General features: G+C 51.2%; 13 protein-coding genes and 1 long non-coding RNA gene across 26 annotated transcripts; 8 read left to right on the top strand and 6 right to left on the bottom strand.

The window, feature by feature from the left end:
- The first annotated feature begins 2,806 nt into the window (after window positions 1-2,806).
- ARL2 (ADP ribosylation factor like GTPase 2) lies at window positions 2,807-9,295 on the top strand. Its single transcript, XM_004264328.3, has 5 exons — window positions 2,807-2,966; window positions 6,106-6,216; window positions 6,312-6,474; window positions 7,944-8,024; window positions 8,856-9,295. Exons 1-5 carry the CDS (start codon window positions 2,902-2,904, stop codon window positions 8,988-8,990), a joined length of 555 nt encoding a protein of 184 aa, XP_004264376.1. The 5' UTR covers window positions 2,807-2,901; the 3' UTR covers window positions 8,991-9,295.
- Window positions 9,296-13,406: 4,111 nt separating this feature from the next.
- On the top strand, window positions 13,407-21,696 carry SNX15 (sorting nexin 15). Of its 5 annotated transcripts, none has more exons than XM_012537444.3 (8): window positions 13,409-13,639; window positions 15,864-15,899; window positions 16,118-16,238; window positions 17,538-17,653; window positions 17,756-17,924; window positions 18,211-18,381; window positions 20,599-20,856; window positions 21,128-21,696. In XM_012537444.3, exons 1-8 carry the CDS (start codon window positions 13,541-13,543, stop codon window positions 21,232-21,234), a joined length of 1,077 nt encoding a protein of 358 aa, XP_012392898.1. In that variant the 5' UTR covers window positions 13,409-13,540; the 3' UTR covers window positions 21,235-21,696. The 5 variants fall into 5 exon arrangements, with proteins under 5 accessions (XP_012392900.1, XP_012392898.1, XP_033272084.1 ...); XM_004264330.4 differs by having other exon boundaries at window positions 13,411-13,639; window positions 18,238-18,381; XM_012537446.3 differs by lacking the exon at window positions 20,599-20,856 and having other exon boundaries at window positions 13,407-13,639.
- Window positions 21,697-22,078: 382 nt separating this feature from the next.
- Window positions 22,079-25,225, top strand: SAC3D1 (SAC3 domain containing 1). 2 transcript variants are annotated; one of them, XM_033416178.2, is made up of 3 exons: window positions 22,079-22,221; window positions 22,408-22,988; window positions 24,297-25,225. In XM_033416178.2, exons 2-3 carry the CDS (start codon window positions 22,415-22,417, stop codon window positions 24,797-24,799), a joined length of 1,077 nt encoding a protein of 358 aa, XP_033272069.1. In that variant the 5' UTR covers window positions 22,079-22,221; window positions 22,408-22,414; the 3' UTR covers window positions 24,800-25,225. The 2 variants fall into 2 exon arrangements, with proteins under 2 accessions (XP_033272069.1, XP_012393140.2); XM_012537686.3 differs by having other exon boundaries at window positions 22,116-22,988.
- Window positions 25,226-25,240: 15 nt separating this feature from the next.
- NAALADL1 (N-acetylated alpha-linked acidic dipeptidase like 1) lies at window positions 25,241-37,296 on the bottom strand. Its single transcript, XM_004264332.3, has 18 exons — window positions 35,953-37,296; window positions 35,710-35,882; window positions 35,507-35,628; window positions 34,998-35,120; window positions 32,709-32,992; window positions 32,503-32,607; window positions 31,711-31,796; window positions 31,448-31,567; window positions 28,480-28,565; window positions 28,333-28,396; window positions 28,180-28,247; window positions 27,849-27,940; window positions 27,677-27,767; window positions 26,854-26,935; window positions 26,596-26,769; window positions 26,433-26,520; window positions 26,230-26,322; window positions 25,241-25,922 (listed from the first exon to the last, which is right to left on the bottom strand). Exons 1-18 carry the CDS (start codon window positions 36,150-36,152, stop codon window positions 25,736-25,738), a joined length of 2,238 nt encoding a protein of 745 aa, XP_004264380.1. The 5' UTR covers window positions 36,153-37,296; the 3' UTR covers window positions 25,241-25,735.
- Window positions 37,297-54,528: 17,232 nt separating this feature from the next.
- Window positions 54,529-59,940, bottom strand: CDCA5 (cell division cycle associated 5). The gene is made up of 6 exons (XM_004264334.3): window positions 59,785-59,940; window positions 59,472-59,566; window positions 59,325-59,390; window positions 59,203-59,238; window positions 56,382-56,819; window positions 54,529-56,189 (listed from the first exon to the last, which is right to left on the bottom strand). Exons 1-6 carry the CDS (start codon window positions 59,828-59,830, stop codon window positions 56,109-56,111), a joined length of 762 nt encoding a protein of 253 aa, XP_004264382.1. The 5' UTR covers window positions 59,831-59,940; the 3' UTR covers window positions 54,529-56,108.
- A 125-nt stretch (window positions 59,941-60,065) lies between these two features.
- Window positions 60,066-64,175, top strand: ZFPL1 (zinc finger protein like 1). Of its 3 annotated transcripts, none has more exons than XM_012537451.3 (8): window positions 60,066-60,220; window positions 60,538-60,647; window positions 60,958-61,069; window positions 62,274-62,467; window positions 62,560-62,632; window positions 62,707-62,853; window positions 63,103-63,226; window positions 63,715-64,175. In XM_012537451.3, the coding sequence occupies exons 2-8, from the start codon at window positions 60,546-60,548 to the stop codon at window positions 63,899-63,901; spliced, it is 939 nt and encodes a 312-aa protein (XP_012392905.1). In that variant the 5' UTR covers window positions 60,066-60,220; window positions 60,538-60,545; the 3' UTR covers window positions 63,902-64,175. The 3 variants fall into 3 exon arrangements, with proteins under 3 accessions (XP_012392905.1, XP_049569060.1, XP_033272135.1); XM_049713103.1 differs by lacking the exon at window positions 60,066-60,220 and adding an exon at window positions 60,302-60,326; XM_033416244.2 differs by lacking the exon at window positions 60,066-60,220 and adding an exon at window positions 60,331-60,452.
- TMEM262 (transmembrane protein 262) lies at window positions 64,156-69,892 on the bottom strand. Its single transcript, XM_004264337.4, has 4 exons — window positions 69,633-69,892; window positions 64,606-64,896; window positions 64,400-64,499; window positions 64,156-64,299 (listed from the first exon to the last, which is right to left on the bottom strand). Exons 2-4 carry the CDS (start codon window positions 64,777-64,779, stop codon window positions 64,223-64,225), a joined length of 351 nt encoding a protein of 116 aa, XP_004264385.1. The 5' UTR covers window positions 64,780-64,896; window positions 69,633-69,892; the 3' UTR covers window positions 64,156-64,222.
- Window positions 69,893-69,905: 13 nt separating this feature from the next.
- Window positions 69,906-93,587, top strand: VPS51 (VPS51 subunit of GARP complex). The gene is made up of 10 exons (XM_004264338.3): window positions 69,906-70,212; window positions 70,704-70,833; window positions 89,584-89,730; window positions 89,812-90,031; window positions 90,134-90,851; window positions 91,244-91,459; window positions 91,659-91,877; window positions 92,329-92,450; window positions 92,542-92,629; window positions 93,236-93,587. The coding sequence occupies exons 1-10, from the start codon at window positions 69,988-69,990 to the stop codon at window positions 93,494-93,496; spliced, it is 2,346 nt and encodes a 781-aa protein (XP_004264386.1). The 5' UTR covers window positions 69,906-69,987; the 3' UTR covers window positions 93,497-93,587.
- Window positions 93,588-93,763: 176 nt separating this feature from the next.
- On the top strand, window positions 93,764-98,324 carry TM7SF2 (transmembrane 7 superfamily member 2). 5 transcript variants are annotated; one of them, XM_004264339.4, is made up of 10 exons: window positions 93,764-93,968; window positions 94,387-94,583; window positions 94,686-94,740; window positions 95,155-95,349; window positions 95,428-95,531; window positions 96,737-96,856; window positions 96,950-97,118; window positions 97,325-97,405; window positions 97,490-97,612; window positions 97,932-98,324. In XM_004264339.4, the coding sequence occupies exons 1-10, from the start codon at window positions 93,920-93,922 to the stop codon at window positions 98,090-98,092; spliced, it is 1,254 nt and encodes a 417-aa protein (XP_004264387.1). In that variant the 5' UTR covers window positions 93,764-93,919; the 3' UTR covers window positions 98,093-98,324. The 5 variants fall into 5 exon arrangements, with proteins under 5 accessions (XP_004264387.1, XP_049569053.1, XP_049569051.1 ...); XM_049713094.1 differs by having other exon boundaries at window positions 93,781-93,968; window positions 94,686-95,001; XM_049713095.1 differs by having other exon boundaries at window positions 93,822-93,968; window positions 94,323-94,583; window positions 94,686-95,001.
- Window positions 98,325-98,468: 144 nt separating this feature from the next.
- On the bottom strand, window positions 98,469-99,888 carry ZNHIT2 (zinc finger HIT-type containing 2). The gene has a single exon (XM_004264341.4). The coding sequence runs from the start codon at window positions 99,712-99,714 to the stop codon at window positions 98,515-98,517; it is 1,200 nt and encodes a 399-aa protein (XP_004264389.1). The 5' UTR covers window positions 99,715-99,888; the 3' UTR covers window positions 98,469-98,514.
- A 2,211-nt stretch (window positions 99,889-102,099) lies between these two features.
- On the bottom strand, window positions 102,100-103,645 carry FAU (FAU ubiquitin like and ribosomal protein S30 fusion). The gene is made up of 5 exons (XM_004264342.4): window positions 103,518-103,645; window positions 103,168-103,250; window positions 102,937-103,081; window positions 102,436-102,491; window positions 102,100-102,270 (listed from the first exon to the last, which is right to left on the bottom strand). Exons 2-5 carry the CDS (start codon window positions 103,240-103,242, stop codon window positions 102,145-102,147), a joined length of 402 nt encoding a protein of 133 aa, XP_004264390.1. The 5' UTR covers window positions 103,243-103,250; window positions 103,518-103,645; the 3' UTR covers window positions 102,100-102,144.
- A 118-nt stretch (window positions 103,646-103,763) lies between these two features.
- MRPL49 (mitochondrial ribosomal protein L49) lies at window positions 103,764-107,525 on the top strand. Its single transcript, XM_012538429.3, has 4 exons — window positions 103,764-103,891; window positions 104,897-105,041; window positions 105,867-105,991; window positions 106,101-107,525. The coding sequence occupies exons 1-4, from the start codon at window positions 103,814-103,816 to the stop codon at window positions 106,245-106,247; spliced, it is 495 nt and encodes a 164-aa protein (XP_012393883.1). The 5' UTR covers window positions 103,764-103,813; the 3' UTR covers window positions 106,248-107,525.
- On the bottom strand, window positions 107,428-114,639 carry SYVN1 (synoviolin 1). Of its 2 annotated transcripts, XM_049713086.1 has the most exons (17): window positions 114,484-114,501; window positions 114,279-114,413; window positions 113,491-113,639; window positions 113,173-113,265; window positions 112,931-113,083; window positions 112,760-112,808; window positions 112,241-112,344; window positions 111,465-111,591; window positions 111,268-111,367; window positions 111,125-111,190; window positions 110,912-111,028; window positions 110,654-110,817; window positions 110,239-110,367; window positions 109,989-110,141; window positions 109,715-109,901; window positions 108,736-108,887; window positions 107,428-108,659 (listed from the first exon to the last, which is right to left on the bottom strand). In XM_049713086.1, exons 3-17 carry the CDS (start codon window positions 113,620-113,622, stop codon window positions 108,553-108,555), a joined length of 1,833 nt encoding a protein of 610 aa, XP_049569043.1. In that variant the 5' UTR covers window positions 113,623-113,639; window positions 114,279-114,413; window positions 114,484-114,501; the 3' UTR covers window positions 107,428-108,552. The 2 variants fall into 2 exon arrangements, with proteins under 2 accessions (XP_049569043.1, XP_004264391.1); XM_004264343.4 differs by lacking the exon at window positions 114,279-114,413 and having other exon boundaries at window positions 114,484-114,639.
- Window positions 114,640-114,866: 227 nt separating this feature from the next.
- LOC125965128 (uncharacterized) lies at window positions 114,867-132,996 on the top strand. The gene is made up of 4 exons (XR_007478667.1): window positions 114,867-115,173; window positions 122,147-122,589; window positions 127,555-127,607; window positions 128,084-132,996. It is a non-coding gene; the product is annotated as an uncharacterized LOC125965128 (long non-coding RNA).
- The last annotated feature ends 863 nt before the right edge of the window (window positions 132,997-133,859 follow it).

The following is a 133,859-nucleotide window of genomic DNA, read 5'->3' as shown; positions in this document are numbered from 1 at the left end:
TAAATATTTATATATACAAATAAATAAATAAAATACTTAGATATACTTCTTGCTAATGCTTAATGATCAACAATTATACTTAAGCAGCGTCTTTTCCCCTGGCTTTTTGTTGTTCTTGTTGTTTCTGAGTAACAAATAAAGTTTCTTTTATGATTATAAAGGTGATATATGGACTGTCTGGATCAAAAAGGCTACACCTCTTAAAATTAAAACCATAAAGCCAAAATTTCCTCCCCAGACATTGGGTAAATTTGCCCTTTTAAAAGGCATCTAGAACTCTACCCTCAAGTTATAATCCACTTACTTAGCCCCAAGAAACTCTCCTTTCAAACGCCTGTTTCACAGCTGTTAGGATTTGGGTATTTTAATCTCATGATTATTTCCTGTGAATATATATATATATTCACAGTTATATATAACTACAGCTCTAGAGATCTTTCCCAGTTTTCTTCCAAAGGTATTCCCCAAAGATTTTATTTCCTCAGGAGCACCCTTTCCACCTTTCCATGAGGCAAATGAAAATACTGTCATGAGGCCCCTACATCAGTCCTTAAAAGCCCCTCCACCTTCACTCCCCTACCCTTGACTTCTAGCTCCTGGCAATCATTATTCAAAAGTTCAATACAGTTACCCCCTGGTCTCCTAATGTTTCACCAAGCTATGAGGTTGTTTTTCAAATTGGTGTCCACTGCAATCCTACTCTAACCCCTGGGAAGCTATACTAAGAGCTTGGACAGGACAGGGCTTTAAAGCCTGACATTTAAGGATTTCAATGCCAGTAGTAGTAGTGAAGTAAAACAATCCAGAAGTGCTTATGGTAACAATTTTAAGTTTCCCTCAAAACTGCTCCAGAGTCAACAGCTGAACTGCAGCAATTTTGAAACTTTTGGGACTGTGACTCAGTGTGTACATATATCCATATAAGTATCTGAAACAAATGTTTCAACAAACACCACTTACCTGCTCTTCAAGGGGGCACCGGCAGCAATGTTTTCTGCTCTGTTCATTCTACTTAATTTTTGCTAATGCTACTAGGTTGAGCTATACGAAACTGATATCTTTGTTGTCAAAATGGTCAAATATGGGCAATTTCATACATTTCAACTTGTGACACTAAAATAATTTCACAATATACTTAATGGGCTGTATCCCATAGTGTGAGAAAACATTGTTTAGGGGGTTATTGTTATTTTAAATGTTAAAATGGGTTTGAAATTCGGGGTTGTTTTTCACTTAATATGGCATGGACAGCTTTCCACGCAGGTACTTCACCTTTCTCAAAGGCTTCATGGAACCCACCACACAGGGGTACCCCGGCTTAGGTAACTGATCCCTGGTGAAGGCACTTAGATTTTTTCCAATTTCTTGCTGTTCCAAACCATGCCAAAGTGAACTTCCTTGTCATAAAGGTCCATGTGCTGGTGCTAGAAATTCTGTAGCATAGACTCATGGAGGCAGGATGGCAACATATTGTGATCTTAGTTGTGTCTCAAAGGCTTTGAAGAGGAGTTCCGCTCACTTTCTTCCCTTGTGTGTGCTTGGTGGAGAGCAAATGGTGCTGATGGAAGGGGCCCAGCCAGGCACCCGCTTCTGTCCAGCCCTTACCTGTCTACAACCTTCTTCTGCAAGATGGGGAGCTCCAGCTCACTCCAGACCTCTCCCTCTCTAGACAAACACCATGGAGGGACCCAGAAAAACAGTGCCCTTTCCTGTTGACCAGACCCGAGTTTAAATTGTTGCCCAAGCTCCTTAAACTCTGGGGACTCCACTATCACATCTACAAAAAGGAAATAAACCTCTCAGGGTTGCGGGGAGGATAAAGTAGAAAAGGTGAATGCTTTACAAAATGACACAGAAGTTAGCCATTATCTTCATCTGATGCCTCACTGTTCTTTCCCAAGCATTAGAAAGAGCCCACTCTGCTGCCTACTCACATTTACCCTGTGGTGGCCTGGGGGAAGGGCTCAAGAAAAGACAATAAGGCTCACCCTTCTGTGTTTACAATCTGTCTAGTCCTCGGCCTCGGCTTCCTCACTTTTTCTGGACTTGAGCGCTAAGGTTAAGAACCAAACGCTTGCATAGTCATTCATTCAACCACAAATATTTACTGAGCACCTACTGTATGTCAGTCACTATGTCAATTACGCTAAGCACCATGTGAGCTTCAATTTTCTTATCGGCAAAATGAAAATTATGCTTCTCAATAACGAAACAATGAGCATCTTGGGCGGGACAATTCTTTGTGCAAGTCTTTCCCCTGACCTCTAAACGACAGGGACTCTACCTTGTAATCGGTACAATCCAATGACGCCTCCACACATTTCCAAAGGGGCCCTAAAGGCCATTTCCACCCTGGATGGAGAATCCCCCGGCTACCCTCTACGATTTCAGGAGCCAGGAAAAGTAGGGAAGCCCTGTAACTGGTAGATTTGGGATGATGTCGAGTCCCAAGATGAGCGGGATATGGACCATGCTTCCGGGGAACTGAGCCTCACAGTGGCCGCAGGGTGACGTCAACATCCTTGGGGCTCTTGGTTCTGGCTCCTAAGTCAGAACTACTACTCCCTATATGCAGCCAAGATACAACCCAGGAATTTCAGGTTTCCGTTCCCAGCCGAGCCTGGGATCCTGGAAAGGAAAGAATGGCGATGCTCTAGTCACCCAAGCCCTCGGGATGCTAAGGGTTAACGCAGGTGGCCGCGCAAAATCCGCCAGCGCCGCTAGAGGGACCTTCCGTCGCAGCAAAGCCAGGCAGCTTCACAGTCACGTGGGAACGAGGGCGGAACTAAGCGCGGAGCCCACCAATAGGCTGTGCTGTCTGTGGGCGTGATAGCCAATAGGAGCAGGGAAAGGGGTCCCGGGATTACGAAGAAACGGCGGCCGGTAAGGGGCTACTGGGACATGGGGCTTCTGACCATTCTGAAGAAGATGAAGCAGAAAGAGCGGGAGCTGCGACTGCTCATGCTGTATCCTCCCCGATGCCGGAGCCGCGAGGGTAGCAGGGGGCCCCCGCCGGGTGGGCGGTGCCAGGCGCCCTCTACCGGCTGCGGGATGTGCTGCCGGCCGGCCCATACCAACTGCCCTTTGTGCCTCACGCTCGTGGGCCCTACCAAAGCTTTTGGCGGGTGGCCGGGAGGAGGCCGTACCACCGGCTCGGGGCGCGGGGGGGGGCGGGAGGCTTCGTTCCTAAGGCCAAAGGTGTGGGCGTAAAGGCGCAGCGGCCGGACCAGATGTCCCAGTGTAGGGGGAGGTGGGGCCCGGAGGTGACTCGAACGTTACCACCCGTCGGTCTGGCCCGAGCGTGGGGCCGCTGTCCTCTCGGGCCCTGGGTGCCTCCTCTCCCTGTCGGAAGGTGCCCGGCCTCGGCCCCGCCCTCAAGGTCGGAATCCCGGGGGCGTGTGGGCCCCGCCCTTCACTCCTGGGAGAAGTGGGTGTGCAGTCCGCGGGTTGTTCAGCCCGTGGGTCCAACCGTGCGTCTCCTTCCTGCTTCACGGCCAGTCGGTGTCCCAGCGGCTGACGGCTTGCAGGCCCGAGGGCCCCGCTGACCTTCTGAGTCCCGTTAGCAGTCATCTGCACTCGTTCGCCCTCCTCTGTGCCAGGCCCGGGGGCACCCCTAGAAGAGAGAAGACACTTCTGTGCGCAGATAACTTAAAAATAAAATTTACATCATGTCTGTTTTGAAGCACTCTGAGAAAGGCACAGAGAATTCACTCATGCAGTAAACATTTATTGAGCGCCTACTGTGTGCTAGGCACTGTCCTGGGGGCTGGGGTAAAACAGCAAAACAAAAAAACCGGAACTTCACGGACATTCTAAGTAATGCTGAGGGGAGAAAGACCTTAACAAAATGAGTAAAATGCATAGCATGAACGGAGAATAATGCAGCTTAAATAAGGTGGTCAAAGAAGGCCACACTGAGAAAATAACAGTTGAATAAAGACAGGGAGGTGAGGGATGAACCATGTAGATACCTGGGGAAAATTATTTAAACAAAGGGAGCAGCAAGTGTAAGGGTCTCCAAGGAGGAACTCAGCTGGTGTGTTCAAAGGACTGTCAAGGAGGTCAGATGGAAGAGCCACCTCACGTGGGACCTTTTGGTTCTGGACTTTTCCTTGTTTTTCTTCTTTTAATTTATTTAATTTTCATTTTATATTGGAGTATAGTTGATTTACAATATTGTGTTTGTTGCAGGTGTACAGCAGAGTGACTCAGTTATACGTTTACATATGTCCATTCTTTTTCAGATTCTTTTCCCATAAAGGTTATTACAGAATACTGAGTAGTGTTCCCTGTGCCATACAGTCGGGGACTTTTCCTTAAATGAGAAGTGCAGAGAGGAGGTGAGATCTGAGACTAGTTAGGCCACTGCAGTAACACAGGTGAGATACTATGGGAGCTTGGATCACGATGGAAGCAGTGAGGTGATGGAAGTTGAGGGACGTCTTGATAGTAGGCCAGTAGGAATTGCTGCTGGATTGGACATGAGTGTGAGAAGGAGTGTAAAGTCAAGTGTGACTCCTAGGTTTCTGGCCTGAGCAATTAGAAGAATGAGGAGCCACTTGTTGAGAGGTAGAAGGGGGCGGGGAACACATTCCGGGGGGAGGATGAGAGCTCAGCTTGCGCCATGTGAGATGCCTCTGAGACATCCTAGAAACGTCATCTAGGCAGCTGGATATAGGGACCAACGTCCAGGGGAGCAGCTGGGTGGGACGTGTGAATTTGGGAGTCATCAGCATAAAGATGGTATTTGAAGCCGTGATCCTGGATGAGATCACTGAGGGAGGGAGTGTGGACAGGGAAGAGAACCTAGGCTGCTCAGATCTAGAGGTCAGGGAGATGAGGAGGAATGACCAGGTAGGCCAGGGGAGACTCAGGCAAGGGCGTGGCCCGGAGTGGGGGGCGGGGCTGGGCTCTGTGAGCGCTGCTCATTGAGCAGGGGGAAGAAGGCTGAGGACTGCCCAGCCAGCTGAGAACAACATGGCGTCTCTAAGGACTGACGTTGGCCAGAGCAGTTTCGGGGAAGCAGTGGGAGCAAAAGTCTAACGGTTTCCAGAAAGAGAAGGAGGATAGAAATTGGAGAGGGTGAGTATGGACAACAGTTCTGAGATTTGCTATAAAGGGAAGGAAATAAAGGAAAAAGTCAGGGGGAGAGGGATCAAGAGAGGGTGTTAGGGCTTCCCTGGTGGCGCAGTGGTTGAGAGTCCGCCTGCCGATGCAGGGGACACGGGTTCGTACCCCGGTCCGGGAAGATCCCACATGCCGCGCAAAAAACAAAAAAAACAGAGAGGGTGTTGTTTGCTTCTTGTCAGCTGACGGAAGCATCCAGTGGAGAAGGAAGCATGGATGCTGGAGCTGCGGCGGGTGAGGGGGGACGATCAGCCGCCAATTATCAGGGACTACGGCTGGGTCTCCGGAGAGGTCCTCCCGCCCCCTCCCAGCTGCAGGCCCCCTTAAGTGTTCGAAGGAAAGAGGAGGGAGGTTCTCTCCTGCTGCTGAACTTACCCATTTGTGCGCACGCTCAGCAGCAAAGGGTTTGGAATATTCGAAAAACAGAAAAGGCAAGGGTGGCTGCCCCCACATACTTTGTTTTGTTATTCCCTCTGCCTAGAATGCTCTTCCCCCAGTCCTTCAAAAAGCTGGCTTCTTGCAGTTTGGGCCTCAGCTCGACACGGTCAGAGAGGCCTTCCCTGGTGCTGAGCTAAAGGAGGCTCCTCGATGGCCCTCTCCGAAAGCCTCTTCACTGCGCTGACACTCACCGGGCTCTGACAGCGCCTTCCTTCTCACTTGTGTGCCCCGTGCCACTGTCCCGCCCTAGAGTGTAAGCTGCACAAGGTGGGGACTGTGGCTCCAGGCCGCCCGCAGCACCAGAGGTGTTCTGGCTCAGAGCAGGCCGCCAGTATATGTCGTGGGATGAATTAAGGAGCCTCTGGTCAGAAGATGATAAGGTGTTTCTTGACACTTTCACATGTATCGTGTGGGTCTGGCATGTATTCAACTTATTTTGATATGTGGTGGGAAATGATTTGTCCCCCAAGAGAGGGGCACTGTGACGATGTCACCAGGCTGCAGAGCATGGGGACTTCTCCTTAACCTGGCACACCCCAGTGGCCTGGACAATGCTGGCAAAACAACCATCCTCAAGAAGTTCAATGGGGAAGACATCGACACCATCTCCCCGACGCTGGGCTTCAACATCAAGACCCTGGAGCACCGAGGGTGAGCGGGGTCCCCGAGGGGGGGCCCGCCCAGAGCAGGGCAGGGAGGGCAGGCGAGGGGCCAGGCTGACCTCCAGCCACCCCCTCCCTGTCCAGATTCAAGCTGAACATCTGGGATGTGGGCGGCCAGAAGTCCCTGCGGTCCTACTGGCGGAACTACTTTGAGAGCACCGACGGCCTCATCTGGGTGGTGGACAGCGCCGACCGCCAGCGCATGCAGGACTGCCAGCGGGAGCTCCAGAACCTGTTGGTGGAGGAGGTGGGCAGGAGGCCTGGCTGAGCAGGGGAAGCGGGGCTTTCCCCAGTGTCCGGGCCCCAATACTTTGTGCGCATATGTGGATGTGTGCACGCCTTCCTCAGCAGATTCCCTGAGGGGGCCGTGAACCCGGAGGGACACCTCAGGTGGGGTCTGTTCCTTCACTGAGCCCTCACCACGTGTCCAGCACCCTTGTGGAGGCAGAGACAACCTGTACACCTGGTCTAGGGAGGCCCACAGTGCCTTGAGCAGGACACTGTGGATGGAGACATTAGTTTACATCCCTGCGATGTCACTGCTTCACCACCCTGAGCTTCAGTTTCTGCACCTTGAATTGGGCTTCAGGGAGGATGACTTGAGGCCAGTGTGTGAAGCTTTGGGAAGCAGTGGAACCTGGCTCAGCAGTCGGACTCTTCGCTGTGTGACCTCAGGCAAGGCACTTAACTTCTCTGAATCTCCACTGCCTCATCTCTCAGATGGGCATTATAATTATGGCGATCTTAAAATTTATTGTCTGGGCCAAAATGCTCTTCTTTAAATAAAATTTTAGATCTACAGAAAAGTTACAATGATAGTAAAAAGATACCCCATATACCTTTCACCTTGCTTCTCTTAATGTGAACATCTTACAGAACTGCCATACAAATGGCAAAACTAAGAACTTAACATTGGTAAGTTACTATTAACTGAACTCCAGGTTTTATTTGGATTTCACCAGTTTTTCCACTAATGTCCTTTCTCTGTTCCAGGGTTTGAGCCAGGTTACTACACTTCATTTAGTTGAAAACCAGGACACTTTTGAGAGTAAAAGAGAGCTGTTAATAATTATGGAGGGACAACTGGCATAAACAGGGGTGTCGAGCAGGTCCAGTGAGACCCTGGCTGTTGAATGCTCAGCCCTGGGCTGGCATGTCATGGCCCTTTTTAAGGGCCAGATCCACCATCCACATGGAGGAACTCCCAGTCACAAACACATATATGGAAATAACTGGAATCACAGGCAGAGAGTGAGGCCTGTCAGGGTAGTGGGACAGTTAGAGGGCTACATGAACTTGGAAGAGGGAGAGGTCATTTCCAACAGACCCCATAGCCTCTGGGACAGTCGCATTCCTTGTGCATGTCAGGTCATCAGATCGGAGCAGTCTAGAACTGGGGAGCATCTTACCCATCACCCCCTCCCCATTTATGGAAGAGGAATGTGAGGCATGGAGGAGAGAAGTGCCCACTGGGCTGGTGATTGGGCTGGAACCAGGGTCTCAGCCCAGCCCAGGGCTCCCTCCACCCCATAAATGGCTGGGCACGAAGGCCGTCTCCACACTACCCACCCCGCTTGTGCCTTCGCAACTACCGCGGGACCTTGCCCTGAGCTTCCAGGTTGATCTCTGACCCCAGGTGCTCTGGGTGATTCGTGCAGGGGCCAGGCTGCCCTCTGAGCCTGCACCCCCTTGACCCCCTCTGTTTCTCTTCCCCAGCGCCTAGCTGGAGCGACCCTCCTCATCTTTGCCAACAAGCAGGACCTGCCCGGAGCACTGTCCTCTAATGATATCCGTGAGGTGAGTCCAGGCCTTGACGCAGGCTCACGGAGGAAAAGGGGCACGCATTTCTTTGTTAATTTATTTAAAAAACATTTATTAGCCCCTCCTGTGTGGCTGGACCTATTTGGGATACTGGAGATTCAGTGATTAATAGGATATAGTTGTGCCCCACAGCCTGGGGGAAGGCAGACCTGCAAATAGATTATTCCACAGGATAACAGTAGCCAACAAGCAGTGGGTGCTTTCTATGTGCCAGGCCCTTTGCATAGGTTAACTCATTCAATTCTCAAAGCAACCTCATGAGGTAGGAACTCTTATAATCATTCTACAGAGGGTGAAGCAGGCTTAGAGAGGTTAGGTAACTCACCCAAGGTCACACAGCCAGTAAGCAGAGAAGCCAGGATTTAAACACAGGCCTGTGTAACCCCAGGTTGCATCTTAACTCCTATTCTAGGGCTTGAACACCAGAATGAGAAAGAGTGGGGTTAGAATCTAGGTTCTGCCACTTACTAGCTGTGTGACCTTACACAGGTTGCTTAACCTCTCTGAGGTTTCCTCCTCAGTAAAATGGCCAACACATCCCTGGCTTATGGGGCTGTTGTCGGGCCCATAGCACAATGTCGGAAGCCCTTGTTGCCATCTTATTACTAAGGGGTAGTGCTGGCGTGGCGGTGTACAGAGAGCCTGGGTGCCCTGGGGCCCTGACATCTTCACCAGGGGTCAAGGGAGGCTTCCCAAAGCAGGCCCTTGAGGGAGGCATGCATTTCCCCTGGGCCAGCAGAGGGCAGGGGCTGAGGGTGGGCAGGGCCTGTGGTTACTGGGGCCCACCATCACCTTCTACCCTCCCAGGCCCTGGAGCTGGACTCCATCCGTAGCCACCACTGGTGCATCCAGGGCTGCAGCGCTGTCACTGGGGAAAACCTGCTGCCCGGCATCGACTGGCTCCTGGATGACATCTCCAGCCGCATCTTCATGGCTGACTGAGGCGCTCCCAGCAGGCCCTCACCAGGCACCATCCGTGGGGGGATGGGAGTCAGCCAGGCCAGCTAACACCCCCTGCCCACCCTGTAACCTGCTGCTACTGCTGCTGACTGCTGCGCTGTGGCCAGCCGGTTCCCATGGCAGGAGGGCTGCCGCCCTGGCTGTCACCCTGGCTCCTGACCAGGCCTGCTTGCAGCTGCTGTACCAAGAGGAGAGGGCTGGGGCTGGGAGGGCCTGCCTCTGCTGCTACCGAGGCTGTGAGCCTTGCCATTCGCTCAGCTGTGAGAATAAATTGTTCCTCGCTCCCATTCCTGGCTGAGTCATTTGTTGATTCAACAGCTCTAGAGACTGCCTAAAACCCACAGTCCAGTGGGGGACAGAAAGGGACAGATGATTTCAGTCAGAGGGTTAACTGTCGCTGTGTCAAAGGGATGGCAAAGAATTATAGAAGCACAGGACAGCGCTGTGTAATTGCATTTGGAAGAGTCCAGGTGGACTTGCCAGAGGTGGTGACATGAAAGCTGAGAGTTGGGACTTCCCTGGGTGGCGCAGTGGTTAAGACTCCACGCTCCCAATGCAGGGGGCCTGGGTTCTATCCCTGGTCCAGGAACTAGATCCCACGTGCATGCTGCAACTAAGGAGCCTGTGAGCCGCAACTAAGGAGACTGCCTGCTGCAACTAAGGAGCCCCCCGGTTGCAACTAAGACATGACGCAACCAAATTAATTAATTAATTATTTTAAAAAGCTGAGAGTGAAGGATGAGTAGAAGTTTTCTGGTGAGAGGATGGGAGGAAAGTTTACTAGAGCAACTGCTACCATCAGGGGGTATGAATTAGAAAAAGGAATGCACCGCCACATCAGGGCTCACAGCTTATTGACTGGAACATGGGCTGAATTTCAGCTCCCAACTTCCCACTGCAGCCAGGAACCCATGTGCAGTAGACAACCTGCACAGCCCTGTGGGGCAGCATTGGTTCAAGTAGAGATAATTACAGGAAGAAAAAAAGAAAGCAGAGCAAGGGCTCTTGGGAAGCACAGAGGGGTAAGGTCTCCGGTGAAGGATGTGGACATCAAGCCAGGTTAGCTCACCAAGAGCGGAGCTGGGAAGGGGCCTTCCCTGAAGGCTAAAGGGCACTCTCTGAAGCTGGGAAAGAATGGGAACTGGTGCGGGGCGGGGATGCCAGGGCCTCCATCCAGGTGGCAAGATAGACGGATGTTTTCACAGGGCCCTCTGCTGTGGTCCTACCAGCGGGGCCTTACTCTGTAGGGTTCGGTTTGAAGCAGTCTCACTTGCCGTCACATTGAAGAACAGCCCCAAGCAGGACAGACTCTTAGTGTCCCCATCTGTATAAGAACTGAGCCTCCAGAAGTTTACGGGACTTACTCAAAGCCACCCAGCTAGGAAGCAGGGGAGCTGGGATTTGGACCCAGCATGCTTAGCCACTACACCCTACTAACCTGTTTTCTTTTTCTTTTTTTTTTTTAATTCGGGTATAGTTGCTTTTCAATGTTGTGTTAGTTTCTGCTGTACAGCAAAGTGAGTCAGCTATATGTATACACATATCCCCTCTTTCTTGGATTTCCTTCCCATTTAGGTCACAGAGCATTGAGGAGAGTTCCCTGTGCTATACAGCAGGTTCTCAGTAGTTAATCTATTTTATACATATTAGTGTATATATGTCAGTCGCAATCTTCCAATTCATCCCCACCCTTTTCCCCCTTGTGTCCATACGTTTGTTCTCTACGTCTGGGTCTCCATTTCTGCCTTGCAAACTGGTTCATCTGTACCATTTCTCTAGATTCCACATATATGCGTTAATATATGATACTTGTTTTTCTCTTTCTGACTTACTTCACTCTGTATGACAGTCTCGAGGTCCATCCATGTCTCTACAAATGACTCAATTTCATTCCTTTTTATGGCTGAGTAATAGTCCATTGTATTCTGGCTTTGTTTCTCTGCTTGAAATTCAAGTGCCAGATAGAGGGAACCTAATGTGTTTATGAGGGAAGGTCAGTTTTACCAAGGGAAAGGCGAGGAAGAGATACTGACTTACTCGTAGACTGCCACTGGGATCCCTCGTGGAAGAAGGGAAATGGATGTTGGGTGGACAACCTTAGAACATAAACTGTCCTTCAGTGTAGAAATTTAGAACCTCTTGCCCTGTCCTCTGTGCAAGACTGGCACTGTGGTCCCCAAGGTTCCATCCCTGCGGTGAGTGGACACCCAGTCTCCAGAGCCAAACCCTGGCTCTGCCACTCACTGATTGACGCTGAGCAAGTTGCTTAACCTGTCGGTGCCTCGGTTTCCCCATTTGGGTTAAAGATAGTGTCACCTACCTCCTAGGGTTGGGAGGAGGAGCAAATGGGTGGGTTCCTTGTGTGTCATAAGCACTGTATGTCAGCTATAATTATCATTATTTGAACCAGTAGGATCCAATCAATGTGAACTCAACCATCCACTGATCTGGGTTGACTCACTCATCTGGGCAAGGGAAGGGAGGGAATGATGGGCAAGAAGGGAACTTGGAGCCACAGCCCTGCTGAGAGAACTCTGAAGACCAGGAGTGGATGTCTAAAGGGGTCTCCAGAGGAGCCCTGGTGTGGGCTGTGGGAGGGGACACCACTCCATCCCAAACACCTCCTGCATGTACTCCCCTCTTTGCATGCTCCCAGGAGTCTGATTTGAGAGTTTGCTTTGTGTTTCTTTCTGCAGTTACAGCGCCCACTCATCTGAGGTCCAGTAACAAGAGTAGCCATGAGCGCTTCACCCATGGTACTGCATTCAAGCTTCGAAACCTGGTGGTGGTGGTGTTACCAAAAGCTCGGCCTCTCTGTACACCAGTGCCGAACCAAATCCCGGAGACAGAGTTTTGGGTGAAGTAGAAAAGGATAGCTTTATTGCTTTGCCAGGCAAAGGGGAACACATCGGTCTTCTGTCTCGAAAAACTATGTGCCCCGACCCCAGAGGATTTGGTGGAGGGTTTTAAAACAGTGGTTCAAAGGTGGGGTCTCTGGGCTTCCCTGGTGGCGCAATGGTTAAGAATCCGCCTGCCAATGCAGGGGGCATGGGTTCGAGCCCTGGCCCGGGCAGATCCCACATGCCGCAGAGCAACTAAGCCCGTGTGCCACAACTACTGAAGCCTGTGCCCCATGCTCTGCAGTAAGAGAAGCCACTGCAACGAGAAGCCTGCGCACCGCAACGAAGACCCAACGCAGCCAAAAATAAAATAAATTTAACAACAACAAAAAAGAAAAGGTGGGGTCTCTGACAAGATAAGGGCGTAAGCAGGCTAATCTCAGGTGGTCATCTCAATCTGGGTGAGCTTCTCTGGTCCCTTTAATCTCGCCTCAGGTGGTTTCTTGGCTGCTCCTCCCTTGATGAGCAACTGTTCAAATCCGCCCTTTGGAACTCAGGAAAGGTCATGGAGGCTGGAGTCTTGCCTAAAAGAAATGGTGGACAAAAGGAGGCCTCTGTGCCCAGGCCCCACTCAGTTTCAGCAGTATCAGTCAGGGTCCTGGATGGTTTGCCCAGACACAGATTACTGTCTTTAGCAGAAAAAGCCTCTCTTGGAAGGATACTGGGAACTCATGGCATCTCGATGGAGGTCGGACATCCAGGCTTAGAAAACAGAGTGCTCCAAAGGCTGGGCAGCCAAACCGACAGCCAGCACTGTACTCAAGGAACAACTTAGTCCCCTTGCCAGGCACTGTGCCCTCTGTCCCTCACTCAAGATTCAAGGCTTCAGGAGGGAATCCCCCGCCCCCACTTGGCACCTGGGGCAAGGAAAGGGGCGGGCATCTTCGGATTCTGGACTAAGAGGCTGGAGGGCTGCACATACTAGCGACCTACCTCTAAAGATCTGGTGCTATGGTGCTAACAGAAAGAGGCAGGGGTGAACGCTGGACAGACCAACAAAGGAAAAAGAAATATCCACTGCAGTAGATTCTATTATAAACATCCCCATTCTAGAGATGACAAACTGAGGCTCGAATAGTTAAGGGAATCTTTTGCAGCTAGTAAGACATGTGACTTCAGAACCCATGACGCCATTGTGCTTCTCTGGAGTTCTTTTTGCTCCCCCCACCTTTCCAGAAAACGTGAATTTAGTGAATCCTCGGGAAGGAGACAGGGAAATGACTTGGTAATGTCTGGCACATACTGAACACAATAAAAGTTGGGTGGATGGATGAAAGAAGGGAATTGGGAAGCAAAGGAGAAGTCATTTGGAGATATGTGATGAGGGTTTACGATCGCATGGGGTAGGCTTATCTCTAAGCAGACCTGAGTTGATCCAACCTCCCCAATCCTTATTCTCAAATCACTTAGTTCCTGCTTTACCAACAACCGAGGACTTTTTAGACGCTCCCTTGGCCAAGCGCCCTGGCCGAGAATTGCACTGTCACTTGCGACCAGCTCCCTGGGCCCGAGGACGAAGGGCGCAGGCCCGGGAGAGGCTGTGGCTGGCGGAGACTGACCTGAAGGGGCAGGGGCGGGGGCGGCGTGGAGGAGGCGGAGGCCGGCGGTCAGCTCTGCTCCAGCTCGATTGCCATGTCCCGCCAGGCGAAGGACGACTTCCTGCGGCACTACACAGTCTCCGACCCCCGGACCCACCCAAAGGGCTACACAGAGTACAAAGTGACGGCTCAGGTGAAGTGGGGCCCAGCGGGGACTTTGCCGTTTTAACAAGGGGGGGGCCGTGTTTTACGTTAAGGCAAGACGCTGCTGTAAGCTCCCATGTTAGACGACAGATATGGATTTCCCCTTTAAGGGGAGGTGCCGGTAGGGCCTTAGTTTACTTCTTTAGCCATCAAGGGGCGGGGCCATAGGAGGGCGGTGCCTTTTTAAAAGGGCGTGACAGCCGTTCCCAGACTGAGGTGTGGGTGACCACGCGCAACGCGTCACATCTATCCGTCAGGCTGTGAATTTCTTTTAAGTTAACATGAAAACTCTGGCTCAACTCAAATACTGGTTAGTTCTCCAATCTCTTGGAGTAAGTTTTATCTATTGGTTTGTTTGATATTTATATAAAAGCCCTTTAAGGAGTTGAATTACTTTTAATTTTTAAAAAAATAATGCTTTGTGTATGACTAAAAATTCATACAGGTCAAAAGAAATTAAGGAGTAAGCCTCTTCACACAGCAGGAAGTCAATAGATAAAGACTGAAGTTGATGTATGAAGCAGTAACAACGTTATAAGCGTATATAAAGACGGAGGAAATCATGAAAAGAATTAAAAACAAACAGTATAACAATATCTGTAGAATGATATACAAGAACTGCCTAGGGAAGATTTTTCACTGTAAAATTTTTGTACTTTTACAATTTTGAAGTAGGCAAATATTAAACTGGTGCATTAATGACTATTAAAGTGGAGCAAAAATGTAGAGACTTCCAAAGTGATTTAGAAATTTATTTATTTTTATTTTTGGCTGCGTTGGGTCTTTGTTGCTGTGTGCGGGCTTTCTCCAGTTGTGGTGAGCGGGGGTTACTCTTCGTTGCAGTGCGCGGGCTTCTCATTGTGGTGGCTTCTCTTGTTGCAGAGCACGGGCCCTAGGTGCACAGGCTTCAGTAGTTGTGGCGCACGGACTTAGTTGCTCCGTGGCATGGGGATCTATCCGGGCCAGGGATCGAACCCGTGGCCCCTGCATTGGCAGGCGGATTCTTAACCACTGTGCCACCAGGGAAGTCCTCCTCAATGTTTTTTAAATATAGTTTCTTTTATCCAAAATATTTTAGGCAAGTCTGTTGTGAAAAGCAAAGTCCAGGGTTTCATTGCTAGCAGTCCCTCCACAGGTCATGTCCCCTCTCTGAGCCTCTACTTCCTCATCTTTTAAATGGGCATGTGAATCATGTCTGCCTCCCTGGGGTCTAGGATAATGAACAGATGTTTTGAAAACTGTCAAAGTTACTTCAAACTGTAGGATTTTTTTTTTATTATTATTATGAACGTAACATAATGAAAATGGAGTCTTTTTTTCCACCTAAGACACCAGTCTGCTCTTTCTGGGTCACAACCCCAGTGAGGGTTTCTTCTGTGTCTGGGAGTGTTCACACACACAGGCTTCCTCCTTTAAGGGAGAAGTGGCTCCTGGGACAGAACCTCATTCTTTAGAGAACTTGGGGTTCTTTGTTTTCCGAAGGAGATGCAGGGACTTGGCCCATTGAAGGACCTGAGATAAAAGTTGGGCTGAGAATGGAGTCCTCTAGATGGGCCTTTAGGGACCTGGGGCCCTTTACTGGAGTGCTTGCACTTACACCTAGACAAACAGAAAAAACAAAGAAACTATAAGGGGCTAAAAATAACTGTATGCCTGCAAAGCCTAGGCAGTTATGAACAATAAGATACAAAAAGACCACAAACCAGTTGCCACTTCTGAGGTGCCTGGAGCAGAAGCAGGGTACTGCGCATGGTCCCCGCACACAGCACCACCAAGGGGGTGGGCAGACCACCTAAGCCGCCCCTCCAGCCCAACCCACAGATCTGCCCCTGCCCTCACCCCATTTAAGGAAACAGTCAACCCTCCTCGGAGACAGCGGATAAGGGCACATGTTACTTGTTTTCCATCCCAAACCAGTAAAGCCTTAGGTCCCAATGAAGCCGTGCCTGAATTTCTCAGCTGGCCTCATCAATTTCTGTTGATTAAAGAGTCCAAGGACCGGTAACAATTTGACAGATGAAGAAACTAAAGTGCATGGTAGAAAAACTGCTAAAAGTTACACTCAAAGCCTTAAAGCCAGGACACCTTGATACCACTGGCCAAAGCGCTCTGCCCCTTTGAAGGTGGCTAGGAGGTGGCCCCGATTTTACAGGGTGATGGGGTGTCTGCGATGTCAATCTCTGGTCTCACTGGTTCTTAACTTTCTTCCTCAGTTCATCTCAAAGAGGGACCCGGAGGATGTCAAAGAGGTGAGCCTCCTGGGAGGAAGGGACCATTTCGTAATTCCAGATCTGGAAACAGTAAAGGGACGGGGGTAACTCTGCCAGGAGACCAGCCCCCTTCCTCGCTGGCCCTGGGAGGAGGGGGTGCTGTGCCCTAATGCACACACAGTGTGGGGCCAGGCTGGGGGTGGGGAAGGCCACTTCCTACCGTTGTTCAGCCCTGTCGAGTCACGTGTCCCTCTTAGGTGGTGGTCTGGAAGCGGTACAGTGACTTTCGAAAGCTGCATGGAGACCTGGCCTATACCCACCGCAACCTCTTCCGCCGCCTGGAGGAGTTCCCTGCCTTCCCCCGCGCCCAGGTGTTTGGTGAGTCTTGATCCCAGCTTTCAGGCCAGAGATGGAGAGGGCATTGAGCAAAGGGGACCCCTGCTGGTGAGGGCTGGATAGAGGGACCCTGAAACTCCTGGCAAAGACGTGTTTCAGACAGCTGGAAGGGCCCTTAGAGATGGCCTCATTTGACAGATGGGGAAATTGCTCTGCCCTTATTGTGTGTTGAGCCCTTTAACATTCCTGTTCTCATTAGCCCCATTTTCAAGATGAGGAAACTGAGGCTCAGGGAGATGAAGGGGCTTGACCTGTAAGTGGCAGAACCTGAACTCCAAGCCACAAGCCAGTGTTTCCTCTAGACCTGTGCAGCCACGGACCACCTGTGGTTGAGGAGCCCCAGAGATGTGGCTAATCTGAACTGAGATGTGCTGTCTGATCGAATACACACTGAGAAAAGAATGTAAACTATCTCAGTAATTTACATATTGATTACATGTTCAAATGAGAATATTTTGGATATACTGGGTTAAATAGAGTGTATAATTAAAATTAACCTGTTTCTTTTTATTTTTGTAAAATGTGGCTTCTCGGGAATTCCCTGGTGGTCCAGTGGGTAGGACTTGGCACTTACACTGCTGTGGTCCTGGGTTTGAGCCCTGCTCGGGGAACTAAGATCCCACAAGCTGGTGCAGCACGGCCAAAAAAAAGAAAAAAGGTGGCTTCTAGAAAATCGTAAATTATACGTGAGGCTCATATTCCTTGTTACGTGTATCTCTAGACTCAGAGGAGATGTTCTTTTGTAGCAAGGTGAAAGCTCGTTCCTGGTAGATTATGCCAGGTAATGCGAAGTACAGCAGGTTCCCCACCCTGACAGCATGATAACTAGCCCAGAGTTAAATAACCCTGCATGATACCTAGACCAGAACAGTGAAACTGTAAAAATGGGGCTACTTGCTGTGTGACCTTGGGTGAGTCAGCTCCCCTAAGTCTTACTTTCCTCCCTAATACATCAAAACCACCTGTAATTATCTGTTTCCTGTTGGTTGCCTGCTTCCCCCTGTCTAGGATGTGATACGCATGAGGGCAGAGACCTTGCTTTTCTCTCATTCACCTTCTGAACCTAGCGCATAGTAGGTGTTCAACAAACATCTGGTAAATGGATGAATAGGGAGGTTGGTCCCTCCTTGCAAGACCCTCACCCCAGGCAGAGCCAAGGAAGATTCCTAGGAGAATGGGGAGGCGGGCAGTGGGCTCCTCAGAACCAGGAAAAGTGGCCTGGGGGCCAGAAGCCCTTGTGGGTCACTGTTCTCTCCCCGCCCCTTGTCCTGGCGGGTGCAGGCCGGTTTGAAGCCTCGGTGATCGAGGAGCGGCGAAAGGGGGCCGAGGACTTGCTTCGCTTTACTGTGCACATCCCCGCACTCAACAACAGCCCCCAACTCAAGGAGTTCTTCCGGGTATGTGTACCTGCTCTTCCCCCGTGTTCCGCACCTGGGAAGCTTACCTGCCCACCAGGCTGCACCCTGTGACTCCCCGTGGCTGGTCTTTCTCTCCTGAAGGGTGGGGAGGTGACACGGCCCTCCGAGATGTCCAGAGACGTGCATATCCTGCCACCCCCTCTGATCCCCACACCGCCCCCTGATGAACCCCGGGTGCAGCCTCATGAGCCCTGGTTGCCCCAGCCGCTCCCTGCAGAGAGGAGGGGCCTCGAGGAGTTGGAGGTGCCAGGTACATGGGGTGGGAGAAGGAGCCAGGGCTGGAGGGCCCAAAGCATGTGTATATGGGGGGTGGGGACCACTCCCTCCTCAGTGAAAAGCCTGGGGTGTTTCCCAGCTCCTCTACCACCATCCTGCTGAGGAACTCTGCACAGGTCATTTTCCCTCTCTGGGCTTTAGCTTCTTAATCTGTAAAATGGGCACAGACCCTAAGAACGGGCTTATGTATGCCTGTGGTTGCTGAAAGGATACAGTGAGAGGGTAATTACATTTTGAAAGCTGGGAAATAATAAAAGCAGGCATGTCCCCAATGATCTATTCCTCAGTGGACCCCCTGCCATCCAGCCCTGCCCAGGAGGCCCTGGATCTCCTCTTTAACTGTGGGAGCACCGAGGAGGCGTCCAGTTCCCCCGGCCGAGGCCCCCTCACCGAGGCTGAGCTTGCCCTCTTTGACCCCTTCTCCAAGGAAGGTAACAAGTTGGGACAAGTGAGGGGTGGGGCGAGGGCGGTAGCTGGACAGGAGGTCCTTAGGGGCAGGGAGGCAGAGGCGGGCACAGCCAGTGGCTGGCCTCGCCTTCCCCGTGTAAATCTGAGAAAGGCGGCCCCTGTGGGCGAAAGGCAGCCTTGATGAGAATTAGAAGCAGTGACCTTCCCCCGTGCTGGTGAGCTGGACAGTCCTGTACAGTGAGCAACCACGGAGGAAGTGAGCCACTTCCCACCATGGCATCTTCTCCCTGAGAAAGCTGTGGAACCAGCAGGATGTCACCGTGCCCCGGGAGGATTTCAGTTCCTTTGCTGGAAGCCCGAGGTGGGGTTTCCTGGCTAGCTTGGGGTCTGGCTGTAGATCTTCTGCCAAGAGGCCCTGTTGGTCAAGGGAGGGGAGGTCTGGGTTCAGAGGACAGCAGAGGAGGCCCCTGGAGCAGCCACTGACATGTGAGGGCACCAGAGATGGAAGGCCCCCCATGGAGGCCCTGGTCCTGAGCTCCTTGTCAGATCAGGGACTTGACCATCCCAGGCTCTGAGACACGGGGTCGTTCCGTTTTAAAATTCTCCAAGTTTATGCTGTTACTGCAACTGGGGTATTGAAGTGGCTGACTGCACTTCCGGATCATCACGCAGCAGTTTCATTCTGGATTCCGCAGCAGTCTTTTTAAGCCCATTTTTTGGCTTCCCTTGGTGACCTCTTGGGTAGGCCCTTAGCTTTTTGAGGTCCGATCCAAATCAGGACCTCAGTCTCCCATCCACTTTTCTCCCATCCACGTCCCCGCCAGCTCAGGCCTGACTGCCCTTGGCCATGGTGACAAGGGTGTGAGGACTGTCCTTTTACTCTTCTTGTTCTTCTTATCCCCCTGCCCCGCTCCCAGGGCTGGGGAAGGAAAAGAAGGGACTGGAGGGGAAAGGCAAGAGTGGTGTCACCATGGCTGATGAACCGGCCACAGGTGGGCGGGCATCCAGATACTCTGCCTTACCCCAGCCAAACCCCCTGGGGTACCCAGTGCCCAGATGCTTGGGCAGGAGCCTGTCAAGACTCCTCAAAGGCAGCTCCCATAAGACATTGCCTTGGCCCACGGACAAACTCCTAAACCCTTGCCCACGCCAGGCCTGGAAGTGCACGTCACTCAGATGCTGCCTTCTACCCTTGCCCCACTTTGTGGGCACCTCCAGCCAGCCTTTCACCATCGGAATTCTCCAGGCGAGGAGCCGGCGCTCGTCTCTCTCTTTTCAGCACATACACCAGGCTCTTGAACTCAAGTACTAGGGCATCCCAAGAACTCTTCCGTCTTCTGCTCCATTAGCAACACAGGGAGGGCTGTAGTCCAACTGGGAAGTGAGATGTCACCTCCCCTTCCTGTAAGAGGCCCCTGGTCTCCACATGGGGTCCCTTGGATAGGGTTGGAGAGAGGCCCACCCTTCCCTCTCCAGGCCGGTGGTGTGCAGCGGTGGTTCCCAGTCCTGCACCTTCCCTTCAAAGGCCCTTTCATCAAAGATTCACCAAATCTCTAGCCTTCTTTTGTGTAAGCTATGGAGGGCATCTTTAACCATCTCTTTGCCAGTCCTAGAGGATATAAGAGCCCTTCTCTCTGGAATGCGAATACCTACCACCCCCTGTCTTCACATTTGGGGGCCTCAACTGAAATTGTAAAACCTTAAAAAAGCCTTGAGATTTTCTGGATCCATTATCCTAAGATTACAAGGCTTGGAGCATTTCTGCCCTTGACCTGGCATAGTTGGTCTAGCATCCTTCAGTTAAACTTTATGGAGGAAATTCTTGGATTTATAGGTCAAGCATAGTCAGGACGGAAGTAGAACCAGTGACCCAGAGCTTGCAAGCTAATGTTAATGTGTACCTAAAGAAAGAATTAGGCTACACTGTACATCTGAAACTTATATAATATTGTAAATCAATTATACCTCGAAAGAAAGAAAGAAAGGAGGAAAGAAAGAAAGAAAAAGAAAGAAGGAAAGGGATACAATGAATTAGGGAAGTAAGGGTGTTTTTACCAAAGTACATGAACTCCACCAATCAAATAGATCATGGCTAGTGTGCTATGTACAAGTGGCTTTTGGATTGCTCAGGCACTGAAGAACCCAGGACAGGTTGGTGGGCAAGAGAGGTCTGGGGATGGACAGCAGGCCCTGGGAATAGGAGGTCCAGTCTGGCTTGAGTCCTCCATATCTGATTGCAGAAGGTGTAGGCCCCAGTCCTACCCACATGGGTGAGCTGGCAGCATTGGAGGCAGAATCTGAAAGACTGGACCAGGAACCCTGGGAGCCAGGAGGGCAGGCGGAGGAAGAGGACGAGGAAGGAGGGCCCGCCCCTGCCTATCTGAGCGAAGCCACAGAGCTCATCACCCAGGCCCTACGGGATGAGAAGGCAGGCGCCTACCCTGCAGCTTTGCAGGGTTACCGGGATGGTGTGCACATCCTGCTTCAGGGAGTTTCTGGTGAGCGGGACTGGAGGGCGGAGGGTCAGGCCTGGGGTACTGGCTGGTGCAGTGAAGAGAGAGGAAAGTAAAAAACAAGTCAAGGATCAGAATTGCTCCTCACTGGCCAGTTGTATAACCTTGGCTGGCCTCAGTTTTATTTGTAAAATGGGGAGAATATATCTGCCTCCCAGGGAGCAGGGAAAGACACATGGTGATGCTCTGAACTGTAAGGGGCTAGACCAGGGGTTCTGAACCCAGGTATCTCTGCTGAGCCATTCTGTCTTCACAGGTGACCCATCACCTGCCCGCCGGGAGGGTGTGAAGAAGAAGGCGGCTGAGTACCTGAAGCGGGCAGAGGAAATCTTGCACCTGCATCTGTCCCAGCTCCCACCCTGAGACGGGAGAGGACCCTTTCCCAGGACTCTAGCTCCAGCACTGCCAGCCACCCTCTTCTCCTCTCCCTGGTGCCTGGCCTGATCTTCTGGTCTTGTAACTCCAGAGGCCATTTCTGTGTGTAACTGGACCAAGAATGAGACAAATAATGAATTCTCAGCTCCCTGACCACACCTGCCACCTTGGAATCAGGGACTCACAAGTCTGATCCTGCCTATCTCTATCTTGATATGTGAGCAGCAGCTCTGGTCCCTAGGCTCTTTGTTTATCCATCTAGAACCGGGGTCTGCAGACTATGTCCCGCACCCAAATATGGCCCACTGCCTTTTTTTGTAAGGCCCACAAGCCAGAAGAGTTTTTACTTTTTTTTAATAGTTGAAAAAATTCAAAAGAATAATATTCTGTGGCAGGTGAAAATTACATGAAATGTAAGTATCTAAAAAATAAAAGTTTATTGGAACACAACCAGGCTTGTTTGTTTATGTGTTGTCTATGGTTGCTTTTTCACTACACCAGCAGAGTTGAATAGTTGCAGAGTTGACTGGTTACGACCTGTAAATCCCAGAACATTTACTGTTCTGGCCCTTTGCAGAAAAAGTTTGCTGACCCCTGATCTAGAAAATAGGGAGAAGAGTCTCCAGGGAAACATTAGAGAATGACAGCAAGGCCCCTTGAGCCAGGTTATTGGGTGAAGAGGAACCAAAGCGTGTGCACGCACTTCGGGCCCGTGGTTCAAAGCCAAACCGTGATGATTCAGAGGGCTGGAGCCTGGGAAGGCGTGGCCCCACTCCTGCCCCGCCTCTCCTACAAAGCGATTGGTTGCGGAAGGGACTACAAACCGGAGCATCATGGGAGTGGCCCAGACCGCCGAGGTGCATGATGGGCGGGCTTTAGCTGGGCCTGAGCGTGAGGAACAGTGTTGACCCTGAACTACAACGCAGAGCATCTCGGGAGGCCTGCTCGAAGATCTGTGGGAAGCCACAGGACTCGGTGAGAAAACGGCGGAGCCAAACGAACGGCGGGGATGCTTAGACCAGGGCGGGGAGGCGGGCCCGTCGGGGTCGGCCCCGCCCCGCCTCCCCTGAGCCTCCGCCGGCCTTGGCGTGCTCTCCCGCAGGATGGGGCGAGTAGCCGCACCTGTGCACGGGATGCTGAGCGCCCATCCTTCCCCCCCAGCCCACCCATGCCCGGCTACGAGCTGCCCGTGGGCACATGCGTGGACATGTGTCCGGCCGCTGAGCGCGCCCAGCGCGAAAAGGAGCGCCGCCTGCACCGCTTCGAGGTGGCGCCGGGGTGTCGCGGGCACAGGCCCCGAGCCGACCCGCAGCGCGCAGTGAAGGAGTACAGCAGGCCGGCCGCCGGGAAGATCCGGCCCCCACCGAGTCAGCTGCGTCCGCCGTCCGTGCTGCTGGCCACCGTGCGCTACCTGGCCAGCGAGGTGGTGGAGCGCACCGACGCGTCCCGCGCAGAGGTAGCCAGCTTCGTGGCGGACCGTTTGCGCGCCGTGCGGTTGGACCTGGCCCTGCAGGGCGCGGGCGACGTCGAGGCGGCGTTGGTGCTGGAAGCGGCGCTGTCAGTGCTGCTGGCAGTGGTGGCGCGGCTCGGACCCAGCACAGCGCACGGGCCAGCGGACCCGATGTTGCTGCAGGCCCAGGTGCAGGAGGGCTTTGGTTCTCTGCGGCGCTGCTATGCGCTGGGCGCCGGGCCCTACCCCCGGCAGGCCACCTTCCAGGGCCTCTTTCTGCTCTATAACCTAGGTGAGTCGGGGTCCCCACGATAGAACAAGGGGCAGGCGGCCCTCCGTGAGGACAGTGGAGGCCGGGAAAGGAAGGAGAAGCTTTAAAACCTCACCAGAAGCTCCCTCTCCATCCCTGCCTCCTAAATGTGTGTCTCAGCCAATGCACAAGATGTACCGAGCTCCTACTTGAACCTTCTGGCCTGTCTCTTCCCATCTTTGGGTCTCAGTTTTCTCGTTGCAAAAGTGGAGGGGATGGGGTTAGAATGGGACAGTTGACCTAGATAGTGTTTTTTTTGTTTGTTTGTTTTTGTTTTTGTTTTTGCGGTACGCGGGCCTCTCACTGTTGTGGCCTCTCCCGTTGCGGAGCACAGGCTCCGGATGCGCAGGCTCAGCGGCCATGGCTCACGGGCCCAGCCGCTCCGCGGCATGTGGGATCTTCCCGGACCGGGGCACGAACCTGTGTCCCCTGCATCGGCAGGCGGACTCCCAACCGCTGCGCCACCAGGGAAGCCCTAGATAGTGGTTTTCAACCTTTTTTTTAAACCTCCAGTTCAGTCAGTGTTACAAAGCAGCCAAGAACACATATGCTAACAAACGTATCTGAAACAGAAGGTTCAAGACTAGATCTTTTCTATGGATGGATGGTGCATTTTAATAAATTCTTTTTAATTGTAATAAAATGCTGTTGACTTCACAACCACTAATGGGTCAGAAGCCTCAGTTTACAAAAAGTGACCCAAGTTTCCAGTGTCGTGATTCTTGGAAGGGGAGCAGAGGCAGAATTTGAAAAAATAATTGCCTCACCAGGCGGACAGAGGAGGATGTGGCAGAAGCAACTCCCAAATCTTGGGGCAGCTACGGCAGTGGAGAAAGGGCTGGGTTGGAAGTCAGAAAACTCAAGATTTGGTTGGGTCAAGTTCTACTACGTACAAACTCTAAGGCAGTCTGAGGCAAGTCATTAAATTATCTGGGCCTGTTTCCTTCCTCTGTAGACACTGCCTCACTTTATTATGAGGACCCAGACTATTTGAAGGGGTTCTCGAACCTCTGGCAACAAATTCTGATGTGGCTTAGGAAGGGGCCAAGGGGGAAAGGGAGAGGGAGGGTGGGCTTGGCCTGGGGGAGGGGCGTGGCCAGACTGGGAGGTGGGGGTGGGGTGGGGAGTGAGGTAGGGTGATGAGCTGCGAGGAGGGCCTGAAGGAGGTGGCGTGGCTGAAGACCCGAGCAGGTGGGAGGGGAGATAGGGGGAGACCTAAGGGGATGGCACGGGAGGTGGGCCTGCTCCAGAAGGAATCAGCGTCCTCATTCGGGCTTCCCGCCCTCACAGGCTCGGTGGAGGCCCTTCACGAGATTCTGCAGCTGCCCACTGCCCTGCGTTCCTGCCCAGCCCTGCGCACTGCCCTGGCAGTCGACTCTGCCTTCCGCGAAGGCAACACTGCACGCCTGTTTCGCCTGCTCCGGACCCTGCCCTACCTGCAGAGCTGCGCCGTGCAGTGCCATGTGGGCCGTGCCCGCCGGGGAGCCCTGGCCCGCCTCGCTCGTGCCCTGAGCACCCCCAAAGGCCAGACCTTGCCCCTGGGCTTCATGGTCCACCTACTGGCCCTGGATGGGCCCAAGGAGGCACGGGACCTGTGCCAGGCCCATGGACTGCCCTTAGATGGACAGGAGAGAGTTGTGTTCCTGAGGGGTCACTACACTGAGGAGGGGCTGCCACCTGCCGGGACCTGCCAAGTACTGGTGGGGAACAAGCTTGGAGGGCGCACCCTGGAAGAGGTGGTCATGGCAGAGGAGGAAGATGAGGCTGTAGACACACCGAAGTCTGCGGCATGAGGAGGGCTGTGCAGTCTCCCAGAGCCCCAGGAGTAGGGCTGAAGCGCTCAGGTTTTTTTTCATGATTCCCACACAGTAAAAGGAACTCGTTGGGCATCCCTGGTGGCGCAGCGGTTAAGAATCCACCTGCCAACGCAGGGGACACGGGATCGAGCCCTGGTGAGGGAAGATCCCACATGCCGCAGAGCAACTAATCCCGTGCGCCACAACTACTGAGCCTGCGCTCTAGAGCCCGTGAGCCACAACTACTGAAGCCCGCACGCCTAGAGCCCATGCTCCGCAGCAAGAGAAGCCCCGGCAATGAGAAGCCCGTGCACCGCAGTGAAGAGTAGCCCCACTCACCGCAACCAGAGAAAGCCTGCGCACAGCAACAAAGACCCAACGCAGCCAAATATAAATAAATAAAATAAGTCTAAAAATAAATAAGTGAAAGGAACTTGTCTTGCAAGGACAGCAGCTAGGCTCAATTTATTTGGGGAGGGCAGGGAGGAGTTGAGACATGCTAGGGGCGTGGGGGGAGCGGAACCCAAATTGGGCAATGCCCTATCCACCCTGGGCCTCAGTTTCCCTGCTGGTCACTGAGGAGTAGCTCTGGTGGTCTCTGAGTTGACATCTAAGGTTGCCATTATGCGTCCCATCCTGACCCACCCACCACCGAGAGCAGCTGGTGGTTTTGCCATCCCCACCATCCCTATCTCCTGTTCACCCTCTGCCAACCAAGAGCCAGGAAGAGGGAAAGTTCCATCTGGGGCTTGTCACTCCCTTCAAGTGTCCGCACCGGTGGGGCCCTGAGCTGTTGCCTCAGAAGTTTGAGAGGGTCCTGTGGTCGTGCCCTTTCCTAGCATCAGGAGAGACGGGGACACACTCAAAGAAAACTGGAGTGGGAGAGGGTTAGGATAAAGGGTGGGGATGGGAGCTGAAGAATGAGGGCTAGGGTCAGAGGTCAGCCACAGGCCTCAGGGTGGCTGCTGCGCCCTCCAGGGCCACCACCAGGATGCTGAGCTGCCTCTGCACCTCAGCCCAGGCTGCAGATCCGGGGCCTGTGTTCATGGCCTTGGAGCAGGCATTGGACAGGCCCGGGAACGTGGCTACGGAGCCGGTGCGGGGTGCCCAGAGCACATGGCTGACAGGAGAAATGGGGGAGGATAGGGCCATTCAGGGGCCAGGAGAGAGGGGAGCTTCAGCCCGGAACAGCTCCTGTATACAGCTAGGCACAAAAGCCCCTCTCCACTGGTGGTGGGAAGAGATGCAGGTTCTAGTCCCAGGGTGACCTTCACCGGTTTGCCTCCCATCCTTTAAGCCTGACTCCCCAACTGTCTCAAGGGACTGGGTTGTGCTCTAAAGGCCAGCAAAACTGACATTTTCGTCCCTCCAGCGGGTGCCCATTGCCCAGCCTCACTGCACCTCGAAGAGCTTCAGGATAGGTTCACCTGTAGTAGCGTTCCTCTGGGAAGGCTCGCGAATTCAGGAAAGTCCGTTCCAAGAGCATCAGCTGGTCATTGAGCATCCGCACCTGCAGGGGGCTGGAGGCGACAGGGCCCTCTGATCACCCTACAGCCAGCAGCCCAGCTGCCAGCCTGCGTCCTGCCCTGGATGCCGCCCTCCCAGACACCTGCTTGCAGCCCTTGCTCACTCGGGGGTGCCCTTCTGCAGTGCTGATATGTGTTGGCCCAACACCGTGGCTGCCTCCTCAAACTTCTCCACTGCGGTCACCAGAGGGCCTGTGGGGAACAGCCAGCATCTTAGCCCTGGGGGTGCAGGGCTCCCCATGCCTCAATGTTGGGGGGGCTCCGTACCCAGGCTGATGTTGTGCTGCTCCAACAGGCCACCAAGGTCTTGCTGGGCAGCCTGCAGGAGGCTGCGGAGGGTCTCGCTGTAGTCACTGACATTGAGAGGCAGGAAGAGGCTGTCACTGAGCCGGAGAAGCACACTGCCCACGGTCTGGGCCACGGCCTGATGGCTGCTGAAACCTTGCAGGAAGCACGACAAGGCCAGGGCTCAGTCTTCAGCCCATCCTCCTCCAGCCTCAGGATGCCCCTTGCCCTCGTCCTCACCAGGGTCCACAAACTTGTCCACGTAATCAAAGGTGTCAAAGGCTGTGTGGTAGGTAGGGTAGATCCGGGCTGAGGTCTTGCTCTGGGGGAACAAGACCCAGAGGTGACAAGCTTGGGATGGGAAGTGGAAGGAAGTGTACAATGTAGAGACATTATTTCAATTCAATTGTCACCACATCTGTGAGGAAGGTTCTAGGATTCCTACTTTACAGAGGTGGAAGCAGGCTCAGAGAGGTTAAGTAACCTTCCTGACATCACACAGCTAATAAGTGGCAAAGCTGGGTCAGGTGCCAGTTTCCCGTTTCACATGAAGGAGAAGAACCTGGGGTTTGCAGTCAGACAAGAGGATTCAAATCCCAACTCCACCACTCAAGAGTGGTGTAGCCATGGAGGGGTGAAAGGGCCTTTTGGAGCATCAAACAGGGAGACAGCTTGGGCACTCTGCATCCCTTATCTCACTTTACCCTCAGACCACCCCTGGTTTATACTGTTATTTAATCTATTCTGAGATAAACATTTTAAGATCTCTGGAATCAGGATGCTTCTTACAGTCAGTGTCATCCTGCAACTACCTGACAGTGCTTTTTTCCCTCCTGAATAGTGCGTATTGTAACAGTGCATCTTATACTCAGCTGTATCTTAAATTTGATAAAATAACATAGATGAGGGTGAACATGCTCAAGAGAGGTAAAGAAACTTGGCTGAGGTAGCACAGCTAATGAGTGAGGGAGCTGGGTTCAGTTTGCACTGGAGCGGCCCGAAGGAGAGGAGGGGGCTGGTGGAGCAAGGAACCGGGATGGGGGACGGAGGGGTGTCCGCTTACCCGGTCATAGGTGTAGGCGATGTCCATGGAGGAGATGCCCAGGAAGTGAATGAAGGGTGCGTAGTCGCTGCTCGCACCCAGAGTGCCCAGGCTGCGGGAAGGAAGATGGTTAGGCTGCAGGACGCTGGGCCAGCTCACCAGCCCGGAGTCCCCAGCCCGGCCCTGGGCTCACCTGGGGACCAGGCCGTACACCGGGCTGCTACGGTTGGAATATCGGATCCAGTTGTCATAGATGCTGAGACTGCCGGGGCCTGGTGCGCGGATCTGAGCGGAGGGGGATCTAGTCTCGGGGCTGGCCCCTCCCCAGGCCCCACGACCAGGCTGGTCCTCCGCTCTGCCCACCCGAGCCCACGCACAGTCCTGCGGGTCCTACAAGGCCCACCCCGCAGCCTCAGTCCCACCCCCAGCCCTTCTAATAAGTACCAGCTCCAGCCCCGCCTACCCCGTGTAGCCCCGCCCCGCCCGTCCTCCTCCCAGCCCAGCTCCCAGCCCTCCCATTCCACCTGTTTGGCTGCAGAGAAGATGACGCTTTGGACCGGGGGCGTCCCCTGCGCCCTCAGGGTGGCATTGGCTGTGAGGGGATCCGAGAAAGACTCTATTCGGGCCCCGCCCTTTCGTTTCCCTCCTCCCCGAGTAAGCCCAGCCGCCCCTCATACCAAACACCGAGATGTCCACGTTGATGTAGGCTACGGCGCGCTCCTGCAGCTTGCTGAAGGACTCCTGCAGGCGGGTGGGACCCCGTCAGCCCCGCGCTGCCCTGCCCCGGAAACCCCCTCGAGCGGCGAGCTGCGGGGCTCGCTCACCTCCGTGAACTCTGTGGAGCCGATGAGCCCAAACTCCTCTGCCCCCCAGCTCGCAAACACGATGGATCTTCGGGGACGCCAGGTGCCTGGGGAGGGGGATAAAGGGCTGGAGGGCAAGATTCCTCGGATCATGGGGTGGCTTAGGGGGAAGGTTGGGGATGTGGAGAGGAGGGAGGGCTGGAACGGGCCGGGCACAGGCGACTGGAGGTAGGTCCTGGCACCTCCCTGGCCAAGCCTTCCCTGAGGCTCCATCCTCCTTTTACCCGCGCCCCTCCGCTTCTGTGACAGCCCCCAACATTGACGCCAACACCGATCTCCCTCCGTCAGGGGGTCCCTTCTGCCAGAATGCCCTATCCCCCTCTTCTCTCTGGCTATGCTGATTAGAGGTCCCCCAACTCTCTCCTCCATGCATCCTATGCAAAAACTCTTCACTTGGCGATGATACATTCACATTCTCCTTAGAACGTTATCCACATTGAGCCAATCCTTACAACACGTCGTGAGGGACAGACTATGACTCTCTCCATTGAGGAAACTGAGCCATAGAGAAGTTTAATGACTTGCCAGGATTACACAGCTGGTAGGCAGCAGAGCCAGGGTTCAAATCCAAGGCCTGGCTCCAGAATCCAGGGGCTTAACCAATGTCCCACATTGCTTCTCATAGCCTCCCGCAGCCTGGCTTCCATCTCCAGTCTCTGTGCCCTCGCTGCTCTTGCCACAGGCCTCAGCCACCTCCCGGAAGCCTCCGAGGTCCTTGCTTGACCCCCTCACCGCCTTCAGATTCCCCCTACCCCTCCACAGCGCTATGGGCTCCTGGCTGTGCTCCCGTCTCTGGATGCAACTCAGTCCCCTTTGATCATTCCTCATCTTTTTGTTTTAAACCAAACTTTTTAAGTATAGGGACTTCCCTGGTGGCCCAGTGGTTAAGACTCCGCGCTCCCAAGGCAGGGGGCCTGGGTTCGATACCTGGTCAGGGAACTAGATCCCGCATGCCGCAACTAAAAGATACTGCGTGCCACAACTAAGACCCGGTGCAGCCAAATAAATAAAATTTTTAAAAATTTATTTTATTTTATTTATTTATTTTTGACTGTGTTGGGTCTTCATTGCTGCGCGCGGGGTTTCTCTAGTTGCAGCGAGCAGGGGCTACTCTTTGCTGCAGTGCGCAGGCTTCTCATTGCAGTGACTTCTCTTGTTGCAGAGCACGGGCTATAGGTGCGTGGGCTTCAGTCGTTGTGGCTCGCGGGCTCTAGAGCACAGGCTCAGTAGTTGTGGCACACGGGCTTAGTTGCTCCGCGGCCCGGGGATCTTCCCGGACCAGGGCTCCAACCTGTGCCCCCTGCATTGGCAGGCAGATTCTTTTTTTTTTTTTTGGGTTCGCGGGCCTCTCACTGTTGTGGCCTCTCCCGTTGCAGAGCACAGGCTCCGGACGCACAGGCTCAGCGGCCATGGCTCACGGGCCCAGCCGCTCCGCGGCATGTGGGATATTCCCGGACCGGGGCACGAACCCGTGTCCCCTGCATCAGCAGGCGGACTCTCAACCACTGCGCCACCAGGGAAGCCCGGCAGGCAGATTCTTAACCACTGTGCCACCAAGGAAGCCCTAAAAATTTTTTAAGTATAAAATGATTACATGCTTGCAATGAAAAATTCTCATTTTTTTCTGCCAAAAATGCATAAGATGAATCTAATCAGACAAACCCAAATTGAGGGACAGTCAACAAATGAAATATCAGGATCATGAAAGAAAGAACAGCTAAGAAACTATTACAAATGACCCACGCAACTACTACATGTGCAACGTGTGATCCTGGATTGGTTCTTGGAAGAGAAATTTCTTTTGCTCTAAAAGTTATTGGAACAGGGGCTTCCCTGGTGGTGCAGTGGTTAAGAATCCGCCTGCCGGGTTTCCCTGGTGGCTCAGTGGTTAAGAATCCGCCTGCCAATGCAGGGGACATGTGTTCGAGCCCTGGTCCGGGAAGATCCCACATGCCTTGGAGCGACTAAGCCCATGCGTCACAACTACTGAGCCTGCGCTCTAGAGTCCGCGAGCCACAACTACTGAGCCCATGTGCCACAATTACTGAAGCCCGTCACCTAGAGCCCTTGCTCCGCAACAAGAGAAGCCACTGCAATGAGAAGCCCACGCACCGCAACAAAGAGTAGCCCTCACTCGCGGCAACTAGAGAAAGTCCGTACGCAGCAACGAAGACCCAATGCAGCTAAAAAAGTAAAATAAAATAAATAAAGTACTTTGCCCATTTAAAAACAAAACAAAAGTTTTCAGAACAATTGGCAAAATTGTTAATTTCCTGATTCTGAGCATTGCACTGTGGTTATGAAAGAAAATGTCCTTATTTTTAGGAAATATCCAGCTCTGCCACCTGGTCCAGCTGCTCCTTCCCACATGCTGTGCCCTCCACCTGGATCTCCACCCCTACCGCTCCCAGAACTGCCGCCTCCCTGCGCTCTGGCTTGCATCTGGAAAGCCTGGTAGGTATTTTTCCTTATAGCACGTTTCACAGTTGTCATTACAGCATGAACTCTGGTGTTCACTGGGGGATGTCCAGTGCCTAGAACTGGCCTGGCACATAGTAGCCACACGGGACATATTTGTTGAGTTGACGATTGTCCGTCACCCCTGCCTCAACTGGGCTGAGACTCCCTGAGGGCAGAGCCTGGGCACTGCCTCGCTCGAGGCCACATCTGGCCTCGCTTCATTGGAGGGGCCCAGGAAACCCTCAGAAGGTATTGCACAAGTTCCCTGCACCACACTGGGCTACTCGAGCGAGGCCAGGGCTGGTGTCCATGCATGTCTGCCCCCAGGGCCCTCAAGCTTCGCCCAAGTGGGGACTGGAGAATGAGAGAGAGGAGGGGGGACAGGACGCCCAAAAGCTCGGGGAGGACTGAGCTGGAGGCGACCTCCTGGGGAGAGAGTCCCTGGACCAGGGGAGCAGGATCCGCTCACCCTTCTTCAGCAGAGTCCCCAGGACGCGGGAGAGCTCCAGGAGGACAGCAGTGCCACTGCTGGGGTCCACGGCCCCGTGAACCCAGCTGTCCCGGTGGTTTCCATACAGCACATAGCGGTCTGGCGGGAGGAGCAGAGTCAGACGCCCAAGTGGAGGAGCGAGGGTGGGTGGGGCAGCCAGGCTGGGCAGAGGGGGCGTGGTCAGGGGCGCTCAGAGCAGGGCCGGGTCCTGGGGGCGCAGGGAACAGTGAGGCGGCGCTCACCAGGCTCCACGGCCCCGCGGATGATCCCCAGGACGTTGGAGGAGTTCCGCAGCTCCAGGCGGTTGTAGACACTCACGTTCACCTGGCTGGGGGAGCGTAGGGGTGTTAGGAGTCTTCCCCTCCACCAAAGTAGGAGAAACTGAGGCCCAGAGCAGGAAAGGGACCTGGCAAGATCACTTGCCTGGAAATACCAGGAGAGACAGCGAGGCTAGAGCCCAGCTCTTCTGATTCCAATTCTCCTTTGTACTCACTCACTTATTGGATACCTAGTGTATGCCAGCAGCGTACCAGGCTCTGGGCGATGACTGAGACAGACATGGACCCCACCCTCGTGAGGCCTCCCTCTCCTGAGGGAGGCAGACCCCAAGGAAGTGAACAACTGCAGGCAGTGAAGGGGCTTGGGAGGACACCGACAAGGTACCTGGTGGCAGGTGGGGAGGTTAGTGCAGGCCAGGAATGACAGAGCATGGGGAAGGATGTTCCCATCAGCAGGAACAGCAAGTGCAGAGGCCCTGATGTGGGAAGGAGCTGGGTGTGTTCAAGAGAGGGGGGCGACTGGAGAATGGAGGTCCAAGGTGAGGTGGGGGGGACCCCACAGGGCCTTGTGAGGCACGCAGCTGTTTCACAGGCTTCCCCAAAGACAAGACAGATACTCTGGAATCAGGGAGGGGTTGGGAGACAGGAGAAAGGGAAAGGCCAGGCCTTGAAGTGAGCACTGAGGAAACCAGGATCAAGGAAGCATAACAAGGGAAGAGAAGGGAAGCATTGGGGGAGGAGGGGGCCCCATCTCACCTGCCTGCTGGGAAGATACCATCAGAACGGAAGCCGGGCCCCAGCTTGTAGTCACAGCCCAGGGCTCCCTGCCAGGCAGCCGGGGCTGAGGCTCCCTGCAGGTTGCTGGGGAGGAGGGGGAGGCCCATCAGAGCAAATATGGGTGCGGGGGTTGAAGTTTGGGGGCCACTGGAGAGTGGGAAGGAGACCCCAGGGCAAAAGCTCACCAGAGAAGGACTTCTGCATCCTTGAAGCCAATGGGCTGAGTGGGAATTGGGGGAAATCCGGAGGCATTGTCAGAGTCCAGGCGGAAGGAGGAGGGGTTGGCTGGAAGGTAAGGAGTCAGGGGGTCCCCAAAATACTCAAAGTAGGAGCCTCGCTCCACCCCCGAGGGAGGAACTCCCCAGGAGTGCGGGAAGGTCTCGTTCGGCAAGCTTTTCCCGTCGTTGATATCTGCAGGGTCCGTGTACACCAGCACCCCAGCCACCCCATACTTGGCAGCATTCACAGCCTGCAGAAGGCAGAGGAGGCTGTGTTTAGGGGAGGGGCGAGAAGGGGGCACATCTTGTTCCTCTTCCTCCCTCCCTCACTGTGGAAGCCAGGACAGATCTATCTTCCCACCGGCAAGATGATACTTAACGCAAGTCATTTGTTGCAGTGCCGCTTGAGGCAGCAAAAGACTGTTGAGCCTAGGCAACGGCTCATCAATGGGGTCATTAAATAAACGGAGGTACCCTACAGTGGAGTACTATGCAGCTGTGTAAAAGAAGGAGGATGTGCTCCTAAACTAATGTTCATATAAACACTGTTCATAGTAGCCAAAATGTGGAAACAGCCCAACCGTCCATCACTGATGAATGGATAAGGGAAACCTAGTATATAACGTGCAAAGGAATATTACTGATTCTTAAAAAGGAGTGAACTTCTGATACATCAATGAACTTTGAAAACATTGTGCTAAGTGAAATAAGCCAGACACAAAGGACAAATATCACGTGATTCCTCTTATGTGAGGTACCGAGATGAGGCAAATTCATAGAGACAGAAGGTCAAATAGAGGTTACCAGGGGCTGCAGAGGGAGAATGGGGGAGTTAGTGTTTAATGGGTACAGAGTTTCACCTGGAACCATGAAAGCATTCTGGAAATGGTTAGTAATGATGGTTGCACAATATTGTGAATATCCTTAATGCCATTGCAGTGTACATTTTAAAAATGGTTAACCTGGTAAACTGGTAAAATGTATGTTACATATATTTTAGGACAGTAAAAACAAAACAGTACATTAAAAAAAAAAAAAGATCAAGGACAGAGTTTATGCACCAATTGAGAATGATCTCCAGGACGTATTAAGGTGAAAAGAGCATAGCTCAGAACAGTATATTTATGCTACCTTTATATAAAAGGAGAAGGAAGTAAGAATATATCTTCATATGTTCTTCTTCCCAAAGAAACTCTGGGTACATATCCCATAAACAAACAAACAAGCTACCTTTTTGGAGGATGGCATTATGAGAAAACTTTTTCACTCTATACTTTTTTTTTTTAAACTGGAAGTTTCATAATCTGTATAATTCCACCACGCCTGTTCGCCTTTCTTCTCTTTTCTTTCCATTTTTTTACCCCCAGCTCTTATCATGGGCACTTCTTTTATTTATTTATTTATTTTACTTCTTTTTAAATTGTGATAAAGTACACATAACATGAAATTTACTATCTTAACCATTTTAAAGCATACAGTTCAGTGGCATTAAGTATATTCCTATTACTGTGCTACCATCACCTCCATTCACCTCCAGAACTCTCTTCATTTTGCAGATTTGAAACTCTGGACCCACTAAAGACTAACTCCCTAGTCCCTGCTCCCACTCTATACCTTTTTATATTTAAAATAAATAAGTAAGTAAACATTTAAGAAAACACAAACATGTAACCCTCAGTCAAAATTTTGTGTTGAGGGCTTCCCTGGTGGCGCAGTGGTTGAGAGTCTGCCTGCCGATGCGGGTGACATGGGTTTGTGCCCTGGTCCGGGAAGATCCCACATGCCGCGGAGCGGCTGGGCCCATGAGCCATGGCCGCTGAGCCTGCGCGTCCGGAGCCTGTGCTCCGCAACGGGAGAGGCCGGTGTACCGCAAAAAAAAAAAAATTTGTGTTGAAAAGAAGCAAGTTGTGGAGGAAGGGACAACAGGAGGGATTTAAGTCGAATGTTCAGAAGAACTATGTCACAGGAGGACTTAGACTTCCAGAATATACCAAAGCTGAAAAATGTGCCCAATTCCTTTATTTCCCAAGGCTCAGGGAGGTTAGGGGAGATATCCAAGGTCACACAGCACCTAAGTGTTCTTTGGGCCAATCAATGGGCTAGAGCCTGGCTGGGCAGAGTGCCAAAGCAGGCCATTGGTGGGTGGAAGGAATCCTTCACCCTCTACTGCCCCGAGCCCAGGGCTTGGCCTACCCCTCAGCCCTGCTCCATCCCCTTCCCCACACATCCTCCTGTCCACTGGGGGCTGCTGCTTACCTTAGCCCTGCGCCCTACACCCCCATAGCGGGTCAGGACGATGCTATCTTGGAGTTTGATGCCCTGTTGGTATAGCTCCATGAAGTCTTCTTCTGAGCCCTGGTTAGCATAGATGAGGAGGCCCTGTTCCCCAGAGAAGGTGACCCTTAGAGCCAGGCCCAGGAAAGAAGGGGAAAGGCTGAGTGGCAGGATGAAGGTTTTAGATTCTGTCCCCCAACCTCGCCTAGAGCTTATAAGCTCCCCAAGACAAAGTCACACCTGGTTTGCTCTGTGTCCAGGTACCCTGTATCAGGCCTGGCTTTGAGCAGGGCCCATTAGTGTTTGTTGAATGACTAAGTGATGGGCAAAAGGAGTCGTAGTGGAGTGTGGAAGCAAGTAAATTCTGGGTGGGGCTGAGCCCCAGTTGAGGCACTTTTCTTCAACTGCCCGTGGGTCAGGATGGGAGCAGCTGGGGTAGAAGCCAGCGGGAGCTGGGCCATGGCAGTGGGGAGGGGGTGTCCCAGGCCCACCTGAGGGGTTCCGGGGGGAGCATAGGCAGCATATGGTGGTACCACATTGGGGTCCCCCTGCTCCCCAGTCAGGTTCTCTTCACTTCGTTGGGAGGAGAAGAGGATGTCCCCAGCAGGACCCACTGTGGAGAGAGGGCAGTGTCCGGGCTGGGCCGGCAGCTCCCCCGGCCCACAGGCCTCCCCAGGCCAGAGCAGGACCTCACCAACATCCACGCGGTTGGGCTGCTTCTGGCTGGGGAAGGACAGCAGCACTTCGTACTCAGAGGTCCCGGCTGAGTCCAGGCCCGACTCCGGGTCCTGCCAGCGCCGCAGTAGCAGCTGCACCAGCACCTCATCCCGGGGGCTGGTGGCCAGGTGCGGCTCCTTGGAGAGTTCTCTGCAGGGGGGGCCCAGGGTCAGGGAGGAGCCTCTGGCAAACAGGAGGGGCACATGGGCAGGCCTCTCACCTAAGGTTCTCCCGGATCCTGTTGGCATCGAGCTGTCCCACGACAGCCTCAAGGATCTCCAGGTCCAGGTCCTGGGAGGCTGAGGCACTGGGGGCTGGCAGGTCAGTCCCCTTGGGGATGGCAAAGTGGCCCAGGATGATCCCCAGCCCCAAGAGGGCAGCGGCCCCCAGCACCCCTCCAAGCACCTTCACGCACTGCATCCTGTGGAGTCTTGGCCAGCTGGTGTGGCTCCTTATAGATGGGGTGTCGGGTCCAGTTAACCATTACCTAATAGGTGGCCCTGCCCTTTGGCCACTAGCTGGCAGGGAGAGTAAGGGAGTGTCCTGCAGGAAGGGCCAGGAGCTCTTCACATCCAGCTCGATTTCTGCAACATTCACTTGGAAGAGACCTCCAAGGGGCATCAAATCCATACCTGGATGCTGAGGCTTGGAGAGGGACAAAGTTTCACCCACGGTCTCCCAATAGGAGAGGCCAAGGTAGGACTAGAGCAGGGCTGGGCCTGCTGCCCACCATCCCTGCCTCTGTTTCCCTGGTGTCATTCCATCTCCAGCACATCCAGCCCTGGCTACCTGATTGGGTTTTAAGTTCAAATCCCATCCTTTGCTAGATGTAAGTTTTGTGACCTTAGGCAATTCACTTAGCTTCCCTGAGCCTGTTTTCTTAGCTGTAAAATGGATAATAGAGCCTATTTCACAAAACTGTGGTGCTGTTTTCATTAAACAAGGCCACATCTGTAAAAATGTCTAGCGTGGTGTTGAGCCCATAGTAGGAACTCTGTACATTTTAGCTACTCCTGCCTCATCTGACCCCTTAAAATGCTAAGTCTAGAGCTAAGGGAAAAAGAGGGACTCAGAAGAATTCTCTGTAACTATCCTGCAGGGGTCCCAGTTTATGGGAGAAAGTGGGACTCTTAGAAGAGGAGACTGGGCACTTCACTGGTGGCACAGTGGTTAAGAGTCCACCTGCCAACGCAGGGGACACGGGTTCGAGCCCTGGTGTAGGAAGGTGTCACATGCCGCAGAGCAACTAAGCTTGCGAGCCCCCACTACTGAAGCCTGTGTGCCTAGAGCCTGTGCTCCGCAACAAGAGAAGCCACCGCAATGAGAAACCCGCACACCGCAACGAAGAGTAGCCCCTGCTCGCTGCAACTAGAGAAAGCCCGCGTGCAGCCACAAAGACACAACGCAGCCAAAAAGTAAATTAAATTAAAAAAGAAAAGAAAGGAAGACTGTTCTAGAGGACAGAGCCGGAGAAGCACACTTTCTTGACAAGTTGACCTCCATCCCCTGACCCTACCAGGAATCCATCCATCTATTCATTCATCCATCCATTCATTTATTCACTCCTTCACTCCTACCTGCAAGCACCTTTCATTTATTCAGCCCTATGCCACATCCATGCCAGGCCCTGGGGAAGCCAAGGTGCCCAGGGACTCAAGTCTAGCAGGGGAGTCAGATAGGCTTTGGGTTCAACCATGTGGTAAGCGTCCTATAGAGGGAGGACCACCATGCTCCCAGTGGAGAGAATGACAAATTCTGTCCAGAAGGGAACACTTGAGGGGAATCTTCCAAGGATGAGAAGGCATTCAGCGTGCAGAGGAGGCAAGGGGCAGGCCGTCCTTACAGAAGGCCTGGCATGTATAAGGCTGAGAGGGAGAGGGAACCACCAAGTACTCGCTATAAGCCTCTTTCAGACTTCATAGACAGCCAGGCAGGGCTGGGAAGGTCCCTGGGGCTCAAGTGTGACTCCTTCCACCTGCCATGGCCTATCCTGCCTTGGGATTCTGCCCAGCCAGGCTGCAACCCATTGGGTTTTTTTGTTTGTTTGTTGTTTAAATATTTATTTATTTGGCTACATTGGGTCCTAGTTGCGGTGCATGGGCTTCTCCAGTTGCGGCATGCGGGCTCTCTAGTTGTGGTGTGTGGGCTCCAGAGTGCGCAGGCTCAGTAGTTGTGGCGTGCGGGCTTAGTTCCCCCTCAGAATGTGGGCTCTTAGTTCCCCAACCAGGGATAGAACCCGCATCCCCTGCACTGGAAAGCGGATTCTTAACCACTGGACCACTAGGGACGTCCCCAGGCTGCAACCCGTTGATTGGCCCAAAGATGCCTGGAAATCTGGGGGAGCTGGGCACGGTCGACTTTGTGTGTGCACGTGTGTGTGTGTGTGTGTGTGTGTGATTTCACAGCACCCTCTCAGAGCAGCCCCCTTCCTACTGCTTACAGCCCCATTCACCTGCACCACCGTACCCACGTCCCCTTGAGCTGGTTGGGAGGGTTAGCGTGTTAGAGTGGCGGGACTAAGGGTAGGGTATAGTGTGATCAGGGACTTCAGGAAGGTGCACCAGAAAGCCACAGTCCTTGGAGAGCTGATTATGAGCACCTAGAACATAACATTATCAGAAGGCCATCAGTGTGGGGAGCACACACATTCCTTATGAGGCCACAGGGGGACAGCCACAACCAGGCAGCCAGCCAGACACCAAGGTCAGCTGATAAGCTGAGGAACAGACATGGTGATGACACCATGAGGCAGCAGCTCCATGGTCCTGCCCCACCCTCTCCTGGAAGGAACATGTGAAGCCACAGACATGACATCTGGACAAGAGCGTGTGACATCTGAGTGGGTGACACCGGAGAGCTCCGGCTCAGGCTGTTGGAGTCAGCTGATGTCTATGCTGCTGTAGGCACCAGACAATAACTCGACCAATCTTTTTTCCCCTTCTTGGCTGGGAAGATCGTATGGCCCCTCCCTGAACATTTTGGACTGTGAGTGTTGATGGAAATCCCTTCAGGGAGCTAATGCATTTGATTTCCTTTTTATCTTCCCACCCCGCTCGCTCCATCACTCGGACTTGGAGAGTTCTTCCACCCCTCCAGGACAGCCAGTCCATTGGTGCTAGCTCCTTTCCACTCTCCCTCACCTCCCACGTGTGATTTCCTCCCTCCTGGCCCAGCCTGAGTCCCTTGCAAACCCTCTCCACCCCCTTGATCCTCTCTGTTTTGGTCACATTCACTGGAAAACTCCCGACCTGGTTACATCCGCCCCTCCACCTACTCTGAACCTGCACCCTTGACCCTGAATATGCCTGTGGAGTCAGATGACCTCACTCATCTCGCTTTAAGTTTACGATCCTAGACCTCGAACATGTCCTCAGTACTGCTCAGCAGTCCTACCGTCCTTCCCCGGTCCACACTCCCACCAGCACTCCTAGATGGGAGTTGCACATCCCTTCCTCTCTTCTCAAGCCTCCAACACATTCTCCTCCACCCTCACGCTCAGCTGATGACCGTGCTTCCTACTTCACTGAGAAAATCAGTGGGAATGTCACCGTGATGTGTGATCCACACCCCTGTCCAAGGCAGCCTCTCCCCTGTGCAGAGCCCACCCCCTCGCTGCTTAAGGATGTGGCCCCACAAGTCTCCCTGCCTTTAGCGGATCACTTCCATCCACCTAAAGCCCCTGTTTATGGTGTTTAACACCATCTTTAAAAAAAAAATCTCTCAGGCTTCCCTGGTGGCGCGGTGGTTGAGAGTCCGCCTGCCGATGCAGGGGACATGGGTTCGTGCCCCGGTCCCGGAAGATCCCACATGCTGCGGAGCGGCTGGGCCTGTGAGCCATGGCCGCTGAGCCTGCGCGTCCGGAGCCTGTGCTCCGCAACGGGAGAGGCCACAACAGTGAGAGGCCCGTGTACCACAAAAAAAAAAAAAAAAAACCTCTCAATTCCACTTGCTCCTCTAGTAACCGTCCCATTTTTCTGTCCCCTTTTATGATAAAACTCCTCAGAAGAGTGGACCATGCTGGTCTACAGATCCTCTCCTCCTATTCTTTTTTTTTTTAAATTTATTAATTAATTTATTTATTTTTGCCTGTGTTGGGTCTTCGTTGCTGTGCACGGGCCTTCTCTAGTTGCGGCGAGCGGGGGCTACTCTTTGTTGTGGTGCGCAGGCTTCTCACTGCAGTGGCTTCTCTTGCTGCGGCGCACGGGCTCTAGGCGCACGGGCTTCAGTAGTTGTGGCTCGCAGCCTCTAGAGCGCAGGCTCAGTAGTTGTGGCGCACGGGCTTAGTTGCTCCGCGGCGTCTGGGAGCTTCCCGGACCAGGGCTCGAACCCGTGTCCCCTGCATTGGCAGGCGGATTCTTAACCACTGTGCCACCAGGTAAGCCCTCCCGTTCTTTCTAGAGGCCACTCCATTCAGGCTTTACTCCACTAAAATTACTCTTGAAAATGTCCACTTTGCTCCATGTGTGCTGGTTCCAGTGGTCAGTTCTGTCCTCTCTTCTTACTTGACCCGGCAGCAGCGCTGGTCACAGCTGATCAATCATCCCTGGATTGCTTCTCTAGCTACACCTATTTCCCAGGCCATCTCCTGACTGTAAATTCCATTGTGGCCCCTCCCTCAGGTCCTCCACATCTCTGCTCAAATGTCACTTCTGCACGAGTGCCACTTTCTCTGAATTGTGTTCCTTCTCCTGCCTCAGGCTTCCTCTCCGTCTCCAGCTTCATTTCTCTCCATTGCATCTATCACTCTCTGACATTAATTATTCCTTATCTCCCCTCCTAGAATGTAAGTTCTACTGGGGCCTGGATCTTGTTTTATTCGTCGCTGAATCTCCAGAACCAAGAGCAGTGCCTGGCATGTAGGAGGCGCTCAATAAATACTTGTAGAATGGATGAAAAACTGACCCAAACGAGCTCAGTTCCTCCACCACCCTGGGCATTCGTACAGCTGTCTGATATTTAAGGAGTGTCCAGGGCAACCACAAGGGATACAAAAGGTGGGCACAGAACTCCTGGGAAACAGACCCCATCAGAACAAGCCTCAACAGGATTGCTGAGCCAGCTGTGGGTGGGAGCCTGCATAGCACAGGGGCTGTGGGATTTAACAGAACTCTACGGCAGGATCTTTCTGAAGGATGATTCCCCTGGATGGAGGGTGACGCTGCCAGGCTGCAGGATAGGGGCCACCTTCTTGGGCAGGAATAGCAGGACCTTTAGGCTGGGCAGGAGTGGGGAGCCTGCTGGGAGCCTCTAGAGGTACCCCAACCCACTTCCACTGGGCCTCCGAAGCCAGTCGGAGGTTTGGGTAGATCTACTGGAGGTTGGCTTCAGAAGAGAGATGGGACCATGCGGACACAAGAGGCTGATTTGCCAACCTGGCCCCAGCGCCTTGATGGCATAGAGGCTGGAAGATCTGGGCACAGCTTGTGACGAACACAGTAGCCTGCTTTGACTAGTAGTTCTGGGGGAAATGTGTGTCTGTGTGTGAATTAAAATACCTGGTAATGCCCTGGGGCCCACACAGCTTTGCCTTGGGACTTCCCCTTGAGAAGGGCTTCCTGACTGGGCTGCAGGATTGCAGGGACGTGGCATCAACAGGAGTGGTTGTAGGGACTGAGCTCGGGGCCATGCTGGGGCCCTGGGCTGCTGGGCCGTGGCCAGGTTGCATTTGGGACATCTGTCAGCACTTCTGTGGTTTAGACATAACTGGAGAGGGGGCTCTGTAACCGTCTCCATTTCCTGCAGCCAAGCAGCGTGGATGTCGCCACATGTGCTTGCTTTCCCAGGCTGAGATGCTGGAGGCTTTCAGAAAAAACTCTTTTAAAAAAAATAAATAAATCGTGGATTATTTATACAGCAATAAAAGAACAAACTACATTTACATACTCTCACCTGTAGCAACATGGATGAATCTCACAAACGTAAAGATGCGCAAATGAAGCCCGACACGAAAGATAATATATTGTAGAATTCCATTTATATGAAGAGTCAACTCATATGAATTTATATGAAGTATATTAGTTATAGACTGTTGCAGGAGGTCATTGACAGGACGTGACCGCCAGTTGACCCGTGAGCTGGACCGGGGCAATTGGGGGCTCCTCGCCCCTCCCCTGTCTTCAGAATGTCCGCTCTGCCCCACAGTTCCCACACTAGGAGCTGTTTTAAGGATGCAGCCTTGAGAGAGTAAGGTGGTGTTGAGACCATCTGGACTGAATACCTGACCAAGCCCAGTTAAAGCCTCTATATAAATCTTCAGGATTCTGGCAGGCGGATGCAGGGATCTACTGGTCTTTTGGAGCCCAAGATAAGCCTTGTATGTAAGTTCCTTTGCTTATCAAAACTGCCGCCTATCTTGCCAAGGGTGGGGGGGTAGGTGGAGAAGGGATGGATAGGCGTATGGGATTAGCAGATGCAAACTATTATTATATATAGAATGGATAAACAACAACGTCCTACTCTATAGCACAGGAACTATATTCAATATCCTGTGATAAAACCAGCCTAAGGCAGACACTCCCCACTGTCCAGGTTATAACCTGGTGCCAGCAGAGACCCCAGGGAAGACAGAGCTGTTCCAATTCTGTATGTCTTCTGTAGAGGGGATTACTGAGACAGGGAAGAAAAGTGCAAGAATTGGTCGCTGGTGCTGCATGGTGGCAGCTTTGACATTTCTCTGGCTTCTACTTTATTTTTTAAATATTTACGATTCTCACCTGCCCTAATCCAATATTTATAAAAGAGGCAGTCTAGAGAAAAAAAATATATATATATATATATCTCCTGTAATAAACCATATGGAAAAGAATATGAAAAAGAATATATATATGTATAACTGAATCACTTTGTTGTATAGAAATGAACACAGCATTGTAAAACAACTATACTTCATAAAATAAAGTTTTAAAAATATGCCACCTATCAAATGGGAGCATTCTGATGACTGTGTCTTGGTGACAGAAGCCCTTAAGTGCTTACATTGATTTAACCATTTAGCTGTTGGTCCAGCTATGCCCCTCAATCTCAGTATCAGATGATTCCCATCAGGAAAATAGCAAGATGGCTGTACAGCTGGGTCACTGGTTGGCGAGGCCACTGGTCAAGAGCCAATCAGGGAGATGCCTGGGAGCCCTGGAGCCATCCAGGGGAGGAGGGTAGGGTCTTGGGAGAGGAGAGGAGCTCAGCTCAGCCTAAAGCTGTGACCAAATCAAACCTTCACTAATCAAGTGTGTCATCAGTTTTTGGCCTGGGCAAGGTCCCACGGGTCTTAGTCAAACCAGGTCTGACAAGGGGCCACAAACCTGGATTTCCATCCTCTTGGCTAGTGTCCCCCCTGTAGTGGGTATAAGGCAGAAAGATGGTCACAGTTCTTTCCGTGTCATATTAGAGGATTCTGCCCAGTAAATAATACCACCCTTAGGGTTAATGGGACTTTGCGAAAAATTGCCCTATAGCATATTGACTGATTTTGTATCTGATTTAGCAATCTTATTTCAGGATTCCTTCCATTTTTCCCCCATGAATATATATGTGTGTGTGTGTGTGTGTGTGTGTGTGTGTGTGCCACTTTCTTGTATCCTCCTTTAAAGTGGCTTTGTCATCTTGCTGGCTCTGTCATCTCCCTCATTAGGGAGTTAAAAAAAAATCGAAAGCACATTCCTTGTCTAGTTGTATGGGAATTATTTCTAAGTTTTGAATATTCTACCTATACATTCTCTGTGTGTCTCTGTCTCTCTCTCTCGTTACATCAGTAACCAGGGGATGCTTAGAAAGCCTCCCTGGGGCTGGACCGAGTCTGAGGGCAGCAAGGCTGATGGGCGCAAGCCTTGAGGGCCTGTCGGTGGCCAGGGCACAGTGACCACAGCTGGACACTCAGGCCTATGGATGGGGTGGGGGTGGGACCTATGACCCAGGACAGGGAGAGCCCCATTGGTGAAGGGAAGCAGGTCTCAAGGGAGGCCCCAGGAGGCCCTGGCTGAAGGTGGGAGTGGGAATTCAAATTCCAGAAGCACCTCCAGGCCTGAAGCATGTTGCGTGTTGGGCCCTTGGGAAGCTTTCACTAGCCCCTCCCCCATGACTTGAGTGACAAAGAGGAAGAGACTTATCCAAGGCCATAGAATGGGAAGTGGCTCTTCCCACACCTCCCTAGTCTTCTGCCCTTTGGAGTTAGACCTGGGGCTTCCAGTCCTCCCCAGGAGAGGGTGTGGCCCCCTTCCAGTCCCAGCCCAGGGCTTATCACAGGGGCATTGATCTTGAGGCTGATAAGAGCCAGACCTGGAGCCTCCTGGGAGTGGGGGCAGCTCAGGGCCAAGGGAGGTGGTGGACGACGGCCTAGGGCCCACAGACAGGCAGGGGAGCCATGGATCAGCTGCGGAAACGTTTACTGCTGGGACTTGGAGAGGAGCCACCAGAATGGCTTCCCAAGGAGATGTCCTATCTCCAGCCTTGGGCCTGGTTAGGGCTGACATTGGTTTCCATTGTCACGGGCAGTGTCAGGCTGCAGGATGACCAGTTCTGCCTTCTGGGAGCCGGCTCGCTGCAGGCAAGGGGAGCCGGGTGAGCAACGCTGGGAAAATGTGTCCTCTCTCCCCACCCACGAGTAGGTGGAGGCCCAGGTACCTGGAGCAGTGCCCCGTCTTGGGCGGCCTGGGCTCCCTCCTGGGTGGCCTTCCCTTCCTCCAGGATGGCCTTCTCTCCCTTCAGGATGGCCTTTGCTTCCTCCTTCAGGCTCTCATACAAGGAGTTGGGCTGGAACAAAGGGTTGCAGGGTAGCTGACGCCAGGCAGGACTGCCTGCCACGTGCCCGCACGGGAGCTGGGCTGGGAGGCAGGGAGGAGGCACAGCAAAAGAAGGGGGTCCTGGGCTGAGGTCTCACCAGGTCTTGCAGCTTCTCCCCCAGCGCCAGGTTGTCTGCTTGGATAGTGCTCAGAGACTCCCGAAGCCTAGGGTTGAAAGCGAGACCCCCGTAAGGCCCCAGACTCTTGTCCTAGGCAGTGCCCCACACCCACAAAACACAGCTCTTGCATGAGCTGGGTGGCCCGGCACAGCCAGGAGCCCAGGGTTTCACCAGCAGCCGCGTCTCACTCTGGCAAAGCTACAGGCAGGGAGGGAATTGTTCTCCCCATGTGACTTGCAGCAGGGGACCCAGACAAAGACGAATTGTGCTTTTCCTCTTCTCCAGCAAGGGAAAACCAGAATGCTTCATCGCATATGCTAGGCTGGAAAGCCTCTAAGGCAGCCTCGGGCTAGCTGCCCATCCCTCTGAGCAGCAGTGGGGGCAGTGGCAGGGCTCTGTGTGGAACTAGCCCTGCCTGAGCGTGCAGGCCAGCTGTGTATGAATAAAAGCGCTGACCACTCAGATCCATGGCTCTGGGAGCCACATGCAGCCCTGGGGAAAGGACTGTCACACTCCCCACCCCAAGACCTCTGTCTCCAGGTGGAGATCGGACCCTGGCATTGCCACTGACAGGCAAGCGGCCATGGGACTCTGCAGACCTAAGCTCCAGAGCCAGACATCCAGAGAACAGACCCCCACCCCCACCCCCTGCCTTCTCCACAGACCAAACTACCCCTCAAGTCCTTGGATAATTAAAGATGGCGGTCTTGGGACTTCCCTGGTGGTCCAGTGGTTAAGAACCCACCTGCCAATGCAGGGAACACAGGTTCGATCCCTGGTCCGGGAAGATCCCACATGCTGTGGAGCAACTAAGCCTGTGCGCCACAACTACTGAGCCTGCGCTCTAGAGCCCACGAGCCACAACTACTGAGCCCGCGTGCTGCAACTACTGAAGCCCACTTGCCTAGAGCCTGTGCTCCGCAACGAAGAGTAGCCCCTGCTCACTGCAACTAGAGAAAGCCCGCGTGCAGCAATGAAGACCCAACACAGCCATAAATAAATAAATATATTAATTAATTAAAAAAAAACAACCAATACCTATTAAAACAAAAAAGAGAGATGGCCGTCCCTTACAGGTAGCTTCATAGACTGCCCACTAACCAGGCATATAGGCACATTGATGGGAAAGAGCTGTAGCCCCCACTCCCATGGGGCAGGTCCTGCTCACATACACTGATGTGGGAGGACACTGATGCTTGGGAGGGAAGGGACCTATTGGCCAGCAAGGGGGTCACCCAGAGTAGAACAGAGAGAAGGCAAGGGAAGGAAGAGGGCCAAGTGAAGGTGCCAACCCACAGCTGTCAAGCTCCAGGCCCTGACCTCCATCGGGCAAGGCCCTGTCACCCTCCTGTCCCCACCTGCCTCCGCCCAGCTCACCTCACGCAAACATTCTGCAAACAGCTCATTTCCTTGGAGGTCCGCTGGGGGCCCCAGTCTTCCTTATCCAGGAACTGGCACTCCTGGATCTCCAGGTCCCTGGGTGGGTGCATAATGAGGGCTGGACCAGAATCTGGAGGCTGGGGAGGGTGGGGTGGGCAGAGAGGGGAACCAAGCCCGAGGCCCCGGCTTCTTCAGTCCTGTCTGGGCCACACCCCCTGAACCCCACCGCAGGCTGAGTCCCGGCCCAAGTCTGAATGCTGATGGCGGGGGAGCAGTACACTGTGCCCGCCTCCCCCCGCAGCCTCACGCACGTTCGCACGGCCTCACTCTGCGGGGTCTTTGGTGGACTCTGCTGTGCTCAGGAGCGTAAACAGGAACGTGACGGTGGCTTCCTGTTGCAGGCCCAGCTTCTGCTCTGAAGAATCTGAAGAAGGTGGCTTTGGCAGAGAGGGTGCCCTGGTGACTGAAGTGGCATGAGGCTGGCAGCCCAAGAACCGGGGTCCTCCCACACCCAACAGCAAGACAGTGGAGTGCAATGGCTGGGTGTTCAGATCTCCATCCAGGCAGGAGGAGAATTTCTCTAGCCCTCCTGCCACCCCGGCCCTCTGCCTTGGGAGGTCCTGTCACCTCTGTACCCTGCTCCCTGGAGACCTGAGTGTCTTCTGGCTGCTGCTCCCCAGGAGGCTGCGGCAGCGGCTTCTCCTTGGGCTTGGAGTGGGCTCTTTGTCCACCCGTGGGAGACTGAGGGAGACGGAAACTTGGTTGGTGAGCCATGCCCACCATCCCGCTGGCCTCCCCTTTCCAGCCTCCCCTGGTTTTCTTGGGGCGGCCTCCAGCCTCGAGAACCTCCACCACCAGCTCTGTCCAGTAAACCAGATCCCTCAAAGTTTGGGTTGCTAGATTTAGCAAGTAAAAATAGGACACCCAGTGAAATGTGAATTTCAGAATAAATAGTGAGTCATATTTTTCAAGCATAAGTATATCCCAAATATTGCACAGACCATACTTATACTTTAAAAAGTATTTGTTTTCCATCTGAAATTAAAATTTCACTGGGGTGTCCTGTGTTGTGTTTTCTTTCTTTCTTTTTTTTTTTTTTTTTGTCACACCGTGCAGCTTGTGGGATCTTATTTCCCTGACCAGGGACTGAACCCAGGCCCTTGGCAGTGAAAGCGTCCAGTCCTAACCACTGGACCACCAGGGAATTCCCTGGGGTGTCCTGTGTCTTATCTGGCAACCCTACTAAAGCTACATGTTGACAGTATTTTGTAAAAATGAATTTCTGCAAATGCAAGTTGTCAGGGTAGGGGGTGGGGGATAGAATGGCACTGTTTAAAGGGATCCTATAGAAGCTTATAGGAGAGTGGAGACTCCCTCCCATTCTTGCTGTAGAAATCATCTATCAGTTGGGCATTGAGAAGCAAATAGTGTGGCATTCAAGACCCTGAACTATGGACACCCTTGTTTGTAACCCACTTACTATTCCACCGTCCTTGAACAAGCCTCTGCTCAGACTTGGCCAGGAGCTTCCCTTCCCAACACCACCCCAAATGTCCCCACCACCGTGCTCTCACTCACACTGTTCCCCCCCTCCCGTTCCCTCCCGCCTTGGTAATCTGAACCTGGTCCACTCTTTTCTCTGCTGAGCAAAGACGGCACCTCCCCCGGGACCCCCTTAGATCCGTGGTGGAGCCGGAGCTGCGCTGAGCCTGAGGATGCTTCTGTCTCTATGAGGTGGTGTAAGATGTCCCACCAAGCAGGCCTGAAATAGCAGCTTCTCCCCAAGTCACAGAAAGCCTTAAGTCAACAGATGGACTCGTCATCATTTTTCGCTCTCCAATTTTTCAGAATCTTGTACGCTTGCTGGCCAAAAGGTGAAGGACAATCCAACTGGAGAACAAATGGTGACCTCAGACGCATCTTTCTTTACACTGAGCTCCACCTGGGCTTCGGAAAGGCCTGTGGGTTGTGGCAGGAATTCTATGCCATGTGCTCTCTGCATTACATCGAACCTTTCCAGATGGCGCCTGAAATACCACAGTCCTGTGCATGTGATGTAAACAGAATCTCATTGGCTGGCAGTGCCCGCAGAGGGCCTGTTACCCTGGGGACTCGCTGTGCCTCAGGGTAGACCGATTCTTGGAAGCAGGGAGCTCCGCCACCGGGTTTGATCTGTCCCAAAGGGATGCCGGCAATGTACAAGATCTGCAAAACTAGCCAGACCCTTGCCCTGGTAACTTTGCTTTGGAAACTAGGCCTAAAGAAACAACTCCAAAGGAAATAAAAATAATTCACATGGAGGTCCACGGTAGCCGATTTACACCATGAAGAAAAACTGGAACCTGCCTAAAGGGCCCAAATATAAGAAAAGGTAAGTAAACGATGACTTATGAACATGATAGAATACAATCCACTCTGAAGTTAATGGTCCCCAGTAAACACTGGTCGACCAACCACTGTCTGTGGGACAAGCCTCGGGCTGGGCCCTGAGAACACACTGATAGATGACTGTGACCCGGTTCTGCCCAGGAGAAGCCCCCAGGGATGAAGGGGTGGCCCAGGCTCCCAGGTGACCACAGGGCAAGGACATGTGCCATCCAGAGGCCTGTACAGAAAACCTTGACCAAGAGAGGAGGGAGCCACTGGGCTTAGGAGCACCAGAAAGACTCCACCGAGTGGTGCTGCTTGCTCTACGAGTCGAGTCAGCCAGAGAAGGAAGAAGGGCAAGCCAGAAGAGGGAATGGTTTGGGCGGGACGGTGCCAACAGGCATGGTGCGTCCAGGCGTGGGGTGCTCCCGCTAGCTCCCAGGGTGAGCAGGCCTGGGCTGTGGCCCCCAGGTGACAAGGAGGCATGGGAGGCCTTTGAGTGTTTGTCTGTGTGGGTTGTTTGGGCCGTAGCTGAGAGGATGGATGGGAGGAGGAGACCCTGGGGGCAGAAGCCCAGGGCCTTGGGGGTGAAGGAGAGGGGCACGCACAACTGCTGCCCATGACAAGTGTCTACACTGTGTTAATACCAGGGAAGGCGAGCATGGTCTGTACATGCTACGTACCAATGCACCACACAGGGTTGCCAAATAAAATACAGGATGCCTGGTTAAATCTGAGCGCCACATAAACAGTGAGATTTGTTCTAGTATGATCATGTCCCAAACATTGCGTGGCATGCACTTGTACTGCAAAATTACTCCTTGTTTATCGGATTTGGGACATGCTTATGCTAAACAAAAATTCATCGTTTATCTGACATTTCAAATTTAACCAGGCATCCTGTATATTTTTATTTGTTACATCTGGCAACTCTAACACCATGCCCACCTGTTGGTACCCATCAGAGGAAACTGGGAGGCACGAACAGCTTCCTGGTTACCAGTTAGTAACCAGGAAGGATTGGAGAGGTGGATGACTGGAGATCTAGGTGTGTATCTGAACAATCAGCGATACAGGAAGTTGTAATAAGATAGGGAGTCGAGGGTCACTAGTTCTTTGACTTCCCTCGGTGCCCCCACCGGCCTTCAGCCTGGCTAACAGCTGACTGTACGCAAGCTCTCTCCCCGCAGTCCGTGGAGCTCTTCCCCAGAGAATGCCTGGGGTTCCCTTGGTGCCCCCTCAGGGTCCCACTAGCCAAGCTTAGACAGGTGCTTCATTCAGATTTAGAGAGAAGACAGCTCAGAGCTGAAAATCCATAAACCCGGGTTCAAGTCCTGCTCTGCCGTTCAAAGGTGGGGCAGCCCCAGGCACTAGGCTCAATTTCCTAGCCTCTAGAATGGGTATTCAACTCCACAAATATTTACAGAGCCCTGATTTTATTCAAGGCCTTGCTCTGAATGTGGGGAGGATACAAAAAGGAATTTCCTCCTTTAAGGAGTCAGTCATGGACTGAGTACAAGAATACTAGCAGTCAGTTATTACACTCTATCAGGTGCTGTGCATGTGACCATCAGCCTGGAAAACAATCCCCAGAGCAATTCTGTAATAGAGGTAGAATTAGCCCCACTCGGGACTTCCCTGGTGGCGTAGCGGCTAAGAATCCGCCTGTCAATGCAGGGGACACGGGTTTGATCCCTTGTCCAGGAAGATCCCACATGCTGCGGAGCAACTAAGCCCATGCGCCACAACTACTGAGCCTGCATTCTAGAGCCTGCGAGCCACAGCTACTGAGCCCACGCGCCACAACTACTGAAGCCCACACGCCTAGGGCCCGTGCTCTGCAACAAGAGGAGCCACTGCAATGAGAAGCCTGCGCACCACAACAAAGACCCAATGCAGCCAAAAATAAAGAAAGAAAGAAAGAATTAGCCCCACTTTTCATAAGAGAAAAGTGAGGCTTGAAGAAGCTAAGTGACTTGCCTATAATCTCAGAAGAGTCAAAGCCAGGGTTCAGACCCAGGGCTACCCGGGCCTCCACCTGATGGCTGTCAGAGAGTTTGACAACTTGCCAGCCAGGAGATGGAAATACGTGAGGGGAAGGCAGCCTGCTTGAAGCCCATATGTTGGGAGGACCACCCGGGCCTTGGGCCAAGGCCTCACCTGAAGGTTGGCGGTTGCAGGGGCTCAGGACTCAGGCTGAGGAGGCGAGGGCCGTGGTTCGGGTAGGGAGCTGTCCTGTGGAAGAGGGAGGGTGCAGTCCACTCCCAGGGCCGTGGGGGTCAGTGTGAGCCCTGGGGCTGGAGCCAGGATTCATGCTGGGGGAGGCAGAGGCCCCATGCCTGAGTGCAGGCCACCCAGGGGCCACTGCTCCTGACTCCACCTGCACCTCTCTCTCCTCCAGGGCACCCAGAAGCTCTCAGCCCCTAGCTCCTACAGGAGGGTGTGAGCTGCTGTGGACCAGGCTGGAGGGAAACCACCACCCCTATTCATCCATGATGCGCCCGGATGCTGGGGGGACAGAGACAAATACGATTCTGCCTCCACGCTCGGAGCTAAGACTACCGTGTAAATGTGTGTGCCCCACAGACAGACTCGAGCTTACAGGAGCTGTGAGAGAGGTCCGGGAGTCAGAAAGGAGGGAGTGGTCAGGTCTCCCTGAAAACAACTACTGTTCACCAAGTACGTATCACGTACTAAGCACTTTACCTGTATCATCTCCTCTCTCACCTAAACCCCATGGGGTGGGGAAAGGTATCCCCCGCTTTTCCAAAGTTCACTTTATGCCAGTCACTTTTACAAAAGACCTAACATTAGCACCTGTTTTTGCTAACTGAAAGAAATCTGAAGACAATTTTCATTTTTAGGGAAAAAGCGAAAATAGCTTCCAGCATCAGTTTTGCCGTGTGCCGGTAGAGGCAGCTCACACCCCGAGCAGACAGCGTGGCCCCGCCAAGCGCCTCCGCCGGGAACTGCACCTTACATCTCAGCATTGTGAGCGTCTGTGCTTTAACCGCGATTTATGCTGTGTACCCGTTAGCAAGCGGTTGTGACCTAAGGCAAATTGCGTCTTTGCTTACGCCATTTCGGCTTACAAAAGGTTCACAGGAATGCTCTACTTTCAGATAGCGGGGAAACCTGTACTATTATTGTTCTCATTTTACAGATAAGGAAACTGAGGCACAGAGAAATTAATTAACTTGCCTGGGGTCTCACATCTAGAAACTGGCAGCGCCAGGATCCAAAGTCCATTGAACTCCGGAATCTGTGCTGTTACCCACCATGCCGTTGCTGCAGAAGGGACAGGCAGGTAGGAAAGACTGAGCAGAGGTGACGCTTGAGCCAAAGCCAAACCTAATCAAGTCAGAACTCAGCAGGTGAGACAGCATTGGGAAGAGCAGGTGAGGCAGAGAGCAGTCTGAGCAAAGGCTGGGAGGGAGGACCTTGCAGCAGCTCAGGGTCTGCACCGGTTCTGTGGGCCTCAGACTGGAGATGTGGCCACCAGCCTCACCCTGGAGTCCTCATGAGCCCTGCCAAGCGGTCTGGAGCAACAGGGCTCTGGGTTGCAAACAAGAGAAAACAACATTGGTTAATTTGAGCAAAAAAGGACTTTATTGGAAGGCTACTAGGGAGTCGCGGAACTCATAGAACAGACTCAAAGGGCAGGAAGTATGGGATGCTGGCTGCCAGGACCACGTGAGGACCCTGCCACAGGAGCCAACTGTAGTGTTCTGCCATCTCCACACTGGACGGCGGAGGCCCAGGGCTGCCGCTGGACACGTGAGGCCACCACCTCGCTGAATCCTCAATTATCTTTCCCTCTCTTCCTGGTCCTCGTTCCAGGTCCTCATGCAAAATCTGATTGGCTGAGCTCAGGTGAGATGCCTATGTCCTGGTTGCTGGGATCACGGGGAGCAAGTGTCTGGCCTCTTCATGCCCATGGAGGGAAGTGGCGTCTTGCAGTCAGCGCATTTGTAGAGGTTGAGACTGGGCAGCCAAAACCCAATAACCATCCATTACACGACTGCACGGACAATGGGAAGTCGCCAAAGGTTTTTTTTTTTTTTTTATTGTGGCAAAGTACATAAAATTTACCATTTTAAGCGTTTTAAGTGTACAGTTCAGTAGCATTAAGCACACTCGCATTGCTGTGCAACCATCACCAGCATCCATCTCCGGAACTTTTTCATCTTCCCAAAGTGAAACTCTGTCCCTGTTAAACAAGAACTCCCCATTCCCCCCGCCCCAGTCCCTGGCGCCTACCATCCTACTGTCTGTCTTGATGCATTTGACTGTTTCAGGTATCTCATACAAATGGAGTCATACAATATTCGTCCTTTTGTGTCTCATTTCACTTAGCATGTCTTCAAGGTTCATCCATGTTGTAGCATGTGGCAGAACACCATTCCTTTTGAAGACTGAATATTCTATTGTACTTCTATATTGCATTTTGTTTATCCATTCATCCATTGATGGATATTTGTGTTATTTCCACCTTTTGGCAATTGTAAATAATGCTGCTATGAACATGGGTGTACAAATATCTTAAGACCCTGCTTTCAATTCTTTTGGGTATCGTACCCAGAAAGGAATTGTATCAAAGGGTTTTAAGCAGGGGAGAAACAGCATATTTTTGTCTCCTAGAAAACTCATTCTGGCCGCAGTGTGGACAGTTTGTAGAGGTGAGAGTAAAGGGAATAAGACCCACTAGGCCAGAGCAACTGTCCAGTGGCCATGGGGATGGAGGGATGTTGAGGGTGGGGCTGATGGGATGGGGTAAAGGAGAGGGTAGAGCTGCAGAGGACCCCCAGTTTCCTGGCTTGTGCAACTTGGGCCAGCTGGTGGTGTTGCTAACATCAGGGGGAGCACAGGAAAAGGCAAGCTGGTGGATGAGCTGAATTTGCGATGACTTCTGAGTTGAGATACAATTTTTTTTTTTAACATCTTTTGAGATACAGTTTTAGAAGACAGTTCTAGATTCCAGTTTGAAGCCCAGGAGGGAGGTATGGTTTGGAGATAGACTAGAAAGCCTTGAGCAAGGAGGCAGCCCAGAGAGAGCAAGCAGATCGGAAAGAGGGTCCAGGACTGGACCTGGGTGTCCTGATATTTCAGGGGAATCCAAGAAAGAGGGGCCAGCAGTGCCAGGGCCCCAAGAAGGTGTTCTCCGCTAAGGCTACAGAGGCCCGAGTCTTTAGCACTGGGCATTAGGCGGTCAATGGTTACTTTTGCCCAAGCAGTAAATGGAGTGATGAGGGCACCCAAAGTAAATGAAACAGAAGCAGAAAGCAGTTTTTGAACATTTTTCAAGGAGCTTAACCTTGAAAGGCATAACAGTAGTTGAAGACAGATGCTGGACAAAACTTTTTGGTTAGGATTAGCGTGGTTGTTTTTAACAATAAAATGAACATAGGCTTGTTTAAGGCTTGTAGGAGAAAGAGGAACAAGGTCTCAGAGATGAGGGAACTGGATCAAAAGCCAAAATGCAAAGCTTGGCCTTGAAAAGAGGAGCCTGCTCTCCTCTGGGTAAGGGAAGGAGGTAAGTGGGGAGGTTTAGGGAGAATTAAAGAATTTAAAGGCCTTAATTTGTTCTAAGGACTAGGAGGCAAGGACAAGAGTAGGAAGGATGAGGGGAAGGACAGTGGTTGTGACACCTGCATCAAGGTGCACGTATGTCCCTGGGCCTCCTCTGGCCGAGTGCCATAATTCCTGGGAATCGCACCTTTGACTAGCTCCCCAGGGGGTTCTGCACCCACTGCTGTGGAGCACCCAGGTTGGGCCAGTGTGTGAGGAACTGGCTCCTTCACAGGAGTCTGTCAGGAAGAGGGGGCGGGGAATAAGAGCTGGACTTGGGGTGTGGTGGAGGGTTGGTTCCCAGGCACTAAGCGAAGCTCTTAGCAGCCTCACCGCAGACCGACTTCTTTCCTCCTGGGACAGGAGGGTACAGGGCTCCCCTTCTTAGAGGAGTGGGTGAGTGACTGGACAGAAAAAACATACCTGGGGGTGGGGTGGGGGTGGGAGTGATCTACCACAGGCTACTGGAGGCCAGGCTGGCAGCCCCCCATACAAAGGGACAACCCTGGTGACACAGCCCAAAGAAGGCATGGCTTCCTGGGTCCCACACCTTCAGCTCTGCCTTTGACCCAACAAAGAAACAGTCTATGAACAGGCAGAAACTCTTTAATTGTTGTTTTCTTTAAAAAACAAACCCCAGTTTTTCCTTAAACTCCATTCTTAGTTTTTCAGGGACAAAGAGAAGTTTGCAATCATGACATCAACTCAACATCATTTGGCTACTCCCGATTCTGCAGGACTAAGACATTTCCCAGGAGTTGTCCCGCCAGCCAGCGAGGACAATTGCAAAGAGTTTAACTAGCACCCACCAGGCCCGTGCCATTTCAGGGACCCTAACCAAGCAAGCACTCATCTTCCCTGATATTCTCTGCTATCCACTAGCCTCTCCACACTCCTCTTATCCCCTACTTCCATGAACCTGTAAACATCAAAAGGCACAGAGGCCTGGGCTATGGAGGAAGTTGTGGTTGGGCAGCCTTTGAAAGCTCACCTTTTAACAATATTGAGAAAAGAGAAACAGGGGCTAGGGGAGTGGGGATCCCCAGAGACAATGAGATGACCCCACCCTCCCCCTAGTTCAACTCCTAGCACCTACCTCAGGCAGTGTCCTCCTGTGAGAGGACACTAAGGAAGCTGAAAGTTAAAACTGCTATCAACCCTGGCCCCTTTCTGGCACGTGAGAAAAGCTTCCTAGAACTTTACGAAATGCTAATGTCACCAGGACCATTCAACCCGTAAGTTCTTCTTCTAGAGCTAAGTAGACGCTGAACACTTTGTTTTGTAAAAAACAGGTATGAGTGATAAGAGGGGGGGCCTCCTGCCATGGGCCCCTTCCTGCCCTCTGCAGTTATCCGTCCATATGCCCTGAGCCTCAGGTTCTGGGGGGTCTGGAGACACCTTCCCTCCCCAAGCGGCCACTGCTCCATCAACCTGCATTTAACCGAACATCTCAGCAACAGCACACAGAACTATAAAACACAGCTTCTGTGCAGCAGACATTTATAGTCTGAGACCCAACCAAGGCTTCCCTCCCTCCTTCAAAACTTAAGACTATAGGCTGAATATTCTGCTTCTTCCTCACAGACAGAATTGTCTCCAATCCATGGCGACAGTCCTCCTGGACCATCTACAGAATCTAAGAGGAAACCCAAGCCTCGTTACCTAGATGCACTCATGGCTGGGAACCAAGCCTCAGCAGAGGCAACTCAGTAGAGAAAGCCCGAGGCTGGCTGTGGCCCTCGGCATCCAGCTCTGGTGGGGCTGCCGCAGAGCGGCCACATTTCCCCACAAGAGCAGAGGTGCTCTCTCTCACCCCCAGCCCCCAGCCCTTTAACCTCTTCTGGCTGGGCCAGTGATTCCTACTCCCTAGTCTGAGGCCCGACTGGAAACAGGCTGGGATACTCTGGGACGTAGTGGGGAAAGGATGGTAGGTGACTGACTACAGGCAGGACACCAGTGCGGGGCTGGGCCAGGCGGGCCCCGTTTCCTCAAGCTGAAACGGCCGCTGCCGCTGTGCCAGCCCTCAGAGGACAGGCCTCATGTGCAGCAACAGCGCGTGCACAGGTAACGAGACCAGGGGAGGGGACCCCAAGTGTCTTCTCCACAGGGAGAGGGGACTATGTACAGGGGGAAGAGGGGAGTCTGGCCAGGGACAGCCCCACTTCATCTCATTCAACCAGGAGATCAAACTGCTCAGCAGCTTCAAACTCAGCATTCATGGCCGCGGCCCACTCATCCAGCTCCGATTTCTGGGGGAAGAGAAATGGGGGGCAGGTGAGTGGAGAAGCGGGCACATTGGCTGGAGCATTTCCACCCATACCCTGCAGGCGCCGCCTTTCTCCCGTGACAGCCAGGGCCGAGCCCCGGCCCTGCACGTGTCCCGGTGCGTCTCCCCGTGTGTCTGGCATGACGGCAGAGGAAGGCCCCTGCCCCTCACTCACCAAGATCTCCGGCACCTTCCTCTTCTTTCGTTTCTCTTTCACGGCCGGGGGAGAGATTCCAGGGAGAGTTGTGTCTGGGGCCCAGGGCTTCACAGGGACCCTGGGGACCTCAGTTAGCTTTGAACCCACCACAGGCGAGACTCCAGCCAAGTCTTCTGTGGCCAGCAGCCCCTCAAAGCCAGAGCAGGACCAGCGACCCGGGGTGGAGGTGGAGGCCGAGCCAGGAGTCTCCAGGCGGCTGTAGGATCGCCTGACTTTCTTGGACATTTCCAAGTCTCTGGCGTCCAGGTCTCCTTCCCTGGAGTCGGACTCAACATTCAGGGAGCACAGCGCAGGAGTGGAGGCGGAGGTGACCCGGACACTGCGTGTCGGGAAGACGTCCTCCCAAGTAGGCTCCTTGCTAGGAGGGTTGTTTTCTTTCTCCAAAAAAACAGCGATCTGTACCAGGACAGAAGAGAGAACGCCTCCCTGTTACTTGGCTGTGTTACTTACTTCAAGAAAGGCGCAAGGAGATTTAGGGCAGAAAGAAAGACCCACAGGACCTAAAATGTCCATCCAGTCAATAAGTCCTTACTGGCCATCTGCCAGGCACTGGGAGTAGAGCAGGGAATAAAACCGAGAAGACCCGTCTCCACAGTGCTGCCACTCTGGTGGGGAAAATAGAGAATAGGGAGAATCACGTCGTATGTTAAGCACTTTGGAAAAAAACAACAGGACTGAGCATACTGGGTGGGGGAAGGGTTTGGAATTTTAAGTAGGTGTAGGTCAGTGTAGGCCTCACTGAGGTAGCACTGGAGCTATGACTTGAAGGAGATGAGGGAGTAAGTCATCTGGAGGAGAAATGTTCTAGGCAGAGAGAACAGAAGGTGCAAAAGTCCTGAGGTGAACGGGTACCAGTCAGGGTCAAGGAACAATAAGGCTAGCGTGGCTGAAGTGAGAGGGAGCGAGGCGAGGAACTGAGCATGGGGTTCGAGAGGTAATGGGGGTGTTATAGGGCATTTTGCAGGCCACTGTAAGGGGAGACCCATGGAGCCCCTTGCTCCGAGACCCAGGGAGCCATGGCAAAGTTCTGAACAGGAAAGCACTTAATCTGACATGTGTATTAAGAGGTTCACACACTGGCTTCTCATAATTCCAGTCTCAGCTGAAGTGCTGCCTCCTCAGGGAGGCGGTCCCTTACCGTGGAACGGAGCAGCCCCTCCTCACCTTTGCTAGTCACCCTCTGTCACAATGACCTCTTTCCTGAACAGTGAGCATCACTATCTGATTGTGGCTGTTCGCTGGGTGACTGTGACGCCAACTAGAATGTGCGCGTCACATGTGAGCATCTTCATCTGTCTCGCTGACCTTGCCTGTGCCCAACACCTTCAGCAGAGCCCTGCGTGGAGCCGGTGTTCCATAAATAATCACTGAGTTAACTTTCACAAAACTTGACACTGAGCTTTGTGCCAACCAAGACAAGGCGAGAAACAAGACAAATTTAGGGCCCTTGTGGTTTAATAGAATTATATTGGTTATCAAGAGAGACATTTCCTGGCTACAGATTCTGGGGAATCTGCCCCATAAGTCTTAGTAAAAGGGATACGGAACAAAATGGGAGTCACCCAGACGACTTCTTCTTCAATCCCTACAGCCAAGCAGTCATCGAAGTCCTTGTGCATTTTTTGTTCAGTATCTCATGAATCTATCATTCAACCAACAAGAAAGAGTGGCCACCATAGGGGAGACAGAAGTCCCTGCCCCTAAGACAACAAACATGCAAACAAAATACTCTCGGCTATTCATAAGGCCTATGGAGAAATGTATCAGGCAGGCTTCGGGGAGGCAGTGCCCTTTGAGCTGAGTCCTATGTGATGCGGTGGTCACGCAGTGAGCCAGGGGAAGAAGCAGCACTCTGCCTTTACCTAACTTCAGGCTCCCACCATCTCACTTCGGGATTCCTTTCATGCCCGCCCACCTGGTCTGGGGGTCCCCAGAAGGCTTTCTGCAATCCATTCTCCACCCAGACCCTAAAGAGATCTTTCTAAAATACCCAAGCCTGCCTCAGTCACTACCTTAAGACTCTCCAAAGCTGCCCACAGAACAAAGGATGAAGTCGAAGCTCATCCTCATGCCTCATCAGGATCTGCTCTGGCTTGGCACGCTCCCTCCCCTGACAAGGTCTGGGGCAGACACATCAAAGCTGCTGTTCCCCAAACCTCATGCTTTTCCTTGTGGACTCCAGGCATCTGCAAACACAGCTTCCTTTGCCTAGAACACTCCTAACTTGTCTTCAAAGACTCAGTTTAAACACTTCTTCTGTGAAACATTCCCTGAGCTACCTGGTCTGGGTTAGGTGCCTTTACAGCATCTAGTACTTTCTTTATTGCAGTCCTCAGCACACTATGTTATCACTTATTTGTCTTTCTCCCCACTTGACTGTAAGCCCCGTGAGCCACTCAAAGGCAGTTAGTATTTCTCATTCATTATATCTTCAGGTAGAGATCTCCTTTTAATGAGACATCCTTAACAATAACTTCTGCTAAAACAGTTAAGGACATTATACTACACTGAGAACAATAGACGAGGAAGAAGAAAGTAGTTAAGACACAGCTCAACTTTTAAAGGAAAATGGTAGAGAATACAGGGCATCAATAGCTAAACGCACCAAGTGTGCAGGAAGTAAGCAAGACTGGCGATACACATAGGTGTCCAAAGGCAAACTGTTTCAAAATACAGCAAATAGCTCCCTGGGCAGACGTGAGCAGCCATTATATTCCGCCTCAGCTCTAGACTGTCTGTCCTGGATTTCCCTTAACTAAGAAAATGAAAATGAACTTACCCGGGGGCTCCTTCGAGGCGAATGAACAGACGGGATCTGTGGAGACAACACTAGTTGATCACATCAACACTAGTTGATCCCACTTCTGGCTCCCCACCTACAACCCCTCTCTCTGTCCTCACCTCTACAGTATGGGCCACGATCTTCTTCAAGACGATGGGCTTTCTGACGGGAGTCGCCTGGGGTGCCTGGAGAAGAGGGGTGAACTTGAGCTCTACATTACCCCAGGGGCCTCCGGGGCAGGAGGAACTGAGGAACCCGGGGCTCACCTTAGGCCAGATTTCCGGGAGGATGCTTGGGAGATCAGAGCCTGATTTCCGCTGGGACCTCCGCAGAGACTGAGTGGAAGTTGGGGCGCTGGGCCCTGGAAAGAGACAAATTTAGCAGGTAGGGGAGGACTCTAGACCTCAGAGTCTAGAGAGAACAGGAGCTGAAGAGAGCGAGAGTTCCCAAACAGGCCCTTTGGGGGCGCCTTCTCGGGAGGGGGACGAGCCTCCTAGGGCGGTGGGGGGAGGGCCTTCCTCACGGAACTGCGTCCCACAAACTGCTCAGCCCCATCTCTCCCGCGCGCCCTCCGCTCACCGGAGCACTGGGCGGCCCCTCCGGACCGGGTTCGCCTCTGGGACATGTCTAGCCTTGGTCTCGAGCTCTACTGCCGCAGCCGCCGCAGCCACCGCCGCCAGGGCTCGCGCCAACCCGAAGGGCAAACGTTCGAATTACCCGCCTTACTCGGGAGGAAGTGGAAGTGACGTAAGGCGGGAGGGCCGCCGACCTCTGGTCACCCCTTTTCCACCCGCCTCCACGTCTAGCGTCTGCAGGGGCGGGGCCAGAGGCGAGCTGGTGTCATCAGCGCGCGCCGCACCCGGAAGAGACGTGGCAGTGGAGGGATAATCGGAGGGTTCTGAGCTGGAGGGAGCCGAGCGAGAACTCGGCTGAGTGCTGTCTGACCTTCCGCACCTCGGACCGGCGCTCGCGCCCTGGGGACGAGTGCCGCAGCCGATTCGTAACACACAGTGGGGTCTGTGGGGAAGGTGGGGGCGGGGCTTGGAGGGGGTGGGGCTCGGGAGGGGCCCCTAGGGGCGGGGCCGGTGGTATCGGAGAGACTGATGGAGGGGCCTGGCCAGGTTTGGGATGCGGGAGGCATCTGGGGTCTCCGGAGGTGGGATTTATGCAGGGGGCGTGGCCGGAATGGAGAGGGACGGTGGGCAAGAGTTTGGGGTTGGGGCGAGTACGAGAGGTGTCTAGGGCAGGTAAGAGTGGAAACAACTGGGCTGGTGAGTGCGTTGTGGCGGCCACCAGAACCTGGTTCCCTGCCAACTCAGACCCCTTCCTCAGGGTCGACTATGGGGCTTTGCAAGTGCCCCAAGAGGAAGGTGACCAACCTATTCTGCTTCGAACACCGGGTCAACGTCTGCGAGCACTGCCTGGTAGCCAATCACGCCAAGGTGGGTGTTCAGAGGAACGGCTGAGCAGGGCACTAGGTGGGCAGGCAGTATTGACTTCCTCCAAATCCATGAAGGGCCTGGCCCTAGAATGGAAGCTCCACAAGGACAAGGACTTAGTTTATTTTGTTCACTGTTGTATCCCCAGTGCTTAAGTCAGAGTATGGCACACTGTGTGTGCTCAATAAATGTTTATTGAATGGTCGAACAGAAGTATCAGTCTCCTCTGTGATGAGAAAAAGAGGCATCTGGGCTTTGGGGAGATGGGCTGTGGAGTTCTTGCTCCAGTTGTGACCTCTTTCTCCCACTTCAGTGCATCGTCCAGTCCTACCTGCAGTGGCTCCAAGATAGCGATTACAACCCCAATTGCCGCCTCTGCAACATACCCCTGGCCTCCCGGGAGACGACCCGCCTGGTCTGTTATGGTGAGGCCTGGGCACCTTATGGGGGGATCAGGACAGGCCCAGCGTGACCAGTTTCCAGGCACTCCCCAAGCAGCAGGACAGTGACCTCTCAAGTCTGGGAGGCTGGAGCCCCAGGTTCTGGTCCAGCTAGGTTACTTACCTGCTGTGTGAGCTCAGGCAAGTCATTTCCCCTTAAGAGGCCTTAGTGTTTTTCCCTAAAAATTAAAGCTTCTAGCTTCTTCCCTGCCAATCTCTAGGGTTGAGTGAGAGCCAGTCAAACTTGTGGGTGTGGTTGTAGCTGTGAGCAGTAGCTGGCCATACCAGCAGTGAGCTGAAAGCATGGGGCTTTCAGACATTCAGGATCCATTTCTGATTCCAAGATTAAACAGAGAGGAACTGCATTCCTCACAGTAATGTCAGCTAAAGGAAGTCAGCAGGGGCATGTGTCATGACCTTGACCTGACTCTGGTGTAAGAGCCTTAGCTCCACTTTTTGAAGGAACTAGTGTAAAAGAGTGCGCTCCATGTATGTGTTTCTCACTGTGTGTTTATATGTGCATGAACTGAACGTGCATTGTGTCTTTACATAAGTGTTAGTGTATTCATTAGTACTATGGGTGAATGAATGGGTAACTGTTGTATGTGAACATATAAGCACAGGTGTGTTGTGGGGTTGCAGGAGAATTCCTAGGTGAGGGTGCGTAAGTGTTAGCAAACGTGAGTGTATAGATGTGTATGTGAGAGTTAGTCTGCCCGTATGTGTGGATGTAGGGGATGGCACCTGCGTTTGACATGTATATAAACACGTGTATATCTGTGCCCATGGATGTGTACACCCATACGTGTTCCTGTGTGTATGTCTAGTAACCTTTTCTGAAACTGTTCTTGATGAGCTGTTAGCCCAATGAGCTTGTGATGAGTGCGAGTCCAGAGAGGACTCATGGAAAGGGTAGGTGGCATCTTCTTCCCACCCACCCCCACCCCCTAGTGGGCTGGGAAGTTTGGGAGCATCTGCCTTAACTTAGTCAGATAGTGGTGGCCAGGAAGGCCAAAGTCTTAGGGAATACTGAGGAAGTGGACCTGGGGTGAGGATGGGCAAGAGAAGGCCCTGGGCTTACACTTATGTGTGCATGTATCTCTGCAGCAGGCTGGGGGCTCTTGCTGGGCTAGGGGTCCTAAGTGTCTGCTTCTTCATGTCTTTCCTCCACTACTTCATGGGCCCTCAGATCTCTTCCACTGGGCCTGCCTCAATGAACGTGCTGCCCAGCTACCCCAAAACACAGCACCTGCTGGCTACCAGTGCCCCAGCTGCAGTGGCCCCATCTTCCCTCCAACCAACCTGGCCGGCCCCGTGGCCTCCGCACTGAGAGAGAAACTGGCCACAGTCAACTGGGCCCGGGCAGGACTGGGTCTTCCTCTGGTGAGAGCCTGTATCCCCTGGGTCCCACCTGGGCCAGGTGGGTGGGTGGGGACAGCACTGGGCAGGCTGGTGACATCTGTTCTTTCCTCCAGATTGACGAGGTGGTGAGCCCAGAGCCTGAGCCCCTCAACACTTCCGACTTCTCTGACTGGTCCAGCTTTAATGGTAAGTGGTGGTCTCCACCTGCTGTTGGGGCCCTTGCCTCCCTGCTCTGCTGACAGCTCTCTTCCTGCCCACAGCCAGTGGTAGCCCCAAACAAGAGGAGACAGCCAGCGCTTCTGCTGCCCCAGCCTTCTACAGCCAAGTCCCCCGGCCCCCTGCGTCCCCGAGCCGACCCGAGCAGCACATGGTGATCCACATGGGCAGTCCCGAGCCTCTGACTCACGGTGAGCCGGGGAACTGTCCAGGCCAGAGGAGGATAGAATGGGAGTGGGGTGCTTTGCGTGGAGGGAGTTCGGGGGTCTGGACACCCACCCACAGGGACCCTTCCTCACTGCATCACAGACGTTACCTCCCCACAATTCCGAGATGCTGTTAGGCTGAGAAGGGCCGGGATCTCCTGCCCTCCCCTCTCCCCACCCCGCTATGGGCCAGTTTTCCTGAGCCTGTGGATGCCGGTGGCTCTGCCCCTGCAGCCTCAGCCCCAAGGAAGGTGTATGACACGCGGGATGATGACCGAGCGCCAGGCCTCCATGGGGATTGTGATGATGACAAGTACCGTCGCCGGCCTGCCCTGGGCTGGCTGGCCCAGCTGCTCAGGTACATGGGGTCAGGTGGGGCAGGATGCCAGGAAGGGGGAGGAGGGGAAGTGAGAGCCAGAGACCCTGGCAGGGCGATTTCATGACAAAAGGGGCTTGTTCTGGGTAATAACGGGACCTGGTATAGGGGCTGTGCACCGAAGCCTGGGCTTGGGTCTGCCCCCCTCCGGGTGTTTCCTTGCGTGCTACGTATGAGGTTCGGACTCGGGCTCTTTGAGGCCCCTTCCTGCTCTGACACCCCCCAATCTTTGTGACTCTCCTTATGCCCGACACATTCCAGTTTCAGAACACAGTTGTTGCCTCAGCTGGTTTGAGCTGCACAGTCAGCCTGGTAGTGGGCAGGCGCAGGGATGACCACCCTTGAGGAAACCAGGCTCAGGGATGGTGGCGCTGGGGCCGGAAGACGAGCGTCATGGCTGGGGCTCCTCTCCCGGCTGCAGGGGCCGCCAGGGACTGGAGGCCTGACCTGACTTCCCCTCATCCCCCCAGGAGCCGGGCTGGGTCTCGTAAGCGGCCGCTGACCCTGCTCCAGCGGGCAGGGCTGCTGCTGCTCCTGGGGCTGCTGGGCTTCCTGGCCCTCCTTGCGCTCATGTCTCGCCTGGGCCGGGCTGCGGCTGACAGCGATCCCAACCTGGACCCGCTCATGAACCCTCACATCCGTGTGGGTCCCTCCTGAGCCCCTGCTTATGGCTGGGCCAGCCTAGGAGCTGGGGGCCTGAGGGTGGGTAGAGGGGGAGGTCCAGGGGCCCTTCTCTGCTCCTCTTCCTCAAGCCTGAGACACTAAGATCCCAGGCCCAAAGCCAAGTCCACCAGAGTGGCTGCAGGCTAGGCCTGGGGTTCCTGCAGATCAAACATTTGTCTTGACCTTCTCCTCCTGGGTCTCCAGCTTTCCCCCTCCCTCCCCCAAAGGAGCTGACAGGTGGAAATAAATTACAGACTTTATTAAAACACCCGAAGCAGCCTTTTCCTTCCCCCTTCTCAGCCTGGGCCCCAAGCCTCAGTGGTTCTCTTCCCGGTACTCTATGGCCAGAAACTCCAGGGACAGGCGGTTGAAGAACATGGCTCCGTTGAGCACTGGGCAGAGGAGAGAGCCCCCATCAACCTTGCCTGCCCCCTCCTTGCTGCATCTCAGGGTTCCAGAGCTCCCCCCTCCCGCTGCGTACACCCTACTCACTCAGGACGGTCAGGGAAAAGCATCGACGAAACTTGTCATGTGTCATCTCAGCGTAGAGTGACCCCATGGCGGCCCAGCAGATGCCGATCACCTGGGAGAACTGTAGGCCCCCATCCCGTGGGAGAGTGGCCCCCTGACACACAGGGGGGTTTCCATCAGCCCCTGGGCCTCCTCTGACCAGCCCTCGAGCCCCTGCCCTGGCCTACCATCAGGACAACTGTGTAGCGGAAGCTCATGCGGTCATAGTGGTGGGTGATACAGAAGTTGTGCACGTCGCTGGCGAAGACGGTCAGGTGTACGAAGAAGAGCATCAGAGCAGCCATGGTGAGAATCATGCCTTGTGGGAAGAAGAGCACGGCCACGCGGTCCCGCCACCGCATCCTGGCGGCAGCACAGACTCAAGGCAGCTGGTACAGCTTGAGCAAGCGGACACTGCCCAGGAGGAGCAGCCGACCCCTCCGGTTCTGGAGCGCACAGTCTGGAATAGCCGTAGGATTCTAGAATCAGGAGGACATAGAGAACAAGATTCTCGAGCACAGGCTCTTTCCAGCCAATACAGGAGTGTTTCATGGGTGGCCAGGGCAGCTCTGAACTGTGGAGGGGGGCTGGGCTAAAGGTACAGAGCAGCGGGGCCCTACCGTGTTGAGGGAGGGACAGTGTACCTCACCATCCCAGCCCACACACTTTGTGCTCTTGGGCAAATCTTCTCACTAAGTCCTCAACAGTTCCACGCAGGAGGTAGTGTGGGCACATTCTGCAGATGAAGAACTGGGGCTCAGAAAAGTGAAGGGGGGACTTCCTTGGTGGCACAGTGGTTAAGAATCCACCTGCCAATGCAGGGGACACAGGTTCGAGCCCTGGTCCGGGGAGATCCCGCATGCCATGGAACAACTAATCCTGTGTGCCACAACTACTGAGCCTGCAAGCCACAGCTATTGAAGCGCACATGCCTAGAGCCCATGCTTCACAACAAGAGAAGCCACCGCAATGAGAAGCACACGCACCACAACGAAGAGTAGCCCCTGCTCGCCGCAACTAGAGAAAGCCCGCGCACAGCAACGAACACCCAACACAGCCAAAAAAAAAAAAAAAAAGTGAAGGGGCATGTAGGTCCTCAGCAAGTCTTAGGCAGATGAGAGGTCAGGTGTAATCTCTCCTAATGAGATCTCTCCAGTAGAACTGGAGGATGTAGCCAGGTGAGGGCAGGCCTGGGCTGGATCACAAACTCCAAGTATTTGTTCCAGCCCCTAATGGGGAGGAAGTAAGGGAAGGGACAACACATTCTCCATAGCTGTCCCAGGACCTTTCCACATCCTCCCCAGGTGGGCCCTGGAGAGCAACTGGCTTTTCCATCTTCTCCCCAGATGTTCTTCCAACACATGATGCTGACCAGCTCTCCCCTCTGCTGCCTTCCAGCACTCAGCATCTTAACACTCATTGTCTCTACCATTCCAAGAGTCCCATGAGAAAGCTGGGACTGGTGGCACAAATCCTATTTTACACACAAGCCTGGGGCACAGAGAGGGATTGTCAGCTCAAGTTTTCGCAGCCAATGAGTGAGGGAATCAGTACTAAGACTAATATCCACTTCTACCTGAGGCTGTGGAATGGGTAGGGACAATTAGATGCCAAGAAAAAAACATTTCCTCTGTACGTGTGAGAGGTGAGAACTCCAGGACTGTCAACAAAATAAGTCAGAAAACTGGCCAGAAATGGTGTGGAGGGACATGCAAACTCCCAGGAACTAAAGTATTGTAGAAGAAGAGTTGATGTTGAACTTGGCCAGCCCCATTGCCTCCTGCCTGACTGTCTGCCCCAGAAGTCAGGTCCCAGGTCAGGTCAAGACCGGAAGTCTCCTGCCTGGAAGCAGTAAGGTTAAATAAAGCCCGACACCACCATCCATTATTGCTGCCCAGTGTCATTAATCACAAGAGACCCTCAGACCCCCATCTTAACACATTGAAGGGGTGATGCCCGATGCCCAGCTGTGTTCACACCATTGAAACAATTGTTTGCACTTTAGTTCTCATTTGAATACAAACGAATGTTTTTATGTTAGGGCTTCTACCTCAATGTCATTAAAAAAAAAAATTACCCCCAGGAGCTTCCCTGGAGGCGCAGTGGTTGAGAGTCCGCCTGCCGATGCAGGGAACACGGGTTCGTGCCCCGGTCCGGGAGGATCCCACATGCCGCTGAGCGGCTGGGCCAGTGAGCCATGGCCGCTGAGCCTGCGCGTCCGGAGCCTGTGCTCCGCAATGGGAGAGGCCACAACAGTGAGAGGCCCGCATAACGCAAAAAAAAATAATAATAAATAATTACCCCCATAGTGTATGAATATGTTCTTGTAAAAGATTTGCATCATACACAGGCATACAGAGGAGAATGTACCAGTCTCCCCCCTCCACCCTCACACCTACAGAGGTAACCCCTTCAACAGTTCGGTGAGTGGGCATCTTTTGAGTTCCTTCTTTTTAAAAAAATTTTTTAAAAATTATTATTATTATAATTTTTGGGTTTTTTTGCGGTATGCGTGCCTCTCACTGTTGTGGCCTCTCCCGTTGCGGAACACAGGCTCCGGACGTGCAGACCCAGCGGCCATGGCTCACGGGCCCAGCCGCTCCGCGGCATGTGGGATCTTCCCGGACCGGGGCACGAACCCGTGTCCCCTGCATCGGCAGGCGGACTCTCAACCACTGCGCCACCAGGGAAGCCCTATTATTATTATTTTTAATTTATTTGTTTATTTTTGGCTGCGTTGGATCTTCGTTGCTGAGCGCGGGCTTTCTCTAGCTGCCGCGGGGGCTACTCGTTGCGGTGCGCGGGCTTCTCATTGTAGTGGCTTCTCTTGTTGCGGAGCATGAGCTCCAGGCACATGGGCTTCAGTAGTTGTGGCACGCGGGCTCTAGAGCGCAGGCTCAGTAGCTGTGGCACACGGGCTTAGTTGCTCCGCGGCATGTGGGATCTTCCTGTACCAGGACTTGAGCCCGTGTCCCCTGCATTGGCAGGCGGATTCTTAACCACTGTGCCACCAGGAAGCCCTGAGTCCCTTCTTGATGTTAACTTCATACACCTACGTGTACATCTACATGCATAATTTAAAAAACAAAATCACACCATATATACTGTCAAAGTATAATTTTCAGAAAGTTAAAAATATGATCTCTAAATAAAGAATAAACATGTAACTAAGATGTCTTAACTCATCGGTGAAGGGTTCCCCCTCAGTAAGGTAGGAATGCGTCTTGAGGAGCTGGATATGGATAGGCATTTAAAGAGAAATATTAGAACATGATTACTAGGTTAGATACAAAATTGGCTGGTGTCCTACAGGGCAAACAAACCAAATTTTGAGGTTATTTTTCCATTGGATATAGATGTTTTGCATCTCTTTGGGACAATATCTAAATAGCAAGATCAAACAAATGTACACTCCTATAGGTAATTAAATAATCCTTGGGTGGGCTTGTGAAACAATGCCCCAGTATGATATTGGAAGGTCATGCTACCGTCTGTATTCCAAATTTTGGATAATTTTTCTTAACAGTATTCTGCAACTTTTTTTTTGAAGTTTATAGATTTCTTGGAGTAGATCTACATCTTTCTACTCTTTTTAAAGACTATATTTATTCAGGCTGCGCTGGGGCTTAGTTGCGGTGGGATCTTTGTTCCAGCATGTTTAGTTTCGGCACGTGGGATCTTTAGTTGTGGCATGCGGACTTCTTAGTTGCGGCATGAGAACTCTTAGTTGCAGCAGGCATGTGGGATCTAGTTCCCTGACCAAGGATCGAACCCGGGCCCCCTGCATTGGGAGCGCAGAGTCCCACCCACTGGACCAACCAGGGAAGCCCCTAAATCTTTATACTCTTTTCTTCATTTTTCTTAAGATTATAGCTTGATAAGCTTAAATCTTCATGTATATTTACATGTATAAATACAGCCTCTGAGTATCCCATAGAGTCAGGGGTCAGCAAACTTCTGTGAAAAACAAGATAGTAAATGTTACAGGTTTTGCCAGCCGTACGTCTCTGTTGCAATGACTCAACTCTGCTGTTGTAGTTAAAAGTAGGCATAGGGCTTCCCTGGTGGTGCAGTGGTTAAGAATCTGCCTGCCAATGCAGGGGATGTGTTTGAGCCCTGGTCTGGGAAGATCCCACATGCCGCGGAGCAACTACGCCCGTGTGCCACAACTACTGAGTGTGCACTCTAGAGCCCGCAAGCTGCAACTACTGAGCCCGCATGCCACAACTACTGGAGCCTGTGTGCCACAACTACGGGAGCCCGCGTGCCACAACTACTGAAGCCTGCATGCCTAGAGCCCGTGCTCCACAACAAGAGAAGCCACTGCAATGAGAAGCCCGCGCACCACAATGAAGAGTAGCCCCCGCTCGCTGTAACTAGAGAAAGCCCGCGCGCAGCAACAAAGACCCAAGGCAGCCAAAAATAAATAAATTAAAAAACCAAAAGCAGGCATACATAATATGTAAATGCATGGGCATGGATGTGTTCCCATGGACACTGAAATATGAATTTCATATGATTTTCACATCATGAAATGCCATTATTTTTTTTCAACCATTTAAAAATGAAAAAAAAAGCTTACAGGCCATATGAAAACAGGTGGTGGGCTGTGTTTGGCTGGCAGGACCCCTGCCAAAGAATAAAGTGGTTTCCATTCCATCCCTGGGCCCCCAGCCCATCATAAGTAATGTTTCAAGGACCACACTGACACAGTCTTTTTCTCCTTTTCATCCATTCAAACTCGGCGTGTCTCAGTTTGAACTGAAAGTCTTTCCCTATCTTCAGCTCTTCACCTGGGTGAACAGCTGTACCTTTGTCCCAATCGGACACCTGAGAATTATCCTCAACATCTCCACCTAACCCCTCTGTCAGCACATCCCATCAGTCACTTAAGATGTGCCAACTGTGTCTTCTAAGCGGCGTATAATAGGAGTTCTCAAGTTCAGGTGCACCAGAACTACTTGACTTAAAAAAAATAAGCTAGGTCTGAGGGGAGCCCAGAGTCTTTGCAACACGCCACAAGTAATTCTGAAGGCAATTCTGATGCACGTCAGAGGACCAGGCCTTGAGAAACACTGCGCTAGAGGAACTGTGCAGCACTGTACATGCATTTAATCCTCGCAGCCCCCTTGTGAAATATGTACCCCAATATTAGGAATGGGGGAAACTGAGCTGCTACCCCCGTAACAAGGCAGTGGCAGGATGCCAGACATACCCTCTCTGGCTCCACGGCCCGCGCTCCGTCCACTGCATCTAGGGACATATTCCGCAGCCCCTGTCTGCGGGGGTGCAGGGTTGGAAGCCACGACTCGTCCTCCTTCTGGGAGGACAGCGACTCGACCAGTTCCACAAAATCCTTCCTGCAAAGCTGGGGGAACCCAGGGCTCTGGCGGAACCTCTTCGCTCGGGGAGGAAAGGTGCGGGGGAACTCCAGTCTCGAAGGACCCAGGGCTGCAGGGGGACGTTTCACCCGAAGGACTGCCTTGTTTCAACAACAACTTTATGGCTCCCGGAAGTACCTCCTCCCTATCCCCTGCCCAGCTTCACTCCTGTGGGCTGCACTTGGAGCCATGGCGGCGGCAACCGCAGGACGTGGCCCGGGCTGTGGACCTGGGGACTCCCCAGAGGGGCCCGAGGCGGAGGCTCCGGAGCGTCGGCGGAAGGCGCATGGGATGCTGAAGCTTTACTACGGCCTCTCGGAGGTGGAGGCGGCGGGGCGCCCCGCGGGGCCGGACCCCTTGGACCCTACAGATCTCAATGGGGCGCACTTCGACCCGGAAGTGTATCTGGACAAGGTGTGTGTATCGGGAGGGGGAACAGGCCCCCGATATATTGCACCCCACATCACGCCTGCGACTTTGTTGCGGGGGGGAGGGTGGGGCGAGGGAAGAGGTGTTCATAAAAGCACGATGACCCTGGGCCGGGCAATAGGGGCAGAGCTGGAAGATAAGGGGTCGTGGGCAGACTTGGACTGGCCTGAGATGGTGCGAAGTCTGAGGTCTCCTGGGCTGATGTTCTGATAGACCCGATATAGGGGGCGTGGCCCAGGCGCTGACAGGCGTAGGACTGGGCCTTGGTTGCAGCTAAGTATTTCAAATGACGACAAACCCCAAATAGGGTCTGACCCGGTAACTCCTGAGCTATGCCACTTATAGGTTCCTTGTCTGAGATTCCTGGCAGGGGTGGGATCAGGGTTTTCTTGCACCAAAAGCCTACCAGTTAGGGGCAAGGCTGGGGGACATGAGTGCCCCCTTGTCCTGGATACTAACTACCTAATTTCCTCCAGCTGCGAAGAGAGTGCCCACTGGCCCAGCTGATGGACAGTGAGACGGACATGGTGCGGCAGATCCGGGCTCTAGACAGCGACATGCAGACCCTGGTCTATGAGAACTACAACAAGTTCATCTCAGCCACAGGTGATTCCTACTGGGGCACACTCCTCACAGTCCCACATCCCCCAGTTTCTCCTGTGTTGGGGAAGCCAGCAGAGGATTTAGACAGAGCAGACCCAGATTCTAGTCCTGCCCTGACACTAATGCACTCTCATCTTTCTCGCTCAGAGCTTTCGTGGTTTGATGACTATTGAGGTGATAACTGTTCTCAGAGGGTTGTTTTGAGGACCAAAGGGGAGAAAAGGACAAAATGAAATTTTAAAAAGAAATGAATTTACCTGAAGTACTTAGAATCTGTGACATTAAGGACGCCTCAGTAATGGTTAGTTTCTCTCATTAGTGGTAGCTTTCTTCTCTGGTTCAGGTCTTTCTCGAGAATGGGCTTATCTCTCTTTCACTCTCTCTTTTTTTTCTTTCTTTTCTTCCTTTCTCTCTCTCCTTCTTTCCTTCCTTCCTTCCCCTTTCCCCTTTTCCCTTTTCCCTTTCTCTCTTTTTAAATGAAGCAGAGATAGAAAATGTATGACATTAAGGGACAAACATCATATAAAGGTTTTTTTTTTCCCTTCTGTCCCCTTTATTCTCTATTCAAGATGGTACTAGACAATGTTCAGTATCATCCACACTAGCTTTTGTCCTGTGTTGGTGAAATGCACTGTTCAGATTTTTGGGACCCACATGTACTTAGTCCTAGAGGCAGATCCTGCAGGTCTACCTCCAGTCTATGGGAATGTCTGTCCTCTGAGTGAGATGAACAGAAGAATGGGGTGACCTGACTGTTGTTTTAAAAGGATCCCTCTGTCCACTTGTTGAGAGTGGACTATAGGGAGGCAAGGATGGCAGAGACACCCATTAGGAGGCTATTATAACAGTCCAGGCAAGATGCTGGTTGTATGGACCAGGGTGGTAACCGTGGAAAAGTAGAATGGCTCAAGATTCTTAAAAATTTGTTAGTTGAGGGATCTGGGATTCAGAGAAGGCTGGAACTTGAGGTACATGGAACAAGATGATCTCTCCTGGGGGGAGTGTACAGAGAGAAGAGGTCTGAGGACTGAAGCCTGGTGCATCCTAACATTCAGAAGTCATGAAAAGAAGGAAAATCTCACAAATCTTCTTTCTCAAAGAAACAAACATTTGGGAATGTTTGAGAACGACCCAGACCATGGCTGTCTTAGAAGATAAACAAAGAAGGCATTCCAAGAAATGGAATTGATAAGCTTGACCAATACATTAGCTCATGGAGTGCTCATCAGTGGTGCAAGAGAGGGAAGAACTGCAGAAGCAAAATCCTCAGGAAAGAGGGAGGGGATTGAGCAGTGCACATTGGAGAGGCTGGCCTTAACAGGAGGTCAAGAGCTCATCTACTGTAGCAGGAGGGAAAGCAGACTGTGGGCAGAGCCAGTCAGGTGGATAGGTGTGGTAGAGTTTAACTAGCGACCTTTCAGAACACATTAAGGAATTTTCCATTTATCTAAAGAGTACTTAGCTAATCAAAGTGTTTAGACAAATGAGTGATGTGATGTGTGTTTTGAAAAGATCCCTCTTGTCCCTGGCTACATTGAAAGGACTAGATTGGAGAGGTGGCTGGAGTGAGGCCATTTCAGTAGTCCAGACCAGAGATTCTGGGAGCTAACACCAGGATGATAATGGGGGGGATGGACAGTGATGAGTGAATTGAGAAGTGTTAGGAGGCAACATCGACAGGACATGCTGTTGAGGAGCTTTGGGTGTACAGAATGACCTAAGTTTCAACTTGAACAGTGGATGGTGGATGTGGTGCCCAAGAAACTGCAAGAAGATCAGGTGTAGGAAAAGGAACATGATGAGCTAGGTTTGGTTTGGTTTTGTTTTTTTAAGGGGAGCAAGGCATGAGATAAACCTGGATGAGCCTGTGGGGCCAGATCATGAAGGCCTTTGTAGACAAAATAAGAAGGATTTTGGTCTTAATCATAAGAACTCTAGAGATCCATGTCAGATAATCACAGCATCTCAGTATGGAAGGAAGCTTGAGGGGGTCTAGTCCAATCCATCTCTTCTTTCCTCACAGTATCTCTAAGGGGTGGCCTTCTGACTCTTGCTAGAAGTGGGGAACCTTTACCTAGTGGTGAGAACTCATAACTCTTTGAAAGAACTTTGAGGCTAAGGAAGCTAGGTTTTGAGGTTTTGGAGCTGTGCATAAGGAGCTAACAAGAAGGCAGATGCATATGTGGCTCTGGAGCTCAGAAGAGAGATCTGAGCTAGAGGAATAAGCCTTGGAGGCAGCTGTGAAGAGGAGGAGAGTTTAAAGGGAAGTGTGGGCAGGGTTGCTTAAGAATGGGATAGAGCCTGAGAAAAGAAGAGAGCCCAGGACAGAGCTTGGAGGAGCGCCTCCGTTTGATGGCCATGGGGAGGAGGAGGGTGAGCCTGTGATGGAGACAGGAGTGGTTGTAGAGGGAGAGTGGTGTCAGTATGAATATACATTAATTCAACTGATTCATTCATTTATTCAATCGCTTGTCAAATATTTGCCTGTGTGCCAAGTACTATTCTAGGCACCAGGGATATAGCAGTAAATAAGACAGTTTCTCAGCTGTCACAGAATGTACATTCTAGAGAAAGAGACAGATAATGAAGAAAGAAAATAAGATCAGTTCACTTCAACAAGAGCTCTGTAGAAAATGAAACAGGATAATATATTAGAGAGTGGGTGGTTGGGACTGATATAGAGAGAGTGGCAGAGAAAGACTTTTCTAAAGAGGTCACAGTTAAGGTGAATGATGAAAAGTTGACGATGGGAGGATTTGGGGGCGGAGTGGCCCAGGCTGAGGAAACAACTTGTGCAAAGGCCCTGGAAACTCTACAATCAGAGCAGGGAGAGCAAGAGTGTGGGGGTGAAGGGAGCGGGGTCTGACTGCATAGGATATACAACAGGGGTGGTGAGGTTTTTCTTTTCTTTTCTTTTCTTTTTTAGGTTTTCTGAAAGGACCAAAAAGTAAATATTTTAGGCTTTGTGGGCCATCTGGTTTCTGTCACAACTACTTATCTCTGCCATTATCATGAAAGCAACTACAGACAGTATAAATGAATGAGCATGGCTGTATTCCAGCAAAACTCATTTACAAAAACAGCCCTGGCATCCAGAGTGACGTCAGCAAAAATAGTGGAGTAAGTGTATTTGAAAATATCCCCTCCATGAAAGCAGCCCTGAACTGGCCAGAATGGTTACAATAAGCTTTCTTAGAACTCTGGAAAGTAACCAGAGGTGTGCAGCAATCAGAGGAGCATTTATTCAAGAAAAAGAGCTGAATCATGGTAAAAATAATGAATCCTATGGTATTTTAGCTTGTCCTAGCCCCACCATTTTCTCTCCAGCTTAGCAGTACCCTTGAAAGATAGCCCATACTCCTAATACTAGAGGGAGCAGAACAAAGCTGGAGTTCCTTCAAAGCCTCATGCCCAAAGAATTGTCATTATTTAACCTGTCTGGTGGTTTCCTGAAACAGTCCACCCCATAGGTTTGTCTTGACCTGGAGGTCACCCAGTGCTAAAAGTCTCTCACCAGGGCTTCCCTGGAGGCGCAGTGGTTGAGAGTCCGCCTGCCGATGCAGGGGACACGGGTTTGTGCCCTGGTCCGGGAAGATCCCACATGCCGCAAAGCGGCTATGCCCGTGAGCCATGGCCGCTGAGCCTGTGCGTCGGAGCCTGTGCTCTGCAACAGAAGAGGCCACAACAGTGAGAGGCCCGCGTACCACAAAAAAAAAAAAAAAAGTCTCTCACCAGAGTTGTTTGTCAAAAACAATTACAGGCAAATGGTGTGTCTGTCTGAAGTGATAGATAACACTTGGGCAAACAATAGTACCAACCCAAATGCTTAAAAGGAAAAGCTGAGGAATGAGATGTCCCTAGGGGCTTTGACAAGCTCTGACACATTATTAGGAATCTTGAAGGCCACAACTGTGTACAGTAGTACACATACTTAAGAAAGACCTGAGAGACTTCCCTGGTGGCGCAGTGGTTAAGAATCTGCCTGCCAATGCAGGAGTCACAGGTTCGAGCCCTGATCCAGGAAGATCCCACATGCCACAGAGCAACTAAGCCTGTGTGCCACAACTACTGAGCCTGCGCTCTAGAGCCCATGAGCCACAACTACTGAGCCCACATGCCACCACTACTGAAGCCCATATGCCTAGAGCCCATGCTCCCAACGAGAAAAGCCACCACAATGAGAAGCCTGTGTACCACAACGAAGAGTAGCCCCCGCTCGCCACAACCAGAGAAAAGCCCGCATACAGCAGTGAAGACCCAACGCAGCCAAAAATAAAATAAAATTAATTAATTAAAAAAAAATCCACCAGCCAGTGCAGGGGACACGGGTTCAAGCCCTGGTCTGGGAAGATCCCACATGCTGCAGAGCAGCTAAGCCCATGTGCCCCAACTACTGAGCCTGTGCTCTAGAGCCTGCGAGCCACAGCTACTGCAGACCCTGGAGCCTGTGCTCAGCAACAAAGAGAAGCCACCGCAATGAGAAGCCCGTACACCACAACAAAGAGTAGCTCCCGCTCGCTGCAACTAGAGAAAGCCTGTGCGCAGCAATGAAGACCCAACACAGCCAAAAATAAATAAATAAATAAAATAAATGTATTAAAAAAAAGAAAAGGAAAGAAAGAAAGACCTGAGAACGTCCTAAGCTCTTACTTCTGGCTTACTTCAGGCTCAGTGCAAGCAGGAAGTGAAGGTTAAGGGAGAGTTGTAAACCTCCTGGCTGAGTGTTTAAGGTATGCCCCAACACACACAGACACACACACACACACACACACACACACACACACACACACACAGCCCCTCAGTAAATACTAGGAGATTTATTAGTACTAGATATTTAAGGAGATCATTGTCCAGTCATTAGCTAATCACTAAGCTAACCAAGTAAAGGTTTCAGTGGCTATACACAGCAAAGAATACAAACTTTACAGAGTTGGTTCAGAAACGAATTAGTACAGGTTTAGTAACTGAAAAATAATTAAACAAACAATAGCAACAAGCAGCAACAACAAACCCTGGGGAGGAGAGAGGATCTGATTTCTAGAGTTGCCATGTTGTATCAATATTATCTAACATGTCTGTCTTTTCAATAAAAATTGATGAGGCATGCAAATAAAGTAGAAAATCGGACCCATACACAAGAAAAAGCAGTAGAACCTGTCCCTGAAGAAGCCCAGAAGTTGAATTTAATACGTAAAGATTTAAATCCACTATTTTAAATATGTTCAGAGACCTACAGGAAGCTGTATCTAAAGAACTAAAGGAAGGCATAAGAATGTTTCACCAAATACAGAATATCAAAGAGAAGAAATTATTTAACAAAAGAACCAACTAGAAATGATGAAGTACCACAATGAAAATGAAAAATTCACTAGAGGGTCTCTATAACAGATTTGAACAAGCAGAGAAAGAATCAGCAAACTTCAAGATAGGTCAGTTGAAATTATTCAGTATGAGGAATAGAAAGAAAAAAGGATGAAGAAAATTGAACAGAGCCTTAGAGACATGTGAGATACCAAGTGTACCCACATATGCATAATGGGAAGAGTGAGAGGAGAGAGAAAGTAGCAGAGGAATATATGAAGAAATAATGACCCAAACCTACCCAAATTTACTGAAAAACATTAATCTACACATCCAAGAAGCACAACAAACTCCAAGTGGGATAAATGCAGGGAGATTCACACCTAGGCATATCACAGTGAAACTGCTAAAAGAAAAAAGAGAGAGAAACTTGAAAGCATCAAGAGAAAAGTGACTCATCACATACAAGTGATACTCAATAAGATTAACAGCTGATTTCTGGTAAGAAACCATGGAGGTCAGAAGGCAGTGGATTCACATTTCAAAGTGCTGAATGAAAAAAAGTCAACAAAGAATTATATACCCAGTAAAAATATCCTGTAAAAAAGAAAGAGAGGGACTTCCTTGGTGGCACAGTGGATAAGACTCCGCGCTCCCAATGCAGGGGGCCCGGGTTCGATCCCTGGTCAGGGAACTAGATCCCACATGCATGCCGCAACTAAATTTGCATGCCACAACTAAGGAGCTCACGTGCCTCAACAAAGGAGCTGGTGAGCCGCAACTAAAGGAGCCCTGGAACCGCAACTAAGGAGCCCACCTGCCGCAACTAAGGAGCCCACATGCTGCAACTAAGACCCGGTGCAACTAACTAACAATAAATAAATATTTTTTAAAAAAAGAAAGAAATTAAGATGTTCGCAGATAAGTAAAAACTGAGAGAGTTCATTATTAGATCTTTACAAGTAAAACTAATTTATTAATAGTTATATATAATAGCAAGTTTAACTGGTTAATACTAGGCAATATTTATTGAGTGTTTAATATAAAACTACGCTGATTGAACTGCTTACATATATTAATTAATTTAATTCTTACACATCTATGAAGTAGTTAACTATATCTCCATTTTACAGATAGGGAAACTGAGGTAATGAGATGCTAAATAACTTGGTCAAAATTTTATAGATAAGACATAATGTTTAATGCCTTGTTTCAAACGCAAAGCAAGTCCAAAAATAACTTTAAAAAATCAGATTTTTTTGTTCTAGTACCTGTAGAAGGAACTGCATTTCTATAAAAGACAAACATTATGCATAATAAATAAATCCCTAAATGAATAAGTTTTATGTTAGACTGTTGTTTAACAAGTGAAAAATAAAATCATGACAATCAGAGAGTAGACAAATAGACTAAAAAAAAATACTGCCATAAAGGAGAAATAATAATTCAAGAAAATCTAGTAACCTGGGACCACTTGGTGTAGGAACCAACAGCTCTGTCAACATCTGCAGTCACTGGCAAATCATTATCTTTGCAAAAAGTTTATAAAGTTTATCCAGAGTCAAGAAAACAGTCTAAATTACATCCACAATATTATATTTAAGAAAATAGAGGCAAGGTTTATATATTCAAAACATATTTAATGAAAACCCCTGCCACTCACTTCCTACAGGGGAAAAAAATCCTTAGTATTTGTGTGAGTATCCTATGGTTGCTATAACAAACTGTCACAATTTTGGTGGCTTAAAATAACAGAAATTTTAAGAAAATAACAGAAATTATGGTCTCATAGTTCTGGAGGCCAGAAGCTCAAAATCGGGTTGTCAGCAGGGCTGCACTCCCTTCAAAGGCTCTAGGGGAGAATCTCTCATGCCTCTTCTAGGTTCTGGTTGACTTAAAACATTTCTTGCAGTTGCACCACTCTAACCTCTGCCTCTGTCTCCACATGGCCTTCTCCTATGTGTGTCTTTATTTCTTTAATGTCAAGTGGCAGTGAGGTGGCTAGATGATAGGTCAGATTTTGCCCTCTAGTCCCATTAGTTGTGGCTGGGAGTGAAGAGGTGGCAGTCGATGACTTTATGGTGTAAAACCTTTCTATTGCAGGAGAGAGACTTGTGGATCAGGAATTGGAATATGGCCAGGGCAGGTAACAGTGCTTTGACACCCGCTAGTATTGGAGGGTCTCCTGCTAAGGTGGGGACCGGCTTTGGCTCACTGTAGGGACAAGGACACTGGCAGTGGCAGTTCTTACTGGCGTGAGCCCTCGTGAAGGCTGCCGTTTTCTCACCAATATCTGGCCCCACATAACAACCTGTAGGCTTCTGTAAATTGAATAGAATTGAGTCCAGAAATAAACCTGTACATCTGTGGTCAGTTAATTTTTTTATAAGGATGCCACAGTTACTCAACAGGGAGAATAGGTTTTTCAACACATGGTTGGGATACCTGGATAGCCATATCAAAAGATTGAAATTGGATCCCTACCTCACACGCTATACAAAAATTGACTCAAAATGGATCATAGACCTAAATATAACAGCTAAAACTAAACACTCTTAGAAGAAAACACGGGTGTAAGTCTTCATGTCCTTGGATTAGACAAGAGTTTGTTAGATATGACACTGTGATTTGTGATTTATAATAAGAAATATACATTTGGTCTTTGTGCACCACCCCTGGAATAGCTCCTAACCCCTTGTAATTTCCTATATAAGAGCCTTGTTAACAATATTTAGTTTTGTTCCCAGTTCCTGAAATAGCTCTAGTGAAATAAAGTGACATGGATGTCTTTTGGTATTTATATAACAAGCCCTTTTCAACCACACCTGAGTTTATGTTAATGAGGTGATATTTGGAAAACTCCTAGATAACCCACGGATGGGGGCAGGTTGCCAGCAGAACCAACCATGTGATTAGAGGGTTGGAACTTTCAGCCCCACCCCCCAGGCCTCCAGGAAGGGGAGAGGGGCTGGGGATTGAATTCAGTCACCAATGGCTCATGGTTTAATCAATTATGTCTATGTAGTGAAGTCTCCATAAGCACCCAAAAGGATGGGTTGGTGAACCATGTGGAGGTGTTGGGAAAGTGGCATGGCCAGAGAGGAAATGGAAACTCTATACCCCTTCCCACATACCTTGCCCTATACATCTCTCCCATCTAGCTGTTCCTGAGTTGTTTCCTTTTGTAATAAAACAGTAATCTAGTAAGTAAACTGTTTTCCTGAGTTTGCTGAGCTGCTCTAACAAATTAATTGAACCTGAGGAGGGGGTCATGGGAACCTCCAATTTAGAGCCAATCAGTCAGAATCATAGCTGACAACCTGGACTTGTGATTGAAATCTAAAGTGAGAGAGGATAGTTTTGTGGGACTGAGTCCTTAACCTATGAGATCTGACGCTAACTCCCAGTAGATGGTGTCAGAATTAAGTTAAATCATAGGATGCCCAGCTGATGTCACAGAATTGCTTGATGAGTGGAAAACCCACACATCTGGTGTCAGGTGTGAAGTAGTGTTGAGAGTAGAGACACACAGGAGTGGGTTTTTACTTTATAGACACCAAAAGCACAAGTAATCAAAGGAAAAAAATTGGATAAATTGAACTTAATCAAAATTAAAATCTTGTGCTTCAAAGGACACTATAGAGAAAGTGAAAGGACAGCTCACAGAATGGGAGAAAATATTTGCAAATCATATAGCTAATAAGGGTCTAATATCCAGAATATGTAAAGAACTTTGATTAAGTCAGCACTAAAAAGACAACCCTGCTTAAAAATGGGCAGGGGCTTCCTTGGTGGCGTACTTGTTAAGAGTCTGCCTGCCAGTGCAGAGGACATGGGTTCGAGCCCTGGTCTGGGGAGATCCCACATGCTGCAGAGCAACTAAGCCTGTGCACCACAACTACTGAGCCTGTGCTCTAGAGCCTGCGAGCCACAACTACTGAGCCCACATGCTACAACTACTGAAGCCCACACGCCCAGAGCCTGTGCTTCGCAACAAGAGAAGCCACCGCAGTGAGAAGCCCGTGCACCACAACGAAGAGTAGTCCCCACTCACCACAACTAGAGAAAGCCTGCACGCAGCAATAAAGACTCAATGCAGCCAAAAATAAATAAATAAAATAAATAAATTTTTTTTTAAATGGGCAAAAGATTTGAATAGACATTTCTCCAAAGAAGATATACAAATGACCAACGAGCACATGTAGAGGTGCTCAACATCACTGCTTATTAGGGAAATGCAAATCAAAACTACAATGAGATAACCACTGCACACCCACTAGGTTTTCCAGAAAACAGAATAAAACATGTTGGTGAAGATGTGGAGGATTTGGAACCCTCTGCATTCCTGGTGGGAATGCAAAATGGTGTACCCGAAAACAGTTTGGCCATTCTTCAAAAGGCTAAGCATGGAGTTATCATGAGGCCCAGCAGTTCCACTCCTAGGAATATACCGAAGAGAATTGAAAACATATGTTTACAAAAACACATACACAGTTGTTCATAGCAGCGTTATTCATGACAGCCAAAAAGTGAAAGCAGCCCAAATGGCCACCAAGTGATGAATGGAAAACAGGTGTGGTCTATTCCATACAATGAAATATTATTCTGCCATAAAAAAGTATGATGTACTAATACATGCTACAACTTAGATGAGCCTTGAAAACATGCTAAGAGGGAAGAGATACGGGAACATATGTATATGTATAACTGATTCACTTTGTTATACAGCAGAAACTAACACACCATTGTAAAGCAGTTATACCCCAATAAAGATGTTAAAAATAAATAAAAGAAAGAAAACATGCTAAGTGAAAGAAGCCAGACACAAAAGGCCACATAGTGTGTGTAATTCCATTTATTTATTTTGTTGGTATTATTATTTATTTATTATATTTATTTTTGACTTCGTCGGGTCTTAGTTGTGGCACGCGGGATTTTTGTTGAGGCGTGCACGAGTTTTCGTTATGGTGTGTGGGCTCTTCCTTATGGTGCGTGGGCTTCTCTCTAGTTGTGGTGTGCGAGTTTTCTCTAGTTGTGGCGCACAGGCTCCAGAGCACGTGGGCTCTGTAGTTTGTGGCACATGGGCTTAGTTGCCCCACGGCATGTGGGATCTTAGTTCCCTGACCAGGGATCGAACCCACCTCCCCTGCATTGTAAGGCAGATCCTTTACCACTGGACCACCAGGGAACTCCCTAATTGCATTTATTTTAAATGTACAGAATAGGCAAATCCATGGAGACAGAAAATAGGTGAATAATTGCCAGGGACGGAGGTGAGAGTGAAATAGGGAGTGACTGCTAAGGGATACAAGGTTTCTTTCTGGGGTGATGAAATAAAGAATTGGATAGTAATGTTGGTTGTGCCATCTTGTGCATATAATAAATATACTAAGAACCACTGAATTTTATGCTATGTCCATTATAGCCCAGTTGAAAATCAAAAAGCCAAACCGCTATCAAGCCAGGTTTGACCCGCAGGGTATATAGTTTGCCAACCTTTGGCCTAGACACTGCGTTTGTTTATGTAATAATGCATTTATCTGTTCCAAAATTGGAAAGGTCCCAAAGGTTGTATAGTGAAAAGCCTCTTCCCATTCCTTTCCCCAGGTAAAGACAAAACAATCTTTAATGGTAAACTTTACTGAAGATTAACAGAAAAGTGCACAGGTCATAGTGGCCAGCTCCTGGAATTTCACAAATGGAACACCTCTGTGCAGTCAGCACCCCAGTCAATCAACAGCATGACCAACAAGGCCCCCTCCAGCCTCCTACCAGTTACCACCCACTCTCCTCCCAAGGAGAGTTTGCTCTAGTTGCAAACTACTTATCTTAGCAAGCCTGAAAGAATTCGGGGATGTACAGTGTAGTCTTTATTACTCAGTGGTGTGGATGGTTTTTTGTTTTGCCGTGGTGCAACTTTTATTTCCATTTAAATGGCTCTGTGGCTGTGCATTCAACAGCAATGCCACCAGTACTAGGTTTTCTTTTATTCTGTTTTAATGACAACTTAGTTTTTGGATTTTTTTTTCCCTTTGAAAGTCAGATTCAAGTTTCCTTTCTGAGGTAGTACCTAAATGTCACGGTCCCAAACACCCACTCCAAAACAAATCGGCTCCTCTGATGGTAGCATTTGACAGCCCTGGAAGGAGGTTGTGTCATAGGTTAAATGGCTTGTAAGCAAAAACAAGAATTCACTGGGGGAAGACGAAACGCCTCATGAACTTCCAAGCCTCTTCATGATCGTCAGCCCGTGAGCCTTCTGGTACCTGAGCTTCCATCTTTTGCCTTTGCTCTGGTTTTATTCAGTTGTTTTTTTTGTTTTGTTTTTTTGGCTGCATTGGGTCTTCGTTGCTGCGCCTGGGCTTTCTCTAGTTGGCTGCAAGTAGGGGCTACTCTTCGTTGCGGTGTCTGGGCTTCTCATTGCGGTGGCTTCTCTTGCTGTGGAGCATGGGCTGTAGGCGCATGGGCTTCAGTAGTTGTGGCTTGAGAGCTCTTGAGCACAGGCTCAGTAGTTGTGGTGCACGGGCTTAGTTGCTCCAAGGCATGTGGGATCTTCCCAGACCAGGGATCGAACCTGTGTTCCCTGCGTTGGCAGGCAGATTCTTAACCACTGTGCCACGAGGAAAGTCCCTTTTATTCAGTTTTTAACTGCACGGCACTGTCTGTGCTATGTCCATTAATTCGTTATTTGTGAATTGGCAACAGTCACCATTTTCCAAAAAAATATAAGTAACTCCAACCAGTAGCCCCAAAGAGTAGTACAGAAGTTTCATATTATGGGACTTAATTTTTTTAGTTACCTTCCTCTCTGTGGAATCTAAGAAGGGTGAATGGTCTTGTCCCACAGACTATGTTGCTAACATGAGAAGTTCATTTTGTGATTCTTGGTCTACCTCTTCGTGTAACTTTTTAAAAAATCTCTTAATTGTTCTGTAGGTGTTAGCTCTGTGAGTTCTTGTGCATTTTTTTTTGATTTTTTCCAGCTATTTTTTCCCTGCATATTTTGTGTCTGTCTGTTCCTTTTTATTGTCATTGTCATTGATGTTTTTCTCCTCACTTTGTCCAAGTTGGGTTGCTGCCCCAATCCTGCTCAGAGAACATTCCCACAATCCAGGAGCCACACACAGGCCAGGTGTGGGTGTGCGAAGGCTCACAAGTGACTGCTGTTAGATATTGCCATATTCTTTTCCGTAGAAAATGACCTGTTTGCACAACCACCAGCAAATAGGAGAACAGCTCTTTCCATACACCTGGCCAACACTAAGTTACTAAAATTTTCAGTCTTTGACAATCTGAAAAGTAGTATCTCTGTAGGTTTTTTAATAAGATTATTTTTTTACATATTTATTTGGTTGCACCAGGTCTTAGTTGCTGCACGTGGGCTCCTTAGTTGCAGCAGGCAGTCTCCTTAGTTGCAGCTCATCAGCTCCTTAGTTGCGGCACATGGGCTTCTTAGTTGTGGCATGTGAACTCTTAGTTGCGGCATGCATGTGGGATCTAGTTCCCTGATCAGGAATCGAACCTGGGCCCCTTGCATTGGGAGCGCAGAGCCTTATCCACTGTGCCACCAGGGAAGTCCCTCTATGTAGTTTTAATTTAATTTCTCTTGTGAGGTTGAACATTCTTTGTATGCTTAAGAGCTGTTTGATATCCTTGTCTGTGATGTCCTTTTCCTATTTTTCTATAGAGTTGTTCTTTTCTTCTTTTTCTTTTTGGCCATGCTGGGCAGTTTGCGGGATCTTAGTTCCCCACCCAGGGCTTGAACCCAGGCCCCAGCTGTGAAAGTGCCAAGTCCTGACCACTAGACCTCCAAGGAACTCCTGAGTTGTTCTTTTTCATAATGATTTGTAAGAGTTCTTCACATATTAGGGAAAAGTAGCCCTGTATGGTATGATTTGCAGTCCTTTTAAAGTTCGTTTTGATTTAGCTCATGGTGGTTTTTGTTGATCAAACAATTTTATTAATCTCTTCTTTGATAACTTCTGAGTTTGAGGTGTTTCTAAGCAAGACCTTTTCCATTCCTAATATTATTTTAAAATTCTCCCTGACTTTCTTCATGTACTTTTGTGATTACATTTTAAAATCACATTTAAACTTTGATCCCTCTGCTCTGTGTGTATATATAAGGTGTGAGGTCTGAGTCCAACTATATATATATATATATTTTTTTTTTTTTTTTGCGGTACGCAGGCCTCTCACTGTTGTGGCCTCTCCCTTTGCGGAGCACAGGCTCCGGACGCGCAGGCCCAGCGGCCATGGCTCACGGGCCCAGCCGCTCCGCGGCATGTGGGATCCTCCCGGACTGGGGCACGAACCCGTGTCCCCTGCATCGGCAGGTGGACTCTCAACCACTGCGCCACCAGGGAAGCCCCCAACTATATTTTTATTTTAAATGGCTTTCCAGTTGTCCCAACACTATTTAATAATTCATCTTTTCCCCACTGACTTGAAATGTTACCTTTATCATAATAGTAAATTTCTTTATGTTTCTAGATTTTTGAAAAACCTTCTGTTTTGTTCAATTTATCTCTAATTGTCCATGTACCAGTGCCACACACTTTAAGTTACTGTAGCTATAAAACTGCACGTTTTAAATTCTAGTAAGGCTAGTTCCTTCTTACTCTTTTTCACTTCCAAATTTTAGTTCCCCCTTCTTATTTTTCCACCTGTTCATCAAATTATACTTTTTTAAAAAAAGGAGGGGGGTCTCTTAAAATTTTACTGGATCAAGTTAAATTTCTAGGGAGAATCAACATCTTAGGTTTTGGGGCTTCCTGTCCAAGAATGTGGTATGTCTTCACGCTTCTTCAGGCCTTCTAGTATGTTCCTCAGCTTATAAAGGTTTCTTTATGTAAATGTTGAACATTTCTTAAATTTATTTCTAGATATTTTGATCTTTTAAAATTACTATTTAAAATGGGTCATTTTCTACTGTATCTTCTTATTACTATGTGTGAATGTTGTTGCTTAATTCTATAGGTTTTTTATATTAATTTCATGTTCAGTCACCTTACTAATCTCTTATTGTTTGTAGTAGTATTTTCAGTGATTTGTTTTTTAGAGTTTTCAATTTATGCAATTATATCATCTGCAAATAGTGATAATTTTACCTCCTTTACAATTTTTGTATCTCTGTAATATATTACCTGAGTCTAATTGTGTTGGCTAGTACCCCATAACAATGTCAGACAGCAGTGGTGATCATGAACCTCCTTGCCATGTTTCTGATTTTAATGGGAATTGCTTCTAGCATTGCCTCATTAAACATGATGCTGGTGTTTGGAGGTTAGGGAAATATTCAGCTGTTCATATTTTATTGAGAGTTGTTTTTAAAAAATCAAGAATAGTCGTTGAATCGTCTTTGTTTCATCTCTTAATATGGTGAATTATTATCGAGATCCTCTCATATTGAGCCGTGCTTGCATTCCTGAAATAAAAACCATTTGGACATATTTGTCAATTATTCTTTTAATACATTGCTGGATTCTGTTTGTTAATTTATATGTGTATCTCCATTTATTTAATTAATTTAATTAATGTATCTATGCATCTCAATTCATAAGATATGAATGTGTCACTTTCATTTTTGAGCTATTTTTGTCACATTTTTGTATCAGTGTTACGTTTCTTCCACAAAGTTAATGTGAACACTTTTCTAATTTTCTCTGCTTGAGTACTTCTTACACAGAGCTTTGGAATGAGCTGTCCTTCAGAGCTATGGCAGCACCCCCATGACATCCTCTGGCACCTTTGTGGGGGGGGGAAGGAGAATCTTTCTTTTTTTTTTTTTAATTTTTAAATTTTTGGCTGCATTGGGTCTTCATTGCTGCACGCGGGCTTTCTCTAGTTGTGGTGAGCGGGGGCTACTCTGTTGTGGTGCACAGGCTTCTCATTGCGGTGGCTTCTCTTGTTGCAGAGCATGGGCTCTACGCGTGCGGGCTTCAGTAGTTGCAGCATGTGGCCTCAGTAGTTGTGGCTCGCGGTTCTAGAGCACAGGCTCAGTAGCTGCGGCGCACAGGCTTAGTTGCTCCATGGCATCTGGGATCTTTCCAGACCAGGGCTCGAACCCGTTTCCCCTGCATTGGCAGGCAGATTCTTAACCACTGCGCCACCAGGGAAGTCCTGGAGAATCTTTCTTTGACAACGTTCTCAGTTCTCTCTGTTCATGTATTCTTGCTCTTCTGGAATCCATTTAGGTAAATTCTGGTTTTTTGTGGCAAATTATCCATTTCATCTAGGTTTTCAATTTCTTTACACAGAATTGAGCTAAGTTGTATCTTGTGATTTTTAAAATATCTGTGTATTTGTGATTGTTTCTCCCCTTATTTCTTATTTTGTGTATGTTTTTTTCCCCATTTAAAGATTAGGGTAGCTCACATTTTATATATTTTGTTTTTCATTTTTTTTAAGTGACCCTGACCTTTGATCTATTTATTAGTTCTCCCATTTAAAAAAATTAATTAATTTCTGCTTTTAGCTTTATTAATTCCTGCTTTCTTTTTTATTTTTCTGCTTTCTTTTTCTGGTTTCTTTTGTAGTGCTTTTTCTAACTTCTTGAGTTGAATGTTTATTCTAATTAGTACTATAAGAATTTAGGACTGCTTTCCTGTGAACATTGCTTCAGCTGTATCCTATAGGTTCTTATAGTGTTTTGATTGTTGTTATTTTTTACATATACAGAAACTTCAGCTTTGATTTCCTTTTTGATCCAGTAGTTGATAATAATGAGGTTTTCTCTAATGGGATCTCTTTATTTTCTAGTTTTGTTATTAATCTCTAATTTCATTGCATTGTGATCAGGGAATGCTTTCTGTACCATTTAGTTTCTTTTCTTCCGTAAATTTATTGAGATTTTTTGTATGACCTAATATGTGGTAAGGTTTTGGTGTATTTTATGGAATCTTGAAAAGAATAAAAATCAAATAGGTCTTCCATATTAATGATATTATTTAGGACTTCTGTAGCTTCATTTGGTTTTTATCCTTTTGGTCTGTCACGGATTGACAGAAGTGGATTAAAGTCTCCTATAATAGATATGTTTCTGCTTCATCCTCATTGCTTTCATTTATGCATATTGATGGTGAGTTCCAGAGTGGAATTAGGGAAATTAGTTGGGAAATGTTAGTAGTAGTTGGACAAGAGATGATGGTGGCTTGGAAAGAAAATGTTGGAGGTAAACCTTATGCAACCTGCCGGTGGACTGAATGTAAGGTAAAGGAGAGACAAGAATCAAAGATGACTCTTAAGAAATGGCCAGGAGGGCTTCCCTGGTGGCACAGTGGTTAAGAATCCGCCTGCCAATGCAGGGGACACGGGTTCGAGGCCTGGTCCGGGAAGATCCCACAGGCCACGGAGCAACTAAGCCCACAAGCCACAACTACTGAGCCTGAGCTCTAGAGCCTGTGAGCCACAACTACTGAGCCCGTGTGCCACAACTACTGAAGCCCGCATGCCTGGAGCCTGTGCTTCGTAACAAGAGAAGCCACCGCAATGAGAGGCCTGCGCACCGCAACCAAGAGTGACCCCCGCTCGCCGCAACTAGAGAAAAGCCCGCGTGCAGCAACGAAGACCCAACCCAACGCAGCCAAAAATAAATTAATAAAATTAATTAATTAAAAAAAACAAGTAAAGAAATAAATGAACAGGAGCCAAAATGGAAAAGGTTAGTGGAGGAACAGGTTTGGGGAAAGTCAAGAATTCTGTTTTGTGTATGGACACCAAGGCGGGAAAGTGGTGGGGAGGGGTGGTGGTGGGATGAACTGGGAGATTGGGATTGACATGTATACACTAATATGTATAAAATAGATAACTAATAAGAACCTGCTGTATAAAAATAAAATAAAATTCAAAAATTTTTTAAAAATTCTGTTTTCAACATATCATATTTGAGGTGCCTGTTTGCCATCCACATCAGGATATTAAGTAAGTTGTTAGGCAGGGCTTTGGTCAGGACTGGAGGCAGAAATGTCCAAGTCATCACAGCCGTGGGACAGGATGAGACTCCCTCAGGGATCTATTCACTCTGCAGGTTTGGAAGGAGTTGATGTTTGCTTGTATTTTCTCTGTGAAATGTGAATCAAGGTCACCATTTGAGAGTTGGGGGCATGTACTGGCGTTTTGAGAACTGAGGACAAAATGTTATTTTGGAAAATGGAAACACAAGACTCACTAGAAGGTTTGGAAGGACAGCTGACCAGTGTGCAGTGCTGCTTTGGGACTTAAAGTCCTAACTTGAAAGGGAGGCCAGTTGGTATGATTTTGTGGCTCATTTTCAGCTGTCATTCTTAGGGAGTGGGTTGGTAATTGGGCTTAACCCTACCTGTGGTAGGGTTCTGCCGACAAATAACGGGGGCCAGGGGGCAAGAGATGCAAGGGGGCTTGCAAATGGGTGCTGATGCTCGTGGAGGACCACAGATTCTAAGAGGAGTGAGGAAGGAAGTGCAGCCATGAGAGGTATTACAAACAGTGACCAAGTGGTAGGGCCGCTGGGTCTGGAGTTACTGAAAAGGCCAAAGGATTGTTAGGGCGGGGTCAACAGGGTGAATGATCAGAAGGTTGTGAGGCTTGAAGCTAAGGTTTTAGAGGATGCAGTTCTTAGCAAGGGCAGGGAGAGTGTGGCACAGATGAGGCAGATGCAAGAATGGATGGAGTTGAGGAGGTCAGCAAACGGAGAGTCAAGAATGTCCAAAGGCTCATCCTTGTGTATGCTGATGTCCACGAGGAGGTGTGGCCGTGATCTGGAACTGAGGGGCGTGGCAAAGAGGACAGTAGGGATGGCAACAAGAAGGGGTGTAGTTTGATGTCATGGTCTTCAAAGAAGCTGGGGTCTCAAAGAGAGGAGGAGTAGAAGCTATCTAGAAGTGTTAAGGGGCCAGGCCCTGAGGCATCTGGGTTGAAAGGAAGAACAGCCTCCTTAGGCAGGTTTCTGTCAGGACCAAAGGGAAAGAACCCTTCAGGGAAGGTCAACCATGTTCTAGAAGGCAGAGTGAAAGGGTTAGGGAATTCTGGGAAAGAGGTAAGACTGAACTAGTATTTACTGTCTGTCCCATGGCAGGCAGGGTGCTGGGCATGGAGGATGCCCTTGGGAACGAGCAGACAGGTCCCTGCCAAGTGCCCTGGGCCCTCCTTTGGATCTGGGCATCTTCTGAGATCAAGGACTGCGGCTTCATGGGCATCTCCCCACTGCACTGGGGCTAGGGGCACACACGGGGTGTTCAGAAAACGTCTGCTGCACTGACATAATGACACCTCACCCCCATTTATAGTGACCAAGCACCACTGCAGTCCTTTTCAAGCACCTAATCATCAATGTGACCCTCGAGGAGTGAGCTCAGGCGCGTTTGGGAAGGGGGCGAGTGTGTGTGAGGGCATTTGGACTACCTCTCAAGCTGAGTGTTCTGCCTGTGCCCCTAGTCATCTGCCTTTCCCCCTCTTGCGCCCTTGTCCTCCTAGACACTATCCGGAAGATGAAGAACGATTTCCGGAAGATGGAGGATGAGATGGACCGGTTGGCCACCAACATGGCAGTGATCACGGACTTCAGCGCGCGCATCAGCGCCACGCTGCAGGACCGCCACGAGCGCATCACCAAGCTGGCAGGTGCGGCCCGCCCCAGAGCTGGTGCTAAAGTGGGCCACCCCCAGGGAGTTGGGGCTAACACCACCTCCCCCTGTCCCCCAGGGGTCCACGCGCTGCTACGAAAGCTGCAGTTCCTCTTCGAGCTGCCCTCGCGCCTCACCAAGTGCGTGGAGCTGGGCGCCTACGGGCAGGCGGTGCGCTACCAAGGCCGCGCGCGGGCCGTGCTGCAGCAGTACCAGCACCTGCCCTCATTCCGCGCCATCCAGGACGACTGCCAGGTCATCACGGCCCGCCTGGCCCAGCAGCTACGGCAGCGCTTCAGGTGTGGGCTCTGGGCCCTCATGCCACACCCGCTGGTCTCCTGGGTCTGCCCCCGCCCCGAATTCTGTCTTCTTGCCCTTCACCTCCCTCTCCCTTCCCGCAGGGAGGGTGGCTCTGGCGCCCCTGAGCAAGCCGAGTGCGTGGAGCTGCTGCTGGCCCTGGGCGAGCCTGCGGAGGAGCTGTGCGAGGAGTTCCTGGCTCACGGCCGAGCGCGGCTGGAGGAGGAGCTGAGGAGCCTGGAGGCGGAGCTGGGGCCCTCCCCTCCGGCCCCCGACGTGTTAGAATTCACTGACCGCGGCGGCAGCGGCTTCGTCGGGGGCCTCTGCCAGGTGGCGGCGGCCTACCAGGAGCTGTTTGCGGCCCAGGGCCCGGCGGGTGCCGAGAAGCTGGCAGCCTTTGCGCGGGAGCTGGGCAGCCGCTACTTTGCGCTGGTGGAGCGGCGGCTGGCTCAGGAGCAGGGTGGCAGTGACAACTCCCTGCTCGTTAGGGCGCTGGACCGCTTCCACCGGCGCCTGCGGGCGCCCGGGGCCCTGCTGGCCGCTGCCGGGCTGGCAGAGGCCGCCACAGAGATCGTGGAGCGAGTGGCCCGCGAGCGCCTGGGCCAGCACCTGCAGGGCCTGCAGTCGGCCTTCCTGGGCTGCCTGACGGACGTGCGGCAGGCGCTGGCCGCCCCTCGAGTTGCTGGGAAGGAAGGCCCCGGCCTGGCCGAGCTGCTGGCCAACGTGGCCAGCTCCACCCTGAGCCACATTAAGGCCTCGCTGGCCTCTGTGCACCTCTTCACTGCCAAGGAGGTGTCTTTCTCCAACAAGCCCTACTTCCGGGTACGATCTTCCCCTGGGAATCCTTTTTCTTTTTTTCCTTCCTTTTCAGGGCATTCTTTCGTTTATCTTGCATGCAGGTTGGCAGCTACCAGGGCACACAGTCCTTGCCCCAGGCAGTCTGGATGTGGTTTCAGGCTGCCTTGAGAAAGGCTGGCATAGCCTGGAGGAGTGGGGCAGGCTCTGAGGGCATCTGCAAGCAGGGTCCCCAGTGCTGGCTTTGCCCCCCTGCACTCCCTTCCCACAGCAGGGGAGCTGCTCTGGGGTTCTGGAATGCGGGGTGAAACTGTCCCTTGGAGAGAGGCCAGGGCACTTCGAGTCCCAGTAGAAGGTCACTAGCAGCCTCTGCCTGGAAGGTTGGACCTGCTGTGTATCTGGGGCGCTCCTCCTCACAGGGCGAGTTCTGCAGCCAGGGTGTCCGTGAGAGCCTCATCGTGGGCTTCATCCGCTCCATGTGCCAGACAGCTCAGAACTTCTGTGAGAGCCCCGGGGAGAAGGGGGGCGCCACGCCGCCTGCCCTGCTCCTGCTGCTTTCCCGCCTCTGCCTGGACTACGAGACCGCCACCATCTCCTACATCCTCACCCTCACCGACGAACAGTTTCTGGTGCAGGTGAACTGCTAGCTCAGAGCAGGGTGGGGGGAGGTGATGCTAGGAACACAGGAGGCTGGGCAGTGCCCTCATGGTCAGGGCTGCCTGTGCCCAACTCAGCCTGCCCCTTGCCCAGCCTGTGCCCAGCTCCTGGTGGCCAGTGGCTGCAGAGCTGCCCCCAGTACCCACTGCCTGTCTGTCCTCTGCATCCCTGGCTCAGGACCAGTCTCCAGTGACACCCGTGAGCACACTGTGTGCGGAGGCCAGGGAGACGGCACGGCGGCTGCTAACCCACTATGTGAAGGTGCAGGGCCTGGTCATATCACAGATGCTGCGCAAGAGTGTGGAGACGCGGGACTGGCTTAGTACCCTGGAGCCTCGGAACGTGCGTGCTGTCATGAAGCGGGTGGTGGAGGACACGACAGCTATCGACGTGCAGGTGCTCCCCTGGGCTGGCCAGGGGAACTCTGACGTGGGCTGGGGGTGCTGGGGGAACAGGCCTCTGAGGATCATGACAGGAGGGGCCAGGCAGTGCCTGCATCTACGGCCTTCCTCCTCAGCCATGGTGGCCTCATCACCCCCATTTCAGCTAGGAGGAGGAAGCTGAGGCCCAGAGTCACCCAGGAAATCAGGTCAGGGTTGGCCCTGAAGATTTGGCCTCAGTACCAACTCTTATGTTCCACTCTTGCCCCACTCCACTGGTTCTGTAAATAGTGACTGGGTACCAACTAGGTACAGGCCCTAACTACCCTGTGGTTTTTATAACGGTTGTGATTCTTACAACAAATGAGTGTGTAACTTAGGGCATCCTTGGCCCTTGCCCAAGGCACCTGGTGGGCTGCATGTTCCCCGTGCCCTGGCCTCCTTGCAGTTCCTCCTTCCACCACCAGGTGGGGCTCCTGTATGAGGAGGGTGTTCGCAAGGCTCAGAGCAGCGACTCTAGCAAGAGGACCTTCTCCGTTTACAGCAGCTCTCGGCAGCAGGGCCGTTATGCACCCAGCTACACACCCAGGTCTGGCTGGTCAGGGTAGGCGCGGGGAGGATGGAGAAAGGAGGACCGGGGTGCAGGGGTGGGCTCTGATTGCTTGTCTCCTCCCATTCAGTGCCCCAATGGACACCAACCTCTTGAGCAACATCCAGAAGCTGTTCTCTGAGCGTATTGACGTGTTCAGTCCTGTGGAGTTCAATAAGGTCTGAAGTCCACAGTGACCCTGCCTTCCCAGGGCCCCTTGGGAAGGTTGGCTGAAGCAGCCCCGCACTGGCCCAGGGAGCCTTAGGACTCTGATTCCCCCCGCCCGTCTCTGTTTCTGAGGGATGTTTCTAGGAGTGAGTGGTCATCCAGAGCCCCGCCATCACCATCTCATAGCCCTCTGCCCGCGTCTGGGTGATAATCTAGTATACCTCTTGGCCCTCGTCCTTATCCCCACCATAGTCCTGGGTCCTCCCCAGGGATTCCTAGTCACACCATGGGCCCTGCCCCAACCCAGCCCGTGCTCAGGGACCTGATACTCTCCCTCCAACTTAGTAAGCTTTTCCCCTCCCCATATCAGTGCTGACCCCCATCTCTGCCTCAGGTTGCCGGGCCCTCCCTGTCCACTCTCCTCCAGATGATGGGGCCAACCTTGTGTGGTCCCTCCCTCTTACCTGGGTCCTGGGACTTTCCACCCCATCACAGCTACTGGCATTTTGCCGTCTCCTTGGCCCCTGCACAAAACGTGGGTGCCCTTCCTTGGGGATCTAGTACCCCTCCCCAACACCTGCTGTAGTGGGTCTGCATCCCTGTGTCCCTACGTGCAGGTGTCGGTGCTGACCGGCATCATCAAAATCAGCCTGAAGACACTGCTGGAGTGCGTGCGGCTGCGCACGTTCGGGCGCTTCGGGCTGCAGCAGGTGCAGGTGGACTGCCACTTCCTGCAGCTCTACCTGTGGCGCTTTGTGGCTGATGAGGAGCTTGTGCACCTGCTGCTGGACGAAGTGGTGGCCTCAGCTGCCCTGCGCTGCCCGGACCCAGTGCCCATGGAACCCAGTGTCGTCGAGGTCATCTGTGAGCGTGGCTAGGCCCGGTCACACCAATCCACTCATCCCCTGGTGGCCCGCCCTGGTGGCCCTTCCCCTCGGGGCCTGCCTAATAAAGACGTGTTGTCTCCTGCTCCCTGTCGCCTGCCTGGGCGGGGCTTGTGGGGGGAGGGAGGTGGAGCTGTGGGCCTGAGACTACAGAGGCGGCTTTGGAGGCGGTCCTGTTGGTCTCGCCCCTGAGAGACGATTGGCTGACCTGCTGGGCCCAGGATGGGCCGGGGGCGGGTCCATTTAAAGACCTCGGGACAAAAGCGGTCGCTGTCTGTGCTCCGTGCAGAGACAGGTGCAAGCCCAGCTGGGCTGGGTCCTCCGTGTCACCGAGCCCATCTCCTGGGGGATGGGGTGGGCTGTGTTTTCTTGACGGATTTTTGAGAGCCCCCAACCCCCGGCGGAGCGGAGGATACCATGGTCCCTCAGGGCTCCCGGGCTGAGCTGGAATTCGGAGGACCCCTGGGTAATGGGGCAGAGAGAGCGGGTATTTGGGGCCAGAGCTATGTGAGGGAGAACTGGAGGGTTGAGCTATGAGCGGGGATGGGGGCAGGGTCTGAGAATGAAAGGCTTTGAGGGGTATCGGGAGTCAGAGGATCTAGGAGTGTGCGGGGAAGCGTCTGGAGAGGGGGCTGAGGAGGAACCAGTTCTGGCGGCTGCAGAGCAGGGGATCTGTGGCATGGAGGACCGGGCGGACTAGGGGGAACGCGAGCAGGACCCTCGAGGGGACCAAGACAGCAGTCAGAGAAGGGGGCCGAGCGCTGAGAGCGGGGTGTGGAAGGCGGCGATGGGAATGCTGACGGGGCCCTGGCTATGACAGGGCGCCTGTGGGGGTCCGGGAGAGTTGGAGAGTGGACCCCCGACGCGGCTGCCCCCTTCCCCAGGCGCTGCGGCACTGCTGCTGCTGCTCCCCGCCACCATGTTCCACCTGCTACTGGTAGCCCGCTCGGGCCCGGCGCGCCTCCTGGGCCCACCCCCTTACCTGCCGGAACTCGAGGAGCTGTGGAGCCCTTGGGCGCTGTTGCTGTGTCTCACCTGGCTCGGCCTGCAGGCGGCGCTCTACCTCTTGCCGGCGCGCAAAGTGCGGACTCGGCTCGCGGACGCGCGGGGGAGGCGGGCGGAGAGAGGGGGCTCGGCGAGAAGAAAGACAGCCTCAACCCTTAGCGCCCTTTTGTGCCCACAGGTGGCCGAGGGGCAGGAACTGAAGGACAAGAGTCGACTGAGCTACCCCATTAACGGTGCTTGGGGGCTGGGTCCTTGCGCGGAGTTGTGGGGATGGGGTTGGAGCCCCAGGCCCGGTGGGGAGGTCTGTGGAGATGAGACCGCGACCCCAATTTCTATTTTGTGCCTCTTTTACGCCCAGGACGTAGGGGGTTCCACTGGCTCCCTCCACACCCCTCCTCCCTCCACTCCCAGCATTGCTGCCACTCTATGCACCAGAGAAGTGGCTGGGGTGACCCTCCGAAAGCTAAAGTGTCTGACTAATGGCTCGGGACAAGGTCTGCGACCTCCCTGGGCTTTAGGCTGTGTGTGTGTGTGTGTGTGTGTGTGCGTGCGTGTGTGCGTGCGTGCGTGCGTGCGTGTGTGTATTTGGGGGGTGGGGGGAGGGGGAGGGGCGCAATCCCCAGGTCTCACTGTGTGTTGTGGTTCAGGCTTCCAGGCCCTGGTGCTGACAGCCATGTTGGTGGGCCTGGGAGTGTTAGCCGGGCTGCCCCTGAGCGCGCTCCCGGAAATGCTCCTGCCCTTGGCCTTTGCGGCCACCCTCATCGCCTTCATCTTCAGCCTCCTTCTCTATCTGAAGGCTCTGGTAGCCCCTGCCTCTGCCCTGGCACCCGGGGGGAACTCAGGTGAGAGGAGTCCCAGTAGGGTGTAGATGGAGGCAGATGGGGGTGCTTGCGTGCACCTCACCCTCCATTATTCTCCAGGCAATCCCATTTACGACTTTTTCCTGGGACGGGAGCTCAACCCGCGCATCTGTTCCTTTGACTTCAAATATTTCTGCGAACTGCGGCCTGGCCTCATCGGCTGGGTATGCTGGGCATGGCTAAGTGGGCTTCCAGCCAGGAGGAGGGGTGGGATGGGTGAGCAGTGCCTGGGCAGGGCAGGGCCAATATTGTGCTGACATAAATCATTAATCATTCATTCCACAAATAATTTGTTGAGTCCACATGTGCCCAAGCACTGCTCTAGGTACTGGGAGACAAAAGAAAGAAAAGTTACAGGAAAGAAAGAAAAAAAATCTCTGTCTTCATGAAGCCTGCATTCTAGTGGGGAAAGACAGACAAAAAATAAGTAGAATACGTATCGCATGTCAGGGGATGCTAAGTGCTACGGAGAAAGAGCAGCGAGGGAGTTGGGGGAGCAGGTGCAATTTTAACTAAAGCCATCAAGCGCAAAATCTATTTCGAGAAGAGTGATCCTGTGCTGCTTGGTGGCCAAAGCGGTGCAGAACTTCAAACTGGTCACTGGGTTTAGCAACCTGTCTGTCACTGGTAGCCTTGAAAACAGGCCAACTGTGTTTTTTTGGTTATAATCACCCATACTGGACTGGTCAAGATTTCCTGAAGGGTTTCTTGGGCAAGGTCCCTGTCACCTTGGAAACTACCTCATCCAGAGACGGGAGTAGTGCTGGGCGCCCGTCACAGATCTGGTCTTCAAGGCTGTTTCCTCATGTGTGAAATGGGATAAAGTAAGAGCTTCCTCCCAGGATTACTGTGAGGATTAGAGGTGGTAACCTGATTGGCAGCCTCAAGCCCAGTGCTACCAGAATGGGGGTGCTCAGTACAGGCTGGCTGCCAGCTAATCATTATCGAGCACTTACTAGGTGCTTAGTGCTTCACACACATTATGGTCCATGATTATCGCCCTTTTCTACATGGAGGTGGGGAAAATATGCTTTAGAGAGGGTAAGCAGCTTGCACAGGTGGCAAAGCTGAGATTCAAAACCAGGTCTGTTTTAACTCTCAAGCCTGAAGTATGCAGTCGCTCCCTACAGCGCTCTCCCAAAGGGAACACTGCAGGACACGGCAAGAGAAAACAGGTCAGGAGGTGGTCCAGTGCGGTCTCTCTGCCCCTGGGTACAGGGGCCGGAGCCACTCAACAAAGGCCTGGAGAGTTAGTGACGGACAGCTGAGAGAAGGGGACAGGCTGGCCACTGCCTTTCCAGGCGCTGCCACCTCTGTGGAGACGGACTGGGAACAGACTGCCCTGTCTCACCCTCTGTGTAACCCCCAGGTCCTCATCAACCTGGCCTTGCTGATGCAAGAAGCAGAACTTCGGGGGAGTCCCTCACTGGCCATGTGGCTGGTCAATGGCTTCCAGCTACTATATGTGGGTGATGCCCTTTGGCACGAGGTGAGGCAGGACTGGGCTAGGGAGGGAGAGGGTGCTTCCCACGAGAGGACCTCGTGGGGACTGAGCCAGTGTGTCTGGGTCCTGTCCCGGCAGGAGGCGGTCCTCACCACCATGGACATCATACATGACGGGTTTGGCTTCATGCTGGCCTTTGGGGACCTCGCCTGGGTACCCTTCACCTACAGCCTGCAGGCCCAGTTCCTGCTGTACCACCCAGAGCCCCTGGGGTTGCCCCTGGCCTTGGTCATCTGCCTCATCAATGGTCAGTCAGGAAGGGGCAGCACTCTCCCTCCCCCTTTCATTCGTTCACTATTTATTCAGCACCCACTAGGTAGGTGCTAAGCCTCACACCCTTCTTTAAAGCCAAGGGCTGGGTCCTGGCTCTCCTGGCAGACTGAGTCCAGGCTGTGGGTAGTTGGTCAGGGTCAGAGAGAAGGCCCCTGACTGCCTGCTCACACTTTCTCCCAGCTGTTGGTTACTACATCTTCCGTGGAGCCAATTCTCAGAAAAACACCTTCCGGAAGAATCCTTCTGATCCCAGAGTGGCTGGTGAGCTGGGTTTCTGGGGTCATGAAGTGAGGTTGGGCAGCTGGACTTCCAGGGGGTCCCCCATCCCACTACGTCTTTCCCCAGACCTTGAGACCATCTCTACAGCCACAGGGCGACGGCTGCTGGTGTCTGGGTGGTGGGGTATGGTCCGCCATCCCAACTACCTTGGAGACCTCATCATGGCTCTGGCCTGGTCCTTGCCCTGCGGTGAGTGGTTTGGGTTGGCGCACGGCAGGGGCCGTTAAGTGTGTGAGGGGCAGAGGTGGAGTGGTGAGCACAGGATGCCCAGTCTGGGTGTGGAATGGAGAACAGGGCTGCACCCCAGTGGGGGGAGTAGTCAGGGAGCTGGGGATGGACTCAGGGTGTGGCTGGGCCAGACCTCTGTGACAGCCTAGCACGCCAGCACTCCCTGCAGACCATGGACCTTTCACCATGGAGCCCTGAGGGCCCCGTGAGCCATCAGCTGTGGAAACCTTTGTGAACCGGAGGGCTGGCTGAGTGGTCACAGAGACCCCTTTCCCCACAGGGGTGTCCCACCTGTTGCCCTACTTCTACCTCCTTTACTTCACTGCGCTGTTGGTACACCGTGAGGCCCGGGATGAGCAGCAGTGTCTGCGGAAGTATGGCCTGGCCTGGCACGCATACTGCCGGCGTGTGCCCTACCGAATCGTGCCCTACATCTACTGAAGCAGCTCCACGTGTCCCAGGTCGGGCCACGTGCCCACCCAGCTGCCAGCACACCCAGCACCAGGAGCCTGGACTCACCTGGCACTCAAGGGCCTGCACCCTACCCTGCTCTGAGCTCCGACAGGCAGGGGTGAACAGCCTGATAGGTGGTTGGAGCAAAAGGGGAAAACGAAGACAAAATGGAGTGGAGGGGCTGCTCTTCCTCCTTGGATAAACATCTGGAATGCCTGGTGCTGCTTCTCTCCCTTTCTGGGGCCAGGTTGCTTAAAAACGGGCTGGGTCAGCCCCGATCAGGGAGAAGCTGCCAGGTGCTCTGTGGCCACAAGCGTCTGGGGGTGGGAGGCACAGCAGCTGTCACTCAGAAATGGGCACTGGCGACAGGGCAGGCCAGTCACAGCTTTATTAATGACAGAGTGTCCAGTTCAGTCAAGGAGCTCCTCAATGAGAGTCCTCCGGGCAGGTGGCAGGGGGCCTCCCCAGAGCTGCTCCAGCTCCCCAGTGAGGGCTGCCACCTCCACGGCTGCCACAGTGTGGGCTCGGTGGGCCCTGGCGCAGTCTAGAGCCAGGGGTGTGAGGGCCTCCTCATTTTCGTTGGTCCAAGACAGCAGGAACTGGCACTTCTTTCGGGCCCGGTAGAGGCAATCTCGTTCCTCAGGGGCCACAGCTCGTTTCCGGGCTCGGCCCAGGGTCTGTGTCAGGTCCCCCAGTGCTGCCAACGTGTAGCCTTTCTGGTTGGCCGGGCCCTTACCCAGCAGGATGAGGGCGGCCTCGCGCATGGCACCCCGTGTGCCCAGGGGTCCGGGGGGATGCTCGCCTGCTTCCAGCACGTGGGCTGCGGCCTGCAGGGCCTCCTCGGTAGAGGTGAAGACTTGCTGGGCGCCCAGGACTCCAGAAACGCTGAGCAGCGTGGCACAGAACTCAGAGAGCAGAGCCTCGTCGCCGCCGTGATACAGGGCAAGAGTGTGTGCGTAGGCGAACAGCACGTTGGGCAGCTGGAAGCGCACGAGCGGCGACGTCCGGCCCCTGCTCAGGCTGGCCAGCGTGGGGATGAGGGTGGGCACGGCGGGAGGGCAGGCCCCGGGGACGTCTCCGAGAATTGGCTCGGCAGCCGCAGGCTCATCCTTCTCGGGTTCCGGTGGCGTCCTCGCAGGGGAGGGCTCCAGCTCCTCGGCGTCACAGCCCGGGGCATCACCCAGCTCCTCCAGAAGCCGCGGCCCGGCGCCGCGAACCCACCACCATGGCCGCCACGGGGGCAGCAGCCGCCCGGCCTCGCCTCGGCTCAGCAGCCGCTCGAAGGCCGCCTTCTCGGCCGGTGCCAGCCGCTCCCAGAGTCCTGAGAGGCCGCCGGGCGCCGGACCAGGCCTGAGGCCTGCGTCCTCGGGCTCGTCCTCGGTCTCACGTTGCTGACGCAGCCGCAGTAGGGCGCTGGCCAGGCGGCTGGGAGAGGCGCTGCGGCCGCGCAGCTCTCCCAGCACCTGGTCACGGTAGAAGTCTTCGGCGCAGGTGCCATGCGCCCGGTAGCAGCGCAGCGAGCAGTAGGGCACGTTACAGCGAGGGCAGGTGTAGCGCGCTGGCTGGGCCTCCCGGGTGGGGCAGAAACCACAAGGCCAGGCCGGCTCCATGGCAACTGGCGCCGCACACCACACGGGAACGCACAAGGGCAGCAGATCACAATCTTCCGGCGCTTCTCGGTTACTTCCGCCTCTTTGCGGGGCCGACGGAGTGCTTAGTCAAAGCTCTTCGAGGATTCTCGTCAGTTTCCGCCCACACTCGGAAGCCAAGCCCCACCCATCTCTTGAGCCGCGCTTGGGCTATGCGCCGGAACCGGTGGGGAGGTACGAGCTCAGCCCCGGCTTCGGCGGAGCTCGGCCCTGCGCGGTGGGAGCGTAGGGAAAGTGCTTCCGGCGGACGCTTCGCCGGTACCAGCTCGCCCCCTAGTGGTTACCTTTTGGGCACTATAAAGCGCTGCGGCAAAACCCAATCTTTGCTAACCTTAATCTACTCTGGGCCACTAATTGTGCTAAACCCATGGGAGATGAGGCGTCCCTGCGCTGAAGGGGCAGCCATTCTACTAGGGGACACAGACAAAGGGGAGAGTGGAAGAAGGCCAAGGCGGGGTGCCTAGACTGGGTGTGTTGGGGGCATTTCCCTCTTGAGAAGAAGCGTTAACAAATATTTGAGCTCTTGCTCGACTTCCTCATCCAACTTTAAAGCGCAAACTTCACACTAGGCAGCGAAAACACACGGAAGAGAAAAATGAGATGAGGTTCCTGCCCTAATGGGCCTTACAGTTTGTGGTAGAGTGCAGGTGACGACTCACAAACTGTGCCAAGCGCTGTGAAGACTTGATCCATGGCACCCCTAAAAGTAAGCTCTGGTTCTTTGGTCCCTCACCTCACTCATACCCAGCCCCACCTCTAGTCAGCTCTGCCTTCGAAATACCTTGTCTCTATCTCAATTTGGGTCATCTGTTTCCCTACCACGACCTGGATGGATTTGAAGAGTCTGCTCAGTTTTGCATCCCCTTCACCACTGGTGGTCTAAGGTACTTGCTCAACTGGATGACACCAGCTTAACTGGTTTCCTTTTTTCTTGCCAGCCCTCCAGAAAAGTCAGCCAGAGAAAATACTAGATCACCAGTCAGATCACATCAGGCCCTTGCTTAAAACCCTGACCTGCACTTGGACTCAAACCAAACTCCTCTCCACATCTGACAAGACCCTGCAGGATCTGCCACTCACCTTTGCACACAGGTCTCTTAGCTGGAACTCTCACCATCTCACCACTTGATCAGCTCCTGTTTCAGGTCTCACACACATCCCATCGTCAGAGACCTCCCCTAGGACAGTTATCTACCTGTCACACTCCCTTTTATTACAGCACCCTGCTTACTTTCTGAGATCATTAACACTTGTAACTAGTTTCCTTGCTTTCCGCACAAGAATCTAAACTCCTAAAAGGGATGGGGGCCAATGTCTTTCTAGGAAGCTCACTGTAGAACTCAAAAATAGCCAATATATTTGTGCACTTTCTAGAGGGCAGGTGCTGATCTAAGCACTTCCCATAAAATCCTCAAAGCAACTCGCAAGAGATGATGGCAATGGACTTCCCTGGTGGTCCAGTGGTTAGGACTCGGCGCTTTCACTGCTGGGGCCCCGGGTCGATCCCTAGTGGGGGAACTAAGATTTCACATGCTGTATGGCACAGCCCAAAAAGAGTCAGCCAGCCAGTGAATAAATGTAACAGGGATCCAAACTCAAGGCAGTCCAAGTCTAGAGCCCAAGATCTTTACCCCGTAGTATGCTGTATTCCAAGAACCAGCAGGTTCAAAAAGCTTAGCAGAATGAATGAATGGGTATGCATGTGTTGCTAGGAGGAAACTTGAATCAGCCCCAGAGAACTCCAATTCTGGGAACACTGAAACAATCAACTGCGCCACCTCACCTGTGATTAGGTTAGCAAGGCCCATCAGATAATCAGAACAAATAAGATCACTGCAGTACTAATGTAATCAGGCAATACTTTCTGAAGCTGGGGCAGACCAGATTCCTGGTCTGGATTCTACTAAAGCCACAGCTGGTTCCAAGTGCAGGGAAATGCCACACTGGTGTTCCCTGATACATCTTCTACTCGATCAATCTCCTCTCCATTGCTGCCCCTATAAAATCTCTCCCACAACGATGGTTCCTGCTATCTTCTGTTTAAAAGAAAAAGACCAAAAAAAGAAAGTATTTGGAAGTTAATTATCAAGTTATTTAGCATTGGGATTGGAATTTTCCTCAACTCTCCATCTGAAGGGCTGGCATTTATGGTTACCAATTTTCATAGGAAGTTTTTGTTGTTGTAGTTTACCACTCATCCACCTCCACCCACACATCCCTGCCAAGCTGCTGACTCTTGACACCGCCAAGAAAACCAAAATGAGGCCTCACTGTTCTTCATACCACCAGCCTGAGAAGCCACATCTATCCCTGAGGCTCTGCACATGAAGATGAAACAATGAGATGATTGGGTAAGTGACTTTATTAGAGAAAGCCAAGATGACAACACACTTAAGAGTTGGCATTGGGGCCCTTCTTCTTGCCAAAGGTAGGCACAACGTTGACAAAGCGCCGGTTGTACTGCATACGCCTCTTGGCCCGGCCCGTCTTCTTCTTCTTTTTCTCTTGTTTGGCCACCTGGGAAAAGGGAGGGATGATCAAACCTGGGGTGCCTCTTCCATGCCTTCCCTCAGGTTCATCGCCAGGAAGCGAGAAAGCAAACAGGGCAAGGGCCAAGGGTTTTGGCTTAGCTGTGCCACAAGAAAACAAAGTCCAAACACCACCACAAATACTCTCACTTACCTTCGGTGTCTGACCTCTTACTTTCCCGGCTCGGGCCAGGGAACCATGGACTTTACCTGTGATAGGAAAGGAGGACAGCAAGCAGTTAGAACAAGAAGGCCCCACCCAGCAGAACCCTTTCTCCCTCAACTCAAGTTTAAAGGCAAGATGGGCCCAAACAGGGAATGAAAACAAAGTCACAAAGACTTGAAATCTAAGAATGTCTAGTCTGGTACATTCTGGGGTGTCACTTCAGAATTTTCCAACTACTGACCTTAAGGCCTAAAGAGCACTTTGGAGATCTGGTCCGACCTCCTGATTTTAGTGAGTAAATTAGGACACAGACAAGGGTTTTATCTAGTAAGTGACTGAAATAGAATGACACTCTGGCTCAGTCTCCCATGGACCTCTCAAAAAGTTCGTTCTGAGAGATGTAAACAGGAAGAACCACCCTGGACTGAGCACACACCGTACACCCATGAGCTTACAAAGCAGTTCAAAACACAGACCTCCCCAACTCACCTCCAAGCATGCGGCCGGCTACTTCCAGAGTGCTCAGAGCCTCCACCCCACACTGGCCCAGGGTAGCCTCATCCTCTAGGGGTGTGCCTGCCATAAGCAGGACTTGATCTTCTGGAGCGATGCCCTCCAACGAGGCTACATGAGCCTACAGGGAAAAACGAGACTCAGCGTTCCCGCGGCGGGCGAGGATGAAAAACACAAAAGACCCCAGGGAGCACCACGGAGCCTTACCTTGATCTGGGCGACCGTCTCCTGGACGGTCACCTCGAGAGTGTGTAGCTCCTGGGCGCGGACAAAGAGCTGCATGTTGGCGACTGAAAAAAAAAAGGGGGGGGTGCTGTTAAGAGAAAAAATACTCTGGGCGAGAGGAGGGTCAGAAAATGGGTGGCAGGCCGGGGACGACGGCGCCGAAAAGTAGGTGGTCTCGGGGTCTCACGTGGGTAAGGCCGGGCCTGCCAGGGAGGTCGGACGGGGACTGGCCTGGCCCCCAGAGCAGCCCTTCTTCCCCCGTTTTTCCCGCGTCCTCTAACCTCGCGGCCAACCTGCGAGCCCTTCGGATCCATCCGTGGCACAAACCTTACCTGAACCGCGGATACCGCTGCCGCTACCGCGAAGATGGAGTCGAGAAAGAGGAAGGAGCTAGGGCGGGTACGGCCTCGTCGCCTGCTGCGTGTCACGTCACTGCTGAGCGACCGACAAGGCCTCTGACTTTTGTACCGCCCTAGGCCGCCTGGCTCCGCCTCTTTGTGCTTTGCGCAGGCGTTCTCTCGGTCCCGGGGTGGGTGGGGGTGGGGTGGGGGTGGGCGCCGGGCGAGCCGGAAGGGGCGGGACCAGGCTGGTTGCGCGCGCAGAAAGCGAGTGTACGGGGGAGTTCAAGATGGCAGCCACCATGTTTCGGGCTGTGCAGCGAGGCTGGAGGACCGGTGTCCTGCCGGGCTGCGGGCTGCGGCTACTGGTGAGAGCGCTGACCCTGAAGCTGGGAGCAGAGGGCTGGGTGGAGGCTCACCGTATTTCTTATAGTCTAAAAACCGCGTCCCTATCTAGGGGGCACTTTTCTGGAGCTCAGATAAAAGATTGACAGGGAAGGTGGCAGGGCTTGGAGCACGTTTCGGAGTGTGGGGCTTGAAATATGATTGGAGGACAACTTGAGTTAGTTGGAACTGGGAGGTGCTGCACATAGACTCTCGCTGCCTATTTTTTTGAAGGGGAAACCGTACCAGAGTGTGGGAATTGGCCCCAGATCGTTGGCGACACTTCTGAGAACCTAGGACTCACGATATATAGGCCACTTCATCTTCTCATTCTCATTGTAACCCTGGGGCCTATCAGGAGTCCAGGGTATCTGTTGGGAGAAGTATAGGAGGACAGACTCCGGAATGTGACCTTAGGTAGATTGTTTGCTAATGTCTTAATCTTTCTTGGATGTACACCGGGGGGTAATAAAATACCTGACTTGTCGAATTAAGTTGTAAGCACTTAGTGCCTGGTGGTGTCCATATGAGGCCGAAATATTCCAGGTGAGGGAGGGTCACATCGGATGAGTGTGAGTGGGAAATTTTCACGATTGCTGAAAGAGCCTAACCCAGAACTAGAATATTTCAGTAGAATCTTCACAGGAAACTTTAAAATACTGAAGAATGCCATATTGGTCACACTTACGGTTACCCAGCTTTTCAGATGTATACACACACTTCTCATTTGAGTCCCACAAAAATCCTGAGAGAGGCAGGCCCTTCCGAGTTCCTGAACTTCTTTTTCAGACCCACTTGTACCCTGCACTCTAGCAAACTGAAGTCTGGTGCTTTCCTACCTCCAGCCTTTTATATTTATACTATTCTCTCTGCTTGTCATGTTTCTTTTTTCTACTTAACTGAAGTTCTCCCTATTCTGGGGTGGTGGGTGGGGCGTGGGGGATGGGTAGGCTGATGGAGAGATTTTTTTTTCCCCCCCTCGGAGCCAGACCCAGGGGCCTCCTGATTACCCCAGCTTCGTGGAGTCTGTGGATGAATACCGTTTTGTGGAGCGCCTGTTACCCCCCACCAGCATCCCAAAGCCCCCAAAGCATGAACATTATCCCACTTCTAGTGGCTGGCAGCCCCCCAGAGGTGAGCTGGGTGATGGGGATGGCTTGAAGGCTGCAGGGAAACATCCCCCTACCTAGAGATCTATCTGCCCTGGCTGAGGCTCTGTACTCCCCAGAGGGTTCAGGACTTGTGTTGAGATCTCTCAGAGCTAGCATCTGTCTTACGTTCAACAAAGGGCCAGGGATCGGAGACCTGTTTGGCTAGTACCCATCCATCCACACTACTGGGGTGAGGGCTTCCCATGTGGGAAAAGTGAAGCATAGAGAGAAGACCCAAGAATTTGGACCCCCACCTCCACCCCCGGCCATAATTGAGAACACAGCTTGGGAGGTGGGCAGTTCTGGGTCCAAATTTGGCTTTGCTGTCTATTGCCAGTATGGTTGAGTTAGTCACTTAGCTTCTCCCAACCTCAGCTGCAGCAAAATAGAGATCATCTGCTCAACACATAAAGCATGTCATGCAGAGCCCAGCCTGTGGTAGGTGTTCAGTTCTTATAAACCCCCATCCCTTTGTGCCAGAGATTGATTTTAGCCTCCCCTACCCAGTGGAGAAGGGCAAGGATTGGCTCCAGAGGGGGACTCAAAGATCCCGGGAGGCATAGCCCTGACCTTGTTTCTTCTTGAGCACCTTCTGGTGCCAGGCCTGTGCTGGGCCTTGAGGTACCAGGGTGAACAAGCTGGTCCTGGCTCTAAACTTAGGGAAAGAGCAGGTCTCCTGATCTGAAGTCTGGAGGTGGCTTTGCTGTTAGGTTCACTGACCCCCTGCACACTCTGAGGAGAAAGGCCTTGGCTGAGGTGAGATGAAGTCTGGGAACATTTGACTTATCACTGTCCCTCTCTGTCATAGACCCCCCACCCAACCTGCCCTACTTTGTGCGACGCTCTCGTATGCACAACATCCCAGTCTACAAGGACATCACGCATGGAAACCGTCAGATGACTGTGATCCGGAAGGTGGAGGGGGACATTTGGGTAAGTGGGTGGGTGGGTCAGGGTCCGGTTCTGACCTTTCAGGGCTGAAGGGATGGGAACCCTCTAGAGGGAAAGGTCTTACCAGGCCTGATTCATCATCTTCCCCCAGGCCCTGCAGAAGGATGTGGAAGATTTTCTGAGCCCGCTGCTGGGGAAGACACCTATCACCCAGGTCAATGAGGTGACAGGTACCCTTCGGGTCAAGGGCTACTTTGATCAGCAGCTCAAAGCCTGGCTTCTGGAGAAGGGCTTCTGAAGCCCAGCTGAGCAGCCTGCACGACCAGCGTCCCCCTGCGGCTGGAGTGCCGGGGATCTCAGGAGGAGGGGAGTGGCTGTTGAGGCAGCTAGAGGAAAGGGGCACAGAGACCAGGGCTGAGGGCCTTGGAGCAGGCCTTGTTTGCATAAAGGAGGAAATGGGACTGTATAGGTGCCAGCACAGGGGGAGGGCTGTCTAATATTGGAGACCCACCAGGAACGGCCAAGCTAGGGGGGAGCATTAATTCCTCCGCCCCCCCCCCCCACACTTCGGCGTGTTCCTGCTTTCCCTTCATTGGAGCTCCTTGGACTCAGCTATTCAAGCTGTAGAGGTGATTGACTGCCCCTCTGTTGGAAGCAGTAGCCCAGCCCAGTTTACGGGAGGGTAGCACAGGGCAGACCCATTGGGCACATTCCTTCCTTGGCCCGCAGACCCTCACTGCGGCAGAAAAATCCCTGAGCCCTTGCTCTAGGTCATACCTGACTTGGTAGAGGCTACAGAGAACACAACACGACTCAGACGTGGGTCCTGGAGGTCTTCAGTTCCAAGTGTAGTGCACGTCAGCCCCTTGGCTCATTCCTTTTACCCATGGAGAGGCAAAAAGGCCAGTTACCTCTATTCCATTCCATATTAAGAGTTGGGTCTGGCTGGGTTTCCAGCTCCAGCAAATTAAGTGATTAGCTTTAGCTGGTCTGCCCACAAGGGGCTCCTTGAGAGCTCCTAGCAGCCCAGCACAGGGCCATCCTTCCCAGGTTGCTGACCTAGTATCAAGGCTGGACAGGGGGTTTGCAGGCAGGAAGATGCTGACCTTTTGTCCCTGCCATCCCATCCCACCCCGGCCAAGGAACCTTCACACCTGCCCCATCCTTGGGAGTCACAAGGGCCAAAAGCCAGAGTTCCCACCCCATCTCAGCAGCAAGCTGGCTTAAGACAGGGTTCAGAGCCTGGCTCCCCTACTTGCTCTGACCTAAGGCAGGGTACTTAACCTTTCTGGGGTTCAGTTTCTTCATATGTAAAATGGGTATATCTTTCTAATACCTTAATATTCAACATTGTGCCCAAGAACAGTGCTGGCTTGTGCAAGTAAACCCTCACTCCTGGAGATTCCAGGCCACTCTCGAGTCTACGGCCTGAGTTAAGAAAAAGGAGCATGGCACACTGATCCTATCACACCAGTTCCACCAGTCATTAATGCAAGTTTTTATTTGGCTATATATACAATTTAAGCTATTAAAATTTGTACAATATTTACAAATTAAATAATCATCTGAAACTGTCTCCAGCAACTCCTGTAACACAACACTGAGGGGCAAAAGACAGGGGCAGGCAATGCCTTGGCTCCTGTCGTCCCCACCTGGCCCAGAGCCTTTTCTAAACTGGAAAGACAGGGAGCTTGGCACTCCTGCTCCCCTTTCCTGGGGTCAAGCATTCAAATTCAAAGACAAAATTTAAGCCAAAAGACAATAGCAAGGAAGTAATTCCAATTCTTCTAAACTCAAGAAAAATTCTGTAAGTTAAGAAGTTGCCTTCTGTAGGTTCTGGGGCTTGCAGTGGTTCAGAAGCAGACACAAGAGCCCTCAGCCTAGACTGAGGTTGCACAGTGGCTGCTGGGTGAGACCAGGGACAGTCTCACCTCAGACAAACTGCAGGGAGAAAAGGGCCTGGGGGGGAGGGGCAGAGCAGGGCCCTTCAGTGCTGCCGGCCTGCTTCTCCACCCCAGACACTCCCTTCCCTGAGCTGTGTGGTTGCCAGTAAGACATGGAGATGCCACAGGGCACAAGGGGCACAGCCACCACCACAAAGGGCTCCTGGGGAGTTCGGGTAAGAAAATGACATCAGTACCAGTCTTCGTGGGTGGGCCCGGGAGCAAGTTCCTGGCCTACCTCCAGCCCCTTGAGTCCACACTTGGGAACAGGAGCTAATACTGTTCGGCACTGCAGCGTGACTCCACACACAAGGGGGGCTCGGAGGGGCTCCCCTTCTCCCAGAAAGGGACTGGGTGGGTCAGAGGGCTTCTCAGACACTGCACCTTTCTGTCTTCGTGGCCCCAGCAGAACACAGGGCTGAAGGGTTGGAGAGGAAGGCTGGAACTGACCCAAGATCCCCATGGCTGCCTGGGACTGTAAGGGCTGGAGTCAACTGGGGCCTCAGGCCTCTTTCCACTTGGTCAGATGCCACCTCCTCTGTGTCAGAGCTGGGGGTTACTACTCCCTGGTGCAGACAGAGAGGGAGCTGCCACTTGGTGGCAGGACGTGTTCCAGCGCGGACTGCTCGAGTGGGGGCAGGGGCCAGGACTGGGGCAGTGTCAGTGGGCAACAGGGGACTCCAACTTCTGCAGGCGACGGCGGCGGAGCTCTGCTGCGTCAGGCTCCCCATCCTCAGGCAGCTCCTCGGTGCCCGCTGACTCAGGAGCTGGGGACAGAGAGGTCCAGAAGCGGAACCCAGAGAAGTCCCCTGCCCCACCCCACTGTAGGCTGACCGCAACTACCTGAAGGCTTTTCAGGTTCAGGGGCTGGTGGGGAGGCTCCCAGGGATGGGGTGGTGGCCTCAGAGCTGGGGGTGCTGGTGGAGAAGGCAGCAGCGACAGCTGTAGGGGCAGTCTCCTCAGTGGGGTTGGCTGAGGTGGCAGGCCGGGGGGGCCTAGGAAGAGAAGGGACAAGAGGAGGGCCTTGGCATCCTGGCACGACTCGAGAGATTCTGCCCTCCGTGAGCCTTGCGGGGTGCACTCCAGCACCGATGTGCCTCGCAGCCCCAGTGACGCAGACACGACTGAACACATGTTGACTGATTCTTGGAATTCTATACCACAGATTGATTGTAAACCACTTGCGGGCAGGGACCGTTGGCCTTGTTCACTGTTACACTGCAGGGTTGCCACTCTGAGATGCCAGGCACCTTCTAGAGTACCAGCTAAGACAGTGCACTGAATAACACAAAGCACGCAAGTCTCAGACTCAAGCTCCCCTCCAAGTCTGTACCGACATTGCTGGGTGCCAGCACTTTGTCTATATCCCCTGCGAATAGGAATTAGAACTCTATTCAAATAAGGTAATGGAGGTCACAGAGCAAGTGAGTAATAAGATCAGGACTTGAATTCGGGCCAAGCTGGCTCCAAGCGACTTTGTATTTGCTGTCTCAGATCAGGGGCAGTGATTCCCAGTCAAAGTGTCGCCCTGTGTCAAGAGAGTATACGTGATTAAAGTACTGGGAATTATATACGAGGACAAGATTCAAGGATAGCTCTCTGATAAACACCACTCCTCCTCAGATCCAGACAGGCCTTCTGCAGTGGGAAGATAAAAAGGAATCAAGAACCCCGACACCTTGGGTGTGCCTAGAGATAGAATGCCCGAATCGACACGTATCACAGGGTGGCAGGGGAGAAAAAGGCCCAGAACCACTGCTGGGGGCCTTCTCTCGGCAGCCCCACACCCCTGCTGCCCACCCTGGCCCCCGTGTAGGCATACCCGAGGGAGGCGAGCACGGTGAGGTACTGGTTGATCTGCAGCATGGCGGCATCCAGCAGCGTGTGGATGTTGCGCAGGCTCTGTAGCCGGGCCTCCAGGTGCTGCCGCTCGTGGCCTTCCAGAGCCCGCAGCTCCTCTGGGGTCAGCCCAGCAAAGCCGGCAGGAGGCACAGGCATCGGGGGGAAGGCTGGAGAGAGAGAGAGGCTCAGCCTGGGCTGCCTGGGCCTGACACCCCCACACCTCCCAAAACAACCCCACGAGCGGCCCAGCTTACCAAAAGGTGGAGGCAGCGGCATGCCCATCCACGGGGGAGGGAAGGGGAAGCCTGGGGCAGGGCCAGCGTCAGGGGTGGAGGCCGAGCCAGGTGCTGGGGCAGAGGCAGCAGAACCAGCTGTGGTTGTGGCTGCTCCACTGGGCCGAGAAAGGGCTGCGAAAGAGCAAGAACAGGAAGTTAGTCCGTGCTGAGGGGCCTCTGCTTCCCTTCCTTCCACCGCCCTGGCTGGCGTGCTACCCAAAAGACTCACCTGCACTGGTGGACGGAGGGGCCACAGCGTCTCCAGAGCTGGGGGGAGGTGGGACAGGAGGAAAGGGGCCCATGGGGGGCCACAGCGGGAACATGCCTGGAGGGAAGGGAGGCAGGAGGCCCTGGGCGACTGCAGAGAGAGGACAGGGTGGTGAGAAAAGGTCCAAACTGAGATAGAGCCAAATCGCAGGCAAGGGACCAGGTACTGGGGCTCTGTCCTCTGCTCCCACAGGCCCTCTCTGAGCCCAGCACGGATCAGACATGACGGCAATCATCTGCGTCTCTTCCCGTGACCAGCCCCCCGGCCCCAGACTGAGCTTCGAGGGCAGGGACTCTGATTCACCTCCGCATTTCCCACTCCCAGTCTGGGGCGAGAACCCAGCAGTGTGCTGGATGGCCAGATGAGTGCCACTCACAGTTGGGGGGCTGGGGCAGGAGTGGTGGGGGGTGGGGGGCAGGTGGTGGCCCCTGATCCGCAGGCTCAGGGGGCGGTGGTGACTGGGTCGGCAGCGACGCCCGAAGGACATCCATACGGCAGGTGGGGCAGGTCTGCTGCCGCTGGAACCAGGAGCGCAAGCAGCTGGGGGTCAAGACCAGGCAACAGTTAGCAGGTGCCTCGGGGTCTGCCTTCCAAAGCCGCTCCCTCATGTGCAGGCTGCTCAGGGCATCTCCACCTGGTGTGGAAAATGTGGTTGCAGGGCAGTCTCTTGGCACCAGTCACCATCTCTTCTCGGCAGATGATGCAGACGTTGTCCATCGCCTGGAGTTCCTCTGGGGTGGCGTCTGGATACCTGGTTAGGACAGACCAAGGACACGTCAAGACCAGAGCTGGAGGCAGGGGCACCTGGGGCACAGCCTGGGCGAGCAGCTAGGACACGCCCACTTACAGTGTGTTCATGTTGCGGATAGCTCGGCGAGACATGATGGCATCTGTCACAGCTTTCTTGAACTGCCTGAAAAGACAGTTTCAGTAGAAGGAGGGAGACGGAGGGGAGGGGTCAGAGCTGTGGCAGGGCAGGGCTAGGCTCACCTCATGGCCAGGTACATAGGCCGGATGGCAAAGAGAGGGAAAGTGTGCACCTTGATCATGATGGTCATGAAAGCCATGTACAGCAGAACCTTGATAAAGCCTGGGGGCAAGGGGTGCAGAGAGTGGCAGGTCACAGGGCCTGGTAGGCAGGGCTGGGGACACTGGTGCAGGTCAGGGGAGGTCCAGGCCTGTCTCACCTGTAAACAGCTCCGTGTAGAGCATGTACACGGCCTTATTGTCCCAGGGATTCTCACTCTGGAGGTCCACAGAGTGCAGCACGTACTTGATGAAGATGGTGAGCACCATAGTCATCAGGATGGCATACTGGGGGTGGGGGGGTGGACATATGAACACAGGCCCCGGGCTCCAGCCAAACCGCTGTCCCCAGGCCTGTGCACAGCGGAGGGCCACGGTACAAGCACAGGCTTGGACACAGCCGGGGTCCTCCTAGCTTCTCCACTCACTAGCTAGTGTGACTTTCAGCAACTCATAGACCTCTCTGAACCTCAGTTTGCTTGTCTGTAAATGACAGAATTAACTGTTCCTTTATAACAACGTTGTTTTGCTGATTGAAAGAGATGCAGGTCAAGTGCTCAGCACAGGGCCCAGCATACAGTAAGCACTCAACAGACGTGAACTGTTGTCACTGGACACGTTCTTCCTCTGCTGGGGACACACCTCCCCAGCTGTCCATCAAGCTAATTCCTTCTGTCCATCGACAGCCAGCTCCTCTGGCATCAACTTCCAGGAAGCCTTCCCTGAGCGCCAGGTCAGGGCTCCTCCTCCACACGCGCCTTTCTGTGCCGTCCCCGCTCTCCTAGGAGTGCGTAGAGGGCAGGGGCTGGGACTGACTGATGGCTGCTCCTTGGTGGCCCACACGGGCTGGCCACAGAGCAGGTGCGCGATAAAGGTTTGTCAGGGCACAACAGTGCCACCTTGGGCTTGTCCTCCCAACCTCCCAAGCCAGTTTTACCTCAAAGCCAAACACCAGCTGCACAGAGGCCCCACGGGTCAGGATGCTGTGATAGGCATGGCTGACGAAGAGGAAGTCCAGGATACCCAGGAGGAACATAAGGGCTGTGGGGACCCCCCAAATGGGAGGTTGGTGGGGTCAGCCCAGGGCCTGACAGCCACTTCCTGCTCTAAGACAGCTCCCACCCTCAAGCCCACCACGGCCCTAGCCATCTAGTCAGGTGGGTACACTCCACTGAACCCGGCCCCCTGGGAACTCCAGTTCTGCCTAGGGGTGGCCCAAGCTCCAGGTGAGGAGGCAAAGAGCTAAGGGGCTAGGCAGTTGAGAAGCCCTGGAGTGGAACAGGCAGAGATGATGCAAATTAACTTCCTAAATTATCTTTCCTGTACAGCTGAGGGCCGAGGGCAGCCTGTGCTCTACGGTACAGGTCCATGGTTAGTGACTTTTCATGTTCCAGTCCTTCATGGTGCCTCTTCTCCCTCCAGCTCCCTCCTCTCCGCTCCCATGGGTCTCACTCACACACAATGCGGCAGTGAAAGAGCCAGGAGATATTGGGGCTGCGTTCCATCTGAGGCAGAGGAGAGAGGGGGCCCGTCAGGAAGGCTGGGGCTCACTCCATGTCCCCAACCCAGCCATCACTCCACAAGCCAGCCCTCTGTCTGCTCCAGAGAACCCCCCGACCCAACTCACAAAGTCCACACGGTCCTCAGCCAGCCAGTGAAAACACTTGAGGAAGAGAAGGAGAGTGAAGAGTGCCACAAAGCGGGGGCTAAAGTCATCCCGAAAAACAGTGAAGGCCAGACAAGTCTCAGTGACAGCATACCAGGAACGTTCCAGGAGATGCTGCAGGTTGGGCAAGGAATAATGTGGAACTCAGACACTCTGCTTGCCCAGCTCCCTGCCCCTCACCTTTGGAGCCATGAACATCTCACCTCCATCTCTGCTGCCCTCAGCTGTCCAAAGAACACCTTGCCCATCACCTTGCCCAAGAGGAAGACAAGGACGAAGGCCTGGATGTACAGGACCTAGGAGTGAGGGGAGGCTATGGTTTGAGGTCACTTTCTGCTTTGCTCTGTCCGGGGCTCATCACTCAGGAGCCTCTCCACATCCCCATCACACTTTGTTCAAAGTTAGGCCTGGCAGCTACTTCACTTGTCTCCCACTTACCTGACCTTTAGCCCCACCCCTGTCTCAAACAGACTCCTCCTTCCCTCCCAGGGAGTTCCTCCCTCCCTGAGCCCTGAACTCACTGCCATGCTGGGGCTAGACTTGGTCAAGTACACCACGGTGGGGTAGAACTGGTGCTTGAGGTAGTAGGCGTGAGCCACCACGGCCCCGGTCAGCGCCAGGCTGGCCGCCATCATCACGGCGGTGCGGAACATTGCCCTGGCCTAGGGACCTGCAGGGGGAAAGAACGGTGTGATGCCCAATACTGTGCACACCTAGCACAGCGCCTGAGACGCAGTGCCAGTAAACAGGAGAAAGAAAAGGAAACCTCACTTCGTCCTCACCATCATCGCATCAAGAATAGCATATACTCCCCCATTTTACAAATTAGAAGACTGAGACTCAAAGGGGTTAAGTGATCACACTGACGCAAGGCCAGCAGCCTGGGTTAGTCTTGTTTCAGATCTAGGGCTCTTTCCACGCCGCCTGCCAGACCGCCGCCTCCAGGGAAGAATGAGGAAAGGCAGCAAAGTCGGAGGAGGAGGGAACTGCTCCCAGTGTCCCTAAAGTGACGGTGATGGAGTGGGATGCAAAAGCAGAAATCTCCCGCAGCGGGAACGTGCGGCCTGGACCGGGAGAAGCCAAGGCGCTGGGGGGCGCAGCCGGGCAGGCGACAGCGCCGGTGACAGCTCCGCCAGGGTGGGCAGCTCCGACGCGCGCCCCGCGGGAGCGGGCGGGGTACGTCAGGTTGGAACCCTGGCGCTCCCCAACCCCCGGGGCAGTGTCAACTCGGGGCACCGGAGAAACGGCCGACCGTCAGGATGCAGGGGGGGGACGGAGAGGGACCCGGGTCGCCTCCACGGTCGCGCACCTGTAAACGCCAGGAGCTGCGAGCGTCGCAGACGGGGCCGAGACTCTGAGAGCGGCCGCGCGGGAGCCTGTCTACGGCCAGATGACAGGCCGAAAGCGGGCGACGGGGCTGAGGGGGCGCGCCGACCCCGGAGACCTGAAGGGGAAAGATCCAGGTCCCGACTCCAACCCCAACCCGGGCCCGACCCCGGCCCCGGCCCACTCACCAGGTGCCCAGCACCGCGAGCCCGCTCAAACCCCGCGACTGCGGAGGCGACTCCGATTAACAACACTCCCCACCCACTGCGAGCCGGAACTTCGGGAGTGAGACACCTCACTTCCGGCGGGGCGGGGCGGGGAATGGATCGTACCAAGTGCCGCTTTCCCTTGCCCGCGCAGCGCGCTCCGCGCGGTGCCGGGAACAGTAGTCCCACCACGCAACTGGGGTTCGTGCTCACGGTTCTAGCGACAGATGGGAGAGGTGGTCTAAGCGGAATAGGCAATCCGGAGAGGATTACAGACTCCCTATTTATTAGTCACAGATGGTATCGTCTCCACCGCTGAGTGGACTCAACCTAGCGGAGGACTCTCAAAGAGGCTGGATGGGGGGGGGGGGGGCATTGTGCGGGCCGTACCATTTGGAGGGGTGAGTATGCAAGGAACAGACATTACAGGCCTAAGAGAAATAAAGTGTCTTAGAGACTCATTCCAGGGGGATTCACAACAGTTTGACAAATCAGATGCTTTCTAAGAGAACTGGATTCAGGAAAGAAACATATGTCTCCTCCTACATCACCCCCAAGTTGTGTGGGAGTGAGTTGGGTCCCCGTGGCTGCTACTGATTGCTCGAAATAGAGTTACGCGGACCAGTAAGAAAAAGAAAGGAAAATCGCTGGCCTATCGAAAGAGAAAAGCAGGTGAGCGGTTGCTAGGGGCGGAAGGTAGCGTTGCCTAGGGCTGGGTCCAACCCGAGTGGGCCGAGAGTAGAAAAGGCGCAATCCGGGGGCGGGTGTTCCGAGTCTGGCCCAGGGGACGTTTGTTGCACTCTGAGAGGGAGCTGTGCCTGGGACTGAGGAGAAGGCAGACCTTTCATTCCGGCTAATCTTGGGATGGGAGTGTTCTGTGCAAAGGGATGGATTTCAACGTCGCATGCCCGTACCCCTCCCCAAGCCTACAGCTTTGCTGTCCTTATATCATTCATTCCTGGGCCGTAGGCGCAGCTCCCCCTGGTCTTGGCTGTCTATGTCTGTCTGTGTCTGCTTCGCAGCCAACCCAGTCGGCTCGTTGACAGAATGGAGCTAATGCACCCACTTTGTGCCTTGCGTTTTCCTCCATCATCTAATTTAATCATCACTCACTAAAGTTAATAAGCTGGGTGGTGCTATCCTCATTTTACGTGGGACAAATTGAGGTTCAGAAATTTAACAAGTCCTGGGATTGGCACCAGATCTCTTTGACCCTGTATGCGTGTACCGTTAACCTCAGTTACCTTTACCACCACCTGTTGACCTGAATTGGCCTGACCAGTTTAGCTTGTAACCTGTCACTGAGTTGGCTCCCCCATAAGGCTGTCTATGACTTTCTAGTGACTGCGTCCAGTAGCCAGCTTTCAGTTCTTGCCTGACTCAACCTCTCTCTCCTTAAAAGTCTCCTCCCTGAGCTTCTGTGACCCCACATGCCTCTGCTTTTCCCCCCAGCTATGTCTCTGTCCCCTTCCTTTTATTTAAATGCTGTCCACATTGGCCTGTCTGCTTTCCCTGCATGATCCTCTCTGCTCCTGTGGTTTCAATACCCCTGCCCTGTTGCTGATGACTCCCATATGAGGTCTTCAGCTGGGCTCTCTCCTGCTTTAAAAAAAATTCAGTGTCCCTAGTCCTCCACCGCAACCCCAGCTCCGGAAACGTGGGCATCACACTCACCATCTCCCTCTCGATCTGCCCCCCACATCCAAACTGGTAATTAAGTTATTTATTCAGTTGTCTGCAAATACGTATCCCATGCTGCCTGTTCTAGTAACTTAGGATGTCAGTGAACAAAGCTAAGATCTTTGCCTTTGTGTAGTTTCACCCTAGTAGATGTGGTGGACAATAAACCATATACATAATGTAAGTGCATTATCTAATATGTTGGAAGGTAAGAAGTGCTGTAGGTGAAAAGTAGAGCAGAACAAAGGGGACCAGGAGTGTGGAGGGGTGCTCGAAGCAGGTTGCAGTATCAGCGAGAAGATGACATTTGAGCAAAGAGTTGAAGGAGCTGAGTGGATGTCTGGGTAGAGTTGCAGCTAGGTAAGGGTGGCCCAGTCCTGGTTTGTTGGAGGAGGTGAATGTGGCTGGAGTAGAAATAGCAAAAGGGTGAGCAGTAGGAGAGGGGGCAGGGCCAGAAGGTGTTGGCCATTATAGGGACTTTGACTTTTACTCTGAGTGACATGATGAGCCATTGGAGGGTGTTGAGTAGAGGTGTAGCATGTCCTACTTAGGTCTAAAAGGATCACTCCAGCTCCTGTGCTGTGGGATGTTGTGGGGAGGAGGACAAGGGTTTGGAGCAAGGAGATCAATTAGGAGGCTCTTGCCGTACATCAGGCAAGATACTGGCTTAAAAAAAATGCACAACGTGAGAGTTGCAAGTTAAGTTTTATTTGGGTCAAAGTAAGGACTGCACCCCAAGCGACAGCATTTCAGATAGCTCTGAGAAGCTGCTCCGAGGAGGCAAAGAGGGGGAGCCCGGTTATATAGAAGTTTTGCAACAAAGGGCAGGTAGTCTGAACATCAAAAGATTATTGTTAATTAAAGAAAACCAGATATATCAAGTTAAGGAATTTAGTGCTTTTCTATGTATGGGAAGATGCAAGAGTCTGGGCTCAGTGAAATCATTCCTTTGATATGCACCTCAGCTATCTGGGGCTAGTATCCTGTGTTTTCACATCCTGAGCTTCCTCAGGGCTCACTGGCTCATGTTGGAGGGCTGCAATTGTTGATGGCTGTGACATCCTTTGTTTACTGATATGGCAGGAAATATTCCAGTTATCAATATTCCATTTATCAATATGAAGTTCTATTGAGTCTACCTCCTGAGTGTCTCTAGAATTTATTCTTTCTCTTCCATCTTCATCTCCTAGTCCTAGTTCAGACCAGCATTATCTCATGCTTGGGCAAATGCAACAGTCACCTAACTGATCTCCTTTCCTACACTCTCCTCCCTATTAACTGTCCAAGCAGTGGCAAAAAAGATCCTCTGACACCTCAGTACATATCTTGCCTCCCTTTCCCAAACACTGCCCTTCAGGCCTATGCCCCATTTCTGGGGGCTCCCGATGCACCATACATACCATGACCCAAATGGGACCCTCAACTTTTTTTTAAAATTAATTAATTACTTTTGGGGGGCTGCGTTGGGTCTTCGTTGCTGCACGTGGGCTTTCTCTAGTTGTGTCGAGTGGGGGCTACTCTTTGTTGCAGTGCGCAGGCTTCTCCTTGCAGTGGCTTCTCTTGTTGAGGAGCACGGGCTCTAGGCGCATGGGCTTCAGTAGTTGTGGCATGCAGGCTCAGTAGTTGTGGCACGCGGTCTTAGTTGCTCTGTGGCATGTGGGATCTTCCCGGACCTGGGATAGAATGTGTGTGCCCTGCACTGGCAGGAGGATTCTTTATTTTTTATAAATTTATTTATTTAATTTATTTATTTTGGCTGCGTTGGGTCTTCGTTGCTGCGCACAGGCTTTCTCTAGTTGCGGTGAGTGGGGGCTACTCTTCGTTGTTGCGGTGCATGGGCTTCTCATTGTGGTGGCTTCTCTTGTTGAGCATGGGTTCTAGGCACGTGGGCTTCAGTAGTTGCGGCATGCAGGCTCAGTAGTTGTGGCTCACAGGCTCTAGAGCACAGGCTCAGTAGTTTTGGCTCACGGGCTTAGTTGCTCCACGGCATGTGGGATCTTCCCAGACCAGGGCTCGAACCCGTGTCCCCTGCATTGGCAGGTGGATTCTCAACCAGTGCGCCACCAGGGAAGCCCTGGCAGGCAAATTCTTTATCCACTGCACCACCCGGGGAAGTCCGACTCTCACCTTTTGTATAGGCCTTTCCTTCTCCAAAGACTGTCTTTCTCTTCAATTATCAACACAGTAAACATTGCTTAACTCCTCAGTCTGGATGGGGGCCCCTTCCATGTGTTCCCACAATGCTTTGTGTTTCCCCATCATGGGGCTTGGCAACCTGTGCTGACTTTGGCAATGAACTTAAATCTCACTTGCAGAGGCCCTGAGCTTAAGGATGGAGGCCTGAGCCTTTTTTCCTCACACTGAACAGAAGAAGTAGATTTCCAAGCAAAGAATGTCACCAGTGTTAAAGAAGGTCATTTTATTATGATACAGGGGTCAGTCAATCAAGAAGATACATAACAATCCTAAACATTTGTGCACCTAATAACAGAGCTTCAAATTACAAGTAACAACTGATTGAACTGCAGGGAGACATAGGCAAATCCATAATAATAGTCAAAGATTTTAATAATCTTCTTTCATTAATTGATAGAACAACAAGTAGGCAGAGAACCAGCAAGGATAGAGTAGACTTAAGCAATACTATCAACCACTTGACCTGATTAACATTTACAGAACACTTCACCCAACAAGAGCAGAATACATGTTTTTATTAAATGTACATAAAACATTTACCATGACACACATATTTGGGGACATTAAACAAGACTCAATAAATTTAAAAGAATTCAATCCACATAAAGTATTTCTATGACAGCAATGGAATTAACTTAGAAATCAATAAGAGAAAGATGCTTGGAAAATCCCAAAATTTTCGGAAACAAAACACTTCTAAGGAAGTAATGGATTAAATAATAAATCAAAAGGGAAACTAGAAAGTCTTTTTAACTTAGTGAAAATGAAAACACACATCATAGGATTTGTGGGATTCCACTAAAGAATTTTGGGGAAATTTATAGTACTAAATTCTTACGTTAGAAAAGAAGAAAGGACTGCTTATGACCTCAGCTTCCACCTTAAGAAACTAGAAAGAGAAGAGAAAAATCAACTCCCAAATAAGCAAAATAAAGGAAGTAATTAACTCCAAAAAGGAAATCAATGAAATAGAAAACAGAAACCAAAAAATAGAGAAAATCAAAGAAACCAAAAGATGGTTCCTTGAAAAGATCAATAAAATTGACAGACTTCCTAACCAGATTGATCAGGAAAAAAAGAAAAACATACAAATTACCAACATCAGGATTGAGAGAGGTGACATCGCTATAGATTCTACAGATATTAAAAGGGTAATAAGGGAATATCATGAACAATTTTATGCCAATAAATTAGACAAATTCTAAGATGAGGAGCAAGGCAAGGGTGTCTGCTTTTCCCACTTCCACTCAACATTATACTGGAGGTCCTTGCCAGGGCAGTAAAGCAAGGAAAAAAACAGCATACAGATTTTAAAAGAAGAAATAAAACTGTCTTGGTTCACAGACAACATAATTGTCTATACATATAATCCTAAGGAAGCCACAAAAAAGTTACTAGAACTAACAAGTGAGTTCAGCAAGGTTGTAGGATAGAAAGTCAATATACAAAAGAAACTGCATTTCTAAATACAGTAAACAATCAGAAATTAAAAATTTTAAAATACTTACAGAGCATTAAAATATGAAATGCTTAATGATAAAATTAATGTAAAAATATGCAAGACTTATACAGTGAAAAGTATAAAACATTGCCAAGGGAAATTAAATATCTAAGTAAATGGAGAGGTATACTGTGTCTGTGGATCAGAACACTTAACACTTCTATGATGCCAACAAAATAGAGAAGATTAATGAAGTTCAAACCTGGCTCTTTGAATAAGCTAATAGGCAAAATTCTGGCAAGACTGATCAAGAACATAAAGTGAAGGTAAAAATGAACAATATAATGAATGAAAAAGGGAGATAACCACAGACACAATGGAGATTTAAAAATAATAAGTGTGGGGACTTCCCTGGTGGTGTAGTGGTTAAGAATCCACCTTCCAATGCAGGGCACGCGGGTTCAATCCCTGGTCAGGGAACTAGATCCCACATGCATGCTACAACCAAGAGTTCACATGCCACAACTAAGGAGCCCACCTGCTGCAACTAAGACCCGGCGGCAACCAAAGAAAAAAAGAATATTCATCCTCTAACAAAAAAAAAAAATAATAAGGGTGTAGTAGGTGCAATTTTATGGCAACAAATTTGAAAACTTAGGTGAAAGTAACAATTTCCTAGAAAACAAAAGATGTGTAAAACTGACCCAACACGAAATAGAAAACATGACTAGACCAATAAATATACTTTTTAAAGTTGCTAAGGGAGTAGATATATTTTTTTGATATTTATTTATTTATTTGGCCGTGCTGGGTCTTAGTTGCGGCACATGGGATCTTCGTTGCAACAGGCGGGATCTTTAGTTGCGGCATGTGGGATCTAGTTCCCTGACCAGGGATGGAACCCAGGCCCCCTGCATTGGGAGCGCAGAGTCTTAACCTCTGGACCACCAAGGAAGTCCCTCATGCCTGTTTCATAGATGAGGAAACTGAGGCACAGAAAAGTTAAGTGACTTGCCCAAGGTTTGCACAGCTAATAGGAAAAGGCAAAGTCAGGATTTAAAGCAGGCAGTGTGATCCCACAGCCCCCCCTCACCCTGTGTACTTTGTAACATGTCCATTTTCTCAATCCCCGTGACAACGTGTTGTTTCATTCATGAGAAAGCGGAGGCTCAGAGAGGCTGAGGGACTTAGGCTCAGTCACCCTGGAGAGTGGCCGAGCTGGGACTGTCTGGTTGCCTCACACACCACAGCCCTCCTAGTCAGCTGCCAGGTCCCACTGCCTGGTCCCCACTCCCCCAGTGCCTGTGAGGAGTTCCACCCCCCAATTCAAGCAGTGTCAGGGGGCTGAGTCATTCCCAACAGTCTCTGGGCAAAGCCGTGGAACAGCCACCACAAGGCTAGACAGCTTGGCCGTCCTCGGAGGGCAGAGCCGGGTCAGAAGCCCAAGTCTCTGCCTGCTGAAGGGCGCAGGCAGCCAGGTGTGAGGCCATGTCAGGACGCAACTCGGGCCACCATGGGCTTCAGGGAAAGGGACATACATTACAGGGGACAGCACCTATCCCCCAAGTCTAGTTCAGACAAAGAAAGGTGTGGCTTGGGTAGTCAGCTGGCACCCGGCCAATCAACACACTTTTAATGGAACCTGTTATGTGTCAGACACGGGGCTGGGTGCTGGGAACTCAGGTGTGAGTAAAAAGACACCTTCCGCCCTCCTGAGCCTTCTTGCCCGGGGTAAGAAATCTGGGGCACACACCTTTCCTCCTACTTCTCACTTGCTCCTGTCTCCTTCCCCTTAGAATAGATGGAGTTTCCCTCTTCCCATGGATTCAGTTGCTTATTCATCCAACAAGTATATAGTGAGTCCCCGCCATCAGCCAGGCCTTGTTCTAAGTGTAGAGAATGCATTTGTGAACAAAATAGATAAAAATCCCTGCCCTCACAGAGTGTACAGTCAATAAAAGACAACAAATACACAAGGAAACACACAGGGAAGTGAAGACTTTGGGAAATCAAGAGGGTAGGGGAGGTGGGGCAGATGAGGAGGACCCTGAGTGTTCGAAAGGAGGAGAGACAGTTCTATCTGAGCAGGAGGTGTGTACAGATGTGGATTCAGGTAGATTCAGGGGCAGGAAAAGAGAAAGAGTGTTGGAGGTGAGGAGTGAGAAGTTGTGATTAGTTATCTCAGAAAGAGGGAGTAGGAACTTTGTATCGAGCTGCATTAGGAGTGCCAGGAAGCATGAGTGTCCAAAGAATTTTATGACCTTAGAGCCCTGAGTTCAAAGTGAAGCAACCCTCTGGTTATCTGATTTGTTTTCTCCTCTGTTGCAGGTACTAAGTAGGTGGATGGAAGGGTTCAGCCAGAGGTGGAGTCTCCTAGGCGTGGTAGTTTTAGGATATGTCCATACATTCATGATACCTCTCTTTTCAAGAGGTGGACCCTAATTCCCCTCCCCTTGAGTATAAGCTGGACTCAGTGATTTGCTCCTAACGAATAGAATAAAAGTGATGGTGTGAGACTTTGGAGGCCTGGTCACGAAAGGCACTTTGGCTTCCTGCTTGCTCTGTCTTGGGTCAATCGCTCTGGAGGAAGCCAGCCGCCATGGCATGAAGACACTCAAGCAGCCCTATGGACAGGTCCACATGCTGAGGAACTGAGGCCAACAGCCAACAACCGTGGCAGTGACACCCTGGGAAGGGGATCCTTCAGCCCCAGCCAGGCCTTCAGACGACTCCAGATCTGGCCAACTTCACTACAAATCGCATGAGAGACAGTGAGTCAGAACCTCCCAGCTAAGTTGCTCCTGAATTCCTGACCCACAGAACAGCGAGATGAAATGCTTTTTGAAAAAATTTAAACCCCAAAGTTCTGGGGTAATTTTTACACAATAGTTAACTAATACCCCAGGTGTCTTGGATAGAGTGAGGAGCGATTAGAGGGTGGGCTTCTACCTGGTAATTCAAGAACCCAGGCTCCTTGTATCTGGTGGCCCTACCATTCCCTAGGGACCCTTGGAGTTACCTGGAAATCTTCTGCATTTGGCTGGAAGTCAAATGACAGTGAGGCAGATCGTAAGAGAGGGAGGTTTTCAAAGGCCATACCTGGTCATGAATAATAAAAAGTAATGAAAAATGGGATGAGGAACTGACTTTTTTTTTTTTTTTTTTGTATCACGCGGGCCTCTCACTGCTGTGGCCTCTCCCGTTGCGGAGCGCAGGCTCCGGACGCGCAGGCTCAGCGGCCATGGCTCACGGGCCCAGCCGCTCCGCGGCATGTGGGATCTTCCTGGACTGGGACACGAACCTGCGTCCCCTGCATTGGCAGGCGGACTCTCAACCACTGCGCCACCAGGGAAGCCCCGAGGAACTGACTTTTAAGATGGAACCAAAAGATGATTAGAAGGTAGGAAGGGAGAAAGGAATAAAGGTCAGTGGGAAGACCTCTGGCCTGAAAGTCTGGGTGTATTTTAGGAAGTAAAGAGAATCCCTGGAGCTTGGGGAAAGAGGCTGAGAATGGCTGAAAATGAGTCTGAGGAGGTGGGTGGAGCCAGATGGCGCAGGGTCTTGTAAACAGCCTCTTAGGACTTTATCCAGGGTCAGTGGGAAGAAACTGCGGGTTTCCGCAGGAGCGCCGGCCTGGAGGAGGGAGGGGAGCCTCAGCTGGAGCTGGAAGAGTGGTCAGGAAGCTGCTGCAGCCGCTCAGGGAGAGATAAAGACAGCCCGCTCCGGGCTGGGCAGGGTGGACGGAGATGCTGAAGGTATGAAGGGCCAGGAGGCAGCATTTGACTAAGTGTGTGTGTGTGTGTGTGTGTGTGTGTGTGTGTGTGTGTGTGTGTGTGTGTGTTGCGGGGGGAGCGGGCTGGCCGAGGGGAGGGAAAGGGCCCCAGCGGGCCCAGTCTTCTATGTGGAAGGTAGAATTATTCTCAAGGATGGGGGAATCCCAGAGACAGCAGGTTTACAAGGCAGCATGTTGAGTTCACTTTGTAAAATAATGCAATATTTGATACGTACAAAATAATTGATGTCAAATATACATAAGCAATAGAGTGAAATAATAAACACCCAACTTGAGAAACAGACTATTAGCAACATCGCCGTCTCCCATCACGTCTCCGTCTCCCACCACAAGATACCACACCCCTATTTATTATTTTTATTTTTTAAAATACCTTTATATAGTGTATTCCTTCAGATGTATCCTTTTTTTAATTTTATTTTTTAAATTTTTGGCCGAGCCACTCGGCATATGAGATCTTAGTTCGCAACCAGGGATGGAACCCACACCCCCTGCAGGGGAAGCGGGGAGTCTTAACCACTGGACCGCCAGGGAAGTTCCCTATTATTTTTAAATATTAATTATTTTTAAACTCATTACCTTGCTTTTATTTTTCTCATAAACCCAAGTGGTTATTTTATTATAAATATGCTTACAAAAATGTTCCAGTTAATCATTGAAAGGATTTTCTTTTTCAGTGCAAAATTTTTTTAATATACATTTATTTCTTTATTTTTGGCTGCGTTGGCTCTTCATTGCTGCACACGGGCTCTCTAGTTGCAAAGAGCGGGGGCTACTCTTCCTTGTGGTGGGCAGGCTTCTCATTGCAGTGGCTGCTCTTGTTGCAGAGCACAGGCTCTAGGCTCACGGGCTCAGTAGTTGTGGCTCACGGGCTCTAGAGCACAGGCTCAGTAGTTGTGGTGCATGGGCTTAGTTGCTCCACAGCATGTGGGATCTTCAGGACCAGGGCTCGAACCGGTGTCCCCTGCATTGACAGGCAGATTCTTTTTTTTTCTTTTTTTTTTTTTGCAGTACGTGGGCCTCTCACTGTTGTGACCTCTCCTGTTGCGGAGCACAGGCTCCGGACGCGCAGGCTCAGCGGCCATGGCTCACGGGCCTAGCCACTGCGTGGCATGTGGGATCTTCCCGGACTGGGGCACGAACCCGTGTCCCCTGCATCGGCAGGTGGACTCTGAACCACTGCGCCACCAGAGAAGCCCAGCAGGCGGATTCTTAACCACTGCGCCAGCAGGGAAGTCCCTTCAGTGCAAAATTGACTGCACTCCAGGTAAAGCTGCCAATAACTTGATCCACCTCAGCAACTGGCTCAGACTTTCCGCCCAGCCACTGCCCCTCCCATTGCTTTAACCACTTGTCGCCTACGGCCCCATGGGATCTGTATCACTGGGCAAGGCAAGATGTGCCTCGGCATTCATTGAGATGGTGCAATTTTTCTCCTCTAATCTATTAAGGGGGTAGATTACATTAATTTCCTTGTCTCTAACCTTGCAGTTTTGGAGTAAATCCAACTTGGGCACCGTGTGTTATCTTGTCTCTATATTACCAGGTTCAGTTTAATGATTTGCTTAGGGTATTTCACATCCGTGTCTATGAGCCTGCAGTATTTCTTTCTTTTTTAGCTTTTGGTATCAAGTATGCTACCTTTATGACATGTGAGAGGGAAGGTCCCTCTCTTTATATACCCTGGCAGGATTTGTACAAGATAGAATTGTTTGTTCTTTGAATGTTCGGTTAATCTTACTGTTGGAGCCGTATAGGCCTGGGGTTTTCTTTGTGATAAGATTAAAAAAAAATTATTTTATTGAAGTGTAGTTGATTTACAATGTTGTGTTAGTTACTACTCTACAGCAAAGTGATTCAATTATACATATATATACATTCTTTTTTCAAAATATGCTTTTCCATTATGGTTTATCATAGGATCTTGAATATAGTTCTATGTACTGTACAGCAGGACCTTGTTGTTTATCCATTCTATATGTTTGAGGTAAGATTTTATCTACTGATTCAATTTGTTTAATATTATAGGACTAATCAGGATTTATATTTCTACTTGTTTTAGTTTTGCTGAGTTTTATTTTTCTACAGAGACTTGTCTATCTTTATATAAATATAAATAGTTAAATTGTATAAAGTATAAAAGTTGGCACAAAGTTGTTCATAATATCTTCATATTTTTATTGTCGAACGTATCTCCCTTTTTATTCCTGTTAGTTAATTTGTGCCTTCTCTTTTATTAATTTTTTTATTTTCATTTTTTGTTGTGCCTTCTCTTTTAAAAATTACTCTGAATGCATCTTGTCAGAAGTTTGTCAATTTTATTGGTGTCATCAAAGAACCAAATTTTGACTTTTCTGGTTCTTTCCATTAGTATATGTTTTCTATTAATTTCTGCTCTTTATTACTTTATTCCTTCTATTTTTAATTAGGTATATTTTTCTGCTCTTTTTAAAAAGATACTTATTTTGAAATAACTTTAGAGTTACATAAAATTGCAAAAACAGTGCAGAATTCCTGTATACCCTTCACCAAACTTCTTTTGATGGGAACATCTTACACAAGCGTATGACAGTTGTTGAAGCTAGGAAATTAACAGCGATATACTGGTATTAGCTAATCGATATATCTCATTTTAATTGTGCCAGTGGTCCCACTGATGCCTGGGACCAGGATCCAATCAGGATTCCAAATTGCATGTAATCAGTAATTCATTGTTGTGTAATAAACATCCTAAAACTTAGCAGCTTAAAACAACAAACATTTATTATCTCCTAGTTTCTGTGGATCAGGAATTTGGGAGCTGCTTAGCTGGGTAGTTCTTGCTCAGGGTCTCTGATGACATTGTACTCATGATGTCAGCCAGGACCGAGGTCATCTGACGTCTTAACCAGACTGGGGGATCTGCTGTCAAGATGGCTTATTCACAGAAGAGCAGGAGGCCTTGGTACCTCACCACGTGGGTCTCTCCATAGTGATGCTTGAGTGGCCTCATGACAAGGCAGCTGCCTTCTCCCAGAGAAAGTAAGGTTGAAGTTGCAAAGTCTTTTATGATCTAGCTTCAGAAATCACAGGGTGTCATTTCCACAACGTCCTATTGGTAAACGGGTCAACCCTATTCCGTGAATACCAGGCTCACTCAGAGGCCACCTGGGAGGCTGGCTACCACAGCTGTCCTGTCTCCTTGGTCTTCTCCAATCTGGGGAAACATCTCAGATTTCTTTTTCTTCTATGAACTTGACACTTGTGGAAAGTATTGGCCAGTTATTTTGTAGAGTATCTCTCAGTTTGGATTTATCAGAAGTTTTGTAATGATTACTTTGAGGTTATTCATTTGGGAGAAGAATAAAACAGAAGTGGGGACTACTCTGGTGGCGCAGTGGTTAAGAATCCGCCTGCCAATGCAGGGGACACGGGTTCGAGCCCTGGTCCAGGAAGATCCCACATGCCATTAAGCCCGTGCGCCACAACCACTGAAGCCCACGCACCCTAGAGTCTGCCTGCCGCAACTACTGAGCCCGCGCACCGCAACTACTGAGCCTGCGTGCCACAACTAATGAAGCCTGCACGCCTAGAGCCTGTGCTCTGCAACAAGAGAAGCCACCGCAATGAGAAGCCTGCGCACCACAATGAAGAGTAGCTCCTGCTCGCTGCAGCAAGAGAAAGCCTGCAGCAGCAACGAAGACCCAACGCAGCCAAAAATAAATAAAATTTAAAAAAGAAAGAATAAAACGGAAGTGATGTGTGCTTCTCAGTGAATCATATTGGACGGTATATGATGTAGGTTTGTTTTATTACTGGTCATGTTAACATTGATCACTTGGTTAGGGTGGTGTCTGCCAGGTTTCTCTTTTTCCATTTGTGATGAGTAAACATCACGGGGGGAGATACTTTGAGTGTATGCAAATACCTTGTTTCTCATCATACTTTTGTTTACTAACTTTAGCATCCATCAATGATTCACGCCTGCAACAATTACTACTGTGGTATTTGCTTAAGGTGAATTTATTTATTTATTTATTTTTGAATTTTATTTATTCTTTATACCACAGGTTTTTATTACCTATCTACGTTATACATATTAGTGTATACATGTCAATCCCAATCTCCCAATCATCCCAATTCATTTTAAATTTTTAAAAAATTTTCTTGTTCCCATGGTTATTTTCCTCTTGTCATTTATTTGCTCTATATGTGCTTTCCCCCATTTTCTTGAAAAATTAGCTAGTTGTTTGTCTATTTGTTAATTTTTCCAAATATTCAGGCCTAATTTCTGTTCTCTACTGCATTAATCTTTGCTTTTAACTTTATTCTTTCCCTCTTTGTGCTTTCTTTTGGTTTACTTTGATGTTCTTTTTCTAGTTTTCTTAGAGCTGGGAATTAAACTCATTTCTTTTCATTCTTTTACTTTTAATGATATACGTGTTTAATCCTATGAATGTTATTCTAATCATTGCTTTAAATGTATCTCATAGGGCTTCCCTGGTTGCTTAGTGGTTAAGAATCCGCCTGCCAATGCAGGGGACACCAGTTCGAGCCCTGGTCTGGGAAGATCCCACATGCCACGGAGCAACTAAGCCCGGGCGCCACAACTACTGAGCCTGCGCTCTAGAGCCCCTGAGCCACAACTACTGAGCCCACGTGCCACAACTACTGAAGGCCATGTGCCTAGAGCCCATGCTCCGCAACAAGAGAAGCCACCGCAATGAGAAGCCTCTGCATCGCAATGAAAAGTAGCCCCTGCTCGCCACAACTAGAGAAAGCCCATGTGCAGCAATGAAGACCCAACACAGCCAGCAATAAATGAATAAATAACTTTATTTTAAAAAATGTATCTCATAGAATTTGATATGTAGTATTTTCATTATCATTATTTTTTGGAATTTTATATTCCAGTTTTTCACCTAATTAATTTGTTTTTGTCTTTGTTAATGATTTCTCATTTTATTACATTCTGCTCAGAGACTATTGTTTATAATATTTCCATTTTATTCAACTTACTGATGATTTCTTTGTGACCTAATATATGATTAATTTTTTGTGATATTTTGTTTCTTTGGATTTATGGTCGTTTTTTTTCAGGGGGAAATTTCCTCAGTTAATGTGTACTGGATTTTATTTTCTGACTATTTTTTGGTTTTTAATAATAGTTCCAGATGGATCTGTTACTCCTTTTCTTGTTCATTTTTTGTGATATTGGGGTGTTTTACAAGATTCCTAGCTCTATAGCACACTCTTATGTCAATATAGCAAAGTCCAGACACTTCAGTGCATTTTTTTTTTTTTTTTTGCGGTACGCGGGCCTCTCACTGTTGTGGCCTCTCCCGTTGCGGAGCACAGGCTCCGGACGCGCAGGCTCAGCGGCCATGGCTCACGTGCCTAGCCGCTCCGCGGCATGTGGGATCTTCACGGACCGGGGCACGAACCCGTGTCCCCTGCATCGTCAGGCGGACTCTCAACCACTGAACCACCAGGGAAGCCCTACTTCAGTGCATTTTAATTTGTTTGTCTGGTTGGGGAAAGGGGTTTGTGTCCTCCAGTTTCTTTGTTTCTCTTTTGTCTTGCAAGACCCTAAATTTTTCACTTTTGCTTTTTCCCCCTTCATCACTCAATTGCCCAAAGACTCTTCGACCATTTGGTGTTTTTCTTTTTCCTTTCCCAGAACCTATGTATTTTAAAGACTGACGCTTCAAATCCCACATATCTTTTAGTCCCTTCCCTGTAGTCTGCACGCTGATCCCCCAGGACATTTTCCTGTTTGTTATTTACAGACTGCAGATGACATCGTCTTCCTGATGGAGGTTCTAGATCGACCTTGGGCCCTATTGCCAACTCCCCTCTTCTGTCTCTTCCCCGTTTATCTTGGTACAGAGCCTGGTGGTAGGGCTGTGTGGGGCTGGAGCGCAAGAGGTCCGCACAGCCCTGTGGGGGGCTTTCTTTTTATTTACAGTTATGTTGAAGTTCGGACATGCTCTGCTTTCAAGTTATGCTGAGGCTATGGCAGAGTTTTATTTCCCATTCTTGTTTCGATTTGCTTGGGAAGGAAGCACTGAGAGATGGGGACATAGGCAGCCGCCCCGGAAGTCCCGCTGCTTTTCCTTTGAAACTCAAAAAAAAGTTACAGAGGAACATTTTTTTTTTCTTTTTTAAATTTGACTGCGTTAGTTCCCCTACCAGAGGTTGAACCTGAGCCCTCAGCAGTGAAAGTGCGGAGTCCTACCAACTGGACCGCCAGGTAATTCCCCTTCCTTTGTAACTTTAAAAAATATATATATATTTATTTAGGCTGTGCTGGGTCTTAGTTGTGGCACGTGGACTTCTCAGTTGCAACATGCATGCTGGGATCTAGTTCCCTGACCAGGGATCGAATCCGGGCCACCTGCATTGGGAGCCCGGAGTCTTACCCATCGGACCAGTAGGGAAGTCCCTTCTTTGTAAGTTTTTTTTAAAATGAATTGATTAATTTATTTATTTTTCTTTTTGGCTCTGTTGCATCTTTGCTGCTGCATGCGGGCCCTCTCCAGTTGTGGTGAGCAGGGGATACTCTTTGTTGCCCTGCCCAGGCTTTTCATTGCGGTGGCTTCTCTTGCTGCGGAGCACAGGCTCTAGGCCCACGGGCTCAGTAGTTGTGGCTCACAGGCTCTAGAGCACAGGCTCAGTAGTTGTGGCGCACGGGCTTAGCTGCTCCGCGGCATGTGGGATCTTCCCAGACCAGGGCTGGAACCCGTGTCCCCTGCATTGGCAGGTGGATTCTTAACCACTGCGCAACCAGGGAAGTCTCCCTCCTTTGTAACTTTTAAAGATGGAGTTTAGCTCATTTGTTTGGACCCTTTCTTATTTTCCAATATATACAGTTGAGGTCATAAATTTCTCTCTAAGAATTTTTAGCTGGGTCCTCCAAAATGGATATACGATATTTTCATTACGACTGTAATCTAAAACAACACAAATTTATAATCTATTTTCTAATTTCTGTTGTGGTTTTTTTTCTCTTGGCCCAGACATCTCATAAAATGTTTCTTAATTTCAAAATAGGTAGGATTTTTTTTTAATCTGTCTGTTGACGATGTTTAACTTAATTATATTGTGGTAAAAAACAAACGAACAAACAACAGACTGAATGATTTTAACTTTTTGAAATTAGTTCAGTTGCCTGATGATCTAGAATTTGATCGATTTATTGGGAAATGTTCTGCATACACTTCTGCATTTAGGTGCAATGGTCCACTAGGTCAGATTTGTTAACCATATTCTTCATATCTTTTATACCCTTGCTAATTTTTTCTTTTTTTTTGCCTGCATGTGCCATAGAATCTACAAATACGATTGTGATTTAATCTGCTTTTCCTTGTGGCTTTATTCTCTATATATAAATCTTTATTGCTTGTTAATCTTACTTTTAAGAATAAATTAAGAATAAATAAATTTAAAATTGCTGTGTATTTTAAAAATCACTAAGTAAGCATGCTCTTTCTCCCTAGTAATGCTTTTAACCTGAAATTTATTTTTTTCTGATACTAATACTGTATAGCTATTCCAGCTTTTAGTAAGCATTTGCCTGATATTTTTTCCATCCTTCTGTTTCCAAACGTTTTATATCCTTATATTTATATGTATCTTTTATAAATACAGGCATACCTCAGAGATAGTGTGTGTTTGGTTCCAGACTACTGCAGTAAAGTGAATATCACAATAAAATAAGTCACAGATTTTTTGGTTTTTCAGTGCATATAGAAGTTATGTTACACTCTACTATTGTCTATTAAGTGTACAATAGCATTATGTCTAAAAAAAGGTACATACCCTTAATTTAAAAATACTTTATTGCTAAAAAATGGTAACCATCATCTGAGCCTTCAGGGAGTCATAGTCCTTTTGAAATAGCAACACCAATCGCTGATCACAGGGACTCTCCTGGTGGCGCAGTGGTTAAGAATCTACCTACCAATGCAGGGGACACGGGTTTGAGCCCTGGTCCAGGAAGATCCCACATGCCGCGGAGCAGCTAAGCCCGTGCGCCACAACTACTGAGCCTGTGTGCCACAACTACTGAAGCCCGTGCGCCTAGATCCTGTGCTCCGCAACAAGAGAGGCCACCGCAGTCAGAAGTCTGTGCACCACAACGAGGAGTAGCCCCTGCTTGCTGCAACTGGAGAAAACCCACACGCAGCAAGGAAGACCCAACGGAGCCAAAGAGTCACTGATCACAGATCACCATAACAAATATAATAATAATGAAACAGTTTGAAGTTTTGCAAGAATTACCAAAATGTGACACAAAGACACGAAGTGAGTGAATGCTGTTGAAAAAATTACACTGATAGACTAGCTCGACACATGGTTGTGATAAAAGAAACGTTCACATATTGAGGTGTGGGGAAGTCATTCTGGCTTATACATGAGTTAACTTGAATTTTATGCTAACAAAAACAGCCTGTTTGTGGCCTATCAAACATACATTGTACATCTGCTTTAATTATTAAATAAAAAGACACATTGACCAGAAGTAAAGAATGTCCATGTTTAAAATAATGATTAAATGCCTCTCTTCCTGGGATGTCGATGCTGATCCTCCTTTGATGATAAGACCGGTTCCCAGATGCTAAGGCCATACTGACTTGCTGTATACTTGCTGGTCTGTTTTTTTTTTTTTTTTTGAAACCGTGAAGAAATGTATTCCTGATTTGTTGAATGTTCTTTGTTCTGGCAAGATATAAAACCATGCTGAAAATCATGCTTCTCTGGAGCAGTTGCTCAGAGTAATCTGGAAAGCTGGCTTCCGGGCTCTAGCCCTCAGTTTGGCTCAAATAAAACTCTTTTCTAGGGTATTCCCTGGTGGTCCAATGGTTGGGACTCCACGCTTCCACTGCCAGGGGCAACTAAGATCCCACAACTAAGATCCTGCAAGCCGTGCGATGCAGCCAAGAAAAAAACAAACAACAACAAAACAAAACAACTCTTCTATTCCTATTATAGATTGTTTATTCATTATTTTTGTTGACAGTTGTCACAAACCTTCGATTTGTAAAAAATGCAATATCTGTGAAGTGCAATAAAGCAAAACGCAGTAAATGGACATATGCCTCTAACTCGTAGTGCAATTATTTTACAAATAGTATATTAGTTAGCTCAGTAGAAATTATGTTGTGATAAATGTAGTAGGCAGAATAATGATCTCCCAAATATGTGCACATCCCAGTTCCTGGAACCCATGAACATATTATCTTGCACGGCAAAAGGGACTTCACAGATATGATTAAGGACCTTGAGATGGCGAGATTATCCTGGATTATCCAGGTGGGTTCAATGTAATCATAAGGGTCCTTAAAAGTGGGAAAGGAGTCAGGGTCAGAAGATGCTATTCTGCTGTCTTTGAAAATGGAGGAAGGAGGCCACAAGCCAAGGAATGTGGTGGCCACTGGAAGGAATTATACCTTGCTGACACCTTGATTTTAGCAGAGTGAGACCCACTTTGGACTTCTGGCCTCCAGAACTATAAGATAATAGATTTGTATTATTTTAAGCCACTGAGTTTGTGGTAATTTGTTACAGCAGCAAATAGAAATCCAATACAATAATACCCAACTCCAAAATCTCAGTGGCTTTCAAAAACAAGTTTTTTTTTGTTAGAGGAATTAGAGAAAATGTTGTTTAACAAGAGTCTCCTTTTTTAAAAAGAAATTGAGGGCTTCCCTGGTGGTGCAGTGGTTAGGACTCCACCTGCCAATGCAGGGGACACGGGTTCGAGCCCTGGTCCGGGAAGATCCCACATGCCGCAGAGCAACTAAGCCCGCGAGCTACAACTACTGAGCCCGCGAGCCACAACTACTGAGCCCGTGAGCCACAATTACTGAGGCCACGTGCTGCAAAACTGAAACCTGTGCGCCTGAAGCCCGTGCTCCACAACAAGGGAAGCCACCGCAATGAGAAGCCCGCACACTGCAACTAAGAGTAGCCCACGCTCTCCTCAACTAGAGAAAGCCCGCGTGCAGCAACAAAGACCTAACACAGCCAAAAGAAACAAACAAAAAAAAACAGGCAAAACTAACTATGATGATAGAGGCCAGAATGGTGATTAACCTTGGCGGTGTGGGGAGGACTGGAGCCTAGGAGGGGGCATGAGGGGCTGCTGTGATGTGCTGTTTCTTCATCTGGTGCTGGCTCCACGGGAGTGCTCTGAAAATTCATCAAGCCAGTTCTTTCTTTCTTTCGGCCGTGCCATGCAGTTTGTGGGATCTTAGTTCCCCGACC

Source organism: Orcinus orca, chromosome 8, assembly GCF_937001465.1.
Source record: "Orcinus orca chromosome 8, mOrcOrc1.1, whole genome shotgun sequence".
Classification (NCBI taxonomy): Eukaryota; Metazoa; Chordata; class Mammalia; order Artiodactyla; family Delphinidae; genus Orcinus; species Orcinus orca.
Note: the sequence above shows the minus strand (reverse complement) of the source record. Positions and strands in the feature narration are given on the sequence as shown.

What these genes read in the sequence shown, in the direction of transcription:
- CDCA5 (XM_004264334.3), bottom strand. Translation starts at nt 59,830, where the DNA reads ATGTCCCAGAGGCGAACCCGGTCCGGAGGGGCCGCCCAGTGCTCCG. An exon ending in TCGTGGCCCATACTGTAGAG is followed by an intron (nt 59,239 to 59,324) that starts GTGAGGACAGAG and finishes TTGTCTCCACAG; the next exon opens with ATCCCGTCTGTTCATTCGCC. An exon ending in CGCCTCGAAGGAGCCCCCGG is followed by an intron (nt 56,820 to 59,202) that starts GTAAGTTCATTT and finishes GTCCTGGTACAG; the next exon opens with ATCGCTGTTTTTTTGGAGAA.
- SYVN1 (XM_004264343.4), bottom strand. Translation starts at nt 113,622, where the DNA reads ATGTTCCGCACCGCCGTGATGATGGCGGCCAGCCTGGCGCTGACCGGG. An exon ending in CTTTCACTGCCGCATTGTGT is followed by an intron (nt 112,345 to 112,759) that starts GTGAGTGAGACC and finishes GGGTCCCCACAG; the next exon opens with CCCTTATGTTCCTCCTGGGT. An exon ending in AACCACATTTTCCACACCAG is followed by an intron (nt 110,818 to 110,911) that starts GTGGAGATGCCC and finishes CTTGACCCCCAG; the next exon opens with CTGCTTGCGCTCCTGGTTCC.
- MRPL49 (XM_012538429.3), top strand. Translation starts at nt 103,814, where the DNA reads ATGGCAGCCACCATGTTTCGGGCTGTGCAGCGAGGCTGGAGGACCGGT. An exon ending in GCTGCGGGCTGCGGCTACTG is followed by an intron (nt 103,892 to 104,896) that starts GTGAGAGCGCTG and finishes CCTCGGAGCCAG; the next exon opens with ACCCAGGGGCCTCCTGATTA. An exon ending in TGGCTGGCAGCCCCCCAGAG is followed by an intron (nt 105,042 to 105,866) that starts GTGAGCTGGGTG and finishes TCTCTGTCATAG; the next exon opens with ACCCCCCACCCAACCTGCCC.
- TM7SF2 (XM_049713094.1), top strand. Translation starts at nt 93,920, where the DNA reads ATGGTCCCTCAGGGCTCCCGGGCTGAGCTGGAATTCGGAGGACCCCTG. An exon ending in GGCACCCGGGGGGAACTCAG is followed by an intron (nt 95,350 to 95,427) that starts GTGAGAGGAGTC and finishes ATTATTCTCCAG; the next exon opens with GCAATCCCATTTACGACTTT. An exon ending in GGCCTGGTCCTTGCCCTGCG is followed by an intron (nt 97,613 to 97,931) that starts GTGAGTGGTTTG and finishes CTTTCCCCACAG; the next exon opens with GGGTGTCCCACCTGTTGCCC.
- VPS51 (XM_004264338.3), top strand. Translation starts at nt 69,988, where the DNA reads ATGGCGGCGGCAACCGCAGGACGTGGCCCGGGCTGTGGACCTGGGGAC. An exon ending in CGGAAGTGTATCTGGACAAG is followed by an intron (nt 70,213 to 70,703) that starts GTGTGTGTATCG and finishes AATTTCCTCCAG; the next exon opens with CTGCGAAGAGAGTGCCCACT. An exon ending in ACGAACAGTTTCTGGTGCAG is followed by an intron (nt 91,460 to 91,658) that starts GTGAACTGCTAG and finishes TCCCTGGCTCAG; the next exon opens with GACCAGTCTCCAGTGACACC.
- ARL2 (XM_004264328.3), top strand. Translation starts at nt 2,902, where the DNA reads ATGGGGCTTCTGACCATTCTGAAGAAGATGAAGCAGAAAGAGCGGGAG. An exon ending in AGAACCTGTTGGTGGAGGAG is followed by an intron (nt 6,475 to 7,943) that starts GTGGGCAGGAGG and finishes TCTCTTCCCCAG; the next exon opens with CGCCTAGCTGGAGCGACCCT. An exon ending in CCTCTAATGATATCCGTGAG is followed by an intron (nt 8,025 to 8,855) that starts GTGAGTCCAGGC and finishes CTACCCTCCCAG; the next exon opens with GCCCTGGAGCTGGACTCCAT.
- SAC3D1 (XM_012537686.3), top strand. Translation starts at nt 22,256, where the DNA reads ATGCTTAGACCAGGGCGGGGAGGCGGGCCCGTCGGGGTCGGCCCCGCC. An exon ending in CTTTCTGCTCTATAACCTAG is followed by an intron (nt 22,989 to 24,296) that starts GTGAGTCGGGGT and finishes CCGCCCTCACAG; the next exon opens with GCTCGGTGGAGGCCCTTCAC.
- FAU (XM_004264342.4), bottom strand. Translation starts at nt 103,242, where the DNA reads ATGCAGCTCTTTGTCCGCGCCCAGGAGCTACACACTCTCGAGGTGACC. An exon ending in AGCCGGCCGCATGCTTGGAG is followed by an intron (nt 102,492 to 102,936) that starts GTGAGTTGGGGA and finishes TTCCTATCACAG; the next exon opens with GTAAAGTCCATGGTTCCCTG. An exon ending in TAAGAGGTCAGACACCGAAG is followed by an intron (nt 102,271 to 102,435) that starts GTAAGTGAGAGT and finishes CCCTTTTCCCAG; the next exon opens with GTGGCCAAACAAGAGAAAAA.
- TMEM262 (XM_004264337.4), bottom strand. Translation starts at nt 64,779, where the DNA reads ATGCGGTGGCGGGACCGCGTGGCCGTGCTCTTCTTCCCACAAGGCATG. An exon ending in GCTACACAGTTGTCCTGATG is followed by an intron (nt 64,500 to 64,605) that starts GTAGGCCAGGGC and finishes GGGGGCCTACAG; the next exon opens with TTCTCCCAGGTGATCGGCAT. An exon ending in CTTTTCCCTGACCGTCCTGA is followed by an intron (nt 64,300 to 64,399) that starts GTGAGTAGGGTG and finishes TCCTCTGCCCAG; the next exon opens with TGCTCAACGGAGCCATGTTC.
- SNX15 (XM_012537444.3), top strand. Translation starts at nt 13,541, where the DNA reads ATGTCCCGCCAGGCGAAGGACGACTTCCTGCGGCACTACACAGTCTCC. An exon ending in AGTACAAAGTGACGGCTCAG is followed by an intron (nt 13,640 to 15,863) that starts GTGAAGTGGGGC and finishes TTTCTTCCTCAG; the next exon opens with TTCATCTCAAAGAGGGACCC. An exon ending in TGACCCCTTCTCCAAGGAAG is followed by an intron (nt 18,382 to 20,598) that starts GTAACAAGTTGG and finishes ATCTGATTGCAG; the next exon opens with AAGGTGTAGGCCCCAGTCCT.
- ZFPL1 (XM_033416244.2), top strand. Translation starts at nt 60,371, where the DNA reads ATGCAGGGGGCGTGGCCGGAATGGAGAGGGACGGTGGGCAAGAGTTTG. An exon ending in ACGAGAGGTGTCTAGGGCAG is followed by an intron (nt 60,453 to 60,537) that starts GTAAGAGTGGAA and finishes CCCCTTCCTCAG; the next exon opens with GGTCGACTATGGGGCTTTGC. An exon ending in CAGGACTGGGTCTTCCTCTG is followed by an intron (nt 62,468 to 62,559) that starts GTGAGAGCCTGT and finishes TCTTTCCTCCAG; the next exon opens with ATTGACGAGGTGGTGAGCCC.
- NAALADL1 (XM_004264332.3), bottom strand. Translation starts at nt 36,152, where the DNA reads ATGCAGTGCGTGAAGGTGCTTGGAGGGGTGCTGGGGGCCGCTGCCCTC. An exon ending in CTCCCCCCGGAACCCCTCAG is followed by an intron (nt 35,121 to 35,506) that starts GTGGGCCTGGGA and finishes TCTGGGGAACAG; the next exon opens with GGCCTCCTCATCTATGCTAA. An exon ending in GCTCCACAGAGTTCACGGAG is followed by an intron (nt 28,397 to 28,479) that starts GTGAGCGAGCCC and finishes ACCCGCCTGCAG; the next exon opens with GAGTCCTTCAGCAAGCTGCA.
- ZNHIT2 (XM_004264341.4), bottom strand. Translation starts at nt 99,714, where the DNA reads ATGGAGCCGGCCTGGCCTTGTGGTTTCTGCCCCACCCGGGAGGCCCAG.